Source organism: Peromyscus leucopus, chromosome 6 (assembly GCF_004664715.2).
Source record: "Peromyscus leucopus breed LL Stock chromosome 6, UCI_PerLeu_2.1, whole genome shotgun sequence".
NCBI classification, from domain to species: Eukaryota; Metazoa; Chordata; class Mammalia; order Rodentia; family Cricetidae; genus Peromyscus; species Peromyscus leucopus.
In genome coordinates this window covers 31,822,944-31,967,122 of record NC_051068.1, presented here as the reverse complement: position 1 = coordinate 31,967,122, position 144,179 = coordinate 31,822,944, and the positions used below count along the sequence as shown (strand labels likewise).

The 144,179-nt window shown below is 44.3% G+C and overlaps 1 protein-coding gene across 1 annotated transcript; it reads right to left on the bottom strand.

Moving 5' to 3' along the window:
- Positions 1–34,838: 34,838 nt before the first annotated feature.
- On the bottom strand, positions 34,839–124,135 carry Foxo1 (forkhead box O1). The gene is given in 4 exon segments (XM_028873346.2): positions 34,839–37,998; positions 38,570–39,915; positions 123,437–123,648; positions 123,651–124,135. Coding segments are annotated over 3 exon segments (1,944 nt in total). The 5' UTR covers positions 124,051–124,135; the 3' UTR covers positions 34,839–37,998; positions 38,570–38,583.
- Between the last annotated feature and the right edge of the window lie 20,044 nt (positions 124,136–144,179).

Genomic DNA, 144,179 nt, shown 5'->3' with positions numbered 1-144,179 from the left:
CTCTCTCTCTCTCTTCTCTCTCTCAAGCCTTTATCCAATAGAATAAAGATTTCAAAACCAGACACAAAAAAATGATTTAAAAAAACTTTTTATTGTGTTATTTTAAATATAGACAAGTCAAGAAAGTGGTAAAAAGAATAACTTAGAGCTGGGCAGTGGTGGCGCACGCCTTTAATCCCAGCACTCAGGAGGCAGAGCCAGGCAGATCTCTGTGAGTTCAAGGCCAGCCTGGTCTACAGAGCAAGATCCAGGATAGGCACCAAAACTACATGGGAGAAACCCAGTCTTGAAAAACGGGGGGGGGGGGGGGGATATCTTAGCTCTACTCAGCCAACAACTTCCATCAGCATTTGGACATTCTTATTTTAATCATTCCCCTTATTTTCTGGAATGTTTTCAATGATTTCATCTCACTTCGTGACATTTTGGTATTGGTCTTTATATATAAAGATGACATACCCACAAATTAATTATCATTCTCAAGAGAGAAATAATTCTCTATTATTCCTTAGTGCATTATTTTTTGTCTTTAATTTTTTCTTTTATTTATGGTTTTTGTTTGTTTGGTTTTTTTTGTTTGTTTGTTTGTTTGTTTTTTGAGACAGGGTTTCTCTGTGTAGCTTTGGAGCCTATCCTGGATCTCACTCTGTAGACCAGGCTGGCCTCGAACTCACAGAGATCTGCCTGCCTCTGCTTCCCGAGTGCTGGAATTAAAAGTGTGTGCCACCACTGCCTGGCTTTTTTCTTGCCTTCTTGAAAAACAGAGCTGCTTAAAGATTTTCTGCTTACAAGCTGGGTGTTGCTGGCACACACCTTTAATCCCAAAATTTAGGGGGCGAGGCAGGCGGATCTCTGGGAATCCGAAGCCAGCCTGGTCTATAGAGAGAGTTCCAGGACAGCCAGGGTTACACAGAGAAACCCTGTCTTGAAAAACCAAAATAAACAAGTAAAGGAGGAAGAGTTTTAACTCACAGTTATCAGGGAGGGAAGTCATGGGGGCAGGAACCTGAGGCAGCCCATCTCCCTGCATCTGCAGTCAGGAAGCAGAAAGAGATGAATACCAGTGTGCAGCTCACTTTCTCTGTTATACAGTCCAGAACCCCAGCCAGTGAACCTCATCCACAGCGGCCATGTCTGCTTACTGTAATTAACCTAATCAAGACAGTTCTCACAGTTATGGCCAGAAGCTCTTCTCCCAGGTGAGTCTATACCTCATCAGGTTAATAACTGGGGTTAAACATCACACTTCGGTCTATAGGTGTCTGAAACAGGTATACAAACCAAATGTTTACAGACAGTCAATCATGAAAACAGTCCTCTGATAATTATACCATTTATTGATAATTAAAGCAATTTCACATACTAGTAAAATGGATGTACTTATATGTCTAACACAATTCAATCCAAACACACACTAATCTGATACATACTGAAAATATACTAGGAAAGTATTAAAAGTCTTTGTTTTCCACAATTAAATCATTGCATTTCTATAAATCATTATATTTCTAGAAACACTGCAACTCATAGCATGTGGCAGTCTGAAATCTCAGCTGAGATTCTGGTGTGAAGAGACTATGCAGTGCAAAGCATGTATGTTATACGTTCAGAACCAAGGCTACAGTGAAGTCACAGGACACAACACAGGCATACTCTGCCAGAAGTACCTCAGAGTCATTGTGTATTTGACTTTGAACTAAATTTCTGTTGTGCACTAAGAACACGTTTACTATTACCCACATTGTTCATGGCTTCATGCTGTGATCATATTTAAGAAGCCCTGTCATAGACATAGAACTTACTTTTACCTCTATAACTTGGTAAAATGTCTTATTTTTGGTTTGACTCTAGTGCACACATCACAAAATTTATTGATTTGTTTAGTCCTAGGGAATTTATTTCCTGGAAAAATTATAAATAAGGGAATATTATTTCTAGGTGATAAAAAATATTTCCTTCTGGTGATGGGATGGCCAAACACCCTAATTGTCATGCTAGAAACCCCGTCCAAATATATATATATATTTCTTACACAATACACTCAGAAAGACATAACCATTCAAGCAAAGCAAACTACATTATCCCAGTCCTGTTCTTCATGTTACTTGAAATTATTTCAGGGTTGTGCATTAATTCCTGCTGTTGCCAAAGCCAAAGACTGGATTTTCATTGCAATGGATGATGTGTGAATCAATGAAGAAAACTAAATGAATGGAATGGGTGAGAAACAAACTTGTTGATTGCCTTGATCATAAGTAGAAAACTGTTCCTGAAAGATAAAATGTATCCATAGCATTAACAATAATATACTGTTTAAAATATAGGATAAGTTTCATAGCCTCCTTTATAACATGAAGGATGAGTTTGAGCCATTTTGTGTTTCATAATTAATAAGCAAAAAGGTTATTAATACATAAACCATATTTTCACCCTCTGTGGGCCTCATTTTCTTTTTGCTAAACAACTGTTTGTGTATTTATGTATGTATTATTCACTTTGTGTGTGTGTGTGTGTGTGTGTGTGTGTGTGTGTGTGTGTGTGTGTATGCATGCGCGCACGCATGTGCCACAGCACACAGGTGTCCATCAGAGGACAACATGTTGGGGCAGTGCTCTCTTTGCACTACATGAGTCCTAGGGTTGCACATCATCAGGTTTGGCAGCAAACGCCCTCTGAGCCCTCGTCAGCCCTCTAGGTGGTGTCTAGGTGGTGGTGCTGTGTCGATGGGCTGGTAACAGTCTTGTAAGGGCTCTCCCACCAGTCACCTCTGGGGTACACTCTGGCATGACACCCAATTACCTGTTCAACGCTAAACCACTCCTTCCCCGGGTCACCTGGAGTCTTTGTAACTGAGAAGCTGAGCTAAATCATCCCCTGGGAACAGTTACACCACCCCCCCATCACATCCCTTCTCCATGGGTCACTCACAACTGACTAGTTTGCATGGAAGGTGGGAAGACTCAGGCGTCGTCAGGCCTTTGTGACAGTCACTGTTACCACTGCACTGGAGTTGGAGTCTCCTTCGGTTCATCCCCCTTACAAACCATGTTTGAAAAAGGATTCACCGATACACAAATCTGAATTCCACAGTCTGTGTCCTGGGAACTACCATGAGGCTATGACTCACCTCCACAGGTCACATCTTGGACCTCACTGTATTTCTCAGATCCTCACACCCCAGCACTGAGGGCTAAAATCCAATGGGCTATCAGTTAGAAAGGAAGCACCTTCCCTTCAAAGACTTGAGTTCTAAAATCTATAAAACCGAAAGAACCGCACCCAAGCAAACTTGTAGCCAAAATTTTCTCAGGGGTCAGATTATGTCCATACTTGTACTCAGATAAAACTGCCACCCACCGCTGTGAATCCAGAGAGAGCATTAGCGAAGCTACCCAGAAAAGATAACTCACAACAACACCATTTCCAGGGGATAATCAATGCAGCCCGAGCAAGCCTTTTCAACTAAAGCTGGGTAGTGATGCCCAGTGCCAAACCCTCCAGGCCAAAGCCACTCCGTTCATATCAGCCACAAGACAATCCAAACTCCTACCTTGGACTCCAGTTCCTAGCACACTACTCATGGCCTCTCTGGCCTCCTTCCGTGATGTCCCTTATTCACCGCCCGCTTTGCTGGTCCGTGACATCGATGCCACTGGTGCTTCAGAACCTTTGACTCGCAGCTCCTTCTCCTTGGTGTACACTTCAATTAGCTACATGGTTTCCATGTTTATCCAAGTCTCAAGTAGAATTTCATCATGTGAAGGGTGCTGCTAGGGTTTGGATAGGCGTCCCCAAAGGCCCATGTGTTAAAAACTTGGGACCCTGCAGGGCACTGTTTTGGGAGGTAAGGCCAGGTGGGAGGTCCTTGGGTCACTGAAGGCGCTCCCTGTCATTATACCCAGCATGCCCACCCGAGGCCCAGAGCGACAGGCCCGCCTGATTTTGGACTGCAACTGTGAGTCCAGATAACCCTTCTCCCTTTGTAAACTGATGATCTCACCTACTTAGAGAGGTCTTCAAAACTGTGTATCAGCTCTCAGTCACGAAATCTTTCCAAGGCACAGCTAGGCTCCTGGGTAGTTATACAGGACATAGTTTTCAGAACCTCAAGATCCACCTTCAGCTTTGAATACAACAAGGGGAGAGTGTTACAAGTTCCCATGTCTCAAACTACGGATGGGAATAGGTCCTTTTCCCCCTTAACAACGATATTCTCACCTTTATAACAATGTGCTATCTGTGCGAAATCTCCAGGGTGCCAAGAAATGTTCATACAAAATCTTGATGCTGATTCTGAGCAAGTGTAATAATTCTAATAACTAATAAAATATCTTCCCGAAGTTTAAGCAGTTTATAACATTGCTTTCAATAAAATGGAAAGTTTTTAGTAGAGTTAGTTATTTACTATCAATACCTAAAAGTCATTTTTGGCAAAAGAAAAAAAAAATCAAGTGATTTCTGGTGTTTAATTCTGGAGGGAGTCCAAATTGCCTGACATTGCTCTAACAGAATCGTCCTGGTCCTCTCTGCTTAGTTATACAGGTGTCTTAGCTATGAAAAGCAAAATAGTGACATTCAAGCAGTAAGTCACGTTCAACTCTGGATGCTGGGACTCACTGTGACCTTAAAAGGGACACCAAGTCTGTTTCAGGAGATGAGGTATTTCCAGTAAGAATTTTGCTTTTTGTAAAAAAATGTTGTAAGAAAATGTTAATGTTTTCAAGTATAAAGTAATTTATTATTAAGATAAAGTTCTGGAGGAGGAGTGAGATGGAAAGACAAGTTCAAGGAGCAAATGGAATGTTGAGTGTTCCCAGAGCTTCAAATGATGTGCGTGAGAGGTAGACATGCAGCTAATTAGCTCAACCGAACCATTCCGAGATACAGCTGCTTCCAAACATCTTGTTGAACAAAATAAATACATGATTTTGTCAGTTAAAAAATAAAGAAAATGAAATAATAGATACACAACTTTGTTTACATAATTTTAAATAGATGATTATGTAGTGATTAATATAGTATTTGGATTCCATTAAATACACATAATCTTTTAATTTTCAACAAAAGTAATGGATTATATAACTTGCAGGAAATTCTGTTCTTTGTAACTACTTATAGCAATACTTAGAAGGATACTTAAAATGGTGACCATGGGAGCTCATGTCTGTCAGCCCAGCACTCAGGAGAGTTGACAAAAGAGGATGGCCACAATGAAGCAAGTATGGACTACAGTATATGACCGTTTTAAATAAAAATAACATAAAGTCAAGAGTTATCATTATTAGCCCCACAGGCATTAAAGGAATTATGAAGGTATATTATAAAAAATTCTATGACTACCAATACGATAACTTAGATGAAAATAATCGATGTTTTAGAGACACAAACTACTATAATTCAGTCAGGTGGTGGCACACAGCTTCAATCCCAGCACTCAGGAGGCAGAAGCAGGCGGACCTCTAAGTCTGAGGCCAGTCCCATCTCTAGGAAAGCTAGGGCTACACAGAGAAACCCTGGCTCACAAAAAAAGAAAAGAAGAAACAGAACATATAATTAATACTTTCATAAAAAGAAAGTATCAGACTAGATGGTTCCCCTGGTGAATTTCCAGTTAATAAAGAAACAATACAAATTATACACAATCTCTTCCAGAAATGGCAAGAGAGAGAGAGCACCTCCAAGCCCTTTCTAGATGGTCAGCAGGACTTTAATACCAGAAGATAAAGGACATTTCCAGACAAAGTGGTACATACATGCCTTGAATCCTAGCGTTCAGAAGGCTGAGGCAGGAGAATTGTGAGTTTGCAACCAGCCTGGGAAACCTAACAAAACCCTGGCCTCATTTTATAGCTTGTAATACTAGCTGCTTGGAGACTGAAGAAAGAGTAATGAGGCAAAGCAAGTTCAAGTCCAGCCTGAGCAATTTAGCAAGACTGTAGCTTAAAAAAAAATTACTTCCAGCCGGGCGGTGGTGGCGCACACCTTTAATCCCAGCACTGGGAGGCAGAGACAGGGATCTCTGTGAGTTCGAGCAGCTGGCTACAAAGAGATCCAGGAAAGGCGCAAAGCTACACAGAGAAACCCTGTCTCGAAAAACAAAAAAAAAAAAAATACTTCAAGGCAGTAGTGGCACACACCTTTAAACCCAGCACTTGAGGAAGAGATAGGCAGATCTCTATGAATTCCAGGCTAGCCTAGTCTACATAGTCAGTTTCAGGACAGCCAGGGCTACACCGAAAAACTCTGTCTCAAAAAACAACAAAACAAAACAAAAATCACAGAAGACCTAGGGAATGTAGTTCAGGATAGAATGTATGTTTGGCATCTCTGAGGCTCAATCTCCAGTATTATTATTATTTGTTTTGTTTTCTTTAAAAGAAGATAAACAAGCCGGGCGTGGTAGTGCACACCTTTAATCCCAGCACTGGAGAGTCAGAAGAAGGCAGACCTCAGGGAGTTCAAGGTCAGCCCGGTCTACATAGTAAGCACCAGGACAGCCAGAGCTACACAGTGAGGCCTAGTTTTGAAAAACCAACCAACCAAATTAACAAACACCCTCTTGTCCTGTGGTGGCACACGCCTTTAATCCCTGCACTAGGGAGGCAGAGGCAGGAGGATCTCTGAGTTTGTAGTCAGCCTGGTCTACAGAGCAAATTACAATACAACCAAGGCTCCACTACACAGAGAAACTGTCTCAAAACACCAAAATGAGGAGGGGGAGGCAGGAAGAGTCGGGGGGGGGGGAGAGGAGGGAGAGAGAGAGAGAGGCAGAGGCATCTGTGGCATAGTAAGTTGCAGTCCAGGGCTACCAGGGCTACATAGTATGACCTTCCTTGTCACCCCACAGGAAATAAAAACTATACCTCTCAAGTACCCAGACACAAAACTCAACAAAACATCAGTGAAGTGATTATGACATGGATGCAAAGAATTCTAAACCACAAATCTAAGTGGAAACACTTCCCACATTTAGTTGATTAAGAGATGCACGGTAGAAATTATTCCTTATTGAAACAAAAATGTTCACATTAATTTTACTTGTAAATAATAAAGACAATTTCACACAAGTGCCAAGAATACCCCTCTATATAATGACACTTTCCAGAAAATTCTATTCTTTCTGTGTGTAGAAACAATCTTCTAACGCCTTAATTTATCCCCTGGAATCTATGAGTATAGAGCAGTCCTGCCCAGGGAAAGCCCAGCACTACAGGATAGAGCAGGCCTGCCCAGGGAGAGCCCAGCACTACAGGATAGAGCAGGCCTGCCCAGGGAGAGCCCAGCACTGCTCCTGTGGCGCTCTGCACAGCTTTTAACCCCCAAGCAGCTTTTCAAAATAGCAACCTTGCCAAATTTGAAATCACCATAAAATTCTAATAACCAGAACAGTGTGATAACTAGGGTATACATATAGATGAAGAATTAAACTTGTTTATTTACGTATATTTTGTCTGCATGTACAGGTGCACATCAGAAGAGGGCATCAGATCCCTTGAGACTATAGACACAGGTGGCTGTAAGCCACCTTGTGGGTGCTGGGAACTGAACCCATGGCCTCTGGAAAATCAGCCAGTGCTCTTAACCACTAAACCATCTCTTCAGCCCCACTTTTTTTTTTTTTTTTTTTTTTTTTTTTTTTTTGAGTCAAGAGATCTTTATGAGTACAGGGGTTCCGTCTCCAGCACCACCATGTATGGAGCGGGGAGATTTCCTATTTCATGTTAGTCAACATTCTCTTTAAGCAACTCTCATGCTCCATCAGTAGGCTGCATACTCAGCTCTCTGGTCAATTAACTTTGTTGCTGTTTTTTGTTTTGTTGTTGTTGTTTGTTTTTTTAAAGATTTATTTATTTATTATGTATACAGAAGAGGGTGCCAGATCTCATTACAGATGGTTGTGAGCCACCATGTGGTTGCTGGGAATTGAACTCAGGACCTCTGGAAGAGCAGTCAGTGCTCTTAACCTCTGAGCCATCTCTCCAGCCCCATTTGTTGTTGTTGTTTTGTTTTGTTTGTTTGTTTGCTTCCAAGCCAGGGTTTCTTGGTGTATCCCTGGCTGGCCTAGAACTAGTTTTGTAGACCGAGCTGGTCTTGAACTCAGGGATCAGAGATCTGCCTACCTCTGCCTCCCGAGTGCTGGAATCAAAGGCGTGCGCCGCCGCCGCCGCCGCCGCCCTGCCGCCGCCGCCGCCGCCCTGCCGCCGCCGCCACCACCTGGCTCAAACACTGAGATTCTATTTCTTATATGAGGAATAACACAGAATAATACTTTCAAGTGACTTTAACAGGCAGAGCTGTTCTGTATACTGTGTAGTAAATACCCCTGACTTCCGTAAGCACATTGTGTGTGGTAGTACTGGTACACCACTCTAAGACTCCCACGTACACTGAAAAGGTGAAGACGTGGTCATGTTGGTGTGACGGGAACTAGGGAGAGTCAGGCTGGTAAGATGGTTCGGATAGTAAAGGCACTCGCCGCCGAGCCTGATAAACAATAACCTGTGTTCAAGCCCCGGACCCACATGCTGGAAGGAGAGAAATGACTCCTAGCACAACTCGTCTACACACACACAATAAATAAATAAACAAACAAACAAACAAACAAACAAATAAATAAATAAAAAAACAAACAAACAAAAGAAACTGATTTTATTTAAAAAAAAAGAACAAAAGATTTAACGTAGAGGAAGGAAATAGAAATGTAAAACCGATTAAACTAAATCAAATCCAATTGTCTTGATTTTGAGGTAAGAGTATGTACTGATCATGTATTTAATATTAACTACTTTTTTAGAGTTGGGGAGATGGCTCAGTGGTTAAGAACACTGATTGTTCTTTCTCAGGATCCAGGTTTGATTCCCAGCACCTACAGGACAGCTCACAATCATCTCTAACTCCAGCTCTAGAGGATATGATGCCTCCTCAGGCATCGGGCATGTACATGGTGCACGTACACACAGGAAAGGAAAATGCTTATACATTTAAAATTATTTTTAACAAAAATATTGAGGTAATTAAAAAATTTAAATATAATTAAAAAATTTAAAATAACTAATTTGAATTTAAATTAAAAATTAAAAACACTTAAAAAAGGTTTTGTCCACTACTCCCAGTGGGATGGTTGTACATGTCTGTTGTCCCCATTACTACAGAGTCGGAAGCAAAGAGATTGAGAGCTAAGGCCAAGTGCACACGTACATGCAGGCACTAACATATTATGCACATTCAATTTATATTTAAAAATTTGAGATAAGATCTCATTATGTAGTTTTGGCTAGCCTAGATCTTGCTATGTCGACCAACCTAGATCTTGCTATGTAGACCAGACTGGCCTCAGACTCACAGAGATCCATCAGCCTCTGCCTCCAGATAACTGGGATTAGAGGCAAGCTCTACCATGTCCAGCAGAAATAAATACATCTAAAAAAAAAAAAAAAAAAAAAAAAAAAAAAAAAAAAAAACCTTCCTTACAGGGTAGATACATGGATAACATAAGAAACACACTTAAAAAAAAAAAAAGAAAACCACTACATTTTAATTGAACATGTCTGAGTGCTTTGCCTGCACACATTTATGTGTACCACATGTGTGCCTGGTGCCCAGAGAGGTCAGAAGAGGGTGTTGAATCCCTCGGAACTGAAGTCACCGTGGTTATAAATCACTTTCTGGGTCCTGGAACTGGCAGTTGTCTGTAGGAGCAGCCGCCCTTCGTACTGCTGGGCCACTTCTCCATCTCCAAGATAACGCTCTTCACACCATGCCCTGCACGGAGGATGTTAACTAAAACTCATGGCTACGATTGTTTCTAAACCCAAGGCTCTCAGGAGAATGAGTTAGACCCGAGCCTCGTGGCAAACGTCACTAGCAAAACATCAAAACAAAGCAAGGTGCTGTGTGTGGACGGCCTGGCAGGGCACATGTCTAGCAAACAGAATTTTCCAGTGATGATCCGGAGATGGCAATGATGTTTAAAAGAACTCCACAGGAGTGTGGCGACCTCTGAGAGTCTGCACTCCTGGCCCTGTCATCCTTCAGAGCTGAAGCAGTACCATGGAAGGAAGGGGCGGTCAGACAGAAATCGAGTCTTTGTTCGGGCCACCATGGCCAGCCACCTCCTCCACCTCCTCTTCTAGAAACAAAGATGAGTGGGGCTGCTCCGTAGAGGAAGGAACCCGACAGCTGCGGTGTTAGGAACTCCCCGACACTGGACTCTGACAGCCAGAGTTTCCAGACACTGGGCTGCTTCATCCCCAGGGCAATCTGGAAAACAAGGTATTCTTATCCCACTTTGTCAACAAGGAAAGAAAAGTTCCGACTGGCCAAGGCAGTTGCCCAAGGTTATATAACCACTGAGTGACTAAGCCAAGCTTTAACACTGGGTCCAGATTCAACTCTTGTAAACACCCAGCACCAACCTGGGGCATAGACTGGCCCAGAGACCACATGCAGGACAGGACCATTTAGGTTTCAGCCTGTCCTTGTGACTTCATTAATCCTGACCATGCATTCACAGAGGAAGGTATAGCTGAGACCTGGATTCACCTCCCTCCCCATTTCAGCTGCCACAGTCCATGGATTAAGCCCTGGAGTACTCAGTAGGATCTTGGGGAAACCTTAGGCTCCCAAAATGTGACTGGGGGATTTCTTTGGTCTCTAGTGGTCACTGCCTAGAACAATTTGGCCATTCACCTAAAGTCTGTTTCTTTGGAAAATTAATGAATGGGAGGTCTGCTCTGAGTCAAGCTACCAGATCCCCAAATTAAGAAAGCCCAAGAGCCTCTTTTACAAGCTACATGTCCCACTGCGTAAATTCCATAAAGCCAGAGTTCTAGTCTCAAAGATAGCCAGAGTTAACCTAAGTCTAAAAATCCTCAGGTGTCTGATACGCCCCATGGCTGCTAAGTTGTATAGTTGTTTTCAGCCAAGTGTCCTCCCTCCAGCATGGAACTGCTCCCAAGAACCATGTGTTATGGTTTCCATCACACATAAAGTCCCAGTTGAGCTTGTCATCCTTTCAAGCCATGTAACTACACTTACCTAGGTCACAGCTGCCTCATGCCTAGGGTCATCACTTTCCGTAGAAAAGGCCACAGTCTCTTGCTGTGAGTCACAAGTTCCCCAAATGTCCTGACACAACTCAGAAGCAGAAGGGAAGGGACGGCAAACAGACTCGGTGGGGGCTGTCTAGCCATGACATAAGAATCAAGCACGTTGATTTAAGGAGTATTCACCTCCTAATCTGACTTGCTTTCCAACACCTGCGGAAGCTCTCAAGCCAACATTTCCATTAGGAGAGACAGAAACCTGGCAAAGCATCACATGTTCCCAAGGACACTCTCAGCATTCACGGTCACCTGGCTTGTTCAAGCAACCCAAGATCTGGAGACCCAGTGGAGCCAATGAACCCTTTTGCAGGAAGTGAGAGTCTGAGCAGGAGTACTTTTCACTGGAGAGATACAGTTTCTTGTTGAAAAAGAAGTCGTCCTTCAGCAAGAGAGACGTGGGGCGGAAAGCTGAGGCCAGCAGAGAACTGCGGCCAGGTTTAGTTCCCCAGGGATACCCATGTCCAAGGAGGAAGGAGCCCTGTGGAACGGGAGTCTTCTGTCGGCCTCTTTGTCTCCTCCACTCAACTTCTACAAAATCCTCTAGCCTTGGCCTGAAGCTCACTAGGTAGCACAGGCTTGCCTGGAACTTAGAGCAATCCTCCTACCTCACTCTTCCAAGTGCTGGTACTCTATGTGCTTCCACACCAGGGTCCACAAAGACCTCGGAATACCCTATTTGATTGACGTACCTTGGGTAGCTTTTGAGCTAGTAGGAACAGGTTCAAACTCAGCACCTCTCATTCCTTCAGTGTATGAGCCCACCCCGTAATGCTCAACCAAGTGGTCCTCATTAAGTGTGCCTGGTCTTCTATTTCCCCTTACACCTGAGACCCAGCCTCCTCTGCTCTGTTCAGGCCTTGGACCTCCAGCCAAACTTGCCTGTTGGTTCTTCTTTCAGTCTTTCTTCCTCTCAGTGTGGTCTCTATCTTCAGATATCATCTACCTCAAATGCTGCTTCCCTACTCCTGTCCTGGGAAGCAAAATGCCCCAGCTTTCAAGATGCCATCAAATGAGCCAGTGACCAAGGGCTTACACCTGATCCCCTGTGCCTTACTTTCGGCCCGTACCTCACTCTGGGGGTACTTTATCTCAACTCACCACCTAAGTCAGGAGGAGCTAGGAGTGTACAATTCACTTTACCTTCAGACCTGTTGTAGCATTTCTTTCTCACTTTATCAGCTTGCATGTGTGTGTATGTGTGTGTGTGTATACATATTGCCCTCTATTATTTTGAGCTAAGTAATATTCAAAAGGACTATAAAAAACAGTAGAATTTTAATTTAACTGTCCTTCAGTTTCCTGTAATGCCAAAGGCTTACACAATCATAGTATAATAATCAAAATCAGGAAATTAACATTTATATCATATTGCTACAAAAACACAGTCTTTATTGAGATTTTTCCCTGATGTCCTTTTTGTTCCATCTGTGTCCTCCCCCCTGCCCTTTTATCAAGAGCCAATTCACATTTGGCAAGATGACTCAATGCATTAAAGTGATGACCGGAGTTCAGTCCCCAGAACCCATGTGAAAAGGCTGGATGCTGTGGCACACATATTACTTAGGAGTAATCCCAACACTCCTAAGGCAATATGGGAAGCAGAGATGCCTTGAAACTCACAGGTCAGCTAACTGGCAGTACACAATATGGCAGAAATAACAAGGAGACCCTGTTTCAACAAGAAGGAAGGTGAAAACCAACTCCTGAAGGCTCTCTAGTCTCTATACATGGACTCTGGTATACACACGCACGTTTACACACACAACACACACACACACACACACACACACACACACAGAGAGAGAGAGAGAGAGAGAGAGAGAGAGAGAGAGAGAGAGAGAGAGAGAGAGAGAGAGAGAAAATATATAAGTGTAATAAAACATTTTTTTTTTTTTAAATAAAAAGATCCAGTTCAGGATCCCTCCTTGCCTTGGTCACCCACATCTCCTTAGTCCCCTCCACTTTGGAGGCTTCCTTGTTCTTCACTTAGTATACTGACATTTTGGGAGGATATCAGCTGTGTATTTTGTAGAATGCTTCTTAACGTGAGTGTGTGAGGTTTTCTCCCCATCAGGTTCAGGCAAGGCCTTCACAGAGGCTTGCTTTTCTCTGCACATCACATCAAGGGCACCCAATGCCCATGCATCTTATTGCCAGTGATAGTGATATTGACCACAGAACCAAAATGTTACCAGCCAAGATGCTCCTCAGTTATCTCATTATTTTCCTTTGCTAATAGAACATTTCAGGGAGGATGCTTTCAAGGTACACAAACACACTGTTTCTTCCTCAACTTTTGCCTTGGAATTACCTAGGTCAGCAGTGGTTCATAAATGTTAGGATATTCTAAAGCTGGTCACATTTATTTCTCTGTGTATCTCTGACTGTCTGGTAGCTTGCTCTGTAGACTAGGCTAGCCTTGAACTCAGAGATCTGCCTGCCTCTGACTTCTGAGTACTGGAATTAAAGAGCATACATTACCATGCCAAGCTATGCACCTTTTTATTAGAATTTTTCTGTAATTCTACCACAAATAATTGTCCCCACTTATTTATTTAAGCCATTTATATCTCTCAGTGTGAACTCAGTGGCATTATTTAAAAAATATCCAGGTATGGTGGGACACATCTGTAATCCTAGCACTCAGAGGCTAAGACAGGAGAGTTGCCATGAGTTTGAGGCCATTCTGGCTTATATAGTGAGTTCTAGACTAGCCAAGGATTTGGGAAGTAGAGGCAGGAAATCAAGAGTTCAAGGTTATCCTTGACTACACAGAAGAGTCTTAGGCCAGCCTGGGCTATTTGAGGCACTCTCAGAACAATAAAACAAAAATTTTAAAACATAATGGATCTATATACTTCATGATAGAATATATAGTTATACTAAGTTACATTGATTATACATATAAATTATACACAAAGTATATATACATTTATATAAAGTATATTAAATCATGCAAATGACATTAAATACAACTACTATCATCATTTGTTGGGATAAACCAGCCTGCTCCCATCTTGGGGTTGAAAGTCATCTTATAATAAAAACAAACCATTCCTATTTTGATTAAATCTGTTTCTCAAAGAGTGGGATATGCCCTACCTGCAACCTTAACTACAAATGGTTCTATACTGTCTGTTCCAGGAAATTACAACCATGCCTTTGTTTCAAAAAACTGTTATGACCACCCTGCTACCATATCTTTGTTTTAGGTTGTTATGACTAACTTATTATGCTTATGTTCTGCTTCTATAACCCCACCTATTTGCCTGCCCACCCCCTCCTCCTCAGCTATAAAAACCTTTATCTTCACCATCTGCGATGCTGATCTCTTGAACCCCACCTTAGAGAGAGGTAGCCTATATACACAAATAAAGCTTGCTGTAATTAATTTGGTCATGGTTTGTATCAGTAGTCTTTCTCCTCACAGCTCTGGGATCAACATTTGGAGGCCCCAGCAAGATCTAGACCCTCAGCCCAAATTCAGAAGCCAGACCTTCCCTCTGTCCCTCAGGGACTGAAGAGTTGCTCCCTAGGGGAAGCACACCTTGGAGAAATTCCAAGGTCCTGGAGTATGCCTTTAATTCTGTGGACTGCCTGAGTGATGACTGCATCAAAAGAAACCATTAACCACCCATTTACAGCTGCCTCCTCTGGTAAGTCATAGATACTCTCTGTGACCTTTGGTTCTGTGGGATCCTGATCTGGAGACATGGGGGGGTCTGATGAGACATGTAGTCACCTATCCAGAGCAAGAAGCAAGATGTTGCATCGTCCATCTGGTTCCCTGGGAGTTCAGCTAAAGTGATCAGTTCTTTTTCTGACCCACCTTGGGACCCTAGGGTTGCCCTGATGAGACTGGGAGCCAAGACAGGAATCAGAGAGACCTAGCATTGGATGCCCACTGGCAAGGTTTCAATGCCTAGAACTGAGCTGCAGAATCCTGAGGGCATTCCTCAATACTGGGAGCTAAGAGACTAGACAGGTCTAGTGTAGCATGAATCTTAGAGAGTCTTATTAATAAAATCAAACCTGAGGCCAGTTATTAGGGTGAAATGCTGGAAGGTCAGAGAAGCAGAACAGGCCACAGCCAACCTCACCTTGCCAGTTCCTCAGCTAATCCTGTTTCCTCAGACTGGAAGCCTCAGAGTCCTCATCCAGAATGGTTCTCAGCCGAACTGTGGCTCAAAAGCCTGAAAGCTGCTTAACCAGCCAAATGCTTAACCAGTCAAATGCTTAACCAGCCAAATGCTTCTAGTTTCTGGTCTTCACGCCTTATATATCTTTCTGTTTTTGCCATCACTCCCTGGGATTAAAGGCTCACTTCTTGGGATTAAAGGCATGTGTCACCATGCCTGGCTGTTTCCAATGTGGCCTTGAACTCACAGAGATCCAGAGGGATTTCTATCTCTGGAATGCTAGGATTAAAGGCGTGTGCGCCACCATTTTCTGGCCTCTATATCTAGTGGCTGTTCTGTTCTCTGACTCCAGGTAAGCTTATTAGGGTGCACAATATTTTGGGGAACACAATACCAGCACAGTCCAGTGTCACTGGGAGCTGAGATGGACATGGGAAAGACCTGGCCTACTTGAACCGAGGGGTGGGGGTGGGGGGTGACCTAACACTTAGAAAGCCTATAGTGGGTTGCCAGTGCCTGGGTTGTACAGGGAAGCAGCTAAGACAAGGCCTCCTATTTGTTTAAAAAAAAAAAAAAAAAAAAAAACCTCTTTGGTTAAACTGGTGCATCGCTGAATGACCCCAATTGTTGTTGTCTTTGTCCCTGTTATTTTTGCTCTGTGCCTTGTCCAACTTCGTGTCTGACTCAAGGGGACTGAAAAAAACAGACACGGGTAATAGGACTAGTAAGCGGCACAGTCCTCCACCCTGCGTTCTGTTTATTGGTTTTGCTGTCTATGTCCCTTGTATGTGTTTGTGGCCCCCACTAATCTTCTCCAGTTACAGGTGGACTTGGGTGCAGGACCACATTCTAGCTGTCACCACTCTCATGCTGCAGGGCTGGGGCAAGCAGATACCCCCCATCCAGCACGCCACCCTGGTGGCCTTGTGCACTTCCCCCCACCCAGACCCAAATTCGTTGCTGCCCCTTGCCATGGCTACTTTGATAGCCAGGGCTCGGAATTTCTTATCTCTGAGCTTTCTTGCCACTGGATTCAGTTTAGCAGGGATTCAAATGTTTTGAGTGTGGATAATGTGAAAATATTGTTTTATGCTGTTCTGCTGTATTGAAAAGCTGGCTCTGGAGTTGAAAAGTTTCTATCCTATGTCAGGAGATCCACCTGACAGTATGATAGAGGAAGAAGGGAAAGGGGGGGGGGCAGAGCAGGTAAAAAAAAATTAGACTACTGGTTTCATTTAACTGCCTACAACTTTTGCTAAGATATAAACATTATCTCAAGATCTATATGACTACTATGTGAACTTTCTATACCTCAAGATTTATAAGTTTGTTGGGTATGGTTATAAATCTGTAGAAGCTGTAACAAAAGTTGACTTAAGACTTATAGCAGAGGGTAATTAGAAATTTACACATAGGTAATCTTGCCACTTAGCTTATAAAATCCAGCACGTAGACAGCACCAGCAGCCAAAATGAAAACAAAGACCTAATCCATCAAAGTCCATAATTCTGGGAAAGTCTCCAAATGTATTAATCTGTAGTTCCACATCTGGCTAACTGTTCTGGTTAAATGAAATATGTCAACCCAAAAGATGATTTTTTTTTAAATATATATATATATATACTTAAAGGTTCACCCTGAGAAAGGCTCAAGGCTACACTGGAATCCCAAACACCCAGTATAATCACTGGCTGACAAAAGTTAAGGCTACAACTATTTAAACACCTAACATTAAATGCCAGAAACTGGCATATTCCTATCTCACGACTCAGTAAGACAATGACCTAAGCAGTCTGACAAAGAGTCTATAAAATGCTTCTCCTTATCTAAAGTCTCTTTGGGCTAACAGAGACTGACTTAAGAATGTATGCCTAGCCTTGTTGTCTTTGCTGACTTTGTTAAGTATTAGCTATTTTGATAAACTGAGTCATACAAGAAGTTATGATATTCTGCAATGGTGCACTATACAAGGACCAAAAAAGCAAGGTTGCCAGCCTCTCTATGGACTGTACTCATGGTTTAAAGCTTTATTAACAGAGCTTCGGTTCAAGAACTGTAGTTCTTTAAGAACAAACTTAACAGGGATAAAGCTGTAAAATCCTAATCTTATAAAAGCTACTAACCTGTTGTAAATTGTTAAAGATGTTTAAGACATTCAAGTTAATAGTCACCTTATAAATGATCAAATTCTTTAGCGTGTTCAAAACTATACTTGTAATTATGCTAAGTACCAATATAATTTACTTACACAAATAAGCTGTATTTAGCCTCCTGTATATGTTTTCAAGTTTAAGCCTAAAGCAAGTAACTAAAAACAAGTAAATTTTATTGAAAACCAGGTATACTTAAAAGATGACCCTTACAATGTTTCAGGGATCTGCTAAATATGGTACTTAAAATGTTTAATGAAAAAAGCTGCCCATGATAGAAAGAAATGCCTGCTCCTATCAGAAACTCTAAGATCTCCAAGGAAGACGATGGGGCACAAACCACTCCACTTGGATTATGGTAGTGCTAACCACTGGGCAAACTGCCCCATGCTATGCCTGCTGCCAGGGCTGTGCCCACACTGTGGACACTGTTGGGTTGACTACCCTGCTCTGCCTCATCACAGCAGGTCAGTTTTCCCAGGTTCCTCCTCCACAGGAAAATCTCTCAGACCTTTTGGGTCTGGCAGTCAAAGGCCAATGCTGCTCTGTGTGATGGCTGAAGATGTAATACTGTCCTGTGTGGCAGACAGCCAAAGACCTATGACCTCTGCCTTTCAACAAAGCCATTGGGACTATGGGAGCCCATGGTAATGGGTAAATCTTCATCTTTTTTTTGGTTTTTCGAGACAGGGTTTCTCTATGTAGCTTTGCGCCTTTCCTAGAACTCACTTGGTAGCCCAGGCTGGCCTCGAACTCACAGAGATCCGCTGCCTCTGCCTCCCAAGTGCTGGGATTAAAGACGTGCGCCACCACCGCTCAGATCAAATCTCCATCATTTTAATTGATACATATAATACACTGGATTATAATTCCTGCTATGATTTATCCTTCTCAGATCTCTGATGGTGTTGACAGCTAAGTGTAGCCTTATCTGTTTAGCAGTAACTCCATGTCAATGAATTTCATATATAAAAACCAGGCTTTGCTTTTTCTAGAGCTATGAAGTCTCCTGATGAGAGGGATAAACTCCCAAAGCAAGGTTCAAAATAATTTTTATTATTTCTTTATTTAAAGAAAGTTGTTTTACTATAACTGCTCTCAGTAACCAACCACTTATGTCCCATGATTAATGATTGGATTAAAAAAAATCTAAAGATATTAAAGCTTAAATAAGTTATAAAGGTCCAAAAATAACTTATGATATATAGAAACCTAAATATACAAGTTATAAAGATACAAAACTATTTCAAATTTCTCTTCTTCTTGCTATGCTATTATTATATTAAGATTTCAAAAGTTCAAATTTTTAACATTGATCAATCTTGTTCTGATAAGCTGATAGAGCACTATCTACTATTATCAGTCACAAGCTCATGATTTTAAATTCCCTCTGCATGTCTTCTAAATATAGACTTAAAAATGCTTCTGAGAGTGCCAAACATTTCTGTCCAATCTATATTTCTAGCCCTCTGGACAGAGAAAATAATGTTCATGCTTTTAACACCAAAGTCATATAGTATTTACTATGACTCAAAGGTGAGAGTCTAACTGTTTTACAGAAACCTATTAGCTGCCTTTTCTACAATGTGAATTTCAGTGCAGATTACAAACAATGGTAATGTAAGATTCAGGGAGCTGAAAAGTCCTAAGACTTAGTTAGATCCACTTCTCACGGGTCAAACAGACTCCAGGGGAGTAACTCCTGTCAATCAACAGCTAAGCTTCCCTGCCTATTGCCCATTCCTGAGGGGAACCTTCAAATATATTTCCCTTCAGTTCTTTAACTTCTGTCTTGACAGAGTTCCACTCAGCTTGTAGACAATACCCAGAAATCATCTGCAGACCATAAACTGCTCCAAAGGTGATCTACACCATGCTGACCCCAGATCGTCCTACAAAACCAGAAAGCCCTGGACTGAAAATTGATGCAAACTAGTCTAGTCAATGTGATTGCTCCCCATCTCTTCAGCTGGGTCAGCAAGCAAGTTGCTTCTGATGAGTACCTCATTGTCCTAATTCCCTCCCAGACTTTGATTAACATTCCAGCCTTCCTGGACCCTGACAATGGTGTCCTAATTTCACATGAGAAGTAGTTACAGAAGAGAATGCATCACCCCTTATCCTCAACAGAAGGATGAAATATTAGATCAAAAGGAAACCCCCTAACAAAGGAGACAAAATAGAGATTTGTTCATTCTAACAAACAAAACAGGTATCATTTATGAATGGGCTATGAACTTTTGATGCATTATAAATTTTTTCCCCCAGATTAAAAAAATGCTAAGACCCTATCAAGGATTTGACAGGGACACACAAGACAAGGGGTGGGGGGGATGAAAAACCAGCCTGCCTCTATCTTGGGCTTGAAAGCCATCTTATATAAAAAACAAACTAGGTTCATTCCTGTTTATGATTAAATCTGTTTCTCAAGGATTGGGCTGTGCCCCACCTGAAACCTTAAGTGCAAATGGTTCTACACTGCCTGTTCCAGGAAATGGCAACCATGCCTTGTTTCAAAGATTTATTATAACCACCTTGTTATGACCACCTGTTGTTATAACCATGTTGTCATGACTACCTCGTTATGACCACCTTGCAACCATGTCTTTGTTTCAGGAGGTTGTTATGACCAACTTGTTTATGTATATGTTCTGCATCTGTAACCCCGCCTACTTGTCGGCCAAATCCCCCATTTGGAAACACCTACTCCAGAGCCATAAAAACCCTGATCATCACCATGTCCAGTGCTGATCTCTCGAACCCCACCTTAGGGGGAGGTGACCCAATAAATGAATAAAACTTGCTTTAATTAATTTGGCCATGTTTTGGGTCAGTGGTCTTTCTTCTCCATCTGTGGAATTCACAGTTGCTCAGATTATTCTACTACTGATCATTAGAGGCTTACCTTGTCAGCTGCAATTTAATTAGAATCTTAATTTCTTTTTCTTTTTGCAGAGTTAAGGGTTGACCCCATGACCTTCCACCATGCTACATTCCCAGTCCTTGATCTGAAGTTTTTGAAGGTAGGAATCATGTCTTACTGGTCTTTCACTTGGACTTAACACTATGTCATAGTATAGCCGATTCTCCTGAGGGATAATTAATGTTTATATACACTTTAAACTTCGACATGTTGTCAGATCAATTATACTGGCTCTTAAATTGTTAGAATAGTTGAATGAATACTGATCATGAATACTAAAATAATTTATAAATGATTTTTATTTTTATTCCCAAAAGACACCTAAATTGGAAACCCTTCTTGGATGGGTCTTTCCTCATCTGATTTTGGAGTTCCGATTAGGAAAAATAGTTTTTAATTTGGCTATGTCCAGTCACATCTCTGACTACGGCTAATGTGTATAGGACTCTTTTTAGAAGAGCATGGGTTGTTTCATTTACTTGCCAAATCAAGCAGGCTCTCCCTTCCTGCTCTGGTCTGGACTAGACGGTTTGCTGTTACATACAGTGCAGAGAAGGGGCAACTTCCCCAGCCTCACAGGCTTCTTGGTGTTGGAAACAAGATCTCATTGTGTTTCCAAGGCCTGGAACTCTTCCTGTAGCCTGAGTGCCTCTAACTTGTTGAGGTCCTCCTGCCTCAGCTTTCCAAATCCCGGGATTACTAGTGTGTGCCACCATGCCTGGATTGACTCCTAATGCTTTTTTCTTGTGGCTACACCAAAAGGTTCTAGAATATGGTTTCAGATGATGTGTGATGTGTGTCCAGCCTCCTGCTGGAGGGTAGGAACTCATATCCACAAGAGATAGACTGGTAGAATTTGGAATAGGTGGCACAGAGTGGCTCCAGATTAAAAAACAATGTTTCCTAGTTATTCAAAGTCCTTAATGTGGATTAATATCAGACTGTCATTCGCAGTGTTGTTCTCCCTATCAGAGAGGGACAGCCATGAGACATGATAAAAGTAGTCTATTTATCTAGGTGTCGCCAGGAAGCCATCTACAACCTGATGGCTGCTGTCCTCATTCTTCCCTGGACCCCACAGCTATCATTTGCATGCTGGGGGAACTGCTGTATATAACGAGGGTGCCAGTGATTTGTGATTTAAACCAGAATATTGTATTTATTTATTTGGTTTTTTGAGACAGGGTTTCTCTGTGTAGCATTGGCACCTATCCTGGAACTCACTCTGTAGCTCAGGCTGGCCTCGAACTCACAGACATCTGCCTGCCTCTGCCTCCTGGGTGCTGGGATTAAAGGCATGCGCCACCACACCCGGCAAACCAGGACATTTATGAAAGAAATGGTAATTGGACCAGACAGATGGCTGAGTAGGTAAAGATGTTTGCCCTGTAAGCCCCAGAGCCCTGAGTTCCATCCCCAGAATCTACATAGAGGTAGAAGAGAACCAATTCCAGCAGGTTATCCTCTGACCCCCATAAGTGTGCTATGGTGTGTGTGTGCCCCCTGATCATAAACACATACTTTTTAAAATAAAGTGCTTATTCATAATTGCAATAAGGCAAAAAAAAAATTAGGCCTTCCTAGTAAATTGTGATACGGAACCACTCCAGGTTCAACAAAATCCCCAGCGGAAACAACTAAGGTGGGCAATGTTTACTAAAAATAGCAATATCTTCAGCGAAGCCTCAGTGAAGTCTGAAGGGGAAATAAACTTATGGCTGAATGAATATGCAAAAATCTAGAGATGGCTGGGTGGTTAAGAGATACTGGATGGAAGAGAATCAAGAGATATAGGCAGAATATAAAAAACACAGAGACACATAACCCATGCCATGAAAAAAAGAGAATGAGCCAGGCGGTGGTGGCACAGCCTGTTATCCCAGCACTCATGAGGCAGAGGCAGGCTGATCTTTGTGAGTTCAAGGCCAGCCTGGTCTACAGAGCGAGTTCCAGGACAGGCTCCAAAGCTACAGAGAAACCCTGTCTTGAAACCCGCCCCCCCCCCAAAAAAAAAAAAAAGAGAATGAAACCTCTGTTTTGGAACCAGCTGGATGGACATGTCACTGCACACACACACACACACACACACACACACACACACACACACACACACACACACACGGCCCTGCAAAGGGGTTGTTGTGTAGCACGTACCCACTAGTTCTTCAAGTCCTCAACACTTTCTTCTAAATCAAAGACAGTTTTAAGTATTCTGCCTAATAATTTCCTTCACATACCTAGTCACTTAGATCACTTCCTCTTAAAAGCCATTAAGGCACAAAGGAGGTAAGATGGGAACTCTTAGCAGGCAGGGTGTGTTCTCTAGGGTGCTCATCTCCCATATTCATTGGGAAGCAGTTATGATTCCCATAGTCACCAGAGCTGTTCAGTTAGCCTATAGAGGAAAACACTTTTTTTTTTTGGCTCAAAATCCTGACCCTGTATTATTTCTCTCTGTTCTACTGCAGAGGAAATGGAGCCTTTGTGAGGGGCAAATGGCCCGTTTAAGCTTTTGGCTTGACTCAGTAAGCAAAGAGACGTGGTATTACTCATGCTCCAACTATGGTCCTTCTCTTTCAACTTTAATGGGAATAATCAACATCCTATTATTTGAGTGTTTATCCTGGCTTCCTATTATTTTGCACAGAGAAAGGCATTTGATGATAGAAAAAAATTTAATTTTATATGTAAGAAGTTTAAGGAGAAGGAGACTCTCCCTGCAATCCACACTGGAGATGATAGCCTAGAAGGAACCCACAGAAAAGATCAAAGACAGAGCAACTACCTGGGGCAAAAGCCATGAGGACTGATACATACAAACGCCACCTCTGAGGATCTGCTGAGTGGATTCAGTGAGTGTCCGGGTTAGCTCCTGACAAAAACGGTAGTGTGTATACCACAGCCCAGCCCCAGAGAAGGCTGAGAGAGACCTTCCAACCAACCAAGCAGAGCAGGAGTTTCAAAAACACCCCCATCCCCGAAGCGACTAAAATCTAGTGAGTTCACAGGCATCCAAACTGTTGTTTCAGGGAAGTCTGTTTCTGGAAGTTTCCATGAATGAATCTGGAAGAAATGACAGGATTAGAATGCCACTATTTATAGCCCTCACGGAAGAGTCATGATCAATTGCTATAGAGATCATACATGAAAGGGATGATTCCATACGCTTCCATCATCTCCATTCACAAACTACTTTGTTCTTGAAAGAGCTGGGCCTAAGCCAGACATGGTGGACCCAAGCCTGTAATTCCAGCATTCAGAAGGTTGGGGCAGGAGAAATACCAGTTCCAGACCAACCTGAGATGCTGATGGAGAGCCTGTCTCAACAAAAACAAACAAACGGACAGTGGTGGTGCACGCTTTTAATCCCAGCACTCGGGAGGCAGAGGCAGGCGGATTTCTGTGAGTTCGAGGCCAGCGTGGGCTACCAAGTGAGCTCCAGGAAAGGCGCAAAGCTACACAGAGAAACTCTGTCTTGAAAAACAAAAAAAAAAAAAAACAAAAAAAACCCCAAACAAACAAAAAACTAAAAGACACTGTCAAGAAAATATGTAACATATTTAAAGAAAATATGTGCCAAGCTATATCTGAATATGTATAATATATAAATGATATATTTCTATTATCTCTACATTTCAACATCTAATATCTATTCTCTTCTATAAAGACCTCCTTGGTCAGGCACGGTGGCACACGCCTTTTGCCCCAGCACCCGGGAGGCAAAAGCAGGCAGATCTCTGAGTTCGAGGCCAGCAGCCCAGTCTACAGAGAGACTTCCAGCCAGGGCTACACAGAGAAACCCTGTCTCAAAAAAATTAATTAAAATAAAAGACAACTCAATCTTTAAAACAGACAAAATATTTAAAAGTTACTTTGTAAAACAAGACATACAAGTGGGAAATAAACTGAAATCAGATCAGTGCTTGGTTCTCGGCATGTAACTAACTGACTGATAAGGAAGTCCGGAGCAGAGGAAGCTCTGAGTGAATGTATTATCGACATGAGCAAGGACTTCAAAGCTTCATACCATGGGAATGCCAAATCTCCCCACCCCAAGGAAAGAGGCTCAGAGAGATTGCAAAGCCTTCCTCTGGTCCATGTGCAGATATTGATAGTGTGGGCAGAAAATGCCCATCATAGTTTTCTGCTCCCCACCCCATATCATGCCTTGAAGACTATACAGACTGCTCCTGCTGAGATTAGCTAAACCTGACTCTTCGTTTATCTATATGTAACAAGCCTATCTCCTTGTTCAGCTGTATGCAATAACCTTGCCTCCTTGTTCAATACGTATAAACATAAAATACTACACTACACTATACTATACAACGTGCTGAGCTTCCGTGGTGCTGAGATTTGTCCATTAGAAAGCTCAAGTCACCTGACTCCAGCTTTTCTGTCTAGTGTCCACAGGTATCTGCTTTTTCTTTGTTTCATCATTCCCTTGATCGCCCCAGTCAGGTCAGGTCCCAAAGGCTGTGTGAGGACACAGCAGGGACATAGAGAATGGCCAAGGAAAATATTACGTAACTTAATTTTCAGTTGTTCGAATGACTCAATGTTATATTTAAGTTTTGAAGATTTGATCGTATGCAATTTATGTGTAAACATACTCTAGCACTCGGAAGCACTTGAATCATTATATATTATAGAATACTTCACGCATTTGAGTATGTACTTAGAGGGGAAATTACATGATATTTTCTTCAAAATAATCTAGTGCTAAATGTGAATAGAGAGAAACCAAGTTTAGCTACAAGCTAGTCATTACTCAACCTTTGTGATGAGTTTACATTATACTTTGTGTGTGTGGGAGAGAGACAAAGAGACAGAGCCCGAAGCCTTGGGGATTGAACCCAGGGCCTCTAGACTGTAAGCAAATGCTCTACCACTGAGCCGTACCCCTAACCTCCCACTGTATTTTTATTCTCTTTATTTTTGTTTGTGTGTGAAGTTTTCCATAATAAACCTCACAGTGAAATAAATGACTATGTACCGTTCTGCAGTTTTCCCATGAGAATGAGAGGTGAGAGGAAGGAAGGAGTGAGGAGGCAAAAAGAAGAGGTAGGAAAGGAGAAGGGGGAGGCAGCAGAAGGGAAGGAGGAAAGGACAGAGGAGTCCAACAAGATGTCCCCTTCAGCAGCTCCCGGGGCATGGCGCACACCAAGTGCTCAGTCACGTATGTTCCTAACGATGACCCTGAGTCATGAGAAAAGATGAGGGGGTTGGGGATTTAACTCAGTGGTAGGGCGCTTGCCTAGCAAGGGCAAGGTCCTGGGTTCCGTCCTCATTGAGAGAGAGAGAGAGAGAGAGAGAGAGAGAGAGAGAGAGAGAGAGAGAGAGAGAGAGAGAGGAGAGAGAGAGAGAGAGAGAGAGAGAGAGAGAGAGAGAGAGAGATCAGGTTGTACTGGATATGGTTCTGACTTTAAAGGAAGATCGATTTATATCCTACTTTGGGACACACTTTACAAACCAAATAGAAAAAAAAACAGGCAATTTCCAGTGACTGAGAATGCTCCCTAGTGTCAGTAGTGCTCAGCTTGCCACGACACCCAGATGAAGGGTCACTGGGACAGCTCCTACTGGGCTGGGGTAGGGAGGGGATTCCGTCATTGGCTCCACCCCGGCCGTTTGCAAAGCTCCTCCCGGCTAGGTTCCCTGAAAGACCTGCCTCTGTGAGCAGCCTTGTTCCTGAGAGGAGCGGGTGGCGCTGGCTTCATTTCTGATGGGAAACAAACCTTCCTGTTCCGGCCTGCTACTGTCCTCAGATTTGGCTGTGTTTAGCTCAGCCACGGAGCCGCCTGGCTCGGAGGGGCCCTTCCCAGGTCCGCTCTCAGCTCAGACTGCTTTCATGCTGCGCCAGTGTTATCTGTGTTGTTGACGTCATCCAGAGCTGGCACTCCGCCAGGCCTGCCTGGCTAGGGAAGCCCCTAACAAGCTGGAGGCCAAGCTGTCCACCACCCAGGTCAGAACCCAGTATTTACTCAATCCAACTGGCTTTTTCTCCTTTTTTTTTTTTTTTTTTAAGACAAGGATCGATGTACTCCAGGCTGGCCATAAACTCCACCTTCCCTCTCTGGTCTCCCTCCTGAGTGCAGGGATTACAAGTATGTGCCCCCACCACACCTGGTTCAAGCAGTCTGTTTTAACTGACTACTTTCTAATATTTTTCTCTAAACTGGACCACATATCCAAAGAGAAGCGGAGGACCACAGCTCTCCAAGGATACAGAATGCATCTACCTGGTTTAGTGAGCAGAGGATCTGTGTGTGGCTGCTGACCTGGTATGCAGCACAGGCACTGGGTAAGTCAACTTAACTGCTGAAGGAATGGAAGGATGGATGGATAAACGGCTGGGACGATAGAACACATTAGTTACAGAATTTCTGCCTGGACCAGAAGCTCCAGGGTTCACAGAAATCATCTGGTATACGATGGAGGTATCTGTCCCATCACGTTCCCATCACTAGTGTGACTCCACAGTCTAGGAACAGTACCCTGCCTGGGGTTTGCAGGTCTCTGACTCCTCCCATGCCTTGTGAGTCATCTTGTGTCATTTTCAGGCTCCTCACGGTCCCTTGTAAGTCACCTTCAGGGCCCCAGGGACAGGGTTTTACTGTCTGTGGTTCAGGGAAATCGAGTCTGAACTAACCTTTTCATTTCAGAGGGAAGATGAGGAGGACCCGTAGAAAAACCGGGTTTCCTTTAATAGGAGGTATTACAAATGGGAATTGCCACTCAAATCAGAAAGTCTTTGGAAGAAAAGGCTTTTCCTAGTAATCCATTCACTTAAAATTTTGTATTCATTGGTATTGTGGGTGTCTATGATGTATGTGTGTAGGTACCTGTGCACGTGGAGATCAAGTCTGTGGAATTGGCTCTCTCTCTCTCTGTCTTTTCTTTTCTTTTCTTTTTTTTTTTTTTTTTTTTTTTTTTTTTGAGACAGGGTTTCCTCTGTGTAGTTTTGGTGCCCATCCTGGAACTCACTCTGTAGACCAGGCTGGCCTCGAACACAGAGATCCACCTGCCTCTGCCTCCCGAGTGCTAAGATTAAAACACGTGCCACCACTGCCCAGCTCCCATTTGCTTTTTACAATTACAGTTTTTCCTCAAATCCTGGAACTGCACTAGAAAAAAAAAAAAAAAAATCAGCGTATCTTTCTGAGAAAAAAAAAAATCTAATTCCAATGTTTAGGTTTGTTTTGCTGGCCAATGGCCAGCCTTGCTTACACATATTTCATTTTTGTGGAATTCCTTCCCTGATATCTACAAAGATGGCGGACCTCCCTGAGCAAGCTGCAGCTCTCTGCCCATCTCAACACCTGAGGAGAATCAAGAGCTTTAGCTCCAAGTGCTTACCAGTGGAATTCAGAACAGCACCTTCGGGACCCCGGGAGGATGGGAACTCTTTTGCTATCAAAGAGCATTAAAAATTCTCCTCCTCAAAGGTACCACGGTCCCTAGCAGACTGAAGTTTTATTCATGAAGTTCTTACTAGTTGCCCAACGCTCAGATCCCAAAGCAGGAAGATGGGTAGATTTGGAGAAACTGTAGAACCAAATAAAAGAAGAGACTTTGAAAGTATTACACAACAGACTCAACAGGCTGGAAACATTCCAGTCTTTTTATAGTTAGTCACAAACGACAAAGGGAGTCATCTGCCCCAGGAAGGCTTGAGACTGGTGTGGCTGAGGGTTCCAAGAAAGCAGTTTTCCTCTCTTCTCTCACTCTATCCCTGCCAGTGGCCGAGTGATAACAGAATTATTGCTAGCCATCTAGTTTTTAATCATGGGATTGCCTTATAAAAGCCAAGGACAACTGCTTAGGTGGTTGTTTTCCTCCCCAAAGCACTTGACAGTCATATGAGATTCTGGACAGCTGGAGGGCTTCTAGCCGGCTCCATCCAGGGTTTTGAAAACCATATCTATGCTTTTAATAGAATATGTTACTGAAGAATCGCCCCTTCAGGAAGGAGTCAGAAGGCACTAGAAACTTCAAGATAATATTGATTTAAAGTGTAACCCACAAATCTCTCAGAACTTCTGAGGTCTTAAGATACATTTATAAGAATGAATCAAATTTTCTATCCAGGGTATGTTTCATCATAACTTCACAATTGCTGCATTGTGGGTGTGGGGAGATTGTAAAGAAGGCAAAACCTCATGAAGGAGACTTAATTACTTCACCCCAGATATTTCATTTCAAAAATACTAAAAACATTTGAAATTCCACATGTCTCAGGATATTTAAAAAAATATCAGAACATAAAATCTCCCCCTTTTTCTACTCTCAATTGGTTGGAGAGAGGTACAGAAACCACACCACCAGGCAAGCATTCTGAATGGGACCAGCGAGATGACTCAGCAGATGGAGATGCAGCATTAGGGATAGATGATGCATCTCTGGCACACACTCACACACATACACACATCTTACTCAAAAGAAATGAGTTAAAGAAAAAAAAAAACAAAAAAACTAAAGCTACCAATCAGTAGTGTTTCCGTCTTTCTCAGGGGGAATGTGGAAAACAATTATATTATAAAATTAATAAAGGTAGCCACCTGCCTCTTTTTAACTCGGAGGATGTGACTGGGCCAGGGACAGTACAACTTGGTTGTTTCTGGAGAAACGAACCCTGAGAGGACGCACATGAACTGGCCCTCACTGCCCGGACATTGCTAACAGCAGCTTTAGAGATGGGGGCAAACAGAAGGTCAGTTGTCCTTGATGCTAACGCAAAGGAGGCGGCTAGCTGGAAGATGGGCAAGATCCCGTCTAGCCATGACATCTTTGGTTGGCCCCTTCTTTCCATTTGCACTTTCCTTGGTGGAATGAAGTGAATTGCTGCTCCAGACTTGTCAAAATAGTTCTGGTTTCTTGTTCTGTCTTTAATTTATTGTAATGTTGGCAGACGTAGACTGGCTCACCAAAGAGGAATGTCTTTGGCTGTGTCAAGTGCATTGGCAGTTGCTACAGATTCACTGGGAGCCAGGGTGTGACCTAGTCCGTTAGGCCTGGCCCTGAGGTCTCGGTGGGATGCCTTGGGACCACCTCTGAAGGCTTGTCGCAATATCCCAGGGCTTAAATAGTTACAGGCTTGTTTGGAAAAAGGGGTCCTACACTCATTCAGCTCACCTGTTTAGCTACTCTGAGGGCTTTGGTACCTTTTAAGGACAAGCTAGGGGAGGGAGGTGAAAGCACTCCAGAGAGAGACCTTCTGGCACACAGGAAGAATGGAAGCATCAGAGGGACTAGCTGGGATACATGCATATGGTGGAGGCAAATGCAGAGGAAAGTTGGCAAAGCACCTTGGTATAATGTCCAGTCTACCTGGGCTGCTGTAATATAATGCTACAGGCTGGATGGCTTATAAAGAAATACAAATTTGGGACTGCCAAGAAGGCTCAGAGGGTGAGGATACTTGCTGCCAGCTTGACAGCCAGAGTTTGATTCCTAGGACCCAGGTGGTAGGAGGAGGGAACCAATGCATGAACACATACAAACATGATTTAAAAAGACACAAATTTGCACCGGGTGCTGGTGGTGTATGTCTTTAATCCCAGCACTTGGGAGGCAGAGGCATTCCAATCTCTGAGTTGAGGCTAGCCTGGTCTACAGAGTTTCAGGACAGCCAGGGCCACACAGAGAAATCCTGTCTCAAAACAACAAACAAACAAAAAGGTAAAATCTGGACAGTTTTGAAGACCGAGAAGTCCAGGGTGAAGGTCAAGCAGATCCTTTGTCTGGCAAAGGCCGGTTTATTAGCTCACAGATTGCTTTCTCGCCGTAACTCTGGAGGTTTCACAAATCAAACTAAATCCCATTTGTGAGGGTTCTGTCACATCACCATGATCTAAACACCTCTTAAAGCTTCACCTTCTACTGTGGTGACAGTGAGGGCAAGGATTCAAACTCGTACTTAGAAAGGGCACACAAATGTTTAAACCATAGCCTAGGCTGAGATACCAGTCTTAACACTCCTTACAAATAACCCCCTGATCCACAGCAGTGTCTTAGTAGGTCTTTTCATCCCATGGAGTCTCTTTGCACACCATTGTTTGTGGAGGTTCTAGGAAGCAGTTGATACAAGTGATTTGTTTGTTTTTTTATGATGAACATATAAGACAATAGCTTGTTTGGGGCAAACCAGAATGTTTGGCCATTTTCAATTCTGGAGGGGAGATCTTGCTGAGCTCAGGACACTGTGATGGGGGCAGGGATTAACTGTTATTAATTAGCACAGTGACTCCAGCAAGCAGTCATGTAACCCTGTTATAGACAATCATTCTTAATAGAACCGGCATCCTGCATATTCCAATTCCAAAGACTTCCTCTCCCACCTTCACAGTGAAGACGCCTGATGCTTGTATCAGCCAGCTACCCTCCTGCACCATTACCCTTCCCAGGCAGTCACTCACTTGCACTTTCACACTGGTTTCTCTTCCAACCGAAGGCTCTGTCTGGTACACGGAAAGGGCCCTCTCCACCCTTTGGTTGGTTTTGATATCTAACTGGCCAATGACATCCAATCTTGAAGCCTTAGCGTTCTCTGACCTGCGGATGTGCAGTGGAGCTCTGCATCTCAACATCTCACTGTGGCCTCAACCATGCTCTACATCCTCCCTCTGGTTCTCAGCTCATTTCCAGGCTCCCAATCTGTGCCACCCAAAGCACTGGTCCCCCAATATCTTCATACTCCCTAGTCAGTGGTGTGCTGGTAAAGGCTTAATGACCTACTCCATAGAACCAGTCATGCCCACATCTGTGTGCTTATTATCATGCCAACACAAAAGACATGAAATAACATGTAAATAACCAATACTCTTCAATGTCAAGTCCATCAAGCCAATTGAGTTTTGCAAAATGACTTCATTGGTTTTTGTTGTGGCCAGAGGCAGGGCCACATTGTAGCCTAGGCTGGCTGGCCCCAAACTCACCTCAGTCCTCCTCAGCTGACATCACAGGTGATTTAATAGTAAGTACATACAACTGCATTGTTGATAATATATTTAAAATCAACATGCAAAATTCCCATTGCCCACAGCGACCCTAACACCAGCTTTCTTTTCTTGTCTCCTGGTTCTCTACTGTGGAAGAACTACTGGGAGAGGTCACATAGGGACAGAGATCCCAAGTCTACTCTAGACTGGAGCAAGGGCAACATAGAGGAAGCCAAAGTGGCCCCAAGTGTCTAGTACAGGCCCACAGTGAGGAACTTTTGGGGTAGCAAATACCACTACTTCATAATTGGGATGTAATAGGTTTATAGTTCATAACTGGTACTTCTAGAGTCCCCAAGACAGCATAATTCTATTAATTTGTCCTGAAGTATGGGTCTGGCAAACTGTTTACACAATCCCTTGCTCAAGATGGAGGCAGCAAATGAAAACAGAAAACACTGGAAATGAACCAACAAACCAGTCAGCTTTGCTACTTATAACGTGGGGAGATGCAGACCACCCAAGGGCCCACTAAGTAAACAAATCCTCCAAGTCTACCATGACCTAAGGGAAAGCCAAATAGTATTCAGTCTTTCTCCCTGACACAGGAAGTCTCTGGAAGACATTACGTCAGCCTTGTTAATCCTCACATCAAACCTGAGGCAGGTCACATATCCATTGGCAGGAAGTTGCTATCCAAGCACCACATTTTTTTTAATGTAGATGCCCCAAGTGTTTCCAGAGTAACGGGTGTCTCTGGCATATCTGAATTAAAGTACTGAAGTGCAAATAGACCCTGTCTCATTTTATCAGTTAGAAAACTCTAGTTTAAAATTGTCTAGTAAGAAACATACTCGAAACGGTTGGCTCATCTAAAGTCCTCTCCTTCAGGCAGAAATTTCAGTAAATGAACCCCAAGAATATAGAAACTCCAGCAACTCTAAGAGCCCAACATGGCATCTATTTACATACTGATGGTTCATCTCCTTCAATGTGATTGAATTTCAAATCACTTAGGATTGGCTGTGAGTGTAAGTCAGTGGTTGAGCTCTTCTTGCCTGACATGCACGGTGCCTGGATGGAGTTCTGTCCTCAGTATGGAAGAGCAGCTGCACACTTAGAATCAGCTAACATCAGTGAAACATGCCTCTCAGGCTACGCCTGTGAGCCATTAGGAGTGACCGGAAGAGGACTGCTCTGAACGGGCTGGGGGTCCGGCATAAGTACGGGGAGGGAATGCCAGCAGGATCAGATGCTCCTCTTCTACTTCTTACCCACCACGCCTCCCTTGCCAGGATGAAGGGAACTCTCTTCAAACTGCCGAGCTAAAATCTTGTCAGTTTATTTCGGCAACATTTCTGTAACATTATACACTTTGAGAGAATTCTGGAAGCTGCTGTCTAGAGACAGGAATTCATGGAAATGATAAAGGGTAGGTGCTGTTACAGTAGGGCTTGTCTGCAACCCGAACACCCAGGAGGCTGAAGCAGGAGAATCGTGGCTTCTAAGCTAGCCTGTGCTATACAACAAAGCCTCTCCAATACCAGAGGGAACTAGTCTGTTGCAAGGTTGCCTTCTTTCTTCCTGGAGGCTGTAAGTCTATTCCTTTAGTTGGTGGCTACCAATACACTCAAGACTTTCATTTCTGGAGTTTGTAAACACTGTAAGCATGTTAAGGGCCCTAAACTGTCATTGGTATGAGTTCATGAAGAATATTTGAGGGCAGTTTGAATGCCTTCTCAGTTCCTTAGGCACCAGCACACCCTCCGCTGATTTATTCAAAGTCTATGAGGTGTGTAAGGGCACACACCTGTAATCTCAGCAGTCAGCTGGCTCAAACGCTACATGGTCTACAGACTCCACCTCCCCAAATTCCTAACTTCTAGACACCCAACACTGTGGGTTAAAGATCATGGGGCTCCAGTTGTGTCACGCTGCTTTAATGTCTGGTTTCCTATGTACTCCCCTCGCCCTTCCCTTGTTTTTAAACTTGGAAACATCCCTAAGCCCATGTCTACACATTATCGCTAAAGCCCCTTTTCTTTTGTCTAGGTTGTCTTTACTTGATTATGGGGGGGGACGGGGGACAATTTGAGTAGAGGTTGCAGTATTTTTTACACTTGCATTATGACTTAAGTGTATGCAACCCTACATCAGAGTGTAGCTGTAAGGCCTGTACTGAGCACTGTCAGATGACCTAAGGGTTAGTGTGTATGTGAGGATGCGTACTTCGGAGATTTGTACTCAGTACAGATCTTGGCTCAGCCCCATCTAACCCAACCTTATCAACTACTTTGAGATTAACTAGTTCTGCCAGTACAGGTCATTTCAGCTACGGAGAAACTGCAGCCAAGACAGTTCCGTAGGGTGGCTAGTCCCCAGGTCAAGAAGCAACCCTAGGCACACAAGTACAGACAGACTCCACAGTCCTCTCCACCCACAGCAGGACCTGCTGTCTCTTGCCACTTAGCAAGAAATGTCTACTTAGGTAGGGACTGATCTTCAACGTTACATGGAGCTGGCAAGTTTCCGAGTTCCCTTTGTCGAGACCAATCAAGGAGGCCTACCTTTGGTCCAGATCAAAAGCTTTCAAAACTCATGTGTGCATGAGCCCCAGGTTAGATACAGTTCGTTGTTTGGTTTTCACTTCTACATACTGGGCTTTCAGGTACCACATTTTAAAAGAAAAGGTTCTGTTGAGAGAGGTGGGGGGAACCCCAAGCTGACCTTTTGCTGTCTAAACATAAAACTCAACAATTCCCCATTTCTTTGTTACTTTAACTCATTCATTTGCTTTTCTGGTAGCGAGCAGAACACAAGCAGAGCTCATTTGAAAATATAGTCTTAACTATGTTAACTGGAACTTAATCCATTTCTCAGGCGATTTTTTTTTTCAAAGAGCAAATACATAGAAACCTCTGCTCTGCAACCATTGAGATCCTCCTCTTTGGGGAAGATGTACACTCAGAGGATCATCCCTCCTAACTTGTCTTCAGTCTGTTTAAAATAAGGTTTCACATGCTATAATGACTGGCCTAAAATGAGGATCTAAGCATTCCAAGACTAAAAAATCTCTAGATTGTTTTTTCAGTCCTGGCACATTCCATGTAGATAAGGCTAGTCTCGAACTCACAGAGATGCACATGCCTCTGCCTCCCAAGTGCTGGCATTAAAGGCTTATGCCAACCTTCTGCAGCTCTTTAATATAGCGACCCTAACTGTAAAATTATTTTCGTTGCTACTTCATAACTAATTTTGCTACTATTATGAATCGTAATGTAAATATCTGATATGCAAGCCCTGTGAAAGGGTCATTCGATCCCCAAAGGGTCATGACCCACAGGTTGAGAAACACTGCTCTAGATTGTTGGTTAATTTTATATTGCACTTCTTCCCATCGAGGGCCATGTTTTGGTCCTTTGGGGATGGTTTCCTCTTTCCTCCAAAGGAAATGTCAGATTTGAATAAACCATTAACACCGGGGTTGACAAGGTCTAACTCAAGTGCTTTGGTAGCTATATAAAAACTTTCTTGATCAAGCGCTTCCTTTAAACACTAAGGAAAGAAACACACCAAGCCACTGAAAGGTAATTTATGTACATTTATGGCTTTATACAGTTATAGTAAGATTGTTCTTGTATCTGTAAGTACATCATCATCATCAGGCACTTCTCAGATAGTATCGGAACAGGAACATGGAATCTGCACTGTTACTCAACTAGGTGGTAAAGTGTGTGGGAGGGTGTGACTCTATCCTGATGGGACTTACAAGGCTATCACTGGCCACAGTGCCAGGCTGTGTTGTTTGCATAAACCACAATGCACACTACACTGAATGATCACTCCCCAGCTGAAACCACAGAGACAATTTTCACTTAAAATTAGTTAACTTTTAAGAGCTGTAACCAAGAACTTCAAGGTTTTTAGGGGGGAAGGAGCTATATATTCAGCAGCTGAACAAGTTCAAATTGTACATTTTTGGGGAACTATTTCGTCTTTAAGTGTCTTTATCCCTTATTGTTATGTTCCAGGTTATACTGGTCAACGGGATAATATTTGCTAATTAACTTAGACTCAGTCAGTTTGTTGAAACAGAACTTTCCATGTCATACATCTATCACCTAAATATATTCCATACATCTACATTATGGAAACAATACATCTTTATATTTAAAATATCCAAATAGCTCTATAATACAATATGCTTTGAATAACAGTACAAACCAAAGGAAATAAATCAACCAAGGCTGCATAGGTGAAATCATTTCACAAAGCAATCATGTACAATAATATACCAGGTACTCTAGGGAAGTGAACATTCTTACAGAAAAGGACTCCCAGAGGCCACATGATATTTATTTTTAAAAGAGACAAGAAGCCTTTCCTGGACTTCACTGTACCCCTGACAACTACCCATGATTCACGTTATGATCTTAACACTAAGGAAACTGGGGTTTGAGATTTATACAGCTTCAGGAGGAAGAAACACCTCCAAGTCACTCAGCGCCATCCTGCAAATCTACCACTGATTATGGCTGTAGTTGCCTCCGTGTTGAATGATTAAATGCAGAGGCTCTTTCTTTCTTCAACGGTGAGGAAATGGTTCATGAAACAGCAAAGTGAGACCCGAGTTCTTTGACACCAGTAAGGCTCTGCCTGGAGGAACTCAGATTTCTAAAATGAGTGAGCCCTGTTTTGGAGTGCTCAAAGAGGATGATCAGAGGAGCAGTAGCAAAACCAAACCAAAACCAAAGTCACAGCAAGAAGCTTATGACAAAGCTGGTCAGCTGTGAAATCTTGCTAATGTGCACAAAGAAAGCACTAAGCAAGAGGAGAGATGAGTAACATACTAACAGTAAATCTGATTTGGGCTGTGTTCTCAAGAAGGCAAAGAGGGATGCTACTGTACACATATTCCTCAAATTGTGGTAGCTTCGGGCATTCAACAGGACTTGGAAATGTTGATGGATAGAATGGAGGCAAAACCAATTATCCTGGTCTGTCAGTTACAGGTAACTAGAATGTATTAAAATTGAATGTCTGAGATACAAGTTAGGCTGCTCAAGGCCAAAAAACCTCTCAAATTCTTAAGCTAAATATTTCAAAATAAATGTACACTTATGGCTGGTTGGTTTTCAAGTTTATTGTCTCAATTGTTAACTAGTTCTATTCCATGTGGTAGTCACTATCTGTAGTTAAGAATGCAAAGCACTCCATGAATAACTGAAGTCCTGTTTTCAAATTTCCTCCTTAAGATGTACACTGTTTAGAGCCAAAGAGAACAGGGATGGAGACTGAGAAATAACATGGTTCTTCAGGACACAGCCATAAAACCACCTCCAACCTGGACAAAAATGAAGAGCTCAGAGTATGAGGAAAACCCCAGTTAGACAAAAAGAACATCATTCTAGATGAAGTTCTCCTTTCCTGACCTACAGACAGGAGGCCTCCCCACAGGAACAGGGCATCAGTCTGCTGTGGCCTCCACTCAGGAACTGTGACAACGTGACACAGGGCATCTGTTTGGAAGGGCCTTCCTGGAGGAGCTGTAAGAACATTGACACAGGGCATCCATCTCAAGACTTGATGCTATGCTGCACACAATTCACGGGGTAATAAAAGCAAGTGAAATTTCTTTAAAATACACACATAAAAACATATTGAATTTTTCTACATACAAAACACAAAGTGTCTGTAAATATACATCACTTTCCTGCCCAAACGGGGCCAGAAACGTTGGGTATGCAAGTACTAATTTAATTACAATGATTTAAGATTAGTCAGAAACATCATCAGGTAGCGTCCCAAAGTGTACAAACCAGTTAAGCACGTATAAAATTAGTACTAATCCAGTTAGAAATACAAAATGAAAATTACGAATGCTGCCCCCAAATACCTCTGATTCCACAAATTTACAAGCAGACAATGTAACAAAGTAGACTCTAGTTTTAAGAAAACATTACAGTTCAATATCTACTCCAAAATGATCAAGTCCTAACAGTAACATCAAAAGTCATTTATCTGGAAATTAGAACCATTTTAAGGTGTTTGTACAAATTTGCAAATAACAAAATAAACAACAACAAAAATAATAGAAAAGACCTGTACAAAGCTGGCACTTAATCTTATTCTGCCCCAAAGTTTGACAAGTCCATTTATTCAGCAGATTGATCACAGGCTACTTGGTTCTCATATGAATCCTGTGGCAAGATGAACAGGTTTAACATCGTTCAACGTCATTCAGCAGAGGAGCAGAATGGAGATCTTAGTTCGTGATTCATCACTTTAGCAGAACACACAGGTAGTACAAAGCAAAGTTTATCAAGACATGAGACCATCACAGTATTACAAAAGAGTATAAACTTTCCTTGGACCAAGTAGATATTAAAAAACACACACACACAAATACAATTCTGTGTCTACTGCATATATACAAACTTGAAAGCACGCCAGGATCTGAAAGTCTTTTCTGCAATTACACGGTGTAGTGAGTTTGGCACTTCATTGTAATGATTCCCAATGGCACAGTCCTTATCTACAGGAGCACATAACCTGCAAACGCTGGGCAAACATCCTGCACAGGAAAGGCTTTCTGCTGCCAAGTCTGATGAAAGGAGGAAAAAAGGATTTTTTTTTTTTTGTTTTTTAAATCAAGAAAACTGAAAGGAGGGGTGAAGGGCATCTTTGGACTGCTTCTCTCAGCTCCTGCTGTCAGACACTCTGCAGTGCTTTAAATGCAGCCTGGGGGGAAACACACACATGAAGTACAGTCAGATTCAATTCAATTGTATTTAACCAACTAGAGTGACAGGCACCCTTGGGGTAGGGGCAGTTACAGCCTTCTCAAACAGCTCCAAAATTGTTAAATGGAAAATTCCTCATTTTCCTCAAAGTGGGGGACCTTTGGCATCTGATTTGTAACAAATGTGTTCATTTATTCAAGAAGTGGTAGAAAGGATGTAGCCATCCAACAGTGAAAAGGCAATCTTATAAGCTGTTAAAGGAATCTGCACTCTAGCTTAGCCTCAAAAAGAAAACTGGTAAGCTGGGGTCGGCGGCAGTGAACAGTACAATTCTGCAAAGCACAATTAGGAGACATTAGAAAAAAGCCTAACGTGATCCTGGGGGGTAGCTCTGCAGGAGAGCTGTCCTGGTTAGATCCCGGCACCACATAACCCAGGTGCGGGGGAGATGCCAGGTTATGTAAGACTCTGTCTTCAATTCTTTTTAAAAAGGTCTAACCTGGGAAGACACATGGTACTACTGTGTCCCCTTTTCAAAGGCCTTTTGATACCAGAGTGAATGGACTTACCTGCACACTAACTCTTAGCCCGACACCCAGCTGTGTGTTGTAGTCTTGACACTGTGTGAAAAGCTTTGGTTGGGTAACACATTATCAAAGTTAAAATCCAAGGTATCTCCATCCATGAGGTCATTCCGAATGATAGATTCCATGTCACAGTCCAAGTGCTCAATAAGCACTCCATCCAAGTCACTTGGGAGCTTCTCCTGGTGGAGGACACCCACCCTCCCATAGCCATTGCAGCTGTTCACAGACGAGTAGCCGCCCAGGGCACTCATCTGCATGGCATGGGGCAGAGGCACTTGTAAAGACGTCTTCACAGGGGTCATACGGTTCATGGTAGATGTGTGAGGCATGGCATTCACCCCATGGGGCAGGTTGCGTCCATTGACTGAAGACGTTTGCTGTGAATGTCCAGGATGGGTGTGGGAACTGGGGTTCATCATTTTGTTATGAGATGCCTGGCTTCCATAGGCTGGCATGACTGAATTAGGGCCCATCATTACACTCTGGCCCAGGATCCTGGGTTGGGCCACTCCAGGATCAACTGGTGACATGATGTCATTGTGGGGAGGAGAGTCAGAAGTCAGCAACTCTTTCAAGAGTCCTGGGGCACAGTTATACTGGTTCAATCCTCCATAACTGGATTTGCTGTCCTGAAGTGTCTGCATAGGCATCTGGGGCAAGGGGCTCATGCTGGATTGGCCATATGTATACTTTGAGTAGTTTGGACTGGGTGAATTCAGACTGGTGTTTGGCGGTGCAAACGAATAGCAAGGTGTCTGCTGCATCATGCTGCCAGGCGAAGACTGGGTTGATACAGTTAAAGATGTTGGGGATGAGAGAAGATTGAGATTATCCAAAAGGTTTTCCATGTTTTCAGGATTGCTGATCTCAGACAGACTGGGCAGAGTGGAAGCCATCTTTGCAGCAGAAGGCGGATATACCAGAGAATGCACATCCCCATCTCCCAGGTCATCCTGTTCTGTCATGATGGGAGAGAGTCTCCCACTGATCGTACTAGCATTTGAGCTGGTTCGAGGACGAAATGTACTCCAGTTATCAAAGTCGTCGTTGCTGTGGGACCCAGGACTTGCAGGCCATTTAGAAAACTGAGACCCAGGGCTGTCCCCGGGACCCTCCTGCCCAGACTGGAGGGATGCTTTCTTCTTGGCAGCTCGTCCCCGGCTCTTAGCAAATTTACTGTTGTTGTCCATGGATGCAGCTCTTCTCCGAGGGGATTTTCCACTTTTGCCTCCCTCTGGGTTGAGCATCCACCAAGAACTTTTTCCAGTTCCTTCATTCTGTACTCGAATAAACTTACTGTGAAGGGACAGGTTATGGCGAATTGAATTCTGTAAAGCAAAACAGTATGTTAGAAACACAGTACTTGCCACTTGGAAAACTTACTGTTAAACAAGGATCATACAGATACAGTTTTGAATCTGAACAGCCTAACAGTTATCTGTGAGGAGGGCAAATATACCACGGTATTTATGCCAGAGCACGTATGTGGAGGTCAGAAGATGACTCTGCAGTCTCTTCTCACCGTCCACCTTTACTTGGGTTCTGAGCATCCAACTCAAGGCACCAGGCTAGGATTATGCAACAGGCTCTGAACAGTAGCAATAAACTCAGTATAAAAGTTCTCGCTGGGCGGCGGTGGCGCACGCCTTTAATCCCAGCACTCGGGAGGCAGAGCCAGGCGGATCTCTGTGAGTTCCAGGCCAGCCTGGGCTACCAAGTGAGTCCCAGGAAAGGTGCAAAGCTACACAGAGAAACCCTGTCTCGAAATTGAGGTAGGAAAAAATATCATTTTTCTTTAAAAAACAACAACAACAACAAAAAAAAAAACCCAGCACTTATGTCTCTAATAAGTAAGCACAACTGAATTTTCTATTATACAGTTTTCAACTTGCCTCAAAAACAAAGCCCTTTCCCATTTTTTTCCCCAGGTAAAATAAACATCACAAAGTGAGACATTCTGTATTATTGGGCCCAAAGGATCACAGAATAAGGAGATAAAGTAGGATTTTGCCCTACTCAGGAACCAAAATCCCAAACAGACATTCAGCATCCACTTCTAATCTCAGCACTTGAGAGGAAAAGGCAGGATTGTGAGTATAAGGCCAGTATAAGCTACCTAGCAAGACCCATTCCAAAAAAGAAAAAATAAAACACAAATAATTAAGACCTAAATTCATACCTTTATATCTTGAGAGTCATTGCATCAGGCAAATATGAAAACAGTTATTCTCTTGAGAAAGTTAACTTGCCATAAAATGAAACATTTAAATTCAAGAACTTCTCTAAGTCTATAAAAGAGGGCACACTCTGTCCAGAGAGACACTGTGAAAGGAAGCAGGGTAAGAAGGCACCCTGAGTGATGCTCCTATTCAGTGGGGGTGTAGACAGGACAGGAAAACACACACAAATGGCGAGCATGTGCAAACTGCAAATGCAGGGGAGAACGGGTCAGTGCTCTGATGAAGACAAGGACGGCCCGGTGTGACTTTGGAGTTTGGGAGAGCCTATTTGGGAAGAGAAAACACTTGGCCCCAGGAGTACCTTGTCTTACGCTTTCTGCCCCAGCACGGTTGCTACCTATTCATTTGGCAGCCCGACCGGACCCTGAGAGACCTAATCCCAAATCCAGGAATGTATTCTGGGTATCTCACAATCCTCAGAGCAGAGCTATGCACATGGCTCCTCAATTTTCTGGCCTTTTCTGCTAACTGAGTGCCAGGCTTAGCTGCCCAAATAGTCTGCGGCCCCTCTTGGACCACAACAAGACTCTAGCTAGATTTGTGGTCACCCGAGGAGGCAGCCACAATGCCCACATCCTCATGCTGTTGACAGGGAATAAAGGCACTCATGTGCCAACCATTGTACCAGAGCAGAACAATACAGGGTCAGACTTCCACATGACCCTGACACACTCATGTCTTTTCTCAACAAGAGATGGGAAACAAAAGGCGAGTAGTGGTAATCTCCCTTTCTAAAGACAAAAGTCAGAGAGAGGGCCAAGAGAGCACAGAAACCCACATTTCAAAATGCATTCTGCACCACATTCCACCCAAGGATTGCAACACAACAGCTATGTGTCAAGTTCTTTTGCCAGGGTGCATGGCAAGGGCGGATCAGACATGGCCCAACAGGAGCTTTCTGGTTGGGTGCCAGGCAGGTATGTGGCAGCGTTAGTCTGTCTCTGTCTCCAAGACTCTGTTCTATACTCCTACTTATGATCTATCACAACTCAAGGCCTATTATGAGGGGACAGGTCTTGAACTCCAAACATCTCCAAAAGAGTTAATCTTTCAATGGTGTATCTCACCCCCAGATTTTCAAACCTTGCTGTCTCTATCTCCCTGTCATCCTCTCCCCCACCCCATCACCCTGAGTTCCAGTGTTGGCCGTCTCCATGTTGGAAGTCTGGGCATTTGCACAATATTCCATCATGACAATTTCGTTCTCTGAACACAATAGACACACAGATAAACTCTGATGAAACTTCTGGAAGAGAGGAAGCTTGACTCCTGTCCTGTCACATTTAGTTAATAACAAAGGGGAGTCTGGGGGAGGAGATCTTGCCAGAGATCAGCTTCCTGACTGCCTGCAGCTAACAAGGGGAGGGGGTACAGCTCTATAATGCCCAGGAAGAGTCTGCCAGACCCTGGCAAGGACACAGGGGAGGGGCACTTTCAACAGGACTGAAGAAGACAGAATAGTAATGGAATCTTCAAAAACGTTTAAAAACACTTGACTTAACTTCAGGGTTAGTATCTACTGACTGCTTGGACTTATTTATTTTGTTTTTGTTTTTGCCATAGCAATCCTTTACTTATCAAAATATCACACTACATATTTTTCTGAGGACATTTCAGGTCACTCTGAGCAATAGAGCTGTATACTAACTTTGCCAACAATTACTGCCCCCACCCCCAACAGGAAAGTTTGCTATGCAGGGCTTATTACATAAATTCCTGTTTTTCATGCAACCAATGGGACATTAAGGGGGGCAGGGTTTGGGGAGGTGCTATAATCCATGCTGTGTCCGATTCTGCCTGCAACGTTCGAGCTCTGAGATAGTATGCTCTCAACATTCTCTTCCAAGTAGCATTATGTGAGGGCAGAGACGGTGAGAACAAGGATTGCACACTCACCCGAACCCTGTTTCTGTACGACACCATTAGATGGCTAAGGCCGGCCATCTCCTCTGGACTAGCCATCCTGGCCTGCAGTCTGCCAGTCAAGGCTCAGCCACATTCCTGAGGCTACCTGCATGGCTGAGCACTGCAAGCAGCAGAGGACATGCCAAGGAAACCTGACACAACAAGCCCTGCACGGAAGGTCCACAGAAGCCTGGTGGACTTCAAGCTGCCCTGCTCGTCACAAGGCTAGTCTACACCCTACACCCTACACAGACCAGATTCCAAGTTCCTTAACCACAAGAAGATTAAACTAAATTTCGAATCTCATCGATGTTCTACACAGAAGGTGAATTCAATAAACCTTTGTTGACAGACACCCCACAAACACACCTTCCCTGTATATTCTTAGGTGTCCACTCATGTCCTAAATTGTGACTGCTCATGGTACAGGATGCTAGAGGCACAAACGGATGGAGGAAGAATGAAGACACAGCCTTCCCTCCAGAGTTTGTGAAAGGAAGGGAACAAGTAGGTAGTCACTTGACAACTCAGTAGATGGCCTCACAGAATGTCTAGGAGCAGTCAACTTCCCCTCAGCTCAATGTCAACATATTAAACAAGGTAGTACATGTAAAGATGCTTGCCTCTACCAATACAAACGAGGTTAACACTACTAGGATAACAGCATCTTTAGAATAATATGTTTTGCACTTGTTTATAACACACACACACACACACACACACACACACACACACACACACACACACACAATGGCCCTCCACTGTTCCCACTAATACAAGGCATTTATATATTATTTACTGGAAACAGCAACTGGTGTTGAGGCAGGTTGATGGTTTTTCAGCACATGCATCGTCTCAGGACTGAATTCAAATACTACAGTCAGTTTCTACAGTACTTGCTGGCCAGAGCATCTCCACTGAGACTGTTGTGACTGAGATTCACTGTACTCTCCTAGGGTGGAAAAAGCTAGGCACTTCGTGGAAGGGGGAAAACCCCGGACACACAGGACAAGGTCATTCTGTACCTTGTCCTCACCAACCAAGATGCTTTTATCCTCCCAGTCTAAGGCAAGCATCAGGCAGTCACTGAAGTGCGGAAGTAAATTATTTAAAAGTTGAATTTACTTTGAAGTTTTAAATCTCATTTAAAAATCCATGTCTAACAGTGTGCTACAGAATGCACACAATATATATGAACTGCATAAATAACCTGATGTCCTATCAAAAAGGGTGTTTTTTTTTTTTTTTTTTCGAGACAGGGTTTCTCTGTGTAACTTTGCACCTTTCCTGGGACTCACTTGGTAGCCCAGGCTGGCCTGGAACTCACAGAGATCCGCCTGGCTCTGCCTCCCGAGTGCTGGGATTAAAGGCGTGCGCCACCACCGCCTGGCTAAGGGTGTGTGATTTTTAAAAAACAAAACAAAACACTGAAACCACTCATCCATTATAGTAGATTTCTAGGAATGCTGAATCTCCAAAAAAAATCAGAGGTGAGAACTAGCCATAAGCCAGTCAAACATAGACTCTGTGCTCTCACCCCCAAGGTCTGTGTTGAAAAACTGTCCTGCCCTCTGCTTACTAGTTTCAGCCCCTGTCACTATTGGTGGATCTGGTGCTGCTTCTCTTCATCTAGACCCCTGGCTCCCAGGACCCTGGGGTCTGACCTGAGCCATACTTGAACTTGTTTCTCAGCCTGTGTGAAGGGTCTTTTTACATGTCTCATTTCTACTTTTCTATTATAAGCACACCCTTGGTCTTCATTTTCAACCAGGAGTAACCATCAGGCAGCAATTTCCGTTGACTGCATCTTGCTCATGAATGCTGGCCTTGGTACTTGTGCATAGCTCCTCCTTTATAGTTTACTGCTGTGGCCCATCTCATTCCACGCTTGGAACAACCCTATAGGGAGGACTACACAGAGACAGATTTTTACCAGCCCTACTTTAGAAACAGGGAACCCAAGGCAGACACCCTCCCCCATTAGACAGAACTCAAAGCAATGCTTTGTGACTACCTTCGACACTGCTGCAGGGTGATACCTGTCTTCAGTTGTATCAAGAGTCAAACCAAGGCACTGAAGCTATGTGAATATACCATGAGGGAGTAGAAAGAATTCCATTTACTACTTTATGAAACCCACATCTGCCTTAACGGTTGACAAATTTATACACCCTGACTTGCTTCCCATGGGCTCTCCTTCATGAGAGACCATAGCAGCAGCTGTAGTGCGAGTTTCAGGCGTGCATTGTCCTAGGGAAAGCCTATGCAAAGATAAAGAGACTATGGGGACCCTCAGCTGCTGAGAACTGCCACCTGACTGCATGGGGCAGGGAACCAACACAAAGGACCTCATGTTCTGCGATGAGGACATACGACCAAAAAGCTCCCACTTGTAGAAATTCTGTAAATTCTTTCTAAAAACGCTAGACAAACTAGATTTTTCTAAACACTGTACTTAATTTCCAAACTTTCTTATTGTTCACAACTGTTACAGACAGCCAGCAAGTCTCGATCCCCTCTTCCTGCTTGCTCTCTTACACCATCTCTTCCACACGACCAAGTGACAACAACTCAAGACTTAAAGGAGCAAAAATCACTATTCAACAGAGCTCCCATTTGAGCTACTAATGAAACTAAAAATAGTCCAGTGTGGTTGTAAATGAGAAAGAAATCGTGTGACATTTACCTAACAGTTTGTGTATATGTGTGCATGTCTAGAGATATGAATTGTCAACAGTGTGCACATAATTTGGCTCAAAAACATGTTGTAACTCAAGATTTGCTATGGACAGTAAATCCATGCCTTTCCATAAACATGATTTCATTTTCCCCACTTGAACACCCCTTACACAATTAACTGTCTGAAGTCTTGGCACTTCTCTGGTGATCTCAAAGCTGTTAGAGACTCTTGGTTCTAAAAGTACTACCATAGTTAAAAGCAAGTCATCTGGTCTACACCTCAAACAATGACCCTCTTTTTCAGGCCATCCAACATATAACTGTAGATGACCAGACTGCTGTGGAATCACATTTTCCTCTACACTGCTTTAGCTTACTCAAATCATTCCAGAGTAAGAAAAACTACTTTCACCGAGCAAAGGATGTGGGAGATTCTGCTGTCATGTAGGTGAGGGGACTCATTGGTATCATGGGAAGCCTCCTACATTTTAGAGATGCTTGATGAGGTAGAACCAACGGTGCTGGCCCTGGAATTAGTCTGCACTGGGCAACCCAGAGTCAGTCAGTGGTCTTAGTGAATGTTGGCTCTTAACATCTGTCCATAGCCATGGCTATCAGAGGACTACTTATCGCCGAGTGGGTTAGTATGCATGGAAGGGCTCAGAATATCACTCTACACAGAGTGAGGGAAATAAGCTGGCTACTTTGTTATAGGAAGTAAAGGAATATATAAACAGGAATTTTGAAGCCCTCATGAATGGTTCCAACTTGATTAAGTCATTCATCACAAACTTCCTGTTTAACAGGCTTCCTCAGGCTTGTTTCCATGTCCTCACAGCTGAACTGCAATCCTGTGTTGTTCTCTCCCTTACAAAGATTGTAGATTTAATTCTGGGAGTGTTTAGCATAGTTTTTGGTGTCTTTGGCAGCCTATATCAGAACATCGTCAACAAGATTGTTCCAGGAAAAGGAAGACATGCTAGTTGACAAATGAAAGATCCTATCTGAGATAGCAACTATGAAAAGTATGCTTTTTCTCAAATACTGATCATTAAGATTACTCTAGGGGTACGACAACTGTAGACAGCAACTTGTGGCTTCTTAAAACTGTCTCCTGCAGAGGTCTGTAGAGAACGGAGTGGAGTAAACCCTGCAGGAGTGGAGTCCTGGGTGAATGGGATTCTGAAATGGGGACGGCCTGCTGAGGACTCCAAAACCAACTGGCCCACTGGAAACTGGCCAAGTCCATATGGGCCATGCTTAAGAGGAAGGGTAGGCAAAGCCTTTCTCTAGAAGAATTCTCTATCCCTACCAATTCTATAGACAAGGCCTCATTTACACTACAAAATTTAAATTGTATAGAAGATGGCCTCACTGCTGAAGAACAGCACTGCTCACCAGAAACAGGAGAGTACAACCTAAGGTCTAAAGGAAAGATGTGACAGAAAATGGCTTGAGCCAACCAACCCATGCTAATGTGGGAGAAAAGGTATGCTTTTAGCTTCCCCGAAGGTGTGGACCTGCCACTGGGGCGGTGAAGAGCCTGATTTCAGTATGAAGAGACCTGGGACTGGGAGACAACTTAGCAGTTCTATTTCTGAGATGTCTGGAATCATATCCATAGAGATAGTCCAGTCATGGAAAAGGCTTATTGGCCTTACATCCTCAGAACACAGCCTTTTAACCCAGCACCATGGTCACATTCTTCCACACATATTTATATTAATGACTCCCTTTGCTTTGAGGGGTACTGCTCTAATCACCTGGAGTTTCAATGGGCTCCATTCAATATTCAGGGTGGGCTATAGCCCTGCAATTTAGGTATCATTTAATACATCACATGGATTACTAATACATATGTGACAAAAGTGACTTCATATAAAAACAGATATAACTATAAACTGATTTGGGTCCATCTGGTTGACTAGATTCAATAATGATAACAAAGATATGATCCAATTATATCGACACTTCCTAAAAAATACAAAAGGCTTATAATCAGATTATTTCTCTTAATATTACAAAAACAATCCTTGATGAGCTTTTTAATCCCTCTAACCTGCAAAACATTCCTTTTGTTTTTGTTGGCACATAGTAGCTGTTACGTTCCTTCCTCCTTACCATCTTTATCGCCTAGTGTGGAGCACTGAACCCACCCTTGACTAAGTGGGAAGATTCATCCTGAACATTTAAGAAATAGGAAAGGGGGCGGGGGATTGTAGAGAGCAGAGGAAGCCCTGCATTAGTGAACCCCTGAGCACATGTCTATTTCGGCATGGGCACAGCCATTACCAGTATGGGCTAGGCAGACAAGAAATAGCAAAGCTTTTCTTGGAAGTCTGCACGTGAGTGTTTACGAACTAACATTGATCAGTGTGAGCAGAGATGAGCAACTGCGATGTCCTGCTCTTGGGGAGTTGGGGAAGTGGTACAGCCCGAGACTGCTCTTCCACAGAGACCTCCTACCCAGACTAGCCACACCCCCCCCCCTCGTGCTGTATCTATCAACAGGCTCAAGTGCCAGAGGGCCTGGTAGTGGCAGAAGGAGCGAACCCCACCCAATCCCAGCTTCACTGTGTGTGTGTGTGTGTGTGTGTGTGTGTGTGTGTGTGTGTGCACACGTGTGTGCGCGCGAGCGTGTCCGCCCTTTCTTCATTCCCTCGTTGCCCCAGCCAAGGTTCTGGGACCCAAGCTGTGTGAGACACGGCAAAGAACACGACATTTGTCCTAAAACCCTGACCATTTCACTCCATGAACAAACAAAACAAGCACGAAGGGCCGGAGCGTTCAAGAACATATAAAGAATTGCAAGACAGACGTATTTGGGGAGCAGGAGTAACAAAGATGGAAAGTGGAGGGGCCACAACCTTAAAAAGCAGGGAGAACAAAGCTCTGAAACAGGAAATAAAGAAGTCCATGGTTTACCAGCTCTTTAGTCAACAGATCCAGTCATACTAAAATCTCATTTAGTATTTAAGAAAAAGTGCTCCAGGATGGGATTTTAAAAAAAATGTGCTAAATAATATTAATTCTGACAAGTTTTCGCTTCTTGGGAGGTCGTAATTTTTAATAAGTGGTGTTCCACCTTTACCGTAAAACTTAACTGTGTCCCACAGGACAGCCTCTTATTAGACAGAATTAGTTGTGTGAAAAAGGAAACTTGCAATGTTCACAATGTGAAGATGAAGTCATGGGACGTGCTCTGTACACTCCCAGCACTGAACTACTCGGTGGGGAGAGGAGTCGGTGGGTAGAGAGCTCAATGTATAGCCTGAGCACCCGGGTTTGAGTCCCCAGAACCCCCACACACCTAGACACAGCAGCGCGGGCATCTGCACACCCAGAGCTCCTATGGAAGTTAGGAACAGAGACAGGAGAATCGCCCAGAGGCTTGTGGGTCCACTACCCTGGCCATGTGCAGCAAAACACAGAGGGAAAGAGATCCTGTCTCAAAAAAGGCGAAGGCAAGGGCCAGCATCCAAACTTGCCGGCCACAAGCATGCCGTGATGAGATACCACACTCAGAGATTTAAGAGAAAAAGAAAAGAAATGCCCCTAAAAGACAAGTCTCAAAATTGAGGTGAGGCTGAAATAAGCAGCTCTTTTAGACACATCTTCCCCTCCCACTGACCACCTCTGACCTCTGTCAACCAGAGACCAGAGCACAAACTACGTGATACTCTATAGGCTCAGGCTCTGGCTTAAACGCCACAAAATCCAACAAGGCCAACTGTATAAAGTGTCACCCTAGTTAATAAGGTCCTAGTGGTAGACATAGCTAAAATCTGCTCTCCCCTAATCTACCATTGTTAGTATTTTCAAGGGATCTACAAGTGTTTCCAAAGGAAGCTTGCTTTCCTGGAATTAATTCCACTTCCTTGTATGGTGCAGGTGTCCCCAGAGCCTTTCAACCTCAGTCAGGGAGCCACAGAGGCCAAATATTGCTAAGTACACAGCAGTTAACCATAACTCCCCTATGCTGGTAACCTAAGGAGTCATCCTTTCCAAAACTTCTACTAAAATTTTTATGTATATGGCTGTTTTGCCTGCATGTATATCTGCGTAGTATGTCTGTGCCTGGTACCCATAGAGGCTGGAAGAGTGTGGTGGATCCCGGGACTGATGGGTGTTGAAATACCATGTGGGTGCTGGAATGAAACACAGGTCATCTGCCAGAGCAGCGAGCGCTCCTAACCGCTGAGCAATCTCTCTAGCCCCCCCAAACTTCATTTAACTGACTGCTCACAATACAAACCCTTTTTGCTGCTCTTGGCAAATAGGTGTTTTAAACACACAGGGCCCCACCACAGGAGAGTATTAAGAGGAATCTCATTTGCCGCTAAAGTGATTCTGCTGTTTCCTAATGAAAATCTTTGTCTATTTTACAGGCCATACCATTTTTTCCCCAAATCTAAAATGGTTCTATAAACACACAGCATTAAAATGTAATTAAGTACTTTATCTATTTGGCTACAAGAATTAAAAAACAAAAAACAAAATAAAAATCTAGACCATGTAGCACATTAGGACTTATTTCCTTCCAATAAAGAACTTTAATTGGGCATAAAAGTGCAGAGTAGATGTTGAGATCAATTTCAAGGGATTTTAAAAGTTTCAAAGACTAAAGTAAACTCTATCAGTGTTGTAGTGATAGCTCATTTATGCTGCTTGCGTGTATGTCAGAGGTGTGTGCTCCAAATTATTTGCAAAGTTACTAAAAACCCGATGGATATAAATTCAGAGGTAAACTGCTGAAGCTCTGACAGACTGAAACAAGCCTTCATTCATAGAATGTCCTGTCCAGAGTTGTCTGGCAGTCTGCGGAGGAATTAATGCTTTAGATACACAGCTTACTTCCTAAGAACTGCTCAACTGCTAACACCTATTTATTTTTTTCCTTCTTGCTTTGGAACCCTGATACTATAATAGTCACTACAAGAAAAGCAAACAAGTAGAATGCAGAATTGTACATTCTTTGTAATGTAATGGGTTTTTGTTGGTGGTGTTTGTTTGTGGGTTTGTTTTGTTTTGTTTTTGTTTTTGTTTTTTTGGCCAAGCTGATAGAGAACCTTGTCTATTCTGGCAACAATGACTCATGCTTGCTAAGTAGTCACTGTTGGGGGACTTCCTTCACCTCAAATTCCTATAGTTTGTCTCTAACTAGATGCTAAAATAATGCACTGGCTGGCCCAATATTAACAGAACTACAGGACTGTCCCAAAGTCAAGTACAACCACCACCGCCACATGCCCAAGCCAGATTGTTCCCAGACTTCCCACTGACAAAGGGCCAGCAGGCCTTTGGTGCAGCGGCCCCATCCTTCACACTTCCTCCAGTTCCCCAGAGCCGCTGTTCCCGTTTGCACCACCACCTGCAAACAAATGTTTCCACAATGCTGTTTCTATTAAGGTTCCTGAAGGCTGCCCGTGACCCCTCACATTCTCTAGTGCCCGCCCACCTGAAAGCCACGCCTCCCAATCACAGTTTCCTTTCTTCTTTTTTAGATCTAGCTTCTGCCCCACAGTGTTGAGCAACCATGCTGTGAGCAGCATTTCTACCTGTGTGAACCCAACAGGAGCAACTAGGGTATGCAGCCTCAAGCTGTTGTCAGGTCAAGCCTATCAGCCCCAGAGGAGGAAAGAAGGTGCTTACCCAGGACGGCTCTGAGGGTCGGAGACAGACCAGGAAGCCACCTCCTACAGCATGCCCTTGGCCAGGCCCAGGTGACCCAGGGCTCTAAGTTCCTTAGGCTCCTTAGGGAAACTGAAGGAGGATGCAAAGGGCCTCTGATCCACCTGCGGGCCTGCAGGGGTCCCTGCAAGCCTCACCACTGGGGCACGTTTTCTTCTGTTTGACCTCTGACTTCAACATTATAGCCTGAAAAGTGTCTTCTTTGAAAAATTGAGTATTATAAACACGAGTTAAGAGGACGAGATTATGGAATGTCACTGGGTATATTAACCATACTCTATGGCAGGTGCCATGCACAGGAAGATGACTCCAGCCAGGGAAATCATGGAGCTCCACATGGCCTGATGCTGAGTGGTGGTACACCTGAAACTTCTTTGCTCTTTACTCCACACTGATCAGTGTTACGAGTTGAATTTCCTCTGAGAGGAAATCAAATAACTACTACTGAGGGTAGCATCTAGCAAATAGTACGGTTTTAAACATCTTTTCCAAGCTACCCTCAAGAATACTATCTATGAACTTCACTGTCATTCTCTCTCTGATATACACGCACATACATAAAGGTATTTGTTCGACATATAGTTTAATACAAATGGTAGCTTCAGAAAGAGCCTGTTAGTCTATACATGTATACCAGTTAGTTCATTATATGTGAGTCTGAGCTGTATACTGTCCTGGTGCCAAATAAACCATAGACATGTCATGAATATCCACTGAGGGTATGTTTGGAAAACACCAAACCATACCGAAATGTAAATTAAGAGGCTGCATCAAGAAACTCACGGTCACCTAGAATAAATCATCTAGTTTTCTAGATATTGCTGGCTACACTACCACAGCCACTGAAGTCATCAACTGGGAGGTCAGTCAACAGTGGAGCATTTCAGTTCCTATCAAAGATCCCACGTCTCTAAATCAATGGTTCTCAACCTGTGGGTCACAACCCCTTTGCCTAACTTCTATCCCCCCAAATATTTATATTACAGCTCCTAACAGTAGCAAAGTTACCGTTAGGAAGTAGCAATGAGAACAGTTTTATAGTTGGGGGTCACCATAAATGAATGGTGTTAAAGGGTGGCAGTGTTAGGAAGGTTGAGAACCACTGCTCTAAATCCACACCATTACTGGAGTTTATGCATTCTCTTTAATTCTCTTTTTTAACTTTCTGAGACCAGCCTGGCCTTGAACTCCTGAACCTGCTTCTAACTCCAAGTACTGGAATTACCAGTTTCACCACTATGCTCATTTCCACTGTCTGCATTTTTATTACCAAAAAAAGTAACTTATTTAAATTCTGCAACCAATCATAATAAATGGTCAGAACTGTAAATGACTGAAAAACAATTCAAACAAGCCTCCTTCCTTCCCAGGAATCATCTTCATCCCTACAAAAGTTAGGGATCTCCCGGGAGAGAAGCTCATCGTTTTTCATTGTCCAAGTTCAAATGTGCGTAGATGTTTGCATTTTGATGTTTATATACACATCTCTTGATGAGCAAAGCAAACCCTGCTCCAGGGGATGTGTCTGTCCACGTGCTGGGCTAGTCCCTGGAGTTCAGGTGGGCACTGCAAGGCGGTAGACCTTTAAGGAGTGGGTGGGAGTGGGAGATGGCTGGCTCTTCTTTACTGCCCCAGTGAAGAGATTGATGCTGATCTCAGAGGAGGGGAGGAGTTCTGCCAGAGCTGCCAGGTGGGTGGGATGGCTCAGCGGGCCAAGGTTGTCACAAGCCTAATGACCTGAGTTTGATCCCTGGATTCTACACACCGTAGAAGGAGAGAAACACTGCTGAAAATTGTCTGTCCTTCACGTGTAAACACACACACACACACACACACACACACACACACACACACACACACACACACACACTCTGCTGTCTTTGAATGACTCTTCCCTAACCTGAAAAGCATCCTTAGTTTAAAGAATGCTGGTGCAGCCTGTGTGGACAGTATAAGCTCCAGACACAAGCGTCACTCTCAGGACTTCTGAACTGAAAATGGTGTGGTTTTATGTTCAACTAGCCTTCACCTTTTGTCCTGTAATTTATGAGACTTGACTCTGTTCTCCCTTACCTACCCCTCACGTCTAAGAGGGTAAAACACTGGAGTGGGGAACTATTTGTTGAAAACAAACTTAAAAGCCTCCCTCCATGAAGTCTACTGCTTTCAAACATTTTATCCAATACTCTCAACACCTGGCACACAAACCCAGTTCATCTTGGTTTCTTAAGACCATTTCCTAGGACTGATCGACTCTTTCAGGTGTTTCTGAACTGCTTAAAGGGAGTTACGGGAAATAATACCTTTCAATGCAACAATGACTTATTTATCATGAACACAGACAAAGTGACAACAAATTACTCACATCTTTGTCAGTGTTCTGGGAGGTTCATGACAAGATTCCAAGACCGAGACGGAGCCACGGCTGACCTGGACCAATGTGCGGCTCAACTGAGAAGGACTCTGACTTCTCCTTGGTTCCCTAATGCACTCTTGTAAAAGGAAATGCCGCAGCCACCTCCAAACCACAAGGACACACGAGCTCTAAACCCCAAAGACATTTTAAGGGTAACTGGTTCCTCCCATCAGAACTCCACTGAAGAGCAGGTGATAATGGTATGAACCTTACTCTCGGCAGGATCCCCCCCCCCAGGAGCCTTGTCCTCTGACTTCATTCCTTCCGCTCTTCCATCAAGCAGCTGAGCACCACGCAACTTCTAGCCACACCTCAAAGTCACAGCTACTATCACACCAAGAGACATCAACAAATAGCTCAAATACTTTGCATATGTAGGTCAACTCAGGAAGAGAGCCCAGTATGTGCCGAGGGCAGGAGCACTCAACTCACCTGTCCAATCAGGTTTTAGTTGGATGTGCTGGTGCATATGCAACGCTAATACTATACTGGGGTGGCCTCAGCAGAGGATTTCTGGGAATTTGCTGTATTTGCTACCTTGGTTTGAGACTTCAATGCCAAGTAACATATCATTTCTGTTTGGTGTAAACAAACTTGACTTAAAGAACTGACTCCTGAAAGGGGTCCTCTGACCTCCCCATGAGCCACAGCACACACCCCTTTACCACCTTCCCACTAAATGACAAGCCAATCATCTCAAGTCAAGTCCAGTATCTCTGAAAAGGTGGTAGCCGTGATGACGGTATGTGGGGGAATGTGTTTTATCAAACACTGCACTGGGTTGCACAAGATCCACCTTGTTGAGTCCAGATAGCCTACTAAGTACAGTACCAAAGCCTGCCAAGTGTCAGGCTATAGTTCGTACATCTTCACCTAAGACACCTGATAAATGGCCCTAGAATGTTGACTCTACAGACTGGTAACTTTTGTGTACTCTATTTCAAATCCTCGTTAGTGCAGCACACCAGAGGCAGAGGGTGCAACTGACAAGATTCTCTGTGGCCAGCCTGCTGCCCCACCCTACCTCCAGGTTTGTTTTCATTGACAGAACATCTCCAACCAGTGACTATGCAAATGCATCCTCTGCATTCCCCAAGTTCCCATCCTGAGAGATCTCTTCCTCCTCTAGCACTTCCAGGTTACTTCCAACATAACAGCACACCATAGTCTAACAAGGTATTCTTCATCGGGTGCTTCAGAAACAATGGTTCCTTTTGTGGTGAAAAGAATTCATTTGAGTAAGTCTATTTGAAGTATAGACTTAAAGAAGGATTCAGTACTACAGGTTTATTTTCCTAAATAAACTTTTAATAAACTATTTTGTGCTAATTTATATACAAAGCAAAGAAAATTAAACCCCACTATTAGTTGAAGGCTTTTTTGCTATGTAGGCACAGAGGACAGACGGACAGTTAATAAACTGCATGTGTGTGCAAGTACAAACACAGTACAGCATGCTTCTCTGCTCCCCTTGACCTTCTATACTACAAACCAATGCACAGCAGCAGCACGCATTTTGGAAAAACTCATCTAACAGAAAGATGGTAATCGAGGGGTAGTTATAATCAAAGTACATTATGTACAAGTCTGAAAATATTATACTAGAACTCATTATATGTATAACTAATACATGTTAACAAAAGCGTTTTACAAGATCTGACCCTGACTTTATTCTCTTTGTAGCCATGACTTCGGACACTTTTTTTTAATCTCATGTTTTTGCTTTCTTGTCTATGAGATGCCAGTGCTAACTGTGTCACAGTGGTGTTAGTGTAATAGATGCATTTGTGAGATGTAAGTATACCCAGGGCACAAAGGGAGCTCGAGCTGAAAACCTCAGAATGCAAAGAACAAATCTGACCTAGGTACCTAAGAAGCCTTGTGGGCCCTGATGGTAGACATGAGAGAGTGGTGCCTATTGGTCCTTGAAAGATAAAGAACAGGTAGATGCAAGCCATGTCAGACTACTCAGCATGAAGCAACTCCTACAATCAACCTCCCTTCTCCAAACACCAGAAACAAAGTTAACATCAGTTTAATAGAAAAATGGATCAAACCTCTCCTACCTCTTTAAACGCTAAAGTTAAGCGTTTAAGCAAGATAAAGGAAGGTAAATCAGATATGGGAAGGAACAGTAGGGGGAGAGGATAGTAGGTGATTGGCTGAAAAGACAGGATGAGAGAAAGAAAGCATCTTAAGACATCTAGCACAAATAACAAAACAGCAAAAGCTTCAACAATAATCTGACAAAGAAATGTTGTTATGAGCTAAGTGATGGGTTCTAGGGTCATGGGAGTTGAGTCCAGAAGAAAAGGAATCCACATACAGGCTTTCCTTATCAATGGCGAGTAGAACCCAACTGGGCAAAAACAGCTTCTAGCACATCAAAGTTTCTGTACATTTGATGTACATTTGACAGTGGCCATCAACCATGACATCCTTGACATCTCTACTGTATACCATTTATTTGTCAGTAAAATAAATTCTTTATTACAAATTATTCAAGTTTTGCTAAGTCAATTATTTATGGTTAATTACTTACTATTACTTAAAATTACCTTTACATTAATAATTATATTTGTGTAGGTATGTCTCTGGCACATGTATGACAAGCAAGGGGAGGTCAAAGAGGAATTTGTGGGGTCAGGTTCCTCCTACCAGCATGTGGATCTTGGCAATCCAACTCAGGTCAGACAAGGTGCCTTTAACTCACTGAGCCATCTCCCTGGCCCAAATCACTTCAAACCATATTTTAACGTATCATTTGTCATCTATATAGATTTATAGAGTGTATCTTGATCATGTCTACCCTTCCCACTGCCCACACCTTCCCCAGCACAAATGACATGTGCCTCTGCATAGCGAATGTACTGAGAATGTTCACCGTCTAGTTTACCTCTGTGTGAGGTGTTTGTTCTGCGGGTGTGAAAGCAAGAGTAACTTAGAAAGACAGAGTAAACTTCACTGTAGAAAGAAAGAAACAACAGCACACCCTATGCTTTTCCCTCACTCATCCACTCACAGAAACAGTTTCTATCAAATAGAACCACCTAGTGAAACACGATTATGGATTTGTACATACATAAAAACAAATGTGAATATATGCGTGCATCACCAAGCACAAAGGTGTACTTCCTGAGAAACAGAGCTTAAGTGGGGAGAGGAGAAGAATTTTACGCAAAGCTTGTGTAGATGAATGTTTTTTTTTCTACATGTATCAGAAAAACTTAGACCCAGCTGAGTGACCAACCCTCTCCAAGTTTCAATCTCCCCATTTGCAAAATGAAATTACAACTTACAAATATTAGACAATACTGGTGCAAAATTTCAAACCAGAGTATCTAGTCCTTGATTCCCAGGAAGGCAAACGTCCACTTACTGCCTGTCATCTCCAGAACCAGCACACAGGCCAGGCGGTGCACACAGGACCCCTACTCTGTGCCTATGCAGCCAGCTTTAGCAGTAGAGACAAGAGGGTAACTAAGGAGAGTAAGAGCAGGAGCCCGCTGATCTCTCCCAGAAGCTCCAAGACAGTTCCCAGAGCACCACCAGCACACACCTCACACATTTTCACACACATGGTGCTTGGTTAGGTAGACACAGGCCTTCGGTTAGGCCAGGGCACCACCAACATCCTTAATACCACTAAAAGAGAAGACTGGAACAAATAAAAACACCAAACTAAATCCATGGACCCTTTTTTGGAGGGTACAGGAAAGACCACCACCTTTTCTGGGTAGTGTCTAAGGCGCCAGAACACACTGAAGTATCACTAGAAATCATGGGCTACGATCTCTGCCTCCTAGGAGCCCTGAAGAGAACACTTCAGAGTCACAGTGAGCACAGCAGCCACACGGCCATCCCACTTACTGCTGAGACACGTGCCTCTACAGAACTTGCAGGGCTACCCTTACACAATAACATGAATCTGTGTTCAAACTGGGGAACCAGCTGCTCCTTGATCACTCATCCTTTTATCATCAACAGAACTTTAATTAGCCCCCATCTGCTTCCTGTTTGATGCTACATATCTTAGCTTTCACCTGTTTGGGCTAAAGTGTAGCCAGTGTAAACAGAAACTTTTTAAATAAATTATAATTTCTTAATACTGAACTATTCAACTAATAATTTTCCTATAAACGTCAATGTTCTATACTAACAATGCAACAAAGACTCTCCTGCCCACTTCTTCCCCCACACTGCCATCAGAAAGGTTTTCAAGCTGACGGCTTGGATTTCCTGATTTTAGTGTTGAATATGGGGCCAGGTCATGTCCATGGACAAGTTTCAGAACCATGTGACTATTTTTTTTTTTTTTAATAAAGAAAGCTGAATTCTTGGCTGAAATTTGTATTAAATGACATCTTTGTGAGTTAAAAGGGGGTGGGCAGTCTTACACAGAACTTAAGGTCTCACATCGGCCATCAGCTTAGCCATTTCATGAGCTTCAGCAGGCATCCTCAAGACCAGCTCTGGATTTCGTGGCTGCCTTTGGAGAGGTAAGAAGGCTATTTATAGGAAGACCAGTGGTATTTATCAAAACTTGGAGGCAAACTGTGGGCACTAATTATATAAGCCCGTGAGCCTTTCTAGATGTTGGAGTATTTCATAAGCTGAAAGGCAGGGCTCTAGCTGCCCCCACACTTTGGGAAGCTGATGAAGACAAAAGCCTTGGGGCGCCACTCTACAGGCTTGACGCACATTCACCAAGCATTGGAATACTACAAACTCACGGATTAACTGCAAACCTTCAGGCCGGGGAGAGCTCTACTTATCATCTTCAAACTGCTCAGACGCACCTACATGGTCGGGACCTGAACCATAAATTTATGCTAGACTGGCCTCAGCTAGGGCTTGCTAAGACTGACCCTTAACCCATTTTTACAGCAGAAGAGTTTAAGCCCAATAATCCAACCTAACAAATCCAATTTCCTATTCCTCAACTTGAAAATGAGTGGTTGCCAGTGTGGGCAATGGTTGAAAAGCTTTGGAAACATCATGATACTAGTATTCAGAATTTAGAACTAGTGTTCTAAAATGTCTATCAGGTCTGCAAATGTTAAGACCAGCTTCATGTCTAAGATTCTTTTCAGTTCAACCATGCTATTCCATATGAGCTGTGCTTCAACAGGAAGAGAGTAAAATTCCAGAATATCCTTAAGGAGTAATCATATGGCTGTCAACTCGGGGAAACATGAGGTTAGCAGTACTATTAGTCAGTATCAAACAACAAAAGGCCATTCACTAGATGTTTTAAAAAGGATATTCTCAAAAGGTGATCAAGAGGCTATGGACAGAAGCCAGTTAATTCCTCCTCACTGGTTTCCAAGAAAACTGAAGCAGCCTTAATGAACGTGGACTGTCAACCTCACCTTCCCGTTTCCTGGGACTTTCTTCCCGCTTTCCCTTTACTGTTCAGTGTTTCCTCTGAACACACTGGGCTAACTTCACAACAGAGTCTGAAAAGATTACAGGTCCTTACACCAGCCAGCAAAAGTTAGGGCCTCACCCATGTGGGAGAAAGCTGTTCTGAGTCAGTCCTACCCCAGCCAATCACATCAATCCACACTTCCACAATGCAGAAAAAGTTAAGGAGTACAATTTTTTAAAAATCAAATACTAATATCAATACCAAAAATTATTTACATTTTTTACAAGTCAGCCAACTAGAGGCTAAGGGTAGAATTTATATGTGAGGAAATGAAAAGTGGAATTAACTTTCATGAGATTGAAGCTTATGCAGACAGCTGGCTATGAGGTCCCACGAGCCCGATTCTGTGACGAACAATGTCAGGAAAGTGGCCTAACCAACACCAGCTGCCCACCTTGAACAGCTGAATATATTTAAGTGTCAAACTCTTATCATGTTCAGTCTGTCACTTGGGACTTAAAAATTGTCTTTCAGAGCTGTTGGGTTTACTGTTTAATTTTAACTAGTTCCAAGTTTAGACCAATGTAGAGAGACTACTGATTTAACAACCTAGGTCCTTCAATGTGCTGTGCTCCTTTCCCATTTCTATCTGAGACATCTTCCATATATGGAGATGCAGTTACCTCTCCCGACTTCAGGGATGTTGCCAAGACTTGGAGGTCTTGGAAAAATGTGGGTTGCCCCAGGCTAAAACTCTAGATCACAATCCATAAAGTAGTAAAAATCAACTTTGAGATCCAGGGCCAGCAATTTTTTACATGAATTAAAACGGAGCAAATATATTTCATACTAATGGGTAAGTATACTACTACTTGGTAAGGCACTGGTATCATGTGTACACATGTCCACTGAGTCATACTGTAAGACAATTGCTCACTACACATCAGGCTGGGAACAAAATGAAAAGGCCAGAAACAGAAGGAAACATACTACTTCCTACAGGATATGCTTTCTCCCTCTAAGGCTTGACAAAGGTCCAATAAAATGGCAGCAAACTTCATGCCCCAGTTCCTAGAGACCCCAGTATATTTACTAGTCACCTGCTTTATACGGGCTCTATGCAAATCTCCGCCAAAATGTTTGACACCCTCAATTTGTAACTTTCAAGGCCTGGGACAGTGAAGGAGACTAGTAGAAACAGTTGTGCGACATCACATGTGACAATTTCTGTAACCAGTTGCTATGGCTACTGTTCAAATATGGTTTGTACCTCAAACTCATGCAGGAGCTTAACCCCCAACATCTTATTTAGGAGGTGTTAAGCAGGTGAGTACAAGGTCTAGGGTGCTTAGAGTTGGGCGTCTGAAAACGGACTGACTAGGTCATTGGTACAGGAAACCCATAATTGACTCCCAGTGACTTAAAGAAGGAACACATAGAGACAATTCATGTTTCACCATGAAGGAAGCAGGCAAGAGGAATACCCTCATCTGTTTGGAATTTCAGCCTCCCAAACTGTGAACTGTGCAAACCTATTTTTCTTTATAAAGCGGTCTGCTTTGTCTATTTCATTATTTTTAATGTAAAGTTGATTCATACAACAAATAATTTCTGAGTGCATTCATGTTTTCAGCAAAAGGAGCACAGCATGGATACACTTACACAGTGCATCTTAAACAAACACCATGCAGACCTTTCATCTGGACACACACTCCCACTGCTCTCAGTAGGTACAGAATTAAGTAAGATGTGCAGTCAGGACAAGGGAGCCAGGCCTGCGGCAAGCACGAAAAGAATGACTTTCTGATTACCCTTACAGCTGAGTTAAGGAGATACACCCAACAATCCTCTATTGGAAACACTGCTGTGTGTTTTGAAACAAGATTATACTACCACTTCAAGAGATTTTTTTTTCTCGGCTCTTTTGCTCAGCATATTATAAAACTGAATCTAGGACTGAAATAGCAGATTGCCTCTAGAGCAAATGACAATATTTGTACCAGAAATGTGGGCAACCGGCAGTACAGATGGGTTTCTGCACAACCATCTTCAAACTGGAGCTCTAAGAATAACTCCACCCACTGCACCAATGTTAAAAGGATGAATCTAGTCAGAAGGGCTGATTATTCCATACTTTCCTTCTACCCACTTCTTTTTTAGAAAGCATGTGTACCTGTCTGACCTCTGCCTGGGAAGAGCTCTGAACACAGAAAACAGCCGAGGAGACCACAGTTACAGGAAGGCATTAAGAGACAATGGGGACTTTGATTATCCATAGGAAGACACAAACACGACACCCGAAAGTCCGGGTTAGCCAAACCAGCTACTTTCCAACGCAAATACAAAAGCAAAGCAACAGATAAAACTCCAACTTCTTTTGTCTTTCTCGAAGCTGGATTGTCCTGGGTTGAGCAGTCAATTAGAAAGTACTGTTTTGAAAAAACAAGACAAAGTCAGACAGGAGAGAAGAGCCATAAAGATCACGAGACTGGCCCAAGGCAGCGTGGCCTCCTTCCAAGGCTTGCAGAGAGAGCCACCTCTCAACAAAGGATCAGCTGTTCATCTTGTAGCACTTCTGCACTGGTTCTTACTCTGGCCAACAGAGGTAAAGCTCTCCTTCCCTCTATTCCCTTGCAATTTCTACCAAATGCTCTGGAAAGGCAGAGGACACTTATTACAAAACCTATCCAACTAAAGTACAGTCTCTAACAGTCACAGTATCCTTTGCTCATCTCCGGGTGACTGAAATGGGTTTCTGCCTCTGTGAGACTTCAGGTTGGCTACCCAGGGCAACCTATAGAGGTCTTCCATCTGAATGAAAACAAAAAGTAACCTTTTCTAGATAGAGATTATTTTCACAGTATAGAATGCAGAGTACATATCATGGAGACCTAGGGATATTAAGCACTTAACAATTAACAAAAGGTTCAGCCAAATGAAACCTTCCACTTAAGTATGTACCCATTTAATCTACAAAAACGACATGTGGAAAAACATAGAAGAGCTCATTTCCCATCCTGTCCAAACAAAATTCCCTCAACTGTATGCTCACCATGGCCAGGTGTGTCTGTCAAACAGGCCTGTCTACTTTCTCCAGCAGCCTCGCTTCTTTGTGTGAGCTTGAACACCGCCAAGGGCTGTCTTAGTGAAATAACTCATAACCCCACTGCGAACCTCCTTCATAATTACTGAATCAAAGCATCTAACAGAATCAAGACTACGAAAAAAAAAAAAAAATCCTTAAACTCTGCAATCCATCTTCATAACCTTGTATTTGAGGGAATTTAATATAACTAGTGACCATAAGATGAAACCATACCTCTAAAGTGGCCAAGAACCCAAGACTGGATGAGTAATGGGCTTAGGGGAAAAATCTACCATTACTCTGCTCAAGGACCACGGTGATAAAACGACTCCTAAGGACATACTGTTATACACACAGATCAGGGCCCTCACTCAGCTTTCATCTGAGAAGTTCTTGTAGCAGCAGGTGGCAACGAAGGAACACAGAGACCACAAGTGAACAATGTGACAGACTGGGAACACCGTCTTGTTCTGTCTTGCTTTTCTGAGACAGGGTCTCTCTATGTAGCCCTGGCTGTCCCAGAACTTGCTATGTCCACCAACCTGGCCTCAGACTCATCGAGATCCGCCCCCTTGTACACCTCCCGAATGTTGTGCTGGGATCAAAGGTGTGCACCACCTCACCTAGCTGTACTATCCTTCAGTACTAATGATATGCCTTCATCAACTCCTCCCCCCAAGGCACAAGGAGCTACAGGGAGAAGGAGGTAGGAAGACTCCAAGAGTCATAGGGGATGGAGGCCTCCTTCCCGTTTAACAGGACTGATACACAAATGAACTCGGACTGCGGCAGCATGCAGGATTCCACCCCTAACCAAGAAGCGATTTGAAACTTAACATCTGCTAGCAAAGGGAAAAATCAGTTTTCTCCAATGAAGTGTCACTGGGTATCAACCACAATCCAAGGCCAAGTGTCCAGGAATAGTGGGCCAATGCAAAACAAAAGACATTTGCTTGTTTGTATTTGAGGACTTTCCATTTTGTTTTAGAATTTGGTCATTGTCGGTTTGTTAAGATTTTCATTTTTTGCGTCTTTGTTTTGTTTTTGAGGGAGGGGCAGGCAGACAGAGACAGAGACACAGAGAGAGCACGAGCTCGAGAGGGAGGGCGAGCACACGAGCAACATAAAATTGGGTGGGTGTGGTGGGAGGGAGGACCAGGGCGAGGGAAAACCATAATCAAAGTTGAAAATGAAATAAAAACAGCAAAAAAGATGGAAACACTTAAAAGGGACTGGGAAGCAACACAAGTCCTCCTCTATTTATTATCCATCCAATAACCCCAAGACCAGGCTTCATCCGATACGGCCTGACCAAGTCTCCAGGGAAACCACACGGGCACTTAGGAAGCTTTCCTTGGGGAAACAAGACAGGTTTGTCACAAGTCAGTAACAAGAGAGCAAACACAAACAATATGAAAGCACCACTGTATGGTGATATCTTATTTGTATGTTAATAAAGTCAGAGCTAATATAATAGCAAGCCATAGCAGAAGTCTGGCAGTGGTAGCACACGCCCTTAATCCCAATCACATGACAGGCAGATCTCTGTGTGTTCAAGGACACAGCCAGCATGGAGACACACACCTTTAATCTCAATACCAACCATAGAGGACCTGGAGGTCTGTATAGATGGGCAGTAACGAGGAGGTCATGTGGTTGGGTTTACAACCAAGGAGAAGGCAGAACAGAAAGTCTATATAAAGACAGATACACAGGAAGTAGCGCTCTTGCGGAGAGGTAGGACAGCAGCAGCAGTGAAGGGCAAGGTTTTTAATCTCAGCTCTTAGCTATTGCTCTGACCTCTTGGCTTTTAACTCTGTTATTTGGCTCTGTGTTTCTTATTTAACAAGACGGTTACATCTACACCACTGAGTCTACCATCCATAAAACAGGTGGTTACTGATGAATATTATTCAGGTATAAAAAAGGACAAATTCCTGCCATTTAAACCTGGACAGAACTGAAGGACATCTTTTTAAGTAAGTCAGAACAGATACACAATCTCACTTACATATGCAATATAAAAATGTTGGTGTCAGCAGAAGCTGAAAGAGTAATGTTACTAGAGATCAGGTGGGGGGGCTTCATCAAAGGTTATTAAATTAGAATTGTGTGTGAGTAGTAGTCTGTGTCTACTGTATGACAGCCTGAAAAGACATGAAGACAATATTCCAAGTATTTCAATAAAATCTTCTTAAAGATCAATAACGTTTCTACCAAAAAGAATCAGTATTTTTAGGGGCCAGATGTTTACCTAGATTTGAACATTACACAATACAAATGTATGAAAACATTACTTGGTAGCCCTTAAATGCATACAATTTTCATGCCAACTAAAAACTTTTTAAAAATAACAGCAAGAATATGTATTAAAAGAAATCCCAAACACCTCTATTTATCCCCATAAACAATTCCAACAACTTCAGTGCAATGCTTGCCATTCTGAAAGAAGAGACTGGTACCGAATTTGCATTTCTATCCCAAGCAAGACCGTCTTTTCCAATTAGGACATGGAAAACCAAAATGTATAGTCTATATTACTTTTAGAAGCAATTAGATTTTTTGATTTACTTAAAATTCAAAACTTGCTAAAAATAGACAGCACACAGTACTAAGTGTCACTAAAACCAGAAGTACTGCAAAGTAAAGATCTATTTTAGAGTTAAACTCAAAAGATCTGTGTTGTAAAATATTTGGTCTTTGTTATTCTCTCAACATTCAATTTGTAAAGAGAAAAGATGTTCTAGTTTGGGTAATTAACCAGTAACATAAGTCAAATAATGAATGCGGCTACCTCCTAAATAAAGCAGAATAGACGAACAAATCTTGCAGACAGACCTCCTCTCAAAGGCTGAGAAACAGGAAATGGGCTTTGACATGGCGGCAGCAGAGCAGCTTTCAGGAGCCCCGCTGCTCCAAGTGGGCACGGTGCACAGGAAGGGTTCCCAGATCTCTGGGGCTGGTCACTGGAGCATGACAGGACAAGGCCAACACCACAATGGTTAGGGCTGCTCAGGGACCAAGATGTGAGGAGGGAAACAGGACAGTAAAGAATTGACAGAATCCTCGCTCTTTTGTCAGAGTGCAATTAAAAAACCAAAAGCTGTCCTCAAAGTCTGCTGATCAGATGACAGTCTTTCCTCTCTCTACCCCACTCCTCCCAAGAACACTTGAAGTAAGTCTTAAATATACTACTTAAGACGTCATCACTTCTGTGATAGCAAGATGGATCAGTAGGTAAGGGCACCTGCCGTCAAGCCAGACCAGAGTTCAACCCCCAGAGCCCACATAGTGGAAGGCCAGCAGACTCCTCTGATACCCACGATCGTGCCATGGACATGTGCATACTGTAAGTATTAATATATGATAATATTATTTCTAAAACGTCACTTCTGACCCAGAATGACTGACAACAGCGATGAGAAGCCCTCTCAGGTGACTGATTAAGCCTACTCTAACATAACAATGAACTAGGCCAGTACCATCTTGTATGGAAACCAAATAACGCAGAATATGGGAAGAACCTACACTATGGCTAAATAACATCACCTGCTGCCAAGATTCTACTTCTTACTTGAAGACTCCAGGTGGCCACTGTCCCCCAAAACACTGTTCTTTCCAAAACGATTGTTCCCCAAAATACACCTCCTCCCAGATCTAAAATCAAGACTGTAAGAGGCTGTCACCTGTCAAGGGTGCACAGGAGAGGGAGGGAGAGAGGGAGGGAGGGAGGGAGGGAAGGAGGGAGGGGAAGAGGGTGAGGGGGCGGGAGAGAGACAGAGACAGAGAGACAGAGAGAGAGACTGAGACTGAGACTTCAATTCGCTGTTTACTTCCAGAAAGAGGCATCAGGTGTAGGGCAGGAAGCTCATCCAGCAGGGAAGAACCAGGTGGCACTCTTCCGCCAGTGACCTGTTAGAGCCTTTTTGCTACTCAGTGTCCCATTCAACTGGGAGCACAAGGCACTTGAAATTCTACAGCCATCTGAATTAAGAAATTAGAAGAGGCCCTTTCTTAGTAACCCACCAAAAGTGAGGCAAGAGGGGTGAAGAATGTGCTGTACACTCTGCAGAACAGACTCTAGCAGTCCCCCAAAGTAGTGATTCCAGGGGGAAGACACGGGAGCTCACCATCAGAGCCCTGAAGTTCCCAATGTGAACCTACACCAGCACAAAGCCAGAAACACAACCGACCCAGCTGTGTCCTCTCTGCGGCCCAGCAAATGGAAGCAGTCTCAAGGCTCGAACTCAGTCTGCCCACCCACGTTTGCTATCTGTGGAAGCCCAGTAGGCACAGGGGTGGACACATACTGAAGAGCCGTTCCACTTTAAATAAACCACAAGCAATGCCTTCTCTGTAGCTTTTCTCTAAATCAATACATAGTTAAGAATAGCAGGATACTTCATCTAACGTCTTGGTGGCATACTCTCATTCAGACTGTCAAAAGTATTAAACTGTTAAGATACAGTGTTTTTTTTAAGCAAAATTCCACTTTATACACTGGCTTTTAGGTTTCTTGTTTGTGTTCAGTGTCTATCCACTCCACCCCTCTCCCATTCTAGTTCTAACCTACAGATGGGAAAAGCACAATGCTCAGGCTCTAGAAAACCTTTAGATAGGGCCTGACGGACGCTGCTGCTCTGCTCATCACCCGAGTTCCCCAGCTGGACGGATCCCACGAACACACGGTACTATGACCTTCCCCCAGGAGCTAGGGATGGAAGCTGAGCTCTGCTCAACTGAAGGTGAAAGAAAGACCCGCAGCAGTACAGGGGACTCTGAGGCTGAGGCCTAGAACAGGACCCAAGAGCCTTCCTACTTGAGGTCAACCAGACCCAGGAAGCAGAGCAGCGGAGGAGCTGAATAGTCAGTCAGTGGCTAATAAACTGACAACACGCAAGGCCACCAAGGCCAGTCTATTTGTAATGTCACTTTTGTTGTTGTTATTCTAGGTAACGCCCATTTCCCTGTGGCAACATATATATATATATATATTATATAATATATATATACGGTTGACTAAGTTGCCAGGGGGGGAAAAAAAAACATGAAATGAGGTAGGTTTTTTTGGTTTGGTTTTGTTTTGAAAGGGGGCAGGAAGAAATGTTCTTGCTTTTGCAGACACAGTTGCTGAGCTCTCACCAGCAGGCAGTCTGTAACACACACACTCTTCATATTCAGGCTCGGGGTCATCCCCTCCCACTCCAAATACACAGCCAACCAGCCAACCAGGGAGGAGCACTCCTGACCCACAAAAAGTGTGCCTCAATAGCCACTCAACTGTGAAGTGCTTTGTCATTCACAAGAGACTCCATGTCATCTCCTCAAAGATTTCCACATGACGACAATTTCTGTGACTAAACCTAGCGTTTCATTCAAGACAAGCCCACCAGTTCCATATTCAGCCACCTCCTCATCTTCAGGCTCAAAGCCTTTCTTACGGCCCCACAGAATGCTGAGCGTATCAAAAGAACTGGACTGTGTTTTTTCTCCCCTTGACATTTTATGAGGAACTATATGTACATGGTACAACATTCAAAGGAAGATCTGACTTGAACAAGTGTTTACTTAAGTATCACCTCAATGAGACCACCCCCAGAAGTCAGCAAGCAGCTTGTCTTGTTCAATAAAATATGTGACACCAAAGATTATATTTTCTGTGTCATTGCTTCAGAGACCGTGAACCCCGTATCAGTCTGCAGCCTGGCATGTATGGGGCATTTGGTACATACTGTCTGGATAAATACAAAGGGATACAGTGAGAAAGTCCATATTGTCATGGTTAATTTGTGGGAACCACACGATATTCAATGTAAGGCATCTCTCATCCTAGATTGCAGCTTCTGATTTACTAAAGAGCTCCAAAAGAAACATGTCTTTTCTACAAAAACAATTAACATCTTGCCTTGGGTACACCTCAGGATGTAATTATCTGAAAAGGAAGGTCTTTATTTGGTGACATGTAAAATTCTCCTTTAGGTAAGAGATTCCAATGCATATTTTTCCTTCAGTCAAAATCATTATAGATATTTCTGTGATATCTCCATCTTATTTTGTAATTCAAAAATCTATCAAAGAAACTAAACTTTCAAGTACACGGAAAAAGGCTGGATTCAAAATGGTGCTCAAACTTCCAATTCTCAGTTCTCACATCTTCCCATAAAGTTGCTAGTAGTTTCTGATCTCCCAAGTGCAGTGCTTAAAACCATGACAGCATTAGAACATTTCCATTTCCCAAGCTCAGTAAATTAGTTTTGCAAAGAGATTAAATGACATCTCTAGATCTATGACAGTGTCTTCCACATCCTCCAAGGCTACCCAAGTAGTATACTAACTGGGGGCATCGCAGGCAGTCCTCACTCTCTCCCCTTTCAACAGCAATCTCAATCACTCAATTCTGGACAAACTAACTGTAGAGCCTACGTCCTGCCCTACATTAAACCTGACACCCAGGACACAATTTCTTCTTCTTCTCAGTAGATAACATGTTTTGTGAACCTTGTCTGAGGCGTCCTTATAGGAGTTACTTTACAACAAGTAAGAGCACTTGCCACAAGGGTGACAACCTGAGTTCATTCCTAGAATCCAGCGAAAGGGGATATAACCAACGGGCAAATGGTGTCCACTGTCCCCCTCCCCCAATAAACAAGAATTATAAAAGTATATCAAGCACAGACTGATCTGTATTCGAAGACCCAATACAAAGAGCTTCCTTTTCCTGAAGAGAGGCCTAGAAAGGCCTTTGGTCCCTACACTCCTTCAGGCCATTCTTTGAGGATCTCGGGTTTGAGTCTGTCTCTTGGCGGGACTCTTGAAGGAAAACCTTTTAGTCTATGTCGTTTGTTTTTCTGCTGCCAGACAACCAGATTCTTAGCAACTGAAAAAGACCCAGTGGCCGCCTTTTTACTCCAATTTCACCAACACTAATTTTCCATATTCTAATCCCTTAAATTACTACTTTATGGTAATGGCAGGCCCTGACCGTTTTGCTATTAAACTTGAAGTGAGTATTTGAAGGTGGTTTCCAAGCCTTCTATCATTATTTTTTTTCTTTTTCCCCAATATAATATCCTTATCGATTATTTGGTATTTCATACAACGCACCCAGATCACACTCACATCCCATTCCTCTTAGGTCGACCTTCCCACCCTACACCCAAAGAAAGAAGAAGAAAGAAAGCCCACTGAGTTCACTTTGTGTTGCCCATATACTCATTGGAGCATCGTCACACTAACGATCAGTCCCTTAGAGATAACTGAGCCGTGTCCCTCCCGCCCTTCCCCAGAAGCCATCAACTGTGCAGAGCTACACCTCAGCATTTCTGTCACAATGTTCAAGGACTCTCTTTAATAGCCTCCTGACTGGACTGCTTCTTTGTGGGGGGAGGGACTGTCACAGAAACCTTCAATGTCTCTCATTCTCAATTATGAGTCTGTAGTCATTGATATCACTGCAAAATAAGTTTCCTTGCTCACAACAGCCACGAGTGGCAGTGGCGGCGGCAGCAGCATCATAGACCTCAACATGGCCCCTGGCAGCAGCACAGACCACAGACATCAACACAGGCTCCAGTGGCAGCATGGCCTACAGACATCAACATGGTCTCCTGTAGCTGGCTATGCATGGTCCCTGAAGGGAGCATGAACCGTGGACACCAACATGGCCCCCAGTGGCAGTAGAGATCGCGGCCATCAACATGGCCTTAGGCCAACCCTTGTATTATTAAACTCTATATACAGTTATTTCACAGGTGAGCTAATGATTATTTGTACAAAACACTACTATGCTATGAATTATGGGGATGAGGAAGAAGGCTGTCTGGGTAAAAGTGCTTCAGGCACAGTCCTAGGACTCTATATTCTTCCCTAGAAGAGCAAATCTTCACAGCAATTTCTCCCCACCATTTGTCTTGCCAAACTTTTCCAAACCTAGGACTCTAACTTTGAATTCTGGAACCCTCCTAAAATCCAGAGCCAGATAGTAGTGATTATCTGTAATGCCAGCATTCCTAATACGGCCATACAGAGAGGAGACAGAAACAAGAGAAATCGGCCAGAAATTCACAGGTCAGTAGACTGGGGCAGGCAGCACCGGAGAAGCAAGCCCTGCTCCAAAACAAGGTGGCAGGAAGATAACCTATCAACTCACGGAAAACCCTCCGACCTCTACACTGACAAGCACACCTATCTACCTATCCCCTCCTCTCAATTGATTATAATAATTCATTAATTTTTTTAAAGTTGAAGCCTGACAGACAGCTCAGATGGTTAGGACATTGACCACTGAACCTGATGACCTGAACCTGATCCCTGGACCCATACAATGAACAGAGAGAACTGGCTATTGCAAGTTGTCCTCTGACCTCTATCCATGTGCTATAGCATGCACACATCAACATACAAATCATAAAACGGAATACATTTTAAACAAAAATTTAAAAGCCAATTATGCAAGCTGGGAATGGTACAGCACATCTTAGATCCCAAAGGCAGAGGCAGGTGGATCTCTGTGAGTTTGAGGCCAGCCTGGTCTAGGTAGTAAGTTTCAGGACAGCCAGGGCTACAGTGAGACCCTGTCCCAAAAACACAAACCACAAACAAACAAAAATAAAATCTACGGCTCAAGATGTTGGGTACTTGACTGTGAGTTTCCTATACAATATAGAACTGAAAAAGTGTGCTCCTCCAAGAATCTTAAGTGCCACTTCACGATGTCTCTAAAACACTGCCCGCTATTTTCTACCTAGATACTCTGAAACTATGACACCACAAATTTTCTTGCTACTCTGCTTTAAAAGTGTTTCAAACTCACCTGAACCTATAAACTGGTTCTGCACATTCCACAGGAACAAAGGGCATCTTTTCCTCTTTGATATTTGTCCTAAGCACTAACTATCTATCTGAAGAATCCTCAGGGTTCTAGTAAAATCTACTAAAATATAGCAAAACAATTAGGCTTTATCTTCTGAGATAATTTACATTTAGGGACACATTTTCAGGCACCCTGTCACCGTTAACACATCACTACCTAATGAGGTCCCCCCCTTCTAGGAGCTGACTTGAGGACAACCACCTACAACTGTTCAGAGAGGATTCAAGAGTTCCTAACACCACTCAATTGGAAACACATCAGTGAATTCAGCTTCGTAAGCCTGGGAAATGAGGTACTAAAAGGGGTGTCTTGTTAATAAGGCTTCACTGAGTGCTGTGATAAAATATCCTGACCAAAAGCAACCTGGAGGAGAAAGGGTTTATTTATTGTAGCACATATCTTCAGGTTATAGTCCATTACTGGAGGAACTCAGAGGCAAAAGTTCAAGAACATTGTTTACAAACAGTCACAGTTTCTTAATGCTTTCATACGCAGCCTTTGCCTTTAGAACAACTTAAATCAACGTCCACACTAACCCTGTGGGACAGTCAGGACTATTATCACCATGGATAAAGCCATCTGAGTCTGCTGTGGCTCCAAACCCTAATAATGCAGCTTTGGGGCCTTTCCTCTCATTCGGCAAGTCTGAGATCTTCCCAGTGGGAAGGTGACAGGACCCTGAACAAGTCTGTTAGCAGAACCCTCCATGTAATTCCATTACACACACATTTCTGATGCTTTAGACTCCTTGGGGCTTGTTTTTCTCATTTTGGGGTACACTCACATAAGAGATCAGAATCTAAAAATGAAAGCCCATCACCATTTGGAGACCTTAATCATGGCCTCTGTTAAGGTCTCTGTCTGAATGTGAATGGCAAAGCTGAGCTAACAGGAAGCCACAGTCCTGCATTTTCCCTTACTGAAGTCACTGAGCTCTTAGGACCTTTCTCAGTCTGTAGCATCTATGGGGCCCTTTTCTGGTCAGGGTGAAAGCTCCTCTCTCTATGACTGGAGCATCTTCTCCAGCTCAGAGCCCTTTCAGAAGTACAAGAGGTGTGCCACGAAATCTTCATGAGCAAGTTACCTACAAGCAGTCTGGTACCCAACAAAGAGTTACATGCCCAGGAGCAAGTGGGCAAAGCCCTGCCCTTCCTGCTTAGTTGGTTAAGGCTGGCTGGCAGTGTGAAGGATACATTCCCCAAATGTTCTGCCCTCCAACTGGAGGCTGAAGTGGTTCGATTTCTGTGAGGTCAAGGCTGGCCTGGTCTACACAGTAAGCTCCAAACCAGCCAGCATTTCATAGTGAGACCCTATCTCAAACAAACTAACAAAATCATCTAGTCCTATCTGCTGGTATAGAAGGAAAAAAAAAAATCAGCACAGAACACCCAAACTTAAGTGCCAATACTTTCTTGAATGGACTATTTACATATTATGGTTCATGTCAACGTTACCTACCCAAACTTGTGGAGTAGTGCTTATAAACCGAGTTCTTGTTTTGTTCGTTCTATGTCCCATCTCTGAACCTTTCACTCCTAACTCTGGGCTGCTTCAAGTATGGCACTAGGACTAGCAGCTTTGCTAGGACCTTGGAGGAGTCTAGGCATTTCTATGAGCCATCTCAAAAGGTATTTTATTATCTAAACAACAGTTAAGCTAATTTTAAGAGTTCTGCTAAAATGATTTTTCCAATGCTATTAAAAAACATCACATAAAAAGTAATATTGCTATATGCATCATTATAACACATACTACATGCCTAAAAAAGTTCCTGCATTAAGTTGTATCATGCTCACTTTTCAAGGATGCTTCCTACCTGGCATTGTGATGTGTGCCTGTAATCCCAGCACCTGGAAGGTGAGTCATGAGAACATCTTGCCAGCCTAAGGTACAAAGTGTCACCTACCTCAAAAAACAAAACAAAATCCTTCTTTATTAACTAGAAAACTGTGTTTGGTTTGAAAGAAAATGGCCTTCCTGTTGCCTGCACAAGATGTAGGACTCTCAGCTCCCTCTCTAGCACCATGCCTGCCTGCACACTTCCATGTCCCACCACGATGGTAATGGACTGAACCTCTGAACTGTAACCGAGCCACCCCAATTAAATGTTTTCCTTTTTAAGGCCTGCTGTGGTCATGGTGTCTCTTCACAGCAATAGAAACCCTAACTAAGACACTCTGGAAAATAAATCTTAAGCTTGCCTTCAATACTTTTTAAAATTATTATTACTCTGTGTGTGTGTGTATGCATGCCATCATACATATAGGGAGGTGAGAGGAGAGCTTTGTGGAATTGGTTCTCTTCTTCCACATTTACATGGTTTCTGGGGACCTAACTCAAGCCACCAAGGCTTTTACCTTTTGACCATCTCTCTGACCCTTAAATACTTCAAAAACAAACCCAAAGTTCTTTGTAGAATGTATGCAAACAGGCAAGGGGGAAAGCGCTTAATCAATGAAGTCATATTTCCATTGTTTCTACTGAAGATCAGACATCACCGTAAATAAAACACATCATCATAAAAAACAAAAACAAATAATCCAAACAAAGCATACGAACTGAGTAATAACTATAGCAATAAACCTCAAGTGAGTAACGCAATGAAAAAAACAAACAAAACCTTTCTGGCTGGAGATGTAGCTCAGCTATAAAGTGCTTGCCCTGAATTTTGTCCCCAGCAGTGCAAAGCTCCAAAGCCTAACTGTATGCAAAGTCAGTCTGGTGAGGCCGTAAATCAGCTATGCATTTCCAACCGACAAACACTATTTTTGTCTAACAAGGGATGGGTATTCCCCCAGCACAAGCCAGTCACTGTGCTCGACACTGTACACACATCCTAACATTTAAGCCTCGCCACAGCGTTTTAGAGGATGGGCATAAAACCATTCATTGAGGTAATTTACCCAACACTCAAGAATACAAGCATACTGCACATAGGTGGATGAACCTTAACCTTTGTCTTCTGCCGCTTCAACCCAGCTCGTTCTGAAAAGCCCATCATTTTATCCTTGCTCCTCAGTGAGGAGCCTCTCTTCTTCACAGTACTAGCATACAATCTAGTTTTTCACAAATAGAATTATACATCATGTGCTCTCTGAAGCCTGGCTTCTTTTGCTGAGTGGTTCTGAAAGATCAGCGTGATTGCAAAAGATCAGGGTTAAACAAAATACCCAGTAGGGAGGGGAATCCACAGGTAAGCAAGTGGGGAATGGTTGGAAGAAGGATGCAGGAAGGGAAGCTTTGGAAAGGCTGGCCTTTCAGGGGGCTAAATGATTTTGAACTCTAGACAAGGGCTTTAGATTTTATTCTTCAGGTAGGACTACAGCCTAAAGATGTTTGAAGAGATGAGTGGAGTACCTACTACATTTATCAGAGACCACTCAAGGCAGTAGAGAACAGAAGGACCAGAGTAGTAATGCAGGTGTGAAATGAAACCGTAGATGCAAGGCAGAGAAGGAAGACATAAATTGGCAATGTTTCCTAGGCTCTTACACTGAAAATCATTCTTCTGAAGGAAAAAATAATAATAAAAGGCAGTGAAGACTACTCAAAACCCAATGGAGGAAAAATGATCTGTAGGAGAGGGGGAAGTGACAGGCTTTCAGCAACAAGAAGCTAGCCATTTAGTCTCTGCTGAACTGAGAGATGAGAGCAAAGCTCAGGAAAAGATGTGGAGATCCTGACACCAGCGTTTCGACAAACCTGCACAGGCCTCCAGAGACCACATGTGAATGTCAAGGTGATGACGGGCTGAGTGCCCTGCAAAGGACCACCAGGAAACACTGGCCAATACTTACACAAAAGAAGAGCATGCGCCAGGACAAGGGACACAGTAGGACTAAATCAAAGACAAGCTTCGGTTTGAGCCAACAGCTCTGCCCAAGGCCTGTTCTGTGACTGCTGAGTCAGTCCCCCCAGAGCCCGACAAGGTCTCAGAATCTTGTTAAGTCTTCCAGCTTCTTCAGGGTATTCCCTGCAAATTACTGTCTCAGTATGCTAAACTTAGTAAATTACTGTTTGGGAAGACTAAATAGTACCCCAGTACTCTCAAGAGTTAATGGGGCTTCCAAACTCTAATTTAGTCCTAGGGTAATTCTGATATGACAGTGCTAACCTAATTTGCCTATCACCAGAGAGATTTAAAGGCACTCCACTAAATTGGGCATTCAAATTTCTGGCCCAATTGCATGTAACCAATTTTTCATTTAGATTTCTTCCTCATGCATCTTAAGCTGATTTCTAACCAACGAACAGTGCTCTAAGAAATCTACAAACAAACGATGAAAAGGGTCAAGCTGGTGAGGTGACTCATGCTTGTGATCCCAGCATGCAGGAAGCGGAGGGACAAGGGGCACAAGTTCCAGTCTAGCCTGGGCTATAGTGAGACCTGTCTCAAAAATCAATCAGTGCATGGCGGTGTGGTGCACGCCTTTAATCCCAGTACTCTGGAGGCAGAGGCAGGAGGATCTCTGTGAGTTCGAGACCAGCCTACAAGAGGGCGTTCCAGGACAGGCTCCAAAGCTATACAGAAAAACTCTGCCTCAAAAAACCACAATCAGTCAGTAAGTAAATAAATAAATGAATCCAGGTAAGGAACTAAGACTACTACTTTTGAAGTGCTAAATACGCAACCAGTCTATAAATGAAAGCATACAGAGCCTCGGGGTATAGCTAATACCCGCTTTTCCTTTTTCTGCACTTCTCTCCCTCTTCTCCAGACTGTACTAACGTCCCTGGATGAGGAAATAAAAACAGACTTGCTCATTAAGGCACAGTCTGGAAGACACTGAATGAGGATTCAGAAGGAGGTATGTTTCTTTTATCTGAATAGGCAAAATAAAAATAATGAAAGGAGAATTTTGCTCCAAGGCAACTGGCTTCCAAGGCCCCCTCCCTATATGGGGAGGGGAGATGATTTCTGCTGCAATTATCAGGCTTCCTTGACCTTCCTATGTAGCCTAGGATGACCCTGAATTTCTGATCCTCTAGCCTTGCCTTTGAAGCACCAGATTCCAGGCAGGTGTCACCATGGCAGTTATGCCTGCTGGGGACCGAAACCAGGCAGGCTTTCATGGACACCAACTGAACCAAATCCCAGGCCTTTGCAACAAGTCTCCATCTGCTTGAGGGGCTGGCAAGATGGCTCAACAGGTAGAGGTACTTGCTGCTCAGGTCAGGCCTGGTAACCACTTCAAACATGAGAGAATGGACTCAACAAAGTCGTTTTTCAACCTCCCAGACCTCCAGATGTGTGCCATGGCTGGCCCACCTGAACATGCACACAAATACACACACACACACACACACACACACACACACACACACACACGCTTTAAAAACTGAGCACTTGTTCTTGAAGAGGATCGGGGTTTGAGTTCAGGCACCTACACGGAGGCTCACATCTACATAACTCCAGTTCAAGAGGACTGGACTCTGTAGGCACCAGGCACAAATGCAGTGCGCAGGCAAAACATCCATACCCCGTAAGTAAGCCTGAACAAATCAATTTTTTAACTTATTAAACATTGATATTGTTATCAAATTTTTAAAAAAATTCCACTGACTATCTGTAGTTAAATGGCTTTGATTAGGTTGGCACTTTTTCCAACATGCATGTCCAAGCTATAGCCTCGCTTACCATTTACTATTCACCACTACCATTTACTATAATACTATTTACTATTAAACCCGTAAAAACATGCAACAGTTATCAAAGGACTTTTCATATATGCAGGAATAGTTCAGTAGTGGAGGATTCAATATATTCAGGGTCATAGGGGTTTAAGGGAAAAAAAAATCTATCAAGCTCTTCACTCTAAGTACAGTGGCACCAACTAGTAACCCCAGCACCTGAGAAGCTGAGGCAGGAGAATTAAGTGTTGCTGCTACAAAGCAAGCTGGAGGCTTGCCTGGGTGACATGGGATGAGGGAGGACATGAATATGAATACATTCCACACTGTAACAAAATTACATACGCACAGCTTTTTCAGCACCAAGATGCTCTGGGTGAAAAATACACAATAAAATTCACAGAAACAGAAATTCTATTGTGACAGGAACTAATTAATATTTTAACCTTTTTAAAAACTGAGCCTCCAAATTCATAACCATCCTCCACCTTAATCCTAAGGAGGTTATACTTCCTTTCCCTTACATTCTAATGCAAGTCTGAGCACAGGACCAGGGTGTGAACAACTAAGGGATCGGGATCTGAACATGGTTTCTGGCTTCTAAATTAACATTTCCAACCAACAAGCCTACTATGCTTAAGAGAATTTTTCAAAACAAATGTGTGTGTAAGGTAAACAAGAGCTTTAAAGAGAAACTTATCAAAGCATACCTTTTTTGTTTCTCTCCAGTTTCACTTCTGAGGACAAGAAACATGTCCAACTTAAAGTACAAGACATTAACTGTGGAGGGTGGAAGACATATAGTCAACAGATCTGTTCAAGTTGGAAGAGAATGACCTTTCATGAGCAACAAAAAATGCTGTTTCTAACCAGAACGAGAAGTCATCTTCAACAGCAAATACAGCTCTTATGATGCTCATGTTTTTCTATGCAAGTTCATTTACATTAAAAAAGTTGTTTCCAATTCCTTCCATTATGGCACATTCTGTTCTGTCTAGCAAAGCCCCTGATACACCCTATTTTGTCACTGAAGACTGTTGAAAGCTTTCCCAGGATTGTGACAGAGACCTGGGGGCAGGCAGGCAGCAGAGGCCCAGACACCTAGAACATAGGCTGGACAAATGAAGCTCTGCAACTGACGCTATCAGAAGGACAGACGGACGGAGCACCAGGCTCAACCCAGGTCGGGCCCCTCTAAGGTGGGGATGAAGACACACACCAAGCTTACCCGCGCACCGCCTCAGTACCACCAGTAAGCCACTTTAAGGCGATTTCAACCTGTCAAGAGCATTTCATCAGCTTTAAAGGGTGGTACTGGCAACAGTGCCTAAAGGTCTGTTTCACTTTTCACTGTGACTACTGCCTTTACGTGTGTTCTAGACCTCTTAGCACACGCTTAGGCTAAATCCATTTCATCGTGAGGCCATGAGGAGGAATGGAATGACTGTCAAAGAAAGTAGATTAGATAAGGCTTTCAAATTTTTAAATTTGGAAAGGTTTGAAACTTCTGAGTTAGGGAAAATTATTTTGTGTATGTGTATGTTTTGCCTGAGTGCACTACTTTCATAGCTAGTGCACACAGAGACCAGGAGATCGGGTCAGATTTCCTGGAACTGGAGCTACAACAGGTGGTTGTGAGGCACCAAGTGGGTGCTGGGAACCAAACCTGGGCCCTCTGGAAGAGCAGTCAGGACTCTTAACTGCTGAGTCATCTCTCCAGACCCAGAAATTAATAGTCCTAATAGTCTAAGTCAGGCATGGTAGCACATACCTTTAGATCTAGCACTCAGAGGCAGGCGGATCTTTTGAGTTTGAGGCAAGCCTGATCTACTACAGAGCAAGAACCAGGACAGCGAGGGCTACAGAGAAATCTTGTCTTGAATAAGCATATATCTATACAATCATATAGATATATATTTCTAATATAGTAACAGTATTTCCAATACTATTGATCATAGGTTCCAAAATATTTAATTCAATTCATATCTAGCCAAAACCAGATCAAGATGCACTGGCTGGTAATGAACCCTACAATAGTATTACAAGCAGATCATTTTAAGAACAGTGTACATACTTTCAGTATTACCCTTAAAAGTACATATACATGTAAATTTGCTTGACCTCTAGCAGACCTTTCCTATTATTCAGGTCCTCTGGCTAGGCTTCCAGTCTTTCTTATAAACCCACAATGTATTACTGTCAAAGATTTAAATTTTGGAAAGGAAACTACCTTGTCCAACAGTCTAGTCACAGAATTCTTCATATACTTTCACACATCTTTTGGGGAATTTGACCACAACTAATCTATAATGTAAATGTCAATTTTCAAAGGATTTGGTTTTCAGAGACAACTTTCACATTCATATTCAATATTTAATTTCAGCCGAGCGTGGTGGCGCATGTCTTTAATCTCAGCACTTGGGAGGCAGTCTGCGAGTTCAATCAAGGCCAGCCTGATGTACATAGTGAGTTCTAGGACAACCAGAGCTACATAGTGAGACCCTGTCTCAGAGACTAAAAAATACACATAAAAAAATTCCATTAAGAAAACAAGTGTGCCTACAAAAGCGTAACTGGTCCCAGGACAACTAGAATGCAGCTGTTAACACTGTGAGCTGAAGCAGCTGTGGCTGCATTCCAAGAGGGGATCCAAGGGATCGGAGGGTGAATACATTTGGTGTGAGGGAATGGCCATGGGCAGGACAGACAGAGGTGCCACAAAGAGGTAAAGAGAAAGACTGCTTCCAGATGTTTTGTCTTTCCCTTGTTTTTTTTCTCCCTTGTCTTTTTTAAAGACATGTATGTATGGTATGATACATGTGTCTGGTGCCCTCAGGTCAAAAGAGTGCACCAGGCGCCCTGGAACTGGAGTTACAGAGGGCTGTCAGATACCTTGTAGGTGCTGGGAACCAAACCCAGGTCCTCTGCAGGAACAGCAAGTGTTGCTGACTGCGGAACCACCTCTTTCTTGCCTTCAAAGCGGTTTCTCCTCCTGTGTCTGTCTGTCTGTCTCTTTCTTTTTGTTTTTTGTTGAGACAGGGTTTCTCTGTGTAATTGTCCTGGCTGTCCTGGAACTCTCTCTGTAGACCAAGTTGGCCTCAAACTCAGAGATCTGCGAGCCTCTGCTTCTTAAGTGCTGGGATTAATGGACCTGGCACCTGGCCAGCATGTTTTCTTAAATGCAGTTTGTACTGAATATAACAGACACAATTGTTGCAATTTCTCTTTAACGAGGCAAAACAAAAATCCAAGCACCCACTACCTAAGAAGCTGTGCTAGCTAGTTCTATCAACTTGATACAACCTAGGGTCATCTGAGAAGATGGAATCTTAATTAAGAAAATGTCTCTATAAGACTGGTATAGGCAAGTCTGTAGGGCATTGTCTTGTTGATGTAGAAGGGGCCAAGCTCACTGTAGCTGGTGCTATCAGCTGGTGGTCCGGGGTGCTATAAGATAGGCTGAATAAGCTATAGGAGCAAATTGGTAAGCAATCCTCCTCCACAGCCTCTGCATAAGCTCCTGAGTCCAAGTTCCTGACCTGTTTGAGGCCCTGCCCCCAACTTCCTTTGATGATAGACTTTGGACTGTGAGGAAGTATAACATGAACCCCCCCCCCCACCGGCCCAAGTTGTTTTTTTTATCGTGGTTTTTCATCATAGCAATAGAAACTCTGAGACAGAAGCACTAATATTAATTCTTTCAACATGCATGAGTGGTGTACACCTTCAACCCAGCACTTGGAGGCAGAACTAACAGATAGACCTCAGTAAGCTAGAGGCTAGCCTGGTCTACTAAGTGAGTTACAGGCCAGCCAGAGCTACAAAGTAAGACTCTGTTTCAATGAATAAATAATAAATATAAAATAATAAAAAGTGAAGAGCACTCAATTTTACTTGTTCCTACAAATCTTTTTTTGACAAATTCAAGATGATGACAGTGTACGTATATGTTAATTAATACATACATATGACCATGTGTAACTCCTAATTATCTCACAATGAGCTTGATGTCAGATAAGCTTAAAATTCATTTATATTTGGAATATACAGTATGTGCTATAAGTAGTTATACAGGCATGTTTATCTTCCCATTTACACCAAACGTGATTAAGATGCCTCAAGCCAAGCATGACACTGGTATCTGGCAAGGACAGAAAGGCAGACAGATACGCATGTCTATAACAGACACTGAGAGGTGATGCTGCCTCTGCTGGAAGCATTCTTCTTTGCAAATGTTGCAGCAGGAATTCAGAGTTCTCCGCTCACTCTTTAACGTGCAAATATTGTTATCCCTATAGTTGTGTGTACAGGAGCAAACCACCTGCCACCAGGCTGAGACGTGGTTTCCTTCCAGACAGAAACGAAGTGTATCTATTTTACAGACAGAGGGCAAAATGGCTATGCATCAACTTCCTCTTTCTAAAATTCAGCTGTTTCTCTCACCTGACTTTTTCTTTTGCGTCTAAACTGCCTTTGGAATGCAGATTTTGCACAATCTGTGAATAGTCACATGTAAAATTCCAAGGAAACCTGGAGTGTTTGTCTTTAGAACTTAAAAATGAGTACTTATTTCTTGAATCAAAAGTTCTAAGTGAAGTTTTCCTTATTTATTTTTTAGTAAACCGATTTGAAAACTTGACAAGTCTATACTAACTCTGCACTGTAATGCCAGCGCCAAGGCCTGGGCTGAAAATGACACCGGTCTCAATATGATATACAATACAATCTACATGGTTTCAGTAAAGGGCACATATTCTCAGGAACAGTAATTGTGGCCAGCTAGGAGAAGGCCTTTTTAGTCAGATAAAATTAGAATTTAAAGTCTTTAGAATGCTGGTGATTTAGGGTTAGGGTTGTAATTTTAAAACATTAAAACAAAAAAAGGGGGGCTGACTCAAGATGAGGGCTCACTCCTGTGATTCCAGCACTCCGAGTTCAAAGTCAGCCTGGGCTACAGGTGATCTGTCTTACACAAACCAACAAAGTTACACATCACTTGCCTACCTGGCATGCACAAAGTTCTGGGTTTGATGCCCAGAACAGTCAAACCAGAATCTATGCATATATATGTGGACATACAAATACAGACCTCAGCTGTCCACCAGTCTGCATTTTAAGTCAGCCAAGCCACATTATCAAAAAAATATAAATGACATTAGTAAATATCGACAGAAGTTAAGTAATGGAACAGAAACACCAAACTCCTTAAAAACCCACTTGTGGACCACAGTCAGCCCAGGAGTCCATGGGTGTTCCTGTGCTGTGCTCAGGCTGTTGATCCCAGTCTGCTTGCAGATGTACTACTGTACCTTAAACTTTCTAAGCAGTTACCACAGTTATCACTAAACACAGGAAGCTTCCTTTCTCAGCAGTTCTCCATCTTCAAATGCCAATCCTGGAGACACAGTCCCACCTCCCATAGCCCCACCCCCCACTGCTCTCCTCAGTTCTTGCCCTTAAGCTGTTGCTGCTCTGCTGCAGCATCTCCTTCATTCCAGTGAGTGCAGCCTCAGCCTGCAGAAACTGCACCCGTACTTCAGTGCTCATCTTGAACAGGGGCCTTGCTTCTTGTCCTGGTACTCCATGGTGTGCTGCCAATCCAGCACACTAAGAAATGCCCATCCAGCTGGGGAAATGGAGTGTTTGCTACACAATCAGTAGTCCAGATCCCCAGCACCCATACAAATGCAGCGAGGTGATCATTCAAAAGCAAGTCCTGGAAAGAGTGGAGACAAGGGTATCTCGGGCTTCCAGGGTCCGTGAGAAACACTGTCTCAAGAGACTGATGGAGCAGGAAATCTGGTATCCTCCACTGGCTTCCATATGCGAGCACATAGACACAGATACACACGCACACACCACATCCACCAGATGCACGCACACACCATAATTCAGACACACACATACAGGCACACATAAAATATAAAAAGTTTCAGTGATTCTTAGTATCAGGTGACAACTACTTAAAAGTGGTTAAGTATCAACCTTATAATCTAGAAAATTCACTAAAAATAAGGAATAAAAATATACTAGCAAATGTGGCACAAAATAAAAGATGTGCCTCAGTGATATAGCGATAATCACTAAAGGCATGTTTCACTTAGGCAAACTACAGTAAAAAACAAATTTCCAGGTATTATTACCAAAATCAAAGCAAATGGAAAAAACTAAAATCCCAAACCATCCATTACTTTAGTAACCAAGAGGACATTATCCAATCCGAGGTTCTATGATTCTTCAGTGCTGAGGTTTGCGGCTGCCTGAGGCTATTGCTCCTGAAACAGGATTACAGGAACTCACATTTCAGAAGGAGTTTGACCGCTTATCAGCTTATGAAAAGGGAATTTTACATGACAGACACCATAGTCTCCTTTATGAAAGGGCAAGGGAAGGGCCAGGCCAAAAGGCAGTAGAGTGTTGCTCATGTAGATGCCATCTGCCAGATAAAGCCAGCCCAACTCCTACCATAAGGATGGTCCTGCACCTCACAACTGATGACATTCCTGATACAGATGAAATACAGAAAGCACCGATTTAACTCTGACTCCCCTATAGCCTCATCTCATCCCACCTCTCCCTTCAGACCCTGTTTAGGCTCCTCCAAATGTATTGTGACGTTCACATTTCCCAGGAGGCTCTCCATAAACACATGGGTCTGGCCTATTTCTCCCTACTCTTCCATCAAGGCAACAAGATCACACTCAAGTTTCTTCCATTGAGCTCTCCTTATCTCTACCATGGCTCTATCTTCTCCAGGGCTCTGTCACTAGGTAATGTAACTATGTTCATCACGGCTGCCTTCCAGGTAAAAATGTGTATCTTGGATGCCAGGAAACACCGCTGGTGCTAAAACACACAGTCAAAGTCTTAGTGAGGATTTCAACCCTTGAACCACAGAACATCTTAAACTACCTGAAGCAGACAGCGGTCCATCCTAGTTGTCAATGACGGACAACAGAAAACTAGTATTATTCTTGGAGATACTAGAAACTCCTCCCCCCAGTTCCCACTTCCTATTTCATTTTCATTCATTTCTTCTACATGTGCTGTAACTATCAGTCAGAAACTACAGCAGGTGCTATAGTTGAATGAATAGGCTTGCAGAGCTTAGCGCCTATTGCCACCTCTATCCCCCAGTACAGCAGTCCACAGGTAATATTCCAAGTTGCAAATGGTGGCAAATGTCTTAAATCCTAGCACTGGGGAACTGAGGCTAGAAGACTATGCATTTATATGACGAACCTGAGCCACGTAGTGAGTCTGAGGCCTAACCATCCCAACATAGTGAGATCCCGTCTCAACTTCCCACCCCCTAAAAATCAACACTCTACATTATAGGTAACAGATGCCCATACATTCAACAGTTTTATTCTGGTTAGCTGTCTTACCACATCTGACTACTGAAGTAATTTCTGTTGACTTTGGGCCTTTAAGAAGCTTTTGCATACCCTCAACGGGGCAACAAAAGGTAGACTAGCGAGCACCAATGTTTAAAACCTGCCTTTAAAGAGAAGTTGTTCATTTCAAGTCTTACTGGTGAAGAGACCAAGGGGCTGGGCAGACTAGCCACACCTTCACTTTGCAGAACATGTGGCCCAAAAGCAGAGGGAAGCTCCGTGAACTGCTGGCTCACCTCCCACCTCCCTCCCCACCCCACCGTAACAGTGATCTGCCTCAATCTCTGTAAGCCTCAAAGCTTACATCTTACCCTGACCCTTGCTCCTCACCTGATGGATTGTAACCTCCCTAAGTCTTGTAAACTAAGTCCACATCCATATGTAAAAACTGAACTGTATTTATCGGGACAGAGAAAACGCCATAACCGAAGCATTAAGATGGCTCCACAGTCTCACAGCCAAATCTTCGTATTCGTCACCCAGTGCGGCAGGACAGACTTATTGGTCCTAACACGTCCTCCCTGACACGAGGACTCCCACTGCCTCTGAGTATACTTCCCTTCTGGGTTTCAGAAAACTTGACCCTAGGCAGGGCTTGAAAAAGGATGCTAAGGCCAAAGAGGTGGTTCAGAGGTTAAGAGTATTTGCTGCTCTTGTAGAGGACCTGGGTTCAATTCCCAACAACCACATGGCAGCTCACAATCATTTTTAATTCCAGTTCCAGAGGATCTGATCATCTCACCTGACCTCCATAGGCACATACATGGTACCTATACATATATGCAGGTAAAACATTCACAGACATAAAATAACAATAAATAAATCTTAAAAAAAAAAAAAAAAAACAAGACTGTGAGGTCAAGCTCCAGGTCTTGTACATCTGACACCTTCATAAAAAGGTACCCCAGTCACTTACCTCCAGCCTTGACCTCAAAGACAGACCACAAAGATGGCTGCCCAGGCAAACTCGCACACAAAAGCAAGAAATAAAAGCGACAGATGCATGCCTCTGAGAAGCTGTGGCTTGCTGTTATGCAGCAACAGCTGACTGATATCTTCTATCCTCAGACCAAAAACATTTCTCCCTCATTGTTGCCCTTCAGGGCGTCGGCTCAATGGTAATACAGCATCTCTTATTCGATTTATTTTCATTTTATTAGAACAGGTCTCCAAATTAGAGCATTGTCTCCCAGTAATTTCCTGATTTATAAAGTAGGTATTATATAAGATGGTGGGACAAAATTATCCTTTCAGAAATCACCTCACAAATTCCTCCTCCTCCTCTCCTCCCTGCAAAGCATTAAGATTTGTCACGACCAGTTGTTAAAAGATAATATTCAATTGATGTGATGGATCCTACAGAGCGGTGGGAAGGGAGTGCATGTGTCTTTCACGGTAAGTAGTAATGATATTTTTAAAGGCTGTTTTAAAACCCTCAAGTGGAATAAATGTTCAAATATACTTTTGCTATTTTAAAGGACTTTCACAGTGGTGTAACATTAAACAATGACAGCTAACGCAAATGCTAAAGTCTTCCAGTTTTGACATTTTTTTACTATAGTACATAGCTTGATGCTATTCAAACCACTCATATTTAATTATCTCTCAAAATCATTTGTAAGTTTTGAAGCTTGGTAGACTTGAAATAAAATTACCTTTGGATGACAAACACATTATGCAATAAAGTCGTGGGTAAGGGGATTGAACATTAAGTGTCGCACAGCACCAGGGAAAACAGAGTAACACAATCTACCTCTTTCAGGAAGGGGTGGGAGCTTCATGGTGGGGGGCATCTGAGGCCAGGCTGGCCTTGGGACACAATATCCTCCTTCTTCCCGGGTACTGGGATTTCAGGTGCCTGTCACACCTGACTTGGACCTACATTTTCAAAAGTTTCTTTTAAAGATCGTTTACTTTAGTTTGGTGGGGTTATGTGTGGGACTGAGCATGTGCACCCAGGGAGGCCTGAAGAGAGCATCAGCTGGATCCCATGGGACCAATCAGAGGTGGCCATGTGCTGCCGGTGTGGGTGCAGGGAGCCCTGGAGAGAAGAGGTCCAGCCATTTCTCTAGCCCTGGTATCGATCGATCGACCTTTGACATTCTATTTGTTGGTGATTTTCTTAAGAAAATTAAGTCTCATTCCCCCCCTCTCTTGAGCAGATAACTGGAATTTGGCCAAGAAAACAGAATCTCTGTCGTTTTGAACCACAAGACCAATTCAACTGAATGGCTATCTTCACAATTTTCATATATTTAATCTAATGTCTAAAAAAATTCTTAGGAAAAAGCAGTCCCTCAATGCCATAGACTACTTTTTTTTTTTAACCTAGAACCCATATGTAGAACATGGGATTAGTGATTAATAATAATAACAAGAACAACAACAATAATATCACCCAAGGGAGATGCACAGAATAAAAAAAACAAAACAAAAAAACAACCATTTTGACTTTTCCCAAACCATTTTGAAAGGTAGCAAATACTAGTGGTCCCTGTGACAGATACAATTAAATAACTGCTGTTTCTGAGAGACTGCACAGTGAGAAACAGGTTCAATCCCCAGCATCCCCATGGTGGCTCACAACCATCTATAACTTCAACCAGCTTCTATGGGCACCAGGCATATCTGTGCCCAAAGAAGCAAAACAACCATACACATAAAATAAAAATAAATCTAATTTTAAAACAACTTGATATTTTCATGTGAGAGTTGCTGTCAAAAACACAAACCATTAGCTGGGCTGGCAAGATGATTCATAAGTAAATGTATTTAATGCTGAACCAAGCAACCCAGGTTTCATTTTAGAACACAACATATTGGAAGGTGAGAATTAAGTTTGGCAAGCTGACTTCTGACCTCCGTATGTACTGTGGCACTCATGTACATACACAACCCGCAAATGTAACAAAGTTTCTAAATTTGAAATATTAACTAGGAATGTAGTTTATGAACAGAACATCTACCTCCCATGCCCCGGGCTCTGAACTGAATCCCTAGCACCTTGCTCTAACACACAGTGCAAAGTAGTGTTGACTCATCCCCTCTCCACCACTGAACCTGATCATGTAATGCATCGATAAAGAAACACATCTGCCACGAAGTGTACTCGAGCTCTGTGTGTTTTTCTTTGCAACTCCATGCGTTTACATTCTGTATTTTATAACACTGAAGACACACCCCATTTACCTCCTACATCCCACTCTTAAGGTGCCTATTACTACTAACTAAGGACATCTGGAGATTTTTCATGAGAAAGAAGAGTGTACTGGGGGAAAAGAGGGCTCTCTCTCTCTGGTCTATAACAGTGAAATTTAAAAAATGGTAATTATGATGAGGCATCTGCCTATTTGGCATCATCTAAAACTAGCAAGCAGTAATTGTGCAAGGGGTGTTTAGTGTGTAAGGCTTAGGACACTACACCGGAAAGCCTAAACCATACAAGTTGTAAAACACTGTAATAAGCAGGTAATCTTGGCATCCAAGTTTCTGCCCTAACCTGTTCCTTATGATTATTATTTAAAACATCTCAGTGTCAGCAAGTTCACTGTGAGTCAGACCTGCAATAATAATGGCTTATTTTCCATCATGATGGAGGAAATACATCATTGTTCATTGTGGCTCACTTAAGTGAGGCTGTTTTCACAGGAAAATATAAAAATAACTCTGTTATTCAGCCTCACAGTTTTTGATTTTATTAACAAGACTCTGTAACTACAATCCATTTAAAAAAGAAAGAGCATGTTTTCAATATGGGCCCTAAGACAATAGCTCAGTTAACACCTAGAAGGAAAAACGTATAAACACCAGAAAACTAAGTTCATGACCAATCAACAGCCTGCAATGCCCAGACAACCAATAAAGACAAACTGCTGCTTACTTTTACGGTCATCCAACTGATAACCCTGGCTAAGAAGGCAGGCAAATCTTCTACCATTCATGAAGGCTGCTGGATTTGATTACACTGTATGTATTTCTCACATAGCACCGAAGTTACAGGAACCAAAGTCTTTGTTACTGTGCCTCAACTAAATATGAGAGAAAGTTCTTTGGAAAAAAAAAATGTGGGGGTTGGAGAGACGGCTCAGAGGTTAAGAGCACTGGCTGCTCTTCCAGAGGACCCACGTTCAAGTCTCAGCACCCACATGGCGGCTCACAACTATAACTCCAGTTCCAGGAGATCTGACACCTTCATACCAAAGCACATGAAATAGAGTTAAAAAACAAGACACAAATGCTTACAGGGCTTAGTGGTACACACTGCAATGTCAGCACCTGGGAAGTAGAAGCAGTAGGTTTTAGAGTCATAGCCTGGTGAGACCCTGAACCCCATTCCCTCCCAAAGCTTATTTTCATGGCTTTTTTTTTTTTTTTTTTACTACAAATGTAGTATAAGGCTTATGTAGATTAGAACTAAAGCAACAGAGCAGTAACGTATCTCAAGGCAATGAGTGAGGGTTCTAGAAACTATTTATGACCACTACTTCATAAGGGAAACAACTTACTCAAATCATGTAGCGTAGTACTACAATGCTTAGTACATATTTAATATCATTGCATCCAACCTTAGGTACACAGCATAGCTTTTAATAAGCTTCCATTTATAGATTAAGGCTCTCAGTGTACAATGTGTATAAAGACAAATCTGCAGTGTCTGCTGAATTACTACAATGAAGAATTGAGCCACGAATGTCTCACCTTTCTAAGGGAAAGCCTGCTAGACTTCCCACCCTCTTCTGGACCTCTAGCATGAGGGGCTAACAGAAAAGAAGCCTGACAAAGCAAAGACAGATGTGTTGGGGCAGGTGAGTGAGTTCTATGATGCAGAAACTGTACTTCCAAATGAATCCTGTGTATGCTACCCAAGGTGAAAGATGTACCTAAGGACTAGGAGCGAGGTTTGACCCTGCAGTTTTTACAGGTTTAGCCAAGGGCAGCACTAGGTTCTTAAAGGTCTGTTAGAAAAGGCAGTGCCAATGGTTTCAGTGCCCCACTTCCATTTGCTAGCTTTTGTCTTCCCGACAAAAACCTAGGGTTCCTGACAGAAATCTGGGGTCCTATCAACAACAGGCATTCAACACAGAACAATATTAAAGGGATGGAATGTGCAAACTCTGAGGGAAAACTGCACCAAGTTCTTCATGAAATCATCAGGAAGACACCAGGTTTTCAACCTTACTGAAGAAACCAAAGAGATACCCCCTCTTTCCTCCCTGTCTCTCCACTCTGTGTGTGAGTTAGTATGCATTAGCATACATACACACATGCAAGTTAATGTAAGATTCCCTTGAAAAAAAGAAAGTGGCAATACACGTTCTGTGGCCATGGAAGTTAAGCAACCCAGGCTCCAACATTTCTCATTTACAGCAACTTTTTAGAGAGCAAATGACCCACAAACTCTGCCTCTCTTGCCTCCATTTTTCTTTCATCAAGACACAAAGAATAAGCTTCATGTCAGACACAATTTTAAAAAGACTGTGAGATGCTAACAAGAATGATCGCTGTGGAATCAGAGTTGTAGAAAAGTTATCCAGAGTGGGCAAACACCACTTCTCCACAGTACTGCCGTCAAGCCCATAAAGCACAGCAAAAGGGAACTGTGTTCTGAATAGCATGTGCTCTGAGTACACAATCTGTAAGGAATGGTTAGAGCTCTAAAGAAGAAAATGGTTTGCAAGAGGCCTCCTCCCTCTAAAACAATTTCTGTTTGACGTGGAAAGAAAAGGAAAGAAAAGAAAAGAGTTACCACACAGACTTGAATCACATCAACATCAGAGTTGCAGTTCCACAGCAACAGCAACTCAGTTTCCATGTGCAATTTCAGAGTTACTGCCTATGGCATTCTCTCAGACCGACTAAGAGCATGGTATGTAGCCAAGTTATAGACCCCGTGAATTTCAATTTCCTGACTCTCATTTGTTGAGATTAGCACAATTATGGGGCTTTAGGATCTCATTTAAGACAGGCACTCCAGGGGGAAACACAACCGGTCACTTGAGTGAACACGGTCAAGTTCACAGAGACCATCTCATGGGCTGCCCTTTTCAGTTGCATGGTCTTCCATCAGGACCCTGGGTAGCTTTCCTGAGGTTTAACACTAGAACCTGGAGGTGGGAACCACTTTAAGAGCCCATGAAATGCTTTAAGAGGCAGAAGAAAAGGTAAATCAATTCTCTAAAAGAGAAAGAAAAAATGGGGTGGAGGATCTACCACGTTACCCTTTTAACTACTGGCAGTTACCGTTTCCCTACCCTGCAATCCAAGTTTCCAAAGGTATTTTCCAGCAATTTTAGTTCCTGATTTCAGTGACTTCTCTTTCAGAAGAAAGAATAAAATTCAATACAAAAAGGACTTCTGGGGAAGTCCCAGGGAAGTAACCTGAGGCCAGCAGTTTTATGCAAACCTACCCAGCCAAGATACCTGAGATGCCAAACTATTTTCTGTATGATTGGTCCCCACTTTCCTCATCTCTTCAAGTAGACTGAATTTAAAAGCTAAACCCATTTCCCCATCAGGGTATGTGCTGGCCGGGAGTGCAGTCGACTTTGAAAAGGCAAGAACAATGCAGAGAACAGGACCTCACCCATCATTTCAAAACATGATCCTGCAACAGGATGGCAGGTCCTTTAGACCCTCCTACCCTGAGAAGTAACCTATACAACTCAAGGTCACGGAAGTAGTAAAAGCCGTGAAAGTGACCAGTGCCCATGTCGCTCTGTAAACAGACACAGCAAAATAAAAAAGAGGAGCATCACATCTTCGTGTTTGTTCTGACAGTGGTCAGAAACTCCTCAGTGCTGCGGTCCGTGAGAGCACAGCATAACCACCTCAGCCACTCAGAAAGCACTCAGCCCGTCACCAAACACAAGCAGAGTCCAGTGACGTCCAGCAGCGGCCTCCAACCCTCCGCAAAGCTGCCCGAGCTGTGGAGGCAATGAGAGCCAGTCACTTCCACGTCGCTGCTGAGCTTCAGTTCCCGCTCTCAGCCTGAGAAGCACGGATGAGCGAAGCAGCCGGGAGGCCCGTGTGGGCAGGGGGGAGTGTGTCATCAACCCCAGAAAGCACTGTCTATAAGGGACAACTAAAACAGCCAATGTTCCCATGGGCATCCCAATGACCCCGTGAAGTAGACTCGACACAGTGTGTGAAATGGAGTTTCTGCGACAGTGTCTGGCCTGAGAAAGGGATGAACAAAGCAGACAAAATGCTTTTCCTTGTGGAATCTGTGCTGTGGCAAGCTCCTGACCCCTGCAAAAACTAAAAATCAACGAAACAAACACCGCCTCCAAATGGACAGCAGCATGGAGAGTAAACGTGGGGGAGACCACATTGGAAAGGTGACGTGCCAGTGAGGCAGAAGGGGAGCAAACACCATGTTCCAGACAGAAGAGGCAAAGACAGTGTGAAAACCCTGAGGCATGGTCCCAAAGAGGCCGTGTGACTCGAAGGGTATGCAGGGGAGAAAAGGCAGTCAGGAAAACCACTGGGGTCAGGCCCTGCAGAAGGGATGAAGCAGATGGACCCTCTGGTCCAGCTGAGAACAGACTGCAAGAAAGCAGAGGCAGGAGGCAACCAGGAGGCACAGGGATCACGAGTGGCAATTACAGCGGTGTGCAGCAGGGCAGCCATGATGAGACGAGAATTCAAGGGATGAGTATGCAGTCAGGTGCTGCAGAACCTGTTTCAGTGAAAGCCAGAGTACACACGCAAAAGTGGTTCCATACGGCTGCAGTGGCCTGGGACAGCATAGAAGTCTCAGCTGGTTCTCCAGTAATGAAATCACCAACATACATTTCTCCTAACCTATCCCACTGTTAGGCAACTTAAAACTCTATTTTTAAGGTAAGGTCTTAGAACTTCCTGGCTAGTGGCATATGGTTAGTTTTCCATTGGAAAGATTAGTAGAGCTTTTAGTTACTTGGAGTATTTGTTCATAACTTCCCAAAATGAGTATGTTTAGGTGAGCCAATACTGCACACTCACAAAAAAAAAAAAAAAAGAAACAAAAACCAAGTGACCGGGTGACCAGAAGCACTACTGCTTACTGGAATTATGAAGAAGAAAAAAACAGGCAAGTAATGAAAAATGGGCCTGGAGGTCTAACTCGGTGACAGACTGCTGCCAACCACATACAAGACCTGGGGTTTAATTCCCAGAACCAAAAGAAGCAAAACCCCCCAAGCAGTTAAGGAAAGGGTAAGAAGCACAAATGGTATCTCTACACGAAGCTCTATGGAGGAAATGGGTCATAAAGGTGAAACAGCACAAGTCTAATGAAAAGATGGGGAAGAGGTACAGAGGGCAACATGCACCAGAGGGGCCCGCCAGGGCACTCAAGGCAGGCAGAAAAGGTGGCATTCAAGGGCCACATCAACAACCCATCACTGTGGGTGGGAATAAACAAGGCTGAAGTCCAGGAAGGGGGAAGTGTGGATGGAGTTGTGACTCTGAGCTGGAGGTGGGGCGGGAAGAAGGCACGGTGAAGCCCTGGAAGCAGACAAGTAGTAAAAAGAACACACACTACAAGGTGGTCCACACTGGGAGCCAGAGGAATGGATGGAGACAGGAGCAGACAGAGAGCAAGCCATAGCACATGTAACCTTGGGCCAGCTTTGTGTTCAGTTAGTAGTGATCAGTTCTCACAGCCAACAGATACACCTAACTGTTAAGTGTTTTTATTTTGGCTGAAATTCCCTTCTGCTTCACTCCATTCCTCTCAACATGCAAACACATACAGTCTATCCCCATATTCACCTTGCTTTACAAGTAACTGAGTGGATGTTTTTAGATGCTTTTCAAATTAAATATACTCATTTACGGCATTTAAGAAAACAATCCATTCCTAATGCTAGGAAAGGTTAACAGTTAATTAAGCTCAAACTTTTTAACGAAGGACAGGTAACATGTTTGTAGTAGCTAGAAAAGGAATCCAGAACCACAACACAGATCCATGGCACACAAGCCCCAAGATGCTGGCACCCCTCTTCTCCTACCTTGTTTGGAAAGGGCGTAACAAGTTGTTGGGGAGGGCGGGATCTGAAAGTCCTAACACCGAACACAATAATGAAGCAGAAGGACAGCGTCCACTGGTGCCTGGTAGAACCACTCTTTTCTATCACCAGAGCAGCAGTGTGTACGCACATGGAGAGCTGTCCTGCCAGCTCCGTGTTTGAGCCAGGAGGCCATCTGAGTCGGAGTTTGAGGCCCCATGAGACCCCCAACGGGAAGCTCCTAGGAAGGGTTGTGGGCACAGGTGCCTTGTACTGATGGAACATATGGAGAGCTTTGGGGCGGAAGGAGGTGTGGGCAGCGAAGTTCCTGGTGTCTTACGTTTCTTCTCAGTTTGAACCTTCCATGGGCAGGGCATGGTTTGTTTACCAGCAGTATGTGTATGATGATCTGGATTCGATTAAGATGTAATAGAAACAGCAATGAAGATTATTTAATCTGGGGGTGGGGGAGAGGATGAAGTAGAAACCCAGTTATTTCTCTCTTTTAAAAAATAATTTATTTATTTCATGTGCATTTTGTTTTGCCTGCATGTGTGTCTGTGTGAAGGTGTCAGACCCCTGAAACTGGAGTTACAGGCAGTTGTGAGCTGCCTTGTGGGTGCTGGGAACTGAACCTGGGTCCTCTGGAAGAGCAGCCAGTGCTCTTAACAGCTGAGCCACCCACCTCTCCAGCCCACAGTTATTTCTCTTTTAACTTGAGGATTTCCTCTGTAATTCAAGCCTGAATTTTCTATACAATTTGTAGGCACAGAAATGAGATCTCATCCGTGTAACATCCTTTGGAGGGAAGGTTCTAGAGCACACAGCTAAGATTATGAAGAACAAAACGAGGAGCTCTCACACTTCAGGCCTCACTTGAGTGACAAAACAGAAATCAATAAACATGCCTGCCAAAATGGCCTCAAGTGATGCTGCAGGTTACCCTCCCAAAGCAGCTCTGGGTTAAAGAGGACACACAGCAGTCTCAACACAACACACACCACTCAAATTCCTGCGTTCACGCTCCCCTCACCCAGCTCCAAAAGCTGCGATCCGTGCTGCAAAGCAGATTCATTTGGAGGCTGATCAGGCAACGCTGACTAATGGTGAACCTAAGGAGAAGACTGTCATTTTACCGAACAGCAGGGCTGTGATACTCAAGAGACCAGACCTTGATTGATTTGAACTTGTACTTTTTGATTTAACTACTTGATCTACTTGAAGGATGCTCTGCTCATAAAAAGCAACTACCACAGGCAGATTCTCCAAATCAAGGGTGTGACTCAAAGATGTAAGCCCCTACCAATCATCATATTATATTGGCTATGGAATCACATCTATGCAGCCTAATTATTAGCTGAAATACCTTTCACCAAAGATTACTACTCAATTAAAACAATTCTTCTAGTGTTGGGAGATCATGTAAAAACTGTTAATCCAAAGTATCTTTATCCAAACAAAAGAAATTACAGTGGTATCAACAATTCACACTGCTTGTAATTTGCAATGCTCATCTTACTTTACCTGCAAACTCTAAGTATTGCTCCATGAATGTCCACAATTTCACACCACTCACAGTGGGGGACAGCAAAGAAGGAACATCTGCACGTGACTCAGGAGAAATTTCAGACATCAAACAGAGCTTTTTATGTCTAATACTCAAATTTCCATTGGTTGAAATACCGCCAAAATGTCTAATTTCCACACAAGGGAAAGTGGTGTTATGATTTTGTGGTAGTTTTACATAAGGCAATACGGATTTACAGTATTTTTAAGGGAAAATTCCCACCAAGTTTGGCTTCTGACAGTGCAATCTTCCTATTGCCATTGAAGACCTGCCTAGGCAGCCAGGGCACAGGAAGCTCCTCAAAGGACTGAATGCGCACTTGCATACCTGCTCAGAGAAAGTACCGGAGCAGTCACGTTCACAGACAAGAAAGCACAGTGGTAGCTGCCACGGCTGGGAGGAAGAAGAAACGGGATTAGTGTTTGATGGGTTCAAAGCTTGGGACAAAAAGAGTTCTGAAAATAGACGACAATGATGGCTACAGAAGGATGTGGAAAGGGCTTAAGGCTATTGAACAGCACAACTCAAAATGGCTGAGATAGTGTATTTTTGTGTACTTCATTTTTAAAGAAAACAAACAGAGCCAGGTACTAAAGCACAGGCCTGTAATCCCAACACTTGGGAGCTGAGGCAGGGCACCTCAGGTTCCAGGCTAGCCTGAGCTAAAGAGCCAGACTTTGTCTCAAATAATCCACACAAAACACAAAAGTACTATTACAAATACTTACAAGAGAAGTGCTAGAGACTTAGTTCTAAGGAGTTCTGCTCTTGCTTTTCCCCTCTTTTTTCTAGACAGGGTTTCTCTGTGTAGCCCTGTCTGTTCTGGAACTCACTCTGTAGCCCAGGCTGGCTCGAACTCACAGAGATCCGCCTGGCTCTGCCTCCCGAGTGCTGGGATTAAAGGCGTGCACCATCACCGCCCGGCCCCCTTACTCTTTCTTATGAGCTAACGAGAATCTAAGATTTAGCAATAGTTACGCTGTCAGCCTACATTACAGGTATAGGACAATACTGGAAAGTGTGGCTCCACAGTCATGTGAATGTATAGCAAAATTTAAGGAAGAGTCCATTTTTAGTCAAGGTGCCCAAGATAAAGTGCTTTCACTTTACAACTTTTCTGGTAACACCACAGAGACTTAACTTTGGTCAGGGCATCAGAAATTTAACTGGTTTCTGTCTATAGAATTATGTAACAGACAAATAATGGCTTGCTACATTAACTAATGACAAATATCATAGACATTAACAAATGAACAGTGCTACAGTCAATAAACTAAATACAAACCTAAGAAGCTGAAGAAGAAAAACCATGTCATTCTAAATGTATAAAGAAAGGTGGCTTTGGTCCTAATCCCCCCGACACACACACACACACACACACACACACACACACACACACACACACTCTCTCTCTCTCTCTCTCTCTCTCTCTCTCTCTCTCTCTCTCTCTCTCCAAATTCAATGTCAATTCAACAACTAAATCTAAGCCTCTATACCCAACTTGTACCATTATGATTCTTACCCAATTAAACACATAACCCATCTTCCTGGGCATCTGGCATTATTCCAACACCAGACAAATACATACAGAAGAGACTGAAGTTCAGTTTTGTTCCCGGCACCTATGCCAGGCAGCCAACCACCACCTCTAACTTCAGATCCAGGGGATCCAATGCCCTCAGCAGGCGTCTGAGGATGCCATAGGCTTCATTCCACATTCACTCTGGTTATCAGGGCTAACTGCCACTTGGCCATAAGAAGTACCATTCCCTGGCTGAGATCTGCATGAAGTAAGTGCAGGGAGGGAGCTGACCAGCAGCAGAGCATCCTTCCCTCCCTCTTAACTGGCCTGGGTGTTACCAGAACCCTTAGGCTCCTGCTGTGATTTCCCTGCCACCACGGAACTAACTGTGAGCTAAAAAACCCTCAAGTTGCTTGTGTCAAGGTTTGGCTGTTGTTAAGCAGGGCCTGTAACTCACAGAGATCTACCTGCCTCTGCCTCCTGAGTGCTGGGACTACAGCTAAGTGCCACCACACCAGGCATCTGGTGGTACCAGAGGGGCAACATCCTGCTATTTTATTACAGCAACCAAAAAGCAGCCATGACACTAACCAAACAAGATCTGGAAAACGCACTTCCCACTCTGACTCTAATTCTTCTGTGAAAACTGACAAGGTTAACTGAAGATAAGGTTTCTGTAGGTTACTACAATCAGTTTTACAGAACCACGACAAGGACAGCTTCCTTTAATAGGAAGAAACCAATGAAATGTTTCTAATAAACAGCCATTTAACAGAGGGCAACACTAGAAACTTAATTTGTAATTGAATACTACAGTCCATGGGGAGGAAACGAGGAAGATGTGTTATACATACACTGTCTAGGCAATCTTTCAAAAAACAGACTGGATGGCTCAAGCTTGCACTCCCAGAACTCAGCTCACAATCTGGCTGTCGAGCACTGCTGAAACTTTTTGACAAATATTGTCTGCTATGACAATAATGAAAAATCTTCACAGAAATTCTGACACAGTATTATTACAAAGGAAAATCTGGATGATTTATAGCCTTAAGCAAGCCTTTAAACATCTCACCTCTAATCACTGCTTTCTACAACTGGGCCAGCTGTCACCTCTGCAGGAAGGTTCCAGCACAGCCTGGGGCAGGAGGGATGCTTCAGGAGACCCCTCACTGAGGCCTATCAGCTCTGCAGTCACTGCTGCCCCTGTCCTGGGCTTTCAAAGGATGTGTGTCCCAGGCCCACAGGAGAAGCAGTGGGGTCCAACTAACCTCTGCCAAACAAAGCTGCCCAATCTCCGGCAAGACCTTGGTTATTTCAGAGTTCCCTTTCCTAAGCCGGCAAAGCAGAGTAAAAGTTTGCTGTGAGAGTGAAAGAACATCTAACAAAAGAGCCCAGCACAATGGCTGGCCAGCAAGGGTCCTCTGGGACACTGAGCATGCTTCAGACACTGTCCCCTAAGAGCTGCACCGTCAGCTCACACGTGTGAGCTCACACAAGCCTCCATCATTAGCCCACTTTATGAGCAAACTAAAGCATAAAGAACAGAGACCGTGGGCCAGCGGGACAGCTTCCCCACTGAGCCCAAGTCCAACCTCCAGCACATACACACATGGTGAAGGAGAGAACCAACTCCTCCAAACACTGTGGAATGCACACGCACGTAAGTATGGACAGGCATACATACACACAGACAGACAGACAAGTAAAAGACTGAGAATTTCAATCAAAGTAGAGGGCATCTGGATTCAAGACTCAAACACAAAGATAACAGCTCTTATTGGTCCCAGTGTACAATTCTACAACAGTCCCTCACTGGGATTTCACCTTCAACCTGAGCCTTTCTATCAAACATTAACCAAATCAAAAGATTCGCACGCACGCGCGCGCGCGCGCACACACACACACACACACACACACACACACTTTGTCCTATGCTAAAATAGTGGTAAGAATAGCTTCTCGTTATAAAACACTTCCTACACACCCAACACTACAGAACACATTTCATATTTTATTCAATTCTAACAAAACCTACCAGTTGTTTACACTTTTAAATGAGAAAAAGCGATGTAGTCAAGCTGACTGCCTGAGTAACAAAACTGCTAAGTGCTACACAACCCATATAATGCAGCTGACTTGCAAAAACCCAAGCTGACTTCCTCAGCTCTGTGGGGAGAACCATTGTAGGGTTAAAATGATCAAACCCAAACATCTGTTTATGTGTAAACTGGACATTACAAATGAGACTCAAGTTCCAGAAGCATCACACTCAGGACCGCTTCTACGTGACAGTACATACCTTACCACCGAGAGTGTACTAGGCACCTACCCATGATTGTGTCTGCCCACTTTAATTTGGGTTCTGAGGAAATCCTTAAAAGATCAGGCCCAACTGCACATGCTGTAATCTCACTAGTAAGAAGACTGAGGCAGGAGGGTGGGGAATCCCAAGCCAGAGGGAGGAATATGATGGTGAGACTACCTAATAAAACACTAAGTGGGGAGATCTTAAAATGTATTTTTCTGTCAGCATAGTTCAGGAACAGAAAGCTAGGACACTGTAAAACGTTCTTTCCGTTGTCTTTTTAAATTTATTTTTATTTTATGTACATGAGCGTTTTGTCTACATGTACGTATATGTACGGTGTCTTATGCCTGAGGAGTTCAGATCCCCAGGAACTGGAGTTATGGACAACTATTAGCTGGCACGTAGGTGCCAGGAATCAAAGGCAGGTCCTTTGTAAGAGGAACGAGTGCTCTTAACCACTGACCATCTCTTCAGCCCTTTTCCTAAACTTAAAAAGAAAGATGGATTTAGGGTTACTTAAATGTGGTAACAGCAAAGAACCAGACATTTTAAGAACCTAGTGATTTTTAAAAGTTGTACTAGAAAAATATGTCAAGCGAAGGGCCCTTGGCACCATAGTGAGATAACTTCCAGTGAAACACTATAAAGTGAAGTAAGAAAAATATAGTACAAAATAATAAGCTATTTTTATGTCCCCTTATCCATTAAAACTGTGCTTTGCCATTCAGTAAATGTCTGTTTCCTGCCCATTATATGCAGAGAACTATTACACACTCAGGTGCTTCCAAGGACAGGAAAAAGATGGGGTTCACCAGAGAGTCAAGCAAGGCGAGACTTACCCACAAGAAGTTCCCTGAGAGCGCAACTTCTGCAGAGACTCAGGAAGAGTCCAGGCCCCTGCGGGAGGAGCGCAACCCAAGCTGGGAGGGAAGTGGGCTGGCTTCTGCCTGGGCAGAAAAGGCAGGAGGGCAAGGGTGAAGATGACTTTTGGTCTGCCAATATGCACCCCCACACCTACAGTTCCCAAGGGCAGCAGTCTTACATATGTGCCCCCTCTTAAGACAGTGATGAGATGTGAAGCATCTCATGATAAGCTGGGGATACAGAGGGCACAAGAAACTTCCAAGGAAGTGGAAAGGACATGCAGGGGTGGATAACTACAGGCAAGAGGCAGGAGGAGGTCTGAGGAGCCTCAAAGTCTACAGCTCCATCCCGGAGAGTAGATGGGAGTCACCCGAGGGAGTGACAGAGGGAAAGAAAGCCTAAGAGGACGTGACAGAGGGCATGGGCAAGATCAGGATGCTTCCTACGTGCATTTACAATCTTATCATCAGTAGATTTACTAGTGCACACTCATCTAAAGGAACCCAGCACTGTGGTCTGTGATGGCACAGCAAGTCAAGGAAGCAGCGCTTAGACCTGTCTGCAGCACCTACTGACCACCCAGCTCCACGCGCCCAGGCACACAGGGCCTCCTCTTCTCCTGCTGGTTTACATTTTAGACAAAAGGAGAGACCTTTGTTAAGTGGGAGAGGGGTAAATATAACAAGAGGAGAGAGAGACAGAGACAGAGACAGAGAGAGAGACAGAGACAGAGACAGAGAGAGACAGAGAGAGAGAGACAGATATCAAAAGTAAGAAATTGTTTAAACCTTTCCATTTTGTATTTTTTATTTGGGGATTGAGGGCTGGGGAGGGAACTGGGCAGCTCATTATCTCAACAAACTCAAAACAGTAGCTTGGACAAAGATAAGAAAAAGCTTGAGCACGGAAGGTTCCGAAAGGAAGGAAGGCCCCTCACTGTCTATTAGCAGCGATCAACTGGCCAAGATCATGGCTCTGTCCAACCCTCTGTGAAAGTCCAACCTTTGCGGCTGTCTAGAGTCGAAGATCTAGGGTCCTACTTAGTCCTCTAATTTTAGGTAATGAAGGTCAGAGATAAATAAATCTGCACAAGTTGGTTCTTTCCTTCTGCCATGTACCTTTCTGGAATCAATCCTCAAGTCATCAGGCTTGGTGGCAAGCACCTTTACCTGGTAAGCCACCTCACCTGCCCTCTCCCCTGCCCCAAAGAACAAACTTTTACTTCAGAAAAAATTACTTATTTGGCCTGGAACAGTTTCTCAACCTCAACATTTCTTACTTTGTGGGCCAGATAATTCCTTGTTGTGGGAGGTTGGTCCTGTTCACTGTGGGGTTCAGCAGCATCTTTGGTCCCTATCACTAGATGCCAATATCAAACAGCATCCTCCCAAGAAGTTATAACAAACAAAAAGTTTCCTGGATTGTGAAGTGTGCCAGGTGGAGGAAAAAACCAAACCAAACCAAACTGAGAACTATTCACCTTACTCTTCTGTAGAATGTAGACATACTTAGAATTCCCTTTCTCTCTGAAAACTCTCCAATTAAAGTAAGAACAAGAGGCAACAGCACCTCCGATCCACATGGAAACCCCACGTCTCAACCTTCTGCAATCCCAGAAGCGTTCTTGCTTTCAACAAGGAGACCAAGAGTTAAATGTTAATTGGTTCAACCTTAAGCTCAGCAACTTTGGCTAGATTTTGACACTGCTTAAGGTTCTAAACATCACAGAACTTCTGTAACAAAAGAGCTCTTGTACTTAAGTAAATGAAATTCTACTATTTTAAAATTAAAATGTGTTCAAAAGTACAAAATGTGTGCTCCTATTAATCACTTGCTCAAGAAAAGGTAGCCAGGCCTATAGTGATGCATGTCTTTAATCCTAGCACTCAGAAGCAGAAGCAGATGGATCTTTGTGATTTCAAGGTCAGCCTGGTCTACAAGTCAAGTTCCAGGTTAGCCAGGATTTTCATGAGACTGACTCAAAAAAAAAAAAAAAAATCACAAAACAAAACAAAAAGGTAACATGCCACCACTTCATATAAGTAATATTATGTAAAATGACTCCAAAGAATGAATTACTGTGAGTCATGAGTCTTTAAAGTCTATACAGGAAAGAGAGGATGTTTGGGCAGTGCTTGGAAGCGGGTTGGTCCAATACTAACCCAGATGAGACTATGACATCCAAACTACCACTGTCCCCAAACCACACAATCCTCCCCACCCCCGTATCTTTCAAAGCAAAACCAAGAAACTTTCCCAGTTAGGGAGACTCCTATCCAATATACAGACCACAGCTATTCTAATAAAAAAGAAGGGTGGTTACAGCATGTCATTTGGGAGTTCTTGACCCTGGTCTCCTCCCACGCACCAGAGACAGCACTAAATGATGCAGAAGGTGCTAGTACTCAAACGGTAAGAAAAACCAACACGCTAGAAGGTGTGGACCACCACAGTATCTGCTTTTGTTCCTTAGGAGAGGCGGCCTTCCTGAAGTCAAGTTCACTCCAGGAACAAAGTCCTTTCCTCTAGAGAGGCCAATGTCTGTGAATTCTGTCTGCCTATCCTACAGCACCAAGAGGAATAAGCCCCAGTCAGTGAACGTAAAGACTTTGCTTTACCTTGGAGCACTTTATAGAGCTCCTTTATCCATCTGGTGTAAAAACCATGGATGACCTCTTCACCACACTGTGAACCATGACTTTATCATCTCCACAAACGCCCATGAATAATTTAAGAGAAGGAAATTCAATAATTCAAAGCCTGCTGTATCAAAGTACTTTTTCATCTTTTAGCATCTAGTTAAAGGCTCAAGAGTATAGTTCAGGGCCACAGTATCTACTCACCCAGCATCAGGCCCTGTATTCAATCCTTAGCAACAAAAAAAAGAGAAAAAAAGAGGGGATGTGGGGGGCAGGGGTGGGAGACAAACTCCAGTTAACCAGCTGGAGAAGCCAGCAAGCTTCTACTACAGGACTGGTTGTCAGTTCAAGCCTGGAGCCCAGGTCTGTGATCCCAGGTGCGTGGAAGGTTAAGATATGACAATCATAAATCCAAGGCCATCCTGGGCATCAGTTAGGGTTCTACTGCTGTGAAGAGACTCCAAGACCATGGCAACTCTTATAAAGGAAAACATTTAATTGGGCTGGCTCACAGTTCAGAGGTTTAGTCCATTATCATCATGGTGGGAAGCATGGCAGTGTGCAGCCAGACATGGTGCTGGAGAAGGAGCTGAGAGTTCTACATCTGGATCCACAGGCAGCAGGAAGAGACAGTGAGCCACTAGGCCTACCTTGAGCTTCTGAGACCTCAAAGCCCACCCCTAGTGACCCACTTCCTTCAACAGGGCCACACCCTATCAACCTATGGGGGTCATTTTGATCCAAACCACTATACTGGGCTACACAGGACTTTTAGTACATGTATTATTAGAACTCTCAGTTAACTGATTATTTATTCCTTAATTTTATCTTTGTTTGTTTCTTTGTTTGTTTGTTTGAGACAGGGTTTCTCTGTGTAGTTTTGATTCCTGTCCTGGATCTCACTCTGTAGACCAGGTTGGCCTCGAACTCACAGAGATCCGCCTGCCTCTGCCTCCCGAGTGCTGGGATTAAAGGCGTGTGCCACTGCCACCCAGCCCTTAATTTTATCTTACCTTGGAATTTCTCTCTTTAATTAGGTCCTAGCCTTTTCTCTAAGATTCCAGTTAATTTTCTTTTCTGCTACAGCAACAAAATGGTCCCAGTACTTCACATGACTTCAGTTTACACTTTTTTTTTTTTTTTTTTTTTTTTTTTTGCTTATTCACTATCCTAGAGATTGAACCTAAGGCTTTCCACAAGCTAGGCAAGTTCTCCACTACTAAACTATATCCCTATCCTCCCTACCCACTTGTTGTGAAGAGGTCTCAATATGTTGTCCAGGCTGGCCTCAAACTCACGTTCAAGTGATCCTCCTGCCTCAGCCTCAAGAAGGCAGAACATAAATAATCTTCCTTTGTCATGCCTCTAGGTATTCCCCAGTCCAATTGAAGTTCTTCTACAACAAAACCCAAGAAGCTCGGTGTGGCAGTACAAGCATTTAATCTTGTCATTCAGGAGGCAGGGACAGGTACATCAGCCTGGACTACACAGCTGAGTTCCAAACCAGCCAAGTGTATATAGTGAGACCCTGTCTAAAAAACAAATCAACAACAACCCCCCCCCAATAAGAAAACCCCTCGAGGGCACAATAGTACTTACTTTTATTTTCTCCCCCCAGATAGGGTTTCTCTGTGTAGTTTTGGAGCCTGTCCTGGAACTCTCTCTGTAGACCAGGATGGCCTTGAACTCACAGAGATCCGCCTGACTCTGCCTCCGGAGTGCTGAGTTTAAAGGCGTGCGCCACCGCCAGCCGGCCTTAACCTATTTCTTACAGAATTATCAAGATGTGTCTGTGTAGTCTTGGTTATTCTTTTGGTTCTGGCTTGTTTGTATTTTTTTTTTTTTTTTTTTTTTGGTTTTTCGAGACAGGGTTTCTCTGTGTAGCTTTGCGCCTTTCCTGGAACTCACTTGGTAGTCCAGGCTGGCCTCGACGCGCGCCGCCGCCGCCGCCACCACCACCACCCAGCTTGTTTGTATTTTAAAGTGTTGCACAGAATCACAAAGCCAGCAGACTCTTAGTGCCTTTGAATTCTAACCCCAAGCATTTTGGCTAATGCTCCACTTCATGAATTGACACAGACTCTTTCTTGGAGTATGTCAGCCTGTCCTACAGTGTTTCTCAGTAGTACGGATGAGCATGCTGGCACAGCTGTGCAGTGACTGTCAACATCAGAATTGTGTGGCTAGCAATCCAGAACAGAGACTGAGCCTCCTGATATTTACTACAAAACTACAGTCTGTGGTGGGCTCCTGAGGATATTCTAAAAAGCAAATGCCAGAGGGAATCCGAAAGCTCTGAAGTGACCCTAACACAGGTTTTGAAACAACACCCCAGCACCTTTGGTCTAAAGATCTCCAAGCGTGCTTTGGAGACAATGACACTGCTAACCACTTATCACTGTTCAAAATTATACATAGGAAAAGGCAGGAGTCTGAAACCCACCCTCCCACAATCAAAGCTCTCAGGTGGAATGACAGGGAGGGAGGGAGGGAAAAATGGCTGGGGTTGAGAGAAGAGCAGAAGGAAGCCAGTGTATGAGAACAAAATCCAAACGAAACTGGAGGAAACTTCAAGACCTAAGAAAGACACCAATGGGTCAGGCAGAGTGGCACACATGTGATCCCAGCATTCAAAAGACAGAGGCAGGAGGAGCGCGCACACACACACACTAACCCACTGGAGGGGGGGGGGTAAGGATAAGGAAGTGCTCGGGGGTGCTGCATGATCTCCCAGGTCACACAGACAGGGCTGGCTCAGGTGACTCCCGAGTGGTCCTGGAGCAGAGGGCTCCAGACACTGGAGAGCCCAGTCACCACAGGCAAACCTGCCGTCTCCACATATACCTGTCTACGGACTTCCTCACCCCAGACAAAGGCAGTACCATCTCCCATGTCACTCAAGCACAGAAAACAAACTCCCTGCACATTTTGCTTCCTTTTGCTAACATAAGAAACTTCCCTAGTCCACGGCCTCGTAATTTTATAGGCCAGATATTACAAATACAAATTCCCAAATGTGAAGGCAGGCAACGTTATCCATCTCTAAGTATTCTTTGCAGTTCACTTTGTATTTTTTTTTTTATTCTGTTTGGGGTCCTACATTTGGTAATGATATTCAAGTACAGAAAACTAAGTTCTCAAAGGAACATCTATGACTTCAGCCTGGTTAGCCGAGAGAAGAAAACGCAGGGGCTGGCTTCGTGCATCTAATGGGAAGCCCCAAGCTAATTCAATGTAGCTTCCTAATCCAAAGCAAGATGTGTAGAAGGGGTAATGTACAGAGAAATAGGTCAGTGTAGTAACACATTTCTCTATTTGTTATTTATTTTGGACAATTTCATCTATGTATTTACGTATTCTGATCACACACACACCCATTACCTACTGAAACCCTCCTTCCTCCCAACTAATCCCTCTTCCCTTCAAGAACACAGAGGCTCATTTCCTGAACACAGGTAACTTACCAGTCACTACACCACTCAGGAAAATGTCTCCCGGCGTTTGTTTTATTTTCCTCACTACTATAGTGTGGAGACAAGGTATTCGCAAAAGCCTCCAAATGGCCAACCAAGCAAAGGATAAACTGCATTAAATGATTTGAAATCTGTTAAAAAAAATGAATACACACACACACACACACACACACACACACACACACACACACAGGCAAAGCATGCATGCACATAATAAAACAAAACTAAACCTTTTAAAAACGATAAAGTAAATTCTGTTCAAGCTGAGTCTGGTAGGCTCACATCATAAGAAAACACTGAGGAGGCGGACCGCAGAGGGTCACTCAGGAGTCCAAACTAGTCTGGGGTAAATACTGATTTTCGGGACAGCCAGTGGGACCTGTTTACTGAAAAAAGTAACAATTTAAAGTCATTACTTATGGTCCTTCTGATTAATTTAGAAGCAGGTCTTAGAGTCTGTGGCGTAGCAGTACACAGCCTTCCTCAGTTCCTTCACTGTTGTTAGGGCAGGCAATGGTCTGGGAGAACTATCAGCAAAAAGACAAACTGCACTTTTTCCTGACACTTCTACATGAATGCAAAATAGTCCAAGGACGTCAAAAATCTAACTAGTTAAAAATAAATAAATAAATAAAAACCCTCATTCCAAATCAAAGAAAGTAAAGCCAAATATAATTACAGAATTTTCTTGTTCTACATTTAACCAAGTCTTTTCCTTGTCTCAAACTTGGATAATGTATGCCAATTCACCACACCCAGCAAAGTCATTAATACCTTCTTCATGCATTCCAGATCTATTTCCCCACCCATTCCAATCCCCATCCTGTCCCACCTCTGGTTGAACAGTCAAAGTGTATTCCCCAGGCTAGCCCAGGAAACAAAACACGGGAATTCCACTTAAACTGAAGGATGTCAAACTCCCAGGCAGGACACCAGAAGGTATGCCCTATATTTGGCCAAAACATTACCAATGTATTATGAACAGACTATGAAACTGTAAATCCAAAAGCTTTAAGCTTATGAAAAACTGGAAGCATGATTAGGTTTTTAAAGCCTGTTTCAGTATGCTGTCCCAGGAATACTCAAGCTCGTTCACTGAAGCACCAGTGAACAAGTCACTCTGCTTGGCTTCGGTGGGTTTTTGATACCATATGCTCCAGAAAGATGGCTGCAGCTTGCTTGAGGCCACAGCAAAAGCAACCTAAGAGAGCAAGGTATCTGTCCCTACCAAAGTAAGCTTTCCCACAAGCCTTCTCCAAGGTAAAACCCTGAAGATCCAACCAGAGCCTCATGTCTGTCTCTTAACGAGCTACATTCCAACCCAAGTCAGTGTTCTAGGTGAGTCCTGAAATCATCTCAACCAGCCACAAACACTAAGTGCAACCCAACAGGACCGGTAACAAAGGGAAATAACTGTATTTCAAATATCAGTGGTGTGCTCAGTTAATAGTCACAGCCAGGAGTGCTGGTACAAGCCTGTAATCCCCCTACTTGAGAGACTGAACCAGGAAGATTGTGAGTTCCCCAGCTAGTCGGGTCTATACATAACAAGTACCAGGCCAACCCAAACTGCAGAGTGTGACCCTGTCTCAAAATGGAAATGTAAAAGCACCTTAAGGATTACTGAAAAAAAGCACTGGATTACTGAAATAGAACATTATGGAAGGGGTACTATGAGCAATGTTGTCAAAAACTAAACAAAAGGCAAGAAGTTGCCCATCCCATCAAAATGTGCCCAATTACAGAAATTTAATATGATCAAATATTTCAGTAGAGAACTCCCAAAAGCAACCAACGTAAGTATTTTTAAATTAATAATTCTAAGCATGTGTGATAACATATGCCTTCAGCACTTAGGAGGCAAAGACAAGAGGACTCCTGCCTGGTCTACACGGCAGGCTCAAGGTTAATAGGGTTACACTGCCCTGAGACCCTGCCTCTAAACAAACAAAACACTCCAAGTATTCTACCATAAGCTGAAAGCTTTTGGAGCACTACAAATCTGAAAGAAACCGAGACACACACACACACACACACACACACACACACACACACACACACGAATCTTTCACATTTGAAATCTTCTCATTTCACAAGAAGAAAGTTCTAATATGCTGATTAAAAAAGACCCATTTGATTACACAGATTATGGGATGGGGCTGTAAAATGGTACATAGAGTTTTTTGTTTGTTTGGTTTTTTTTTTTTTTACATTCATATGCAACTTCAACTTCATGATGGCTTCTGTATCTATTTAAAATGAGAGTAAAATTTTCCATTAAATTTAGAGATGCAACAAGCTAGCAACCCAGTACACAAACAACCTCAACAGATAGTTAGCTTCCCTCTCCTTGGCATCCCTTCCCCTTCCTCCCCCATCCACCCTCTCAGGAATTAGCCTCATAGAGAAAGCTCCCAGATGTACACAGAGGCAAGTGTAACTTTTGCCTTAAAGTTGTGGGCTTTGTGTTAAATGCACATGTAAGGAGGACTGGAGCCTGACACTGAGCTCGGTCTTCTTATGCCATATCACCTCTGATTAAAAAAATTACGACGACAAAACACATACATCTGTGTGACATTCTTTTTTTCTTTTTCCTTTTTGTTTTTCGAGACAGGGTTTCTCTGTGTAGTTTTGGTGCCTGTCCTAGATCTCACTCAGTAGACCAGGCTGGCCTCAAACTCAAGATATCCACCTGGCTCTGCCTCCCAAGTGCTGGATTAAAGGTGTGCGCCACCACCGCCCGGCTCTCCTTGACATTCTTAATACAATCTTACATTTAAGGTTATACAATAATAACTAAAACTTTTCTCAAATTGAGACAAAAACACACATTTTGACCATTACTAACTCAAGAATCTGCCAAAATAAGGTCCCTAGTTAAACCATGTGCAAAACATTTCCTTTGATCTTGACTCCAAGCAACCAAACCGTCTCAAGTATTTGACACTTGAACAAACGTTTGCAGGGTTTCGTTTTCAAGCTTTGAAGGACACGATATTTATAAGTTTGGGAATTAAGTGTTTCTGTAATTTCTCTCCCCAGATTAGACTTGAAATCTCAGTGCACTGCTCCTTAGATATGGCTATGGTGTCACCTCACCCTTACGGCTGTCACCTGCAAAGACAGAAGACCCTTTCTGTGTGTGACGATTTCTCACTCAGAAGGGGGTTCCCTTGGCCACTTGCATGGCGGTCTTCTAGTGTAAAGCACTGACGGTGGAAACAGTAACGATTCCAGATTTCAAAATGGAAAAAGAGGGAGGAAAGATGGCTCAGCAGTCAGCACCAGGAGCTCTTGCAGAAGACCTGAGTTCAATTCTCAGCACACACATGGTGGCTCACAACCACCTGTGACTCCAGTCCCAGGGGACCCAATGCCCTCCTCTGGCCTCTGTAGGCACTGCGCACACACAGGTAGTCACACACATCAAATTAAAGAAGGAGGTTTGAAAGAGAAGCAGATATGAAAATGAAGGGAGGCTAAGAAAGAGAAAAACTCAGTGCCTCCAGGCCTCAGCTAACTCTTCTGAACTTGGGGCCACTGAAAAGACAATCCTTATCTTCCCACATAATTCAAACTAGTTTCCCTAGCCCTCTCTCCCTCCCTTAGGCTCCTCCCTTGTTTATGATCTGAATTTGACTTCTCTGGTAATCACGAGCTTTTCTATAGCAGTTACAACAGGTAGCCACTAAGAGATCGATGTCATGCTCTCTTAATTACTTCTCAAAGTTTTAACTGGGAAACTCAAAAATGAAGGTACTTCACTTTTAACAACTTAAAGACGGGGAGAAACATGACTGTAAACATAAAAATAATATTTTTTTTTTCTCAAATTGGATCCTTATAAAGTTTCTGGTCTAATCCAAGTAAAGACCCACAAAACCATGACCTAGTTTTCCGATGTGTGAGGAACAGCAGTCGAGAAAAGCTGTGCCGTCGGGCTTTGTCTCTACTGCACCAGGAGACCCCAGAAGCAGACCCCTCTCCTCCTCCTCTCTCAGCATGGCTTCACTGTCATCAGATGAAGCTGGCAGTCTCTCAACGGCTGTCAAGGTCCTAGATACATGTCATTAGGACCAGTTCCTAACTCAGGCCACAGAAGGCACACTGTAATTAAGACAAATATCACACATCAAAGTGGAGTCTCAATTCCCAGAGACGGAAAGTCTTGAAGCTAAGTCACAGCGAGGAAGGGGGCAACTTCGGGGCTTCCACGGGTGGCCAAGTTGGACTTCCTGCACACAGCAGCAATTTTCAACAAGACACAGAGGTTTCACTCTCTGGTTTCACAAATGGGATGTGTTTTCATCCTAACAATTAAAGAACTCACCTAAAAATGACAGAAGTGACATGGATCTGGGTCGATAAGGTCCTTTCCCCCTAGACCTACAAGCTGACTTCTACCTCTCCTCCCTAAGGCATGTAATACCCTATACTTTTCCCATTGCAAGTTACAATCAAGAAGAGACACAAATTAAAGGTCAAAGATGTTTGACAATATCTCTCTCCTTACAAAATGAAGGGGGTAGGATGGGGGAAATAGGTTGAAATTCAGAACTGCACTGAATTTAAAGACATAACTATCATTTCAAACATTTTAAATCAGGTGGCCCCCTTAGCCTGTTATAATAAACCATCACACAAGTGTGATAGCTAGTGTCTTCTAAAAGCTATTTTATCCATGTTATTTGTGTTAACTGTCTCCCATCCCCCAGCAGGGTACCTTTCAAATAAAATCTCCTAGCACTACTACAAACACACTACTTCACTGCTAAAACAGCTTCACTGTGTCTACGATGAATGGCTGCTTAGTTTGAGTGCATTTGTACACATGCCTTTTGTTATGCCATAAAAAAGTTGTACTGCAGCAACCAGGCCTGAGGGGTACACTGCTGTATGTAACACCAGATACTGAGGAGGCTAAAAGAGGGTCCTAAGTTCAATGCCAGCCTGGGCCACTAAGTGAAACCCTGTTTCAAAGAGAGAGAGACAGACAGATAGAGAGACAGAGAGGAGAAGACAGAAAAAAAAAGAGAAGTAAATGCAAAGAGGACGGGCTACAGTTCAGTGGTAGAGTACTTGCCCAGCCAAGTCCTAGGTTCAATCCATAATTGAGGAAGAATAGTACCGCACAAACTATCTGCTCCATCACACACTAGTCAGGCTTACTCTGGTGTTCTGAACATAATCTAGTCAAGTGGCATCACTTTGGGTCAACTGGCATTGTTCTGAGGTTTGGCCTAAACACATCGAACAGCTTTAGTATCTATCAACTGAAGCATCTCACTGCTGTACTTGAGCTAGTGGATGATAATATACCATAATGAAAAAGTTATCAAAGATGTCCAACATTAAGCTAATGCAATATTACAGCTCACATTTATACTATAGAACATTTTATCAACTCATCTAGGATTATAAATTCTTCACAATTGCCATAAAAATATTTTGAGGTTGCTAACTTCAACTTAGAATTTCTCATTTTTCAGTCAAGTGTGGTGGCACACACCTGTTCATCTCAGTCCTTGGGCAGCTGACATCTGAAGAGCAGGAGTTTGCTACCACATTCAGCTCCATATTGACTTTGAGGCCAGCTTGGGCTATGTAGGACCTAATCTAAAAAGTAAAAAAGGAAGAAATGGGAGAAGGAGGAAAGAAAGGGGGAATACAGGGAAAAAGAAGGAATGACTGTCACGTTTTTTAAGGGAACAAACACCAGTCAGGCTCGTTGGGATCACATCTTTAATTTCAGGAATCAGGAGGCAGAGGAAGGCGGAGCTCTCCTTCAGGGCCAACCTGGTCTACACAGTGAATTCCAGACCAGCAATGGGTTACATGGAGTACCTTAGGGACTAGAGAGACGGCTCAGTGGTTAAGAGCATTTGTTCTTGTAGAGGAGCACAGTTCAGTTCCCAGCACCCACATCTGTAACTCCACCACATCTCCACCACCATCCATAACTCCAGTTCCAGGGGATCGGAAGCCTTCTTCCTACATCTTCAGGTACTAGGCACAAGCACAATGTACAAGATTCATTCAGGCAAAATACTCATACACATAAACCAAATAATCTAGAAACAAAACCACCACCAAACAAAACCATGAGGGTTAGGAGTTTGATTAAAGGGGTTTAGAAGCAAAAGATAGAAAAAGCATTACCACCGAGTTCTCTTTGCCTCACCTCATCTAATATGGATACCAAGATGGAGTGTGCAAAGCATGAAATCCAGCAGTATTTGTTTGCTGCTCCCTTCTCAGCAATTTGGGGATCTCAAACAACTCCAACTTCCCAAAATTTAAAATATTCAGATTAAAATGCCTTATTTTCAATACTCAAATGTCTGCTACTTGACAAGACTAGAATTCATGCCCCCAAATAGCTGCACCATTCCCAGTTTCTACAACAAAATCAAAGCCCTGGGCAAGAAGACGGCCCAGCAGGTGAAAGTGCTTGCCTGGAAAGTCCGACACTCAGTCCCAGCACCAGGACCACTGTGGGTTCTCGGACAGTTGGACTCCAGAGCACAACCCACACTTCCATACATATTCATACACGTACTGTGCAGACAAATGCATACCATAATAAAAAAAGCTTCAGCACAGTGGGGCAGTGGTGGCGCACACCTTTAATCCCAGCAGAGGCAGATGGATCCCTGAGTTCAAGGCCAGCCTGGTCTACACAGCAAGTTCCAGGACAGCCAGGGCTACAAAGAGGGGGGACGGGACCCTACAAAGCTTTAACATATCTTCTCCAAAAATTATGAATCCCACAGTAATGGCTCATAATAAAAAGTCACCTGGGAAGAACTTCCAAATAATTTTAAAAATTATTATAATTATGTTCAAACAACTCAAAGACACAAATATACTCCAAGAGAATAAAAATAAAAATAAAAAAAGAGATGCGTGAAATAAGGAAGGTAACTGAAGATGGAAATACTGCCGAGGAAAACCCACCCTGAATTTATGCTGAAAGGAAAACAGTTACATAAAACATTTCAGTGCAGAGTTGCCAACCAAATGGACCATGTGGGAAACAGAGTTGGAGCCAGAAAACAAAGGAGAGCAATGGGATCCCTCAATAAAAGTCAATGAGAAATGTTCAAATAAGTTTTAAAAGGATATGGAAAGATCATGGGAAAGCTTTAGGCTATCAAGAAAACACTTAACCTTCAAATTACAAGAAAACAGTTCCAATAAGTCATAGAAGAAAATTTCCCAACTCTAGAGGGAAAGATGATCATTCAGGTATGAGAGGTAGACAGAACACCAACTGGACAGGACCAGAAAAGAAACCCCCAGACATAATTACACCAGTAAAAGCACAGACTCAGAAAGGTCCTGAGCGTTGTGGGAGAGGAAGGCAAGCCTCTTCTGAAGGCGGGCCCATCAGGCCAACACCTGTTATCTAACAGAAACTCAGAAAGGCAGCATGGCCTGGAAAAACAGATTCCGAGCTCTGAATGACAGTAACTGTCAAACCACATTATTATACTCAGCAAAACTATCTGTTCAATTGAAAGAAAAATTCAAACTTTCCATGAAAAAGTGGACTAAAGGGATGTGTCGACAGGAAGCCAGATCTACAGGGGATACTTAGGTCTGAAGAAGATAAATATACCCAAGAATTCACAAGGACCAGACAATGCCAGGACACCTACAAAGAGGTCTGAGAAAATACCACAAACCATCAAAATGACAGGAATTAATACACATCTCTCAATAATAACTCTTCACATTAATTGTCCTAATTCCCCAATAAAAGATACAGACTAGATTAGAAAATGGGCCATCTATATATAGAGAGACAGACAGAGAGATTGCTGCCTCCAAGAAAAATACCTCAATACCAGCTTAGACTCAAAGGATAAAAAGGGTATTCCAGGCAAAGAGAACTAAAAAAGCAAGCATAATTATTTTATGAAAACTAATCAGAAGGGATTAGGAAGGTCACTTCATACTCACTGAAGGAACAATCTACCAAAAGATACTACAATTCTAGACATGTATAAACCAAATACTCCATTAAAGACATACGACTTATCAAAACCCACTTAACCTCAACACAGTAACTGTGGATGACTTCAGTATCTCATTCACACCAATAAAAAGGTCACCTAAGATAAAAACTAAACCGAGAAACATTAAATAACACTCTATCAAATAAATGGACCTAATAGACATCTACAGAACATTTGTAGCCGTTAAGGTTTCTTGGGTCCCACCTGACCCCCGCAGACCCATAGACACTTATAAAATAATTACTCAAGAGACTTAATATTATTTATAACTGCTTGGCCATTAGCTCAGGCTTATTACTGATTAGCTCTTACACTTAAATTAACCCATAATTCTTATTTATGTTTAGCCACATGGCTTGGTACCTTTTCTCAGTTCTGCCTTGACATCTTGCTTCCTCTGTGTCTGGCTGGTGACTCCTGACTCAGCCTTCCTCTTCCCAGAATTCTCGTCTGCTTGCCCCGCCTATACTTCCTGCTTGGCTACTGGCCAATCAGTGTTTTATTTATCAACCAATCAGAGGAACACATATTCACAGTGTACAGAAAGACATCATACAACAGAACAATCCACCCAAAAATTAATGAAAAATATGGTTTCACAATGAGAAATGTCCCTGTGTTTAAATACCTGGTCCCTGTGGTGGTTTGAATGAGAATGGCCTCCATAGGCTCATACATTTGACAAGGGAGTAAAACCATTTGGAAGGTTTAGAAGGATCAGGAAGTAAGGCCTTGTTGGAGAAATTGTCACTGGAGGTGGGATCTGAGGTTTCAGAGGTCCATGCCAGGTCCAGTGTCTGTCTATCTGTCTCTCCTTGTCATGGTGTCTCTTCACAGCAATAGAATGGTGACTAAGACAGTTCCTCAGCTGGTGGTTTGGGGAGGTTATGGAACTTTTAGGAGACAGGAGCCTTTCTGGAGGAAGGATGTTACCAGGGGTGTGCTTTGAAGGTTTATGCCTTACCCTACCCCTGTTCTCTCTTCCTGTTTGTAGATGAAACAAGTCATCAGTCAGCTTCCTGCTTGCTCCTGAAACACCAGCTTTTCCTAACTGCTGACCTTCCTTCCCTGCCATGATCAACGTTATCCTCCTGCCACTGTAGGCCAAAGCAAACCTATCCTAGTTTCTATCACTGTGATAAACCAACAAGTGAAGCCCCTAAGAGAAGACAAAGAAAGGAACTCAAGCCAAGAACCTGGAGCAGAGAATGAAGAGATGCTGGAGCCTCCCACAGCAAATATTAACAAGAAAAATCATCCCACCGAGTTGCTTATAAGCCAATCTGATGGAGGCATTTTCTCAGCTGAGGCTCTTCTTTGAGGATGCCCCTAGCTTGTATCATATTGACAAAAAAAGAACTAACCATCACAAAACCCTTTCTTCCTTCATTCCCCTTTGTCATATTTTCACAGCAATAGAAAAGTAACCACTGCGAATACACATTCTCTCTGCAGCCCGTGGAGCTTCCTCAAAAATCAGTCATAGATTAGGATACAAAGCAACTCTTAAAAAAACACAGGAAAAGGTGGTGGTGGCTCACATCTTTAATCCCAGCACTTGGGAGGCAGAAGCAGGTAGATCTCTGTGACTTCCAGGCTAGTCTGGTATACATAGTTCCAGGAGAGCTAGGGCTACACAGAGAAACCCTGCCTCAAAAATAATAATAATAATAATAATAATAATAATAAAATTAAAATTAAAATTAAAAATAGACACAAAGCATAGAACTCAGGAGGCAAACACAGGCAAATCTCTGAGTTTGAGGCCAGTCTGGTCTACAAAGTGAGTTCCAGGACAGCCAAGGCTACACAGAGAAACCCTATCTGGGGGGCAGGGAGGAAATCAGTACAAAGAATCAATGAAATGAACTGGATGTTTGAAAATATTAAGATTAAGAAATCTTTAGCTCAACTAGTCAAAATTCAAAAAGACAAAAATTAATACAATTAGAGGTGAAAATGGACACATTATAAGAGATACTGAGGAAGTTCAGAGAACCCTAAGGACAAACCTAAAACTTAACAATACACTAATCTGAAAGAAATGGATGAATTTCTAGATGCATATGACCAAAGTTAATTCAAGATAAAGTAAATAATTTAAACAGACCCACACAGAAACAGACTAGTGGGATTAACAGGAAAACGGCTACTCTACCCAAAGCAATCTACTGATTCAAAATTTCAAAGCAACTCTTCAAAAAAAATAAACTCAAAACTCATATGGAAATACAAAGGACAGAAGATCGCAAAAACATTCCTCAGTAATAAAAACACCGAAGCTCTGATTTCCAGTTACAATACAGTGTTACAGCAATACACAACACAGCACTGGCAGACAGGCAGACATTGATCAGTACAACAGAATGCTCCTACAGCCAACTGGTTTTTGACAAAAAGGTCCAAAGTACACAGTGCAGAAAAGTGGATACTAAATGTAGAAGAATGAAACCAGATTCTCTCCTGAGTCGGTCCCCTCAAAACTCAACTCCCAATGATCAAGGACCTCAAAAATAAGTCTGGATACCTGAACCTCTTAGAGAGGGAAGTAGGGACTATGTTTCATCTTAAAGGCCCAGGGAAAGACTTTCTGAACAAGACCTCCAATAATGTAGGCATTAAGATCAACAATTAATAAACAGAATAAAGATTCTATGCAGCAAAGGACACCCTAATTCCAGAAGAGGCCACCCAGGAAATGGTTAAAAAAAAAAAAATTAACAGCTATAAAATTGACATAGGATTAGTGTTTAGAATATACAAAGACCCAACCAAACAACACCCCCCCCCAAAATCCTAAACACAGAAACAACACAAAACACAATTAAAAACTGGGGCATAGAACTAAACAGAGTTCTGGGGGGCGGGGAACAGATGTACTTAGTCATTAGAGAATGTAAAATAAAACTACTTAGAGATTTTTATCTCTCTCCAATCAGAATGACTAAAATGAAAAAAATGTCAGCATGCATATATACTGAATATAAATATTAGCATGCGGACTGACAGTGTGTACTGCAGCTGGGTATTAGGGTGCACAACTTTAATCCCAGCACTTGGGAGGCAGAAGCAGGTGAATTTCTATGAGTTAGAAACCAGCCTGGTCTACATAGTTCCAGGACAGCCAGGGATATATGAGATACTGTCTTAACAAAAAAAAAAAAAAAAAAAAAAGGCAGAATATAAAACTGGGACATCAGCTATGGCAATGAGTGTGGTTCTTCCTCAGAAAGCTAGAAATAGATCCACCATATCTAATCTTGCTATCCCAATTTTGGGCTTATTCTCAAGCCATCTATATCCTACTAGAGACATTTGCACATCCACGTTCACTGCTACTCTATTCAACAATACCTAGGAAACAAAAAACAGTCATAGTATCCATAATAATTGATGCAAGTACACAATGAAGTATCATTCAGCTATAAAGAAAAATTAAATTGGGAAATTCACAGGTAAATGGATGGACCTGGAAATAACCATTCTGAGTGAAGTAACCCAGACACAGAAAGAAAAACACTGAATGTTCTCTTTCATATGATGGCTAGCTGTGAAGCTTTAGATATGTGTTTAAATGGGAAATTAAGGAAATCAGGAAACCAGCAAGGGGCCATGAAGGTCTGGATTTTAAGAGAAGGAAATAGAATGTAAGATGCATGAAGGCAGAAAGGGAATTAACGGGAGGAATGAATGAGGTGGGATGGTTGGGCAAGGTAGAAGAGGGAGCATGGAGAGGGCTAACTAACACTAAAGACATTTGACAAAGCCACACAAAAACTATTATAGCCATTTCCTAAAATATATACATATACACATACAAAAGGCATTTAAATATTATCTTCCTGTCACAGGAGGGTGGCACGATGCCTTTCCTAGATACCATAGGCTATCAAGTAAGAAACCCTGTGGTGGTATTGTGTTCCCCAAAATACTGTGTACTCTAATAAATTTATCTGGGGTCAGAGAACAGACAGCCACTAAATAAAAAGGCTAGAAAATGGTGGCACTCACACCTTTAATCCTAGCATTCCAGAGATAGAAATCCATCCCTCTGGATCTCTGTGAGTTCAAGGCCACATTGGAAATAGCCAAGCATGGTGACACACACCTTTAATCCCAGAAAGCTAGCCTTTAATCCCAGGGAGTGGTGGTAGAAAGCAGAAAGATATATATAAGGCGTGAGGACCAGAAACTAGAAGATTTTGGCTGGTTAAGCATTTGGCCTGGTTCAACTTCAGGCTTTTGAGCAGTAATTCAGCTGAGACCCATTCCAGATGAGGACTCAGAGGCCTCCAGTCTGAGGAGACAAGACCAGTTGAGGATCCGGCAAGGTGAGATAGCTGTGGCTTGTTCTGTCTCTCTGATCTACCAGCTTTGACCCCAATAACTCGCCTCGGATTTGATTTTATTAATAAGAACTTTTAAGATTCCTGCTACAAAACCCAGTCAGTACCAGGTCTGGATTACCTCATTTCAAATCGTTCATCAGCAGGGTTCCATAAACGCTCTTCCCACTAAATCAAGAGACTATAGCTATTGCCTTGCTCTTAACTACCATCAAGAACTTGACAGTAAGACCCTATTGCTAAGGATACTAGACATCTAAGTCGCAGGATGTGGAGAAATCAAGTTGGATGCTTCATTCCTACTGTTAGCCTTCACAGTGCTGGAAGAGTCTATGCACACTATTAGGGGAGAAAAGTCATCTACATTCATACTCAGCTGTGAATCCTGAAAGCTAAAACCATGATTACCCTGGCAAGATCATGCCCACTGGTTTGGCAATGGTCTAACAGTATGAGAGTAACCAACCACACACTTTCTAACTGGACTTAAAGCCCACTTCTCAAAATGAAACTGGTGCCTAGTACTATTTACTGGGCCAAATCCCATGGCTGGCTAGGTCATTAACTCTAGTAGAGAAATCTAGAATTATTATACTAAATGAACATATTAATAAGCTATCCCCTAAGTTGTCTTAATAACCATAGATTAGTTTACCTTTCCACACTCACCACAGTAGCCTCTTTTTGTAGTAGATTGCAAAGACCCACAACTAGTCAATGTACAGAGACTAAGACTCAGGAGTGCTCAGCTCTAAATGGGACATCTAAATCCAATCACAGCCAACACCTCCAAGAATCCTCTTAGAAGAAGGGGCAGAAGGACTTTAAAGAGCCACAGGTAGTAGCCATCTACAGCAAAACAGTATTTGCTGGGCAAGACCGAGGCAGGGCACCCATGAACTCACGGTGGCTGTGAGTGCATGTTAGAAGACTTGCACAAGGTCAAGGCAACAAAACCCCAACATGGCTGTGGGAGTGGCTCATAAAGACCCACTGAGGAGCTATCAACAGTGGATCTCTACTAGGGGAAGAAGAGTCATTTTCTTCAGGGATGTGGCCCTAAGAAGCTACCCATGCTCTAGTAGACAGTCCTACACCCGTGCACATACAACCAGCATTAAGGAGACTCAGTGCATCTAACACCACAGCACATGAAGCTAGGGGGGTCAAAGTGTTGGGGCAATAGAGGAAGAACTGGAGGAGAGGAAATGGAAGGCGGATTTGATCAAAACATATGCATGTATGAAAAATCCTCCAGCAATAAACATGGAAGGTCCTTCCTGCTGAGAAAAAGTTCATAGGTGAAGTGTAACAGAATAATATTCTTATGGTTTTCAGATCTGACATCTGTTTTCCGTTGTGGAGATGTGGTGATGGGGGTGTCTTGCTATGAAGCTTGTGTCAAATTCACAGTCCTCTTGCTATGGTGTCCCAAGCGGGGGTAGGTACAGGACTCCAATCTCTAAAATGTTTTAGCATTTAACAGATAAGACACACACTTAGCCTCGGTCTCCTTACTCCACCCCTCATTCTCTTCATCTATCCAGGCAGTCAACATACTGCCCGTCTGAGGGTTTGTCTGACTATCAAAAGGGCTTTAAGGGAACTTCGATGACCACAAAAAGCAGCAGCAGCAGTAGATACTAGAAACAGGCGCTGGGGAGGGGGCCCAGAGGTTAAGAGCAATTACTGTTCTTACTTAAGAGCAATCACTGCTTTTGTAGAGAACCAGGATTTGGTTACCAGTACCTAGATCATGGCTCACAACCACTGTAACTCCAGTTCAAGGGTATCCGACACCTCTTCTGACCTCCATGGATGCCTACACACAGGTGGTGCACACGCACACAAAATGAAACAAAGGAAAAACTAGAAGTAGGAAAAGTACCATCAAGTCCTCTCCTCAGTCTCAGAAAGAAGAGCTCTCTGAAGTCAAAGGCACTGTGCACAATACAGCAACCATCCTCCCAGTCAGCCATCTCTAGCTACTCACCTATAAACTAAAACACTAAATTGCAGACTAAACATACATTTGAAGACATTAAAAAATGTACTATTATTTTATTGATAAAATTAAAGAAATTTCACTCAAAATTAACAAGTGAGCTATTTCATTAAAAAAAAAAAAGAAAAAGAAATGAAACCCTAAACCTTCTTTAATAAATCTTCAATCTTACAGTCAAATAATTTTGTTGTTGCTGAAGCAGTGTCTCAAATACCCCAGGGGAGATATGTGGCCAGGAATGTCCTTGAACTTGGAATCCTCCTGCTTCCACTTCCCGTATGCTATGATCTCCAGCATGCACTGCACACAGGAGTAAAAATCAAGGCTCTCTTGCATGCGGGGCAAGCACACTGCCATCTGAGCCACACCCCCCCCCAGTCCTAAAGCATTTTTTGAAGTGTTCCATCAAAACAATAAGAGTCAACTCAAAACCACCACTTTAAAAAAAAATACTACTCACAATGCTACTCTTCCCAAGCTTTAGAAAGTCTTCTATGTGAGGAAACAGGTCATGGACATGAAGTTTCATTGTTTACAAATACTGTGCTGTTTAAAACATTCCAGGTTTTCCAAGTTTTAAGTTCCACTCGTGTGTTACTTAGAACAGTTCTAGCCGATATCAAAATGAAGAGACCAGGAAGAGACCAGGAAGATGTTGTTAAGTGCTAGCCTGAGAGCCTGAGTCCTGGTTACAGGCACCAACATAAAAGCCTGTGTCTTTGCAGTTAACTTCCGGAAGGCACACCCCCTGGAGCTCATTTCAGGCCAGTCTGGCCAAATCTCTAAAGGCCACAGTAAGAGACCCTACTGAGACCCCATCTTGAAAAATAAGGTGGAGAGAGGCTGAGGAAGGCATCCAAACCATGCATACCAGCTAACAAATGTGTACTTGCACACACAATATTAAGACAGATGTTACTTACACACCATGTCCACAAACAGGAAAAGTGTATGTTCAATGCTTTACCAAACATTAAAAGTTTTGTTTTTTTTCTTTTTGACTCAGGTGGCCCAGGCTGCACTATGGAGCTAGGCATGACTTTGAACTTATGATCCTCTTGCCGCCAACTGCTGAGTGCCGTATCATCAGGCATGTATCACCATGCCGTTTTAAATGTCTAACTCACTCTCCAAATGTGTATACACATATGCATCGTTTCCCTGTGTAGCTGAGGACCACAGACGAACACTAGAAATGAAGGCATGTACCACCACACCCTGTTTATACAGCGCGAGGAGAGAGCCCAGAACCTCCTGCATGCTACGAAACCATTCTACCAACTGAACTACATACATCTCGGTTTCTAAAAATAAAGGTTTTGGACACTAATAGCTTCCCAGTTGTTTTGTCCTTTGTAAAAAGACTTTCAAATTCTCAGTCAAGTCGCAGGAAGTGCATCACAAAGCACAGTTTAATTAATGATTCAGCCGGATTCCCAATAACTAATCAGAGGAAATACTCTGTTTCAAAGCTACTTGTCCACAGTGCTAGACCAGTTAGGTTTGGGTTGATTTGCATTTTAGAATCGGATTTTAAACCATAATATAACTTCTTCCTTTTATGAATTTTCAGTACATCTTTCAGATGTGAGAGTGAAACTTGGTTTTAACAAGTATCATAACTCATTCTTATGAAAGCTTTAACCAGAAGACTAGTTATGAGTTACAAAGGTTCAGGTTTCTTCTTAAAATACCCCCGTTACTCAGACTGAAAACGCACTTGCTACAGTTTAGCTTACACGGACAGACTTCTTACAGTCAAACATCTACTCCTTTGAAAACACTTGCTCCCCACCCCAAAACTTGCTAGTTGCTGAAGTAACAGTGCCTGGACCTTCACCTCTGGAGGGCCCTTAATTCATGCTGAACACGTTTCTTGGCTCCAATGAGAATTTTTTTTTAATACATAAGTAATTACACTTGAATTATTAAGAAATAAGAAGAATAAAATAAAATAGCTTAAAAATGTGACCCAAGACTATTTTCCTAAAAACGAATTTTAAACTTGTTACCGTTCTAGTTGAAGAGTATCTTCACAAGCCATCTAAAAGGCAAAACTAAAAATATCCCCAAACACTGCCTGTATCTTTAAAGTAAGGCACTCAAACTGAAGTAGGTTGTATCCCTGTCCAAGAACATTAAAGAATGGTGTAAGTACACACTGTGCTTTAGGAGCCCAAAGGGTTTTTAACGACAAATGCTTTATGTTAATTAAAACTGGATTTTAAAGACAACCTCTATGTTTGTGAATTAGAGGATCAGAAATAGGTATTTTACTTTTTGGAACACTTGGTAATATTGCATGTCAGGCATAGTGGGGATCTTTAAAACACACTGTGGCAAAACTAAAACCACCCCTGGCTCTTTCTCCCAGAACTTTCACATGATGTGAGTAACTTGACCTTTTAGATACTTTAACCACGGGGATGACAGAGTATGCAAAAGCACCTTGCTGTAACAATCACGAAGCAAAGACTCTGCTATTCTGTGCAGCCAAGACCGGGAGAGAGGGAAAAAACAAAAACTAAAAAATGTTGTGTTACACTGGAGAGGAGACTCTTAAGATCTGTTATGTTCCACCAGTGACGCCGAGAAACTGTCAACCAAGGGTGACCGCCGCCAGAGTGACCCCAGTGCAATATTCCAATTCTCCTCCAAAAGGCCCCGGGCCCTTATACCACCCCCACCACGGGGTAAAGATGTCCTAGTCCAACTCTTGAGTCACCTCGGTCTCTCCCTGCCACCTCCAGAAGGTAAACAAGGACCATAAGCACCCAAATTTGCAAATCTGCAATCCTCCACCGAGGCAGAAGGTCGGTCCTCGGCAATTCCCTAAGCGCGGGCATCCCACTGAAGACTTCCACCAAATACTCCAAAGCTCCCAGCCTTGCCCCTCGTGGGTAGCTCCAGGCTTTATGGCTAGAGAAAGTACTCGCAAACACCCATGCATAATCATCCGGTCACGCGTAGCAGCTTCTCGGCTTCCAATTTAAAAAGCACCCCTCCCCAAGAAAGACCAACTGTGGCAGCACTTCCCCGACTACTAAAGTGTGGCCTCCCAGACGGAGGCACTGGCCCTTTAAAGGCTCCAGCTTCCTGTACACGCGGTCCCTCCCTCCCCGCCCGCTCCCGCCCCGGCCAAGGGTCACACTTGAACTTTAGGCTACCCAGAGCCTAAAAGCCGTGGCCGCCCCCTTGCACGCGTCGGACACCCTACCCAGAGAGTAGGAACGCTCGACCACCTTGCGCAGGTCACTTTGGCTAAAACCCAATTCGCTCCGGCCCCGGGGACCTGGGGCAGCTGCCGGCCCGCACCTAGCTCGGCCAGCTGCGCGTCTTTGGCCACCCCAGCGGCAGCCCGAGTCCCCAAGGGTGCGTGTGCGTGAAGGGGGACGTCTCCAGGGCTCCTCCGGGGAAACCTTGGCGGCCAAAGGCTGGGAGAGTTGGGTGCGCGTGTGGGCGGAGAGCAGCCGCCCGAAGAAGCCTCGCGGGTTCGGGGTGTCAAGAAGGAGAGCGCAGCGGAGTGAACCCCTCCGCTCCAACAACGAGCTAACTTTCACGCCTGCCAGATCTGGCGTTCCCCTTTAGTTCCCAAACAAGCCCTTTCCGGGTCCCCCCGCGAACTCCCTGGCGCGGCACTTGGTCCAGCGCTCCAGGTCTCCGCGAAGCCCCCCGCCAGCCACACCTGCCGTTTCTCACCCGCTCTCCCCGCACGCCCTGCCATTTCCGGGGGGGGAGGCCCCCCGCAAACCCCACACCTGCCGACCCCCCTCCGCCCGCCCGCCCCCACCCACGTCCCGCAGGGCCACCCCGGCGCCGTTCACCTTCCAGCCGGCCGAGCTGTTGCTGTCGCCCTTATCCTTGAAGTAGGGCACGCTCTTCACCATCCACTCGTAGATCTGCGACAGGGTGAGCCTCTTCTCGGCCGAGCTCTCGATGGCCTTGGTGATGAGGTCGGCGTACGACAGGTTGCCCCACGCGTTGCGGCGCGACGAACTGCTCTTGCGCGGCTGTCCCGCCAGGGGCCCCGCGGCGGCGGGGGCACGGGCGGGGGCTGCGACAGCGGCCCGCCCGGCGGGGGCTGCTGCGGTGGCGCCGGGTGCACGCAGCCCGCCTCGGGGCCCTGGAAGTCCCCGCACAGGCCCCTGCTGGCCGCGGCCGCCACGGCCACGCAGCCCGGCGCCCGCGCGAAGTCCTCGCTCTCCTCCAGCAGGCTCAGGTTGCTCATGAAGTCGCCGCTGACAGCGGCCGCCGAGGCCAGGGTGGCCGCGGCGTCGGGGTTGGTGGCCGCGCCGCCGCCACCCGACGGCGCCGGGCTGGAGGTGGTCGAGTTGGACTGGGGAAACTCGGGCCTGGGCAGCGGCCAGGTGCAGGAGCGCTGCCGAGGCAGCGGCTCGAAGTCCGGGTCGGTCTCCACCACCTGGGGCGCTTCGGCCATGGTGACCCCCCGCCCCTCCCCCACCCGCAGCAGAGAGTACCGGGAGACGCGGGCACCGGGGGCCGCGCGGGGCGGGCGACCGGAGGGAAGAGTCGCTCCGAGCTGGGGCGGGAGAGCCCCCCGCGGTCAGCGGACGCACGCCGGGGCGAGGCGCGGCGCGGCGCGGCGCGGCGCGGCGGACGGACGCGCCCAGAACTTCAACTTGGCTGGGTCACCACGGGCGTCCAGGAGCCTCCGACTTCTGCGGCTCGCACCGGGGCACGGAGCAGGCCGCGGGGCCCGGCGGCCGGGGCGCCACGCTCCCGCTGACAGGGCCGCGGACCCCAGAGCCGACGGGCGGACGCCGCGGGCCGCTGTCGCCCTCCTCTCGCCTCTCCCCGCGGCCGCGCGACAGCAGCGCTGCTGCCTGTTGAATGTGGCGGCGGCAAGGACTGCAGCGACTCCGCAGCCTCCTGACTTACGAGCTCCGCACAGGCTCCCCGCCCGCGGCGGCGCGCGCGCCCCGGCCCGCCCCTGACTGGCAGGCGGCGCGGCCAATGGGCGCGCCACGTCCCCGCCGGCTAGCCAATGAGCGCGGGCCTGGGCGGGAGCGGCTCTCCTTCGGGAGGCGGCAGTGAGGTTGGTGGGGGGTAGTGGGGTGTTTTTCTTTCTCACACTTTTTTTTTTTTTTTTCGATCTCCGTTATTATTTTCTGTAATTCTCAAGTGTTTCTGAGTCTCTCGCCTCGCAAGAGTTCGGATTGCCAGGAGGCAAAGCAGCGTGGAGGCGGCGACCATACTTTTGTTTACTACGCGGAGTGCAAACGAGTAACTCCTCCTCGGAGCCCAAACCCGGGCTCCAGGGGTGGCGCGGGGCCACTGCGCGCTCCCGGGCGCGACGTGGGCGGCGGGGCTCCTCGTGGATTCCACTAAGCCCGCTCCGCCCACGCTTCTTCGCGGAGCTCTGGGGACGTCGGTGGGGTTTGTTTTGGAGGAATGTTTTCCTAAGCTGGCATCTGTCCGGGCCGCCTCGGGTTCGGAGATCTTTAGAGTGGAGAGCCCTGGCTCTGCGGCTCCGGGTCCCCCTTCCTACAGTACCCTTGCACACCTGCAAGCTGAGACACTCTGCGGTTCGGTCCAGCCCCCAGCCGCCGGTCATCCTGAACCCCAGAGAGGTGCGGCTCGGGGAGAAGACACGACTGTTGCACAAGCGCACAGATCCAGTAGCGCCTCGGATCTGAAGTCGGCTGTGGGAACCGCTTTCCTGCCACGGGAATCGCACTGTGCCCCGAGAACCGGAGTGGTGGCCAAAGGGTCAGGGCAGCGTTTTAGAGACAACCTTGTCACTTTATTACCCCTCATTAAGTTTAACTGGTTGCTTATTTCTTTTTTATTTCGAGTGGAAGCGATGAGGTGTTGAGAGAAATCGAAAAAGGAGATCAGACCCAAGTGTTGGGGCACAGCCCTCCCCCCAGGGTCTTTTAAGCTTCCTGCTTCTGCGCCATCAGCCTGCTCCCACCTACACCTCACTTTTCCCAATGTGAGCTCCCAGATCTGGATATCTAGTATAAGCTCAGCAGGGCCAAAGGTAGAAAGATAATGACCCTTTTCGTCGTACAGAGTAGGAGAAAATGTTTCCTCGCTCGCGTTTCTGATTTGCTTTCTCTTTTAAAAAGAAATGAGGATGGCCTTTTCTTCTCATGAATGAGAATCCTTACAATTGAAGGTGAATATTAGGGTTTTAAATGTTTCCAAAAGGACAGCCCCTAATTTCCTGTTGCTGTTGTATTTCACTCTTCTTTCTTACATGGAATTTTTGTATTTGAAAGGAAGCATCTAAAGAAAACCAGGTTCTTACAAAGGCTAGAACTGTGTAGAGATTTGTTCCTGCCTTTGTCTCAAGCATCTCTCTAGTCCAGGCCCATATTTCTTCATAATCCCTTTATCGCAGTGGCTTCCTACTGATTCTAAAGGAGATGTGGGTGGAGATTCCTGAACCAGGACATGGGTTGGTTGTCACCTCTTCCCCTGGACTATAAATTTGGGCAGGTGGGGTCTTCTTTGGCAGCCACTGGGAGACTTGAGTAAACCAGTGAATTTCTAAGGACCACAAAGAACAAGTCTTTGCTACTCCTTCCCTTTATAATCACAGTCTGCCGAGATGGGCCCACATTCAGACAGCCGCACCCTGCAAATAGGATGAGCACCAGTGGATCATTCCTGGCCCTGAAATCCAGCTGTGTATTTAGCCTTAACCTCATCCCTATTCCGGTTTCTCGGGGACTTGTTTCTCAGGGATAAGTACATCTGGTTAAAGGAGTTTTCCTAAAGCTTTCCCCAAATTTTCAGATTCTCTAAGGCCACTGTCCCCAATTGTTTCTTTAAATGTCACAGTCAGGGCTAGTGGTAAAGCACAGGCTTAGGATGTTTGAAGCCCTGAGTTTAATACCCAAGGCCAAAAAGGAAAAGAGTCAGAGAACCTATACTGTCAATGTCCCTAATACAAAGGTCAAAAAAAAATGTGTCTTAAAAGGTTGATGGAGATGATTATCCTGTGGTTGTATCAAAACGTCAGTTTACTGAAGCACAGGGCATTGCTAACATCTCACTGTTTCCTGTCTTTACCTGGCACAAACTATTCTGTAAAGAAAAACCTGTGTCACCGGCATGTCACATCCTCACAAGTGTGAAGTGTGCAAGGATAGGCGTCCCTGCGAGATCAGGCGTGTGCTTTGGGAATCCTGAAAGAAACAGGCAAGCTTTCCTTGATAAAAGGCATCTCTAGTTAAACTTCCTTTTCTGATAGCCCTACAGAACGTTACATTTGAAAGGTAGCTTGGAGATTATCTCTGATCTCCTTTAATTAATAAATAATAAGACAGCACACTTAGAAGGTAGTAAGTGCCAGGTGAGAGCTTCAGTCCCTGGCTTTCCCATCAATATCCTCAGCACCCCTGCAGAGAAGCGTAAGGGCCCTGTAAAGCCGGTGTGTGCATAAACACTTCGGCTGTGTGTGTTCTTCCTGCCAGCCTCGCATCATCATAACTTTAGTCAAATGAATTCCACCAAGATGAGTGATTAAGAACACTGGCTTGTGACAGAGCCAGATGGGCCTGCTGAGGACACACCGTGTCCTGGCTTCCAACATCAACTCCAGGAGGTAGCACACACCAGTAACCACAGCACTTCAGATGTGGAAGCAGGAAGGTTGCAAGTTCGAGGTGAGTTCCAAGCTAGCCTGGGCTACATGAGATCATGCCCCCTCCCACAGAGAAAGGGGAGATTAAGAAAGCGGGGGGGGGGGGGGGGGTGTTAGATACTACAATAAAAGGTGTTTTGTGAAAACTGTCAACTTGCTGGGCGTGATGGCACAAGCCTTTAAGCTCAGCCCTCAGGGAGGCAGAGGCAGTCAGATCTCTCGAGTTCTAGGCCAGTCTGTTCTGCATGGTGCATTCATTTCAGGCCAGCTAAGGCTGTACAGTGAGGGCTTGTCTCGAAAACTAGCAAACAAATAAAGTCAATGTTTTAGCTGGGAGCTAAGGGCCCCAAATCCAGAAATTCATAAAGCTGAAACAGGAGACTCTTCTCAAGTTTGAGGTCTCCTGGGCTACAGAACAAGTTAAAGTCTAATTACAGTAAGACTTCAAAATCACAAGGGGCTGCGGATGCAGCCTAGTGGTGGAGATCGCCATCTGAGGCCCTAGGTTTAATCCCTTGTATTGGAAGGAGGAAAAAGAAAAAGTGGAAACAAGAAGTGACTAAAACACAGTTACCGGGCTGTGAGTAAAGCTCAGTAGTACGTATATTCAGTGACTCATGTGTGAGACACTGGCTTTAATCCCTAGGGTTGCCATAAAATAAAAACATTTGAGATGCCATCCCACAATGCTGGTGACATAACCTTTACCAGTCCGGAAAGTGCTCCTGTCCCCTGAAGATGTCATGCTCAGTTTAACAGAGCCCTCAACTTTCCAATCAGGGAACAGCAACACTGAGAAGATAAATGATCTGCCCAAGTTTGGTGCAGTTAGCAGGGCTGGGTGTGAAATTCAGATTTCCTCTTGTCCAGGAGAACACTCTGCTTTCTTTTCTACTACTGGTGATATTACTTGGGGGTTAGAAACCATCTGATGACATTTAACCTCTTTGAAATAGTAGGCCCTTATACTATTTTTTTTTTAAATAAACAAATGCTGATCTCCAAACTGCATGTGGGTTAGAATTTTTTAAAAATTTTTTATGACATTGAAGACTCATAGTATGGCCATAAACATAATAGAGAGCACGTGAAACTTCCAATTCTCACAGTGTCACAAATCTGAACCTTGCATTCATTTTGAAACACAATGTGTTTTCACTATTTTATTTCTGTTTCTTGTCATATTAAAGCTTTTTACCATGCCTTTCCCCAAAGTGGGACATGTGTATTAAATAAGAAAACGTTGCCGTGTAGAATCCAGATGGCAGTGCATTTTTGGCAGAGAGGAAGTTTGACAAGGCATTTTACTTGGAGAACTAGTGTGCTCGAATGTTCGTGTTAGAACGTAAGAAATCAATGGCTGCTTTATCCCATCGGTCCATTTTCTTCTCTTTGTTTTTCTAGCCTGATCATCCTGTTTCTATAGCATTTTAGCCCTGACAAGGGGGTCAAATGTGATCGCAAACAAATGACCAAGTCCAGGGTAGTAGTAAACACATGACTGAAAAATAAACTACTAGCATTTTCTTTTAACACATGTATGTATGTATGTGTGTGTGTGTGTGTGTATGTGTGTGTGTGTATGTGTATGTATGTATGTGTGTGTGTATGTATGTGTGTGTGTGTGTATGTATGTATGTGTGTGTGTGTATGTATGTGTGTGTGTATGTGTGTGTGTATGTGTGTGTGTGTGTGTGTGTGTACACGTGTACTCACGAGCTCACATAACAGGAAGTGTGTGGAGGTCAGAAGCCAACTTCGATTCCCTTCTCTCATTCTAGCTTGTAGACGCTGAGGATCAAGTTCAGCTCCTCAGGGTTGGCGACAGGAGCCCTGACCCAGGAATCATATTTGCTGCTGGTCCTACTGCTAGCATTTTTTAGGGACTAACCATATTGCTTGTTGTTTGTTGATTAAAAAAATTAATAATAATAATAATAATAACAAGAGGCAATGGCTGTGTAGTTAGTTAAGAGTGCATGTGTTTTTCTAGAATGTGTAGATGACCTGTGTCAATGAGGATGTAAAAATGGGAGACAAGAGATTATCACATTTCAGGGGCTGGAGGAATGGCTGAGGCTAAGAGACCGCATGGGGGCTGACCACCAACGATATGTAGATCTAATCCAGGGGATCCCACGCCCTCTATCGGCCTCTGCAGTTGCTAGGCATGAACGTGCCTTGGAGACATACATGTAGGCAAAACACCCATATATATTAAAAAACTTTTTTTAAACAGGGAGGATGAGATTATTAAATATTGGATCTGGATGACTTAGAGGGCCCACTCTTATGTAAAGTCCCCGTGCCAGAAAATAAAGAGACAAATATACATCTCTTTCAGGATAGCATGTGATGAATACAACTTTTAAAAACACATGGAAACACTCTGTATTGTAAGGGTTAACATTTACTTATTATTTTTGGTTTTGAGGCAGGGTCTCCTGTAGATCAGGCTGGTCTTACACTGAGTATATAGCTGAGGGTGACCTTGAACTCCTCATTCTTCCTCCTCTGTCTCCCAAGAAGGCAGGGAATACGGGGTTCCTGCTGCACTGAGGTTTAGCATTTAAAAATGAAATTTCTAATTAGCAGATGACTGAGAGAGCGCCTGGAAAGAAACTAATTTTTTCTCAAAAGATGCCATATGTACTTTAAATAAGCTTATGTTTCAACAACAAACAAAAAACAGGATGTTTGAATTTTGTTGCTTGTGTGAGCTCTAGAAGATTCCAACTTGGAAAAACTGCAATCTAAAACTAAGCTCCCCTGAATGTCTTCCTTGTGTTTTTCCACTTTGTGCACCCTCTGAAACAAGAAAATCTATCATCTGACGTGGCTAAGGAAGTCACTCAGTGGGAGGAGGCCCTGGGTTCAAATCTATAGCACTTCTCCCAAAGCTAAAATAAATCATGGATATGTATATCTGTGCAGTCTTGTGTCTGAATGTTCTAGCTCTAGATCTTAAATCATAAAACATCATGTACATATGAAGCTTGTGGCAAAGCATAGTGGTGTCACACTGAACTAATTATATATATATATATATATGCACACACAAAGCTTGTGGTGTAGGACGTTGGTATCACACTGTGCTAACATACATGAGACCCTATTTGGATTCAATACAACATAAGGGAGAAAATACCTACATACATCTAAAAAACATATTTTAATCTGTCTCAATAAAAACTATACTTTCAACAGCAATACAGACCAGGGACTTTACCATTTTACAGCTATCTTTTGTGGGTTTTTTTTTTTTTTTCTTATGAGACAGGGTCTCACTATGTAGCCTTGGCTGGCCTTGAACTCAGAGATCTGTCTCTGCCTCCCCCAGTGCTGGAACCACACCTGGCTTACAGCTATCTTTTGAATAAATCATGCAAATCACCCAGTAAAGTAAGGGCTGATGTGTTTTTATCTTTACAGAAATGAAAACTCAGGTACAAATTTACTTCCAGGTTTATCTTAGAAGCTGGTCTAATTATAGTCAAACTTGTCTGGCGCCAACTGTATGCAAGTTCAGAGCTCATCTGTTTTAATGCATCTATACTGCATCTATACAATGTTGGGACTGGAAATTAATCCAATGTTAATTTCATGGTTCAAAATGATTTTCCTAGAAACTTCACACTTGGAAAAATTGAGAGAGAAATGTGTCTCAGGCCTGTAATCCCAGCTCCTGGAAGACTAAGACAGAAAAATTGCAGCAAGTTCAGGGCCAGCCTGGGTTACACCAGCTCCAGCTGGCCTGGAATCAGGGAGGGGTTCGGTGTGGGGAGGGATGTTGGATAACGGTTGAGATTTCCTTTCTCCTTTCCATCACTGTTAGCAATCTGCTCTGCTTCCAAAGCAGTTCAAGAAGCTGGAGCGGTGGCTCAGTGGTTAAGAGCACCTGCTACTCTTCCAGAGGACCTAGGTTCAGTTCCCAGCACCCACAACTGCCTATGTATTGGGGAGTGTGCTCCCCCCCCCCACACTGCCCAGTGACCATAAATATCATAGGTATTTTTAAAGGAGAACTTACTTTGGGAATGGGATGGGATTGGGCATTTACGATCCTAGCTTTCATTAAACACCTACCCCCATCCCACCCCTCCCCACCCCTCCCCACCCCCATCCCATCCCGCCCACCCCCATTCCGACCCACCCCATTCCGACCCATCCCACCCCATCCCCATCCTGCCCTATCCCCGTTCCACCCCACCCCCACCCCGCGGGGGAGGGGGGAGTGAGGAGCGGGGAAGTGAGAGGGCGGGTCGGGGGGGGAGTGAGGGGCGGGGAAGCACACTGACACCAGGAAACTTCCAACTACCTTCCACTCGGTTCCAGGTGATCGGCTGCCATCTTCTGGTCTCTGTGAGCGCTGCATGCACTTGGTTCACACATACATATGAGCACAACACCCATACACATAAAATAAAAATAAATCGTTAAAAAAAGAAAGCTAGTTCAGTCTATGTTAATAAAAGAAGCTTAGACACAACGAAATTAACCACAATGATGATGATTTTGCATTTGTACACAGGAATAAAGTAGGGACTACGCAGCCATCCGTCACTCGGGCTGTTCAGACAGCTTCAGTGGCCAGCTCTTCCGGGATGGTGGACTTCCCTGAAGTCCTTCCCTGACTTTCTTTATCCTGAATCAAACTGAGTTCTATAGACACCGGAGAGTGATAATTATTGCATTTTTTTAAAAAATAGAAAAGACATCCTTCCTCCTAAGTTCCAGAAACTGGGGACAGAACCTGGAAGGTTGATCCCACAGTCCACCGGAGGGCCTTGTTCCATTTCATCTAGCCCCAGCTGACACACTGCTGGATCAAAGCCAGAGCCGTCGGGAGGCCGCAGACAACGGTTAAAACAGAGCAAAACCAACACCATTGTGGTTCCTCTTTATTTATTTATTCCACAAACGTGGCCTCAGAGAAAACCAGAGAGTGTCCCCGTTACTGCCCAGAGAGCATAATTGTTGGAGGTATTCATTTACTTGTTTATTTTTTTACTTACTTATTTTGGTTTTTCTAGACAGGGTTTCTCTGTGTAGCTCTGGCTGTCCTGGAACTCACTCTGCTGACGAGGCTGGCCTCAAACTCACAGAGACTCACCTGCTTCTGCCTCTGGAGTGCTGGGATTAAGGTGTGTGCCACCATGTCCGCAGGTTCAGAGGTATTTTTAAAGAAAAACTTACCTCGGAATGGAGTGAGACTAGAAGTTTATGTTCATAGATTTCATTTTTTTTAAAGCCCATCACAAATGAATAACCTTCAGTGAAAATGAGGCTGACTTCTAGCAGAGCAGAAGCGGCCGTTTACTATGCCAGAGTTATGTATGGTTGTGCATAGACTCCCCAAGTGTGCTTGTTCAGGACCATAGGAAGTCACCTCTTCTTCTCCTTTCGGCTGCAGCATTGGTCCAGGGACAGTAGGGATAGAGCTGGCAGGGACTGCTGCCTTGGGTACTACAGCCCTAATCAGAGGAGGCATGGGCCCACAACAGGCAAGTTACCCGACCCATGCAGCCCGCAGGCATCTTCAGTTAGCCCTGGTTATTACATATAAATGTTCTGAGGCCATACAATGGATGAGATCAGTGGTACAGGCACTTCCTGTGGGAGGGAGATAAGCTGAGAGTAACAGGGCAGGGGGGGGTAGGTGGGGGTGACAACAGGCAGAAAGGAGGTAATAGAGAGAACCAAACAGGAATTCTGTTTATGAGAGTCGGAGCCCGAGTGGACTAAGTGAGAGGGCCCATTTCTGGTCCTGGCGTGGAGCAGGCTTGGCATGGGTGTGATGCATCCAGGAGGACATCCCGCCCACCTTGACCACAGTTGGTCATCAGAACAACAGTGTGAGGTCCTTCCCAGGCAGGTGTCAGTTCAGGTTGCTGAAATTTTTGATGACCACCTGGTCTCGGGGTTGGTATGAATGACAGGGCCCTGAGGAGGGAACTGGAGGGGCCCCCAAACCTTAGAACGGGCTGCAGTCTGGAGACACTCTAAAAGGACTGACTAGTAATCTCACCGACAGCTTCTCTTAAACGGGGCAACAGAGTTCGTGGCAGGGAATTCCGTCTGGCAAAGGGTACATCTTGTCCTAAGAAGGGCCAGGGTAAAAGGCTGAGCCGATTTTTACCGGCTTTAAAGATTAATTTAGAGAGTGAGGTTTTTCGAGACAGGGTTTCTCTAGAGTTAGCTTTGCGTGTGTGTGAACATGGTACCAAAGCACTCGAGCTACAGGTAGGCTCGTGAGTTTCCGGGATACATTTAAGGACTTACCGACCATTGTGGTTTGGATGAAGGGGGATTAAGAGTTAAGTTCGTGTGTGTGACTGTCGAAGCACTGAGTAGTAGGTAGGTCGGTGGAGTTTCGGGTGGTTTGGACTAGAGATGGTGATGGATGGGGGAGGAAGGGTTCATTGTTGTTGTGTGGTGGTGGTGATGTGGTGGTGGTGGTGGTATGGTGGAGGTAGAGGTGGTGGTGGTGGTGGGGAGGTGATGGTGGTGGTGGTGGTGGTGGGGGTGTGGTGGTGGAGGTGGGGTGGTGGTGGTGGAGGGTGGTGGTGGTGGGGGGTGATGGGGTGGTGGTGGTGGGGTGGTGGTGGTGGAGTGTGGTGTGGTGGTGGTGGTGGGTGGTGTGGTGGTGGTGGAGGTGATGGTGGTGGTGGTGGAGGTGATGGTGGTGGTGGTGGTGGTGGTGGTGATGGTGGTGGAGGTGAGGTGGTGGTGGTGATGTGGTGGTGGTGGTGGGGGGGTGGTGGTGGTGGTGGTGGTGGGTGGGGGGGGGGGGGGGGGGGGGGGGGGGGGTGGTGGTGGTGGTGGTGGTGGGGTGGGGGTGGTGGGGTGGTGGTGGTGGTGGGGTGGTGGTGGAGGTGGTGGTGGTGGTGGTGGGGGGGGGGGGAGGGTGGTGGTGGTGGAGGTGGTGGGGTGGTGGTGGGGTGGTGGTGGAGGTGTGGTGGTGTGGTGGTGGTGGTGGTGGTGGGTGGTGGTGGGGGGGGTGGTGGGGGTGGGGGGGTGGTGGTGGTGGTGGTGGTGTGGTGGGGTGGGTGGTGGTGGTGGTGGTGGGGGTGGGGTGGGGGGGGGTGGTGGTGGTGGAGGTGTGGTGGTGGTGGGGGTGGTGGGTGGTGGTGGTGGTGGTGGTGGTGGTGGTGGGGTGGTGGTGGTGGTGGGGGGTGGTGGTGGTGGTGGGGGGTGGTGGTGGGGTGGTGGTGGTGGTGGTGGGGTGGTGGTGGTGGTGGGGTGGTGGTGGTGGTGGTGGGGTGGTGGTGGTGGTGGAGGTGGTGGTGGTGGTGGTGGGTGGTGGGGGGGGGGGGGGGGGGGGGGGGGGGGGGGGGGGGGGGGGGGGGGGGGGGGGGGGGGGGGGGGGGGGGGGGGGGTGGGGGGGGGTGGTGGTGGTGGTGGTGGTGGTGGTGATGGTGGAGGTGATGGTGGAGGTGGTGGAGGTGGTGGTGGAGGTGGTGGAGGAGGTGGTGGTGGTGATGTGGTGGTGATGGTGGTGGAGGTGGAGGTGGAGGAGGTGATGGTGGTGGTGATGTGGTGGTGGGTTTGTCATTTTGTCCCTACAGTCAATAGATCTCTCTTATGAGTCGCAGCATGAGCACAGAGGGAAGCCAACACACTTCTGTGTGTATAAATGTTTCCATGTTTGTCCTTGTCCGGTATAGGGCTTGAGTGAGAGCGACCAGGTCTGCCTTCTGTGCAGATGATGTGCCCTGCGGCAAGGCTTGTGCCATAGGGTGGCCCACTGGGTAGTCACTGTTCTCCGGCTCTCCTGACCCCATTGATGACCTGTCTGTGTTCATCAATAAACAGACCGGCCTCTGCCTCAGGCAAGGGAGAGTCCTGAGTGAAAAGTTTCCGCAACCTGATAAGCCTCTCCTTGGATGCACCAATCCAAATCAGACCGCATTAGAAAAAGTCCCAGTTTAAAGCATTCCCGGGGATTCTCCGCCCCCCAGAGAGGAGATGAGGAAGAGAGACTGAAAAACGACATGTCTGTTTTCTGGGGTGCAGTTTAACTACCCGGTGGGAGTGATTCTGAGCATCTCTGGGAGAGGAGAGGTGTTTGGCAGGCTTGAGACAGGGCAGGGTTTGGAGAGAGAGAGAGAGATGGGGGAGGGGAGTTGAGATAGAGCTTCCACTGGAACATTCCAGACTCTTAGGGCATACATATGTGTGCCAGGGGCTGAGTGGAGTATCCACCGGAACACCGAGGTCTGGGCAACTGGCCTGAGAAATGTCCGGCAACCCCTCCCAGTCATGGAGGGGACCTGAGGTTTTTAATCAGGCGCCAATGTCGCAGAATTGAGGCTCTGTAGAGCCACAAAGGTGAGACCAGGCTGATCAAACACCAGACTCTGATGTCGAGTGATGTGGACATTTGACAGCCACCAGCCATCTGCCCCTCTTCGGGGGATTTCCACAGCATGGGGAACTCTTAAAGTCGGGTCCTGGCCTGGGCCAGGGTGAGCGCGTCAGCTTCCTTCCTAGTATGGTGGCCGCAGCTATGGTATGTGTATGCAAACAGGATCGCCAGCCCGAGGCCACTGGGTCCAGACTTTTGGACAGATATGGTAGAGGTCTTCTCCACCAAGATCCCAGGAGCCGGGTCTCATTTCACCGACAGAAAGGGGAATGGTTTAATGACACCAGGGAAGGCTAGGGCCCAGGTTGGGGTCTGCTTTAGTTTCTGGAAAGCTGGGTCCTCTGTTTGAGTCCATTTTAAAGGCTGGTCTCCCACTGTGGCAGAATAAAGGGGCTGGGCTATTTCCGCAACGCCAGGAATCCAGAGCCTGAGATATCCCGGCGCCCCCCAGAAATTCTCATACCTGCTTCTTGGTTTGAGGATGGCTACCTTTGGGGCAGCGTTGAGAGTTTCCTACCTTGAACGAGCAGGTATCCCAGACAGGAGACCTCCATTCGGTAGAGCTGAGCCTTCTTCATGGAGACACAATATCAGAATGTGGGGAGCAGCTGGAGCAAGTCCTCTGTCTTTCAAAGGTGGGGCGTCAGCTGTTGCCAGGAGAAGGCTATCTACATCCTGGAGCAGAGTGGAGTCAGGGTGTGACAGCCTGTTAAGTATTTTTGTAACGCCTTCCCAAAGACTGTTGGAGAGGTTTTGAATGCTTCGGGCAGTCAGGTCCAGGCTAGCTGGCTAGTCTCATTGGTCATTGGATCAGTCTATATTCAGAGGCAAATTTGAGCTGGCTCCCTGGCGCTGGGGAAATGGAGGAGGGAGCATTCTTAAGTTCCAGGACTGTGTAGCCCTGGAGGTCTGGTGGGAAGAGACGGAGCAAAATGTATGGATTTGGAATATGGAAAAGCAGGTTCCGAGTCAATTGGCATGGGGTGAGGATGTTAGCTCCGAACAGCCTCTTGATATGGGGAGCAATTTTTTGTCTGGTCTTTTGGTTTATGGGATATTGCCAGAGCCTGATCAGCTGGGTTGCAGCCAAGAGACTCACCAAGGCTGGGGGGTGGTCCACTGGCAAGCCGGGACGATTTGTCACAGCCCATACCTTAGGAAACTGTTGTTGAAAGTCCCGGGGCTGGGTCCCCGAGTCTGGATTTGTTTCCGTTGTGGAGTCTGGGAGAGCTAGAAAATATTTCTTTCAGACAGAGACAGTCAAGCTAAATTCCAAGGCAGGTGCAAAGGAAATTTTTTTTCTTTTCTTTTTTTAAAGCAGCAAAGGTAATGGGGCTGCCTATCTTTCAACTGAGATCTCTGCTGAGACGGAGGGGGGAGGGGGACAGTCTGGGACCACCATGAAGGAGTGAGTCGCCCGCTCGTGGCCGGGGCTAACTGTTCTTTGAGGTGTGAGGTTATGGTCCCTAATTGCGCCCGTGGCTCCCTGCACTGGCATTTTTCTTGGTAACCGCCGCCACCTCCTTTGTTTGTTTTTAAGGATCTCTCCTTTGGATGTGAACAGTGCCGGCAGTCGGGAGCTCCGAGCTAGCTGTCTGGAAAGCAGCCAGCATCGTCTTTCTTTGCCTGCCTGTGTGGCCCCAGCAAGCCAGGCAGCTTGCTGCCTTTTAGTGTCTCGGGGATTGTAAACTTTTGATCCGCTGAGAGGTATTCATCCCTGTAAAGCCCTCTAAATTTTGGAGTTCTGTCATCCGCGACCACCCCCCCACCCCCGCCGCCACCCCGCTCACCTCCCCCCATCCAGAGCTGATTTGACAAAAGTCAAATTAAAGGTCCTACCATTTTCTGGGGCCAGTGGATCAAAAAGGGTTGTAACTTTTTAAAGCTTTTTGTTGTTGTTGTTTTCTTTTTGTAATCTCTTGAGAAATGCTCCAGGAGACTCTTCTGAGCCCTGAAGAACCTCCGTAGCCGTAGACAAATTCATGAGTTTTCGAGCTGCACCCCAAATTCCAGTAATAAGGTCCCTGTGAAATGTGTCCCGGGCCTAGGGTCTCAATCAGGGTGCTTGGGTGGGAAAGCCGCATCTGTACCAGTGGCTGAGGAAGAAAACAAAACAAAACAAAACAAAAACCAGCTTCCTCGCCTCTGCCCCAAGAAGTTCCCTTTGCACTTAAGTAAACAGAGTTTGAAGGAATTTCGGACAAGCATCCCACGTAGGGCAATGGTTGCAAGGCACAGATTCCAAGAGGGCAGTTTGGGGCTTGGGATTTATGGAGGAGTTGGGGGCCGGAAGGGAAGGGGTGGTGGTCTGGAGTCTGCCCCCTCCCACACACAGTGGCGCCTATGACTCCGACTCCACTGGCCCACCTTGCCTGGTGAAGCAAGCCAGGACTAGGGTTGACCCCCAACCACAGAGCCCAGAGCCAGAGAATAGCAGGGGGCGGGGAAAAAAACCCAAAAACCAAAACCAAAACCAAAACAAGCAACGTCGTGCAGAGGGTGCCACCTAGTGGCAACATCCGGAAAAACCAGCAGAACTTCTATCGTCAACAGGACTCAGCTTCCCTTTGCAGGGATCAGACAAAATAGAAACATCAGCTACAAAGTCAAGAAATCAAATAAACAACTCTCTGGGCCAAACTTGTCCGTCACACATTTAGTCATTTACACAGCTGGCCGGCCATTTATTCAAGCAAAACCGAAACCGTGCCTCTCCTGAGGACACAGGATAAAGGGTCCCCCACTATAGGCATCCCAACATTCTGTGGGGGACTTGGGAGAGTTTCCTGTCCGAAATTGTCTTCCCAAACCAGAAAGAGGCTTTTAACACCCCTCTTATCCAGAAGAAGCCTTTCCAGAAAAAGGGCCCATCCCCCTTAATTAGGGGGCTCCTGAGGGCTTGAACCACTACTAGAACCCAGAACCAGAACTCATGCTGACTGAGCCAAGAAAAAGTTTGGCATATTTTTTTCTTCTTTTTTAGGGGGGGTAGGTTACAAGGGTGGAGGGTGGACCTGGAAAGACTGGGAAATGAATGTGATCCGGGTGCATTATGTGAAATTCCCAAATAATCAATAAAAATATTCTGTTAGGAAAAGAAAAGTGTTGAGTTCCTCATTAATGGCCAGACCACGAACGGGTCCCTGGAAAGACTCTTGAAGCCCAAGCTCTGGGTACAGCATTTTAAGAGACAAAACCATAATTACATCCGTGCTGGGTGGGGTGGGGGTGGGGTTAGTGATGGATTTAGAGTGGCCTAGTAATATTCACTTTCTTCACAAGGCCCAGCGGCATCTTTCAGACACTACATATTACATTTGAACCATGGTCAAGGTCATGGACAGTCCCAGAAGTGTGGCCAAGGTGAATGTGGCTATGGGGGGGGGGCTGAGAAGTGACCAGGGAGGCACTAAATAACCTTGGGACTGGATAGTGTTACCTTAGTTGTATATGATCTGTATTTTCCCTCTAGAAACAGAAGTTGCCGGCATGTCTAGTTCATGAGTAGAATCCAAAACAACAAACGGTTCACAATCGTATTTCTTTTTTTTTTTTTTTTTTTTTTGGTTTTTCGAGACAGGGTTTCTCTGTGTAGCTTTGCGCCTTTCCTGGAACTCACTCTCTAGCCCAGGCTGGCCTCAAACTCACAAAGATCCACCTGGCTCTGCCTCCCAAGTGCTGGGATTAAAGGCGTGCGCCACCACCGCCCGGCCACAATCATATTTCTAAGGAAAAAGAAAGCCTGGGAAGGGGACCAACAGAGCAATTACAACACCACACGTTACTTAAAGGGAAGAGGAATACCCGGGCTTCCAGGTCCTGCATTCATTCTTTTGTGTTTTTCTTTAATTGCCTTTAAAAGCAGTTAAATATTTCTCATGGGAGAAGTCCACAGCTTAATTTTACTGTTCCTTTGTAAAAGTAGACGGGTTCTCTTTATGTAAATGAATTCCACTGCCTGCATTATCGCAGTTTACAGTTATTCCTAGACTGCTGGTTCTCAGCACTGTGAAACCACCTGTTGAAATGGGTTGAGATGTGCGTACGTAGTAATATTCTATTAAAAGATCCCATCGATGCCATCTTATCTTCATAGCATATTGAAATATACAACACACTTAGTAACTAGTAAGAAGTGATGAGAAGAGCTGGAGAGATGGCTCAGTGGTTAGGAACACTGGCTGCTCTTCCAGAGGACCCAGGTTCAATTCCCAGCAACCACACACATGGCAGCTCTTGGCAGTCTGTAACTCCAGTTCCTGTGAATGGGACACCCATGGCAAAACACCAATGCACATAAAATAAAAATAAATAAGATATATATATATATATATATATATATATATATGTATACACACACACACACACACACATATGAAGTGATGAGAACTTTGGAAACATCATAAGTCAAAAACCAGGAAGACGTGTGGATTTCCGGTCCCCCTTTGGGATGCGGCTCAGTCGGTACGCGGTGCACTCACGGGGATTGGAATGTGGATTTCCGGTCCCCCTTTGGGATGCGGCAGCACAGACTTGTAACCCCAGCGGGTTAGCAAAGACAACTAGCTCCCCGGGACTCTCTGGTACACCCCGACGGCCACGCTGGCTATTCAGTGAGAGTTCCTGTTTCAAAAACTAGTTGGGGTACTGGTGAGACACCCAGCTGGTGAAGCATTTGTCATGGTAGCCTGAAGGCCCAAGTTCAATTCCCAGAACAGTCCACACACTTATCCTCTGACCTCGTCTCACGCCACACCACTACAATAATAAACAAAAATAGCATTTCTTTACTTTTTATTTTTTGAGTCAGGGTCTCTCTACAAAGGCCTGGCTGTCCTAGAGCTCACTCTGTAGACCAGACTGGCCTCAAACTTACAGAGATCTTCCTGCCTCTGCCAGCCACCTGAGTGCTTGGACTGAAAGCATGTGCTGCAATGTTCAGGAACAAGTTTTTTTAAAAGATGGATAGCTGCTGAGGAAGAAAACTGATTTCAGCCTCGACCACCACCTGCAGGAGTGCTATTACACACAAGAAATACCATACACACACACACACACACACACACACACACACACACACACACACACACACGTCATGATACAGAAATCATGCAAGTAACACAGAAAGCTCCTTTTGACCCTTAGGAGATCTTGAGTTGGATCAGGATGAAGGGATATCTGTGGTGATATATTGTGTACCCTAATAAAATTTGCCTGAAGATCAGAGAATAGAGCAAGCCACTAGATTAAACATAGAAGCCAGGCAATGGTGGCACACACCTTTAATCTTAGCACTCGGAAGGCAGAGATCCATCTGGATCTCTGTGAGTTCAAAGCCACCCTGGACTGCATGAGATTAACTCAGTCTAGGAGAGAAACAGAGCCAGGCAGTGGTGGTGCACACCTTTAATCCCAGTACTTGGGAGTCACACGCCTTTAATCCCAGCTCTTAGAAGGATGTGATGGGGGGCGGAGAAAGGTATATGAGGCACGAGGAGACAGGAACTAAAGCCTTTCGGCTAGAGGCTCTTTCAGGCTGAGGAGTTGGTGAGGTAAGAGGTGGCGGCTGCGGCTGGCTCTGCTTCTCTGATCTTTAGGCAGATTTTATTAGGGTACACAATATAATATATCACCACAGACATACGTCGTGTTCCAGAAATGGGTCACCACCCCCTATTTCATGCTGGCGCTTCCCTCTCAGTCAGCTCGGAAAAGGCATAGGAAAGAACAGTGAGGGAAGTTTTTTAAAATCGTGACTCCTACTTCAGTTCAAGTCCTGGGTAGAATGTGGTCTCCACAGGTTCTCTCATGTCCTGACACCCCTCTACTATCCAGCAGGGCCAAGATCGCTTCCCTTAACTGCTCCCATCACGAGGTATCTATCAGCACTCCAGACTGTAGCTCTCTGTAGAGGACACCCTAACTTGTGAGCTCCCACCCCAGCGGGGCGGAGGAAGGACACAAGCCCTCTCTCTCCCTCTGGGACTGACATCAGCAGACCTAAGCTGTTTTGAATCTGTTTTCATCTTAGGCTTTGCCTGCTTGGGGAACCTGACTGTTGGAAGACTCAGTTGTACCCTTAGAGATCCCTACGTGGAAGCCCCGAAACTACCAGTGTGACTGGAAATAACAGGGCCTTTAAAGAGGTGACTGAGTTAAAATGAGGTCCCTAGGGGGGTCCCAAGTGCACCCTGCCTGCCGGCTCCACAAGAGGAAATGTAAACAGAGATGTGTTTGCAAAGAGAAAAGGCCAGAAGAGGACACAGGAGCCATCTGCAAGCCCAGGTGAGGGCCAGGCCTCGGGAGAAAAATCACACCTCAGAGAGCCTGATTTGGACTTGAGCTCAGACACTGAGAAAATTAATTTGGGTTGTTTGAACCATCCAATGTGTGGCATTTTGTTTAGGTAGCCTTTGCAACACTAATACAACGACCAAGTAATCAACTGCTTTTTAGAAGGTTTGGCTAGATTTCTGACATTCAGGTAAACTAAAGGACCCTGATCCCAAAGGCATCTAAGGAAATAAAGTGTCCATCTGTCAAAGTTTCAAAGCCTATGTCTTGAGGTACAGGTTACCCAGCAGCGCGGTCCTTGTCCCCGCGTTTACAGTGTGCCAGAACACTTCCCTATGGAAACACGTTTTTATCTTCACGGAGTCCTTCAGGCTTCCTGAGATCAGGCGCTGCTTTACTGAGGAGAAACGAAGGGGGGGCGGGGTGAGGGTGGAGGGGGGGGATTTGAGGGTGGAGCTCAGCAGCAGAGCCCTTGTCTAGTATGCCCACGGCCACACTCCATCCCCCGCTGCAAACAGTGAATTAAAAACACAGAACATGAACCTGAGGGGTTTGGTTTGGTTTGATTTTGAAACAGGGTCTCACTTGGTAGCTCAGGCTCTCCTCGAACCCGTGGCCTAGTCTCTCCATGGTTGGTATAAGATGTGTGAGCCACTATGCAAGGCAAGACACTTTTTTTTTTTTTTGGTTTTTCGAGACAGGGTTTCTGTGTAGCTTTGCGCTTTCCTGGAACTCACTCGTAGCCCAGGCTGGCCTCGAACTCACAGAGATCCACCTGGCTCTGCCTCCCGAGTGCTGGGATTAAAGGCGTGCGCCCGGCGCAAGATACATTTTTCAAAAAGTAAGTAAATAAATAAAGATGGGCTTGGGAGACGGCTCAGTGGGTAAAGCGCTCGCTATGCAAGCACGACGTCCAAGTTCAAATCCCCGGCACCCATGTAAGAACCGGACGTTGCAGCACATATCTGACACCCCAGTAAGGGCAGGCACAAAAGGTTCCCAGGGATTTGCTTATAACAGACAGGCTAGCCAAACGGTGAGAGACTAAGAAATTTAATTTAATTAATACATTTTTTGAGTCATTAAGGCATAGACTGACTTCCTCCCACACGGCCATGTAACAACTTAGAGCTCTGATGCGAAGCCGCCAGGGCATCTTTGTTTCCAGGCTACCTCTTTAATTACTAGACCTTACCCGCTCAGACCATTCACAGGCCCGCCAGACACTTGACAGTTCAGCAAGATCGGGGATGTCCTAGGCCTGCAACCAAGAGACTTACATTCATATTCAAACTCTACGCCGATCCCCCCAGGAAGTTCTTCCAGTGAATAACCGCCACGATAATAGACACATGCTGTCGGGGGTCAGCCCAGATAATGGCTAACAGGTGCTCCCCTGGAGGATTAGCCCAGGTTTAGCGCGCCGGTTTACCGGTCCTTTTATCTTAAGCCTGAGGTTCCTTTAAATGATAGAAGAGCTGTCTGCGGAGAGGTGATTCAAATGGCCTCAGCCCACCTAGGGCCGGTCTCGAAGCTGCTGTCTGAAGGTGCAGCCCGACGCAGCCCTATCTATCCCTGCAGGTTCTTTGCCCCTGGGAAACCACCCTGCCCACTAAAAACTGGGAGGAGACCTCGCTAAAAGGCCGAGAGGGTGCAGAGCAGATCCAACCCACCGTAGCAAGGTCGCTGCAGGGCCTCCACACCGCCAGACTGCTCCCCACACTCAGTTCCCCAAAGTGCAAACCCCCACCGGCGTCGCCCACCACGACGTTTGCGGTAAGGCAAGCAAATGCCAGGCCAGGCGGCCCAGGAGAGCTTGAGCGCCATCTAGTGGCCGCTGTAGCTCATCTGCGGCTTCTCGTGTCTTTGGCCTGTAAACAGTTTTTCTTTTCCTTTTTCGGTTTTGTGGTACTGGGCTTGGTGACCACATCTTCTGCACGCTAAGAAGGCAAGTGCTTTCCCACCAGAGCTGCTGGCTGCGCCACCGTTTTGTAATAGGTAGGGATTGAACCCAGGACCTCAGGCATACCAGCCAAGCACTCGGACACCTGCATTATATTCCACAGTGTTTTCTTTATGTTTATGTGTGTGTACAGTGTCTGTGCATCTGTTTGTGGGGCTGTATTGACCATGTGTGCACGTGTGGACCCCAGAGCTCCGCGTCAAGTATAGGACGTCTTCTTATAGTTTTTCGTTTGTTTGTGGTTTTTTTTTTTCTTTTTTTCCTTTTTTTGTTTGTTTGTTTGGTTGGTTTTGGTTTTTGTTTTTTTTGGAGACAGGGTTTCTCTGT